Source organism: Dromaius novaehollandiae, chromosome 1 (genome assembly GCF_036370855.1).
Source record: "Dromaius novaehollandiae isolate bDroNov1 chromosome 1, bDroNov1.hap1, whole genome shotgun sequence".
NCBI lineage: Eukaryota > Metazoa > Chordata > Aves > Casuariiformes > Dromaiidae > Dromaius > Dromaius novaehollandiae.
In genome coordinates, this window is record NC_088098.1 from 73,563,277 (window position 1) to 73,706,739 (window position 143,463).

Here is a 143,463-nt window from a genome sequence, read left to right on the forward strand (position 1 = left end):
AGATTTAAGTATGTGCGTAAGACTTTGCAGGATGGGAGCCTAACACTGTACACTCTTCAGGATCTGTTTTTAATGTGTATTCTGCAAAGCCCTTATCATACTCCCGGGTGCTGTAAAATGATAAGTAATAAATTCGCTCTGTGGGATCACAACTTGCTTTCCGTTTTTGGCTGTTTTTATGCACTACACAGGTGGTGGGAGTGCTGGGAGACGTGGTGATCCCCTTCCTGGGGTGCCCTAGGCCTTGGGATGCCCAAGTGTGGCAGATATGGCACCTCACACCCTGTTCTCCTCAAAATTACTGTGAGATAGGTGCCAAATATAGCAGGCAGCACACCGGGGGAGAGAGGAGGGTAGTCCGATGGATGCCGGGCTGCCAAATTAGGAGGCAAATCCGAATTTGGCTGGTACGAAGCCACTGAGCTCAGTTGGCCTAAGCGGAGCCCTGACAAATGCCACAAGCTAAAAGTTTGCCCTTGATTTTGTCCTCTACTTTGTGATGGGGCTTGTGGCTTTGCTTTTCTGGACTCTTTTTTTTTTTTTTTTTTTTTTTTTTTTTTTTTTTTACCTGCTTGTTCTTCGCCTCTGTCAGTCGGGAACACCCAGTCCCCCCGGGTCTGTCAGTGCTGGCAGCCCTCAAAGCGAGCTGAAAGAGCACGTACACCTTGGCAGCCCCCTTTCTTTTCGCTCCTAGCACAGCACGGAAGGGAATCCCAGGCGAAACTTTTAATTTTGGCAGGAGGCCCTCCGGCTTTCCCTTGTGCTCCGAAGAAGCCTCGGGGCAGCCCCTGGGGCGACCACCCCCCTCCCCCCGGCTGCTGTGAGGGGAGCTGCTGCCCCCGCGCAGCTCCGCGGGCCGGGGCGCCATGTCTGCCCACCCCCAGCCCCGGCCCCGGGAGGGCGGCGGCGGCGCCCGCGGACTTCCTCGCCGTGGCAGGGCGCTGTGGCCGGCGGCAGCGGCTCGCAGCCCGCCCCCCGCCCGCCCGGCGCCGCCGCGCACGCCCCCCGCCTGCCTGCCCGCTCTCGCCGCGGCTCCCAGGGTGCGGGACCGGCTCCCCGCGGCAGCGCAGCGCAGGGGCCGGGCAGGGCCCCCCCCCCGCGCCGATGTCCTCCGCTCCGGTGCGGTCCCCCACGCTGCGGCCCCACAGGATGAAGAAAGACGAGTCGTTCCTGGGCAAGCTCGGCGGGACGCTGGCGAGGAAGAAGAAAGCCAAAGAGGGTGAGTCCGCCCGCGCTGTGGCCGGCAAGGAGTGAATCACAGCAGCGGCTTCCCCGGCCCCTGCGCGTGGCCCCCGGGACCCTGGCGGGAGGCGGTGGGCAGAAACCGCCTTTGTTCCGCGGCCCCGGTGAGCGGGGTCGGGGGGGGCGGCGGCGCTAGGGCGCCGCGTGCCGCCCGCCGGGGCCCAACGGTCGCCGGCGGCTGTTAGGGGGGCGGTTGGGGGCGGCTGTCGCGGGATCCCCCGCGCACCGCGGCGCTCGGCACCTCGCCGTGGATCGGGGGAGGGGGGTCCGGGGTGGACCAGCTCGGCTGCCCCCCTCCTCCCCGGGCCGGCAGCTCCTCTGCTTTTGTGCGTCCGTCGCTGGGAGGGGAACCCCGTAGCCCGCTTGCTTCTGTAAAAGAAACTTCTGGGAACAAAGGACGGCTTTCCTTCTAGCCTGAGGCTGCAGCGTGGAAGTTGAAGCGGGAACAGTTAAATCCACCCGGTTTGTCCATAGGTTTTATACTGGAAGAGGTGCTTTGCCTAGTGCGTTTTTCCTGCTAAAATATATTCAGCAAAAAAACCTCTGCCCCCAAGCCCCCAAAACGTGGCATGGATCGCTTATACCGGGCTATATACTGAGTGCCATAATTTAGGTCATCAGCACTGTGTTTTAGTGGCATGGTTATGCCAGCCAGGCGCAAAGAAGTTTTAGCTTCCTCCTCTCGCGTGGGGAGCCTGGAAGAAGGTCTGCAAGAGCCCAGGTAAGCTGCACCCACGAGAGGGACGCTTTGCCGGTACCCTATACCTGTACAGCTCCCTGAGGTGAGAGCCGCCAGCGTGGGCTTAGCCTTACACCGATGAAACGGTCTTCTTGCGGGAGTACTCATGCAAAACATTTCCCTAACCATCTGTTCACACTAAAGGCTGGGCAGAGATAGTGCTGTTTACACTGGAGCGGAACAACTTTTCTTTTTTATAGATAGGGAGTCCTTCTTTGCCACTGGACTGAGGTGATCCAGCCCATTATACTCAAAATGCAGCTTTCCTTTAAACAGCATCTCCTTTGAGGACAGCTTATTCTGTTGGCCTCTCGTTCTCTGACTGACCAAACACCAGCTTCTGTGGAGAAATTCCTCCTCCACGTCATTCACACACCACTGCAGTCTGCTAGCAGGAAATCTGAGTGTCATTTCCTTAGGCTCTAATGTAATTTTGACTTTCTGGGCCTTGAGATGAGACTTGGTCTTGGTTATGTTCTAGTGTCAAATGGGAGTAGGATAAGGAAGTCATTCTAATTCGGGTCTCCTTTCAACTGGCTACGGAGCAAGCACATGTTTTGCCCGTATCGAGTCTATTAATTGCCCACAGCATTTAGAATGAAGCTTTTTGATGTTTAAAAATAAAATACTGGGCTCCAGAATTTGGCTTAAGAAAATTGCTTCCCTTTCCTTCTCCTGGCTGTTTGGTGTGGCTTACTGGTGTTTCCTTTGTTATCTATTTTTAATCAAGTTTCTCAGCCTTGGTTGTGCTGAAGAACGGCAGAAGCAGTCATGCCTTTCTGATGATGTAATTTATTTCTAAAGAAAGATGGTGGAGAAAAGTGATCTCCAGCAAGGGATTCTGTCCGCATGCTTTGAAACTGCATTTCATTCAAAGGATTTTTGAACCTTAGCAAATTGGCAGTGTCTCTTCCTAAATAAGCAATTTCAGCATGATAAGTCTAAGGGGACACATTGCCACAGTCACTTTTAGAAGACGCCACCCACTCATTTTGCTGAATTTTCCCATTATTTTGCCAGCTCTCATTGGGGCCACAGCTTCTCTCAGCTGTGGAATGGCCCATTTTAATTTTGGTATTTGCCTTTGGCATTAGTGGCGAACTGCTACTATGGTAATACAAAGCAAGGTCATGCTTTTGTCAGTGTGGTGGAAAGGAAATTGTAATGTGTGGCTCTTTCATCTTTTTGAGCATGCCTTTCAGTTTAAAAATATGAACAGAGAGATTATTTGGAAGCCTATGTGGCTACTGGTTGCTTATAACACGTTTACATCCAGCAGTGTGTGCTGCAGACAATGGAGGCCCTTCCTTTTAAGGGGAAATGGTTTTCAACCCTTTCACTTCTTCCTCAGTAGACGTTTTAAGGCCTGGGCAAGTCATGTTTTGCACTTTCATATTCAACCCAGTGTGGTATCTCTGTCAAGTGCAAGCTCTCCAGGCCACAGCTGTGAAACTGGAAGGGGTTAGCTGTGGAAAGGTGACAGGGTGGGCATTGACATCTAACGGAGAGAGGATATTCCATAACTTGAACTAGGACCTGGGCAGCCAGACGGGCAAATTTCCATGCTAGAAACTAAGTCTTTGTATGTGACCGAAATAGAAGTAAATTGGAAGCTCACCCAAGTGATGTTCCTGGATTGAATTGATAGACCATTTAAGGGGAATATGGTCAAATTTGGTTCTGTGCTTGGGAACTACTCTACATGTGCAAGTTTTCCCTGCTCCCTTTGGACAAGTGGAAGGTCGGTTAGGTCTGATTGATAGATTTCTGGTTGGTTTCTCTGAGCAGACCAGCAGAGGTCAGAATGGTCCTCATAAATTGGCAGCTGTTTCCATCAACTACTCTCAACAACAGCAAACCAACACGTTGCCCATGTCTCCTCTCCTAATAGCATGAAAAGTAAGCAAGCTGGAGAGCTCTTCATAAGTATTTATTGCTTTCACTGGCCTGTCTTTTGTATCTTAACGTAAATACTGGCCTGCTATCACTGTCTCAGGTATATTAATATAATGACCATTAACCTGGTCTGTGCAACACTTGTAATCCAGTTATATGAACCCTTTTAGTCTACACACATGACTTGTCCCTGGTCTATACAGCTTAGAATGGAAGTGGAGAAGTTTTTGTTACTTAGGGTCATTCTTTTTTAAATGTGGGTGCTAGCCCTGGCATAAATATCAGCAATTTGTGACTAGCACCCCATAAACAACTGAAGTTAAGTAATTTTTGGCTAACTACTTTATAAGATGCTGTAATCTGTTTTTAATTAGATTGTATTTGGAGAACTGTTCGTTAAGTTGACTAAGTTGAACAGGGTTCGTTAAGACCATTGTAAATGCATAACATTGCTTTATGACAGGACAATAAATAAAACTCTTAAGTACATTGGTGATGGTAACTATGGTAGTATTTGAAATATTTACCATAGCATGTAAACAACTTTTCTGCTAATTTTGCTTTAGCTGTATGGCATGACATAATGGTTTGTCAGCGGATGCCTGTAAATGAGGTAGAGTTAACATTTCAGGTCAAATTCTACAACATTTTAGGTCAAATTCTTGAAGTTGGTTAAATGTTTGAGGAAGTCTTTGAATTTATACTTGAAACCTTTGCTTAATACTATTACACCTGTATTTATTGAATGTAAACTGAACTGACTCATTCATCCACCCTGACTTAAAAACAAAAACAAAACCTCTTGTTCATTGGAAAACTGTTTTTAGTCTGATTTCCTATGGAAATACGGTTTGTATTTCACTGTCTGTTTGGCTCCTCCCTTCCTTTTCCTCCTCAGGGACGTTTTCAACTCCTAGGTTGGCTAAAAATGCCCCTGAGAGAAAACTACCAGTCTTAAGGGTTAAAATGGGTGACCAGTTAGAATAGGAAGACCATAGTGGAGTCCCACTGAAGGAAGAATCACAAATGAGCTCAGCCCTTGTAAACTAGTAGGGAGTCCACATGGGAGAGAACCTGTCCAAGAAAAGGAAGCATCTATAGGGAGGGCGTTGAGTGGAGTAGGACGTTCCTTAGTATTACAGTCAATCATCGCGTGCATCTTTAGAGAGGCAAGCTTCCTTAGTTCTGATGCTTATGTGACCACTAGGGTTTTTTTTTTTTTTTTAGTAACTTTTTCACATTAAACTTTGTAGAAATCTGCATAAAATCTAAGAATGTATTGACATGTTCATATGACCATGACATAGTTCTGTCTTGATGTGTCTTGAATCAAATCAAGATGTGCCGAATCTGTAAGGTGGTTAATACACTTTAACCCATCTGTTCCCAAGCTCCAAATTCTACTTTAAATACCTTAGGAAACTATTGTAATGCCAGCAGGCTGCACAGCGGGATACAATTTGCAAGATAGATGATCCCTTAGCTTCTTTTCAGACCCTGTAGAAGATGCTGTTTTGGATAGTGCTGTATTTCATCTTGGTCTGTAAAACGAGCTTGAAATAATTCTCTCCTTTCCTGTTGGTCAAACAAAAGCGATATCTTTGTATTGAAATAGAGAAGGTGAGTGTTTTGCTGCAAGTTTCACTCCTTGCCTACTTGCAAAGCTTTGTTTTCTTTTCCTTATTACCAACTGTAGGAATGATCTGAGCAGCAGTTATTTGGCTAAGTGAACTTTCTGTTGTCATAGCTGTACGTGTGCGTGTGTCTGTGTGTGTCTGTCTGTATAGCTTATACAGAGACGTCAATGAGAGAAATATAACCGGCTTAATTACTGAGTGTTGTTTCCCAGTGACATGACTGAGGGTCAGCATAGAGGTGAGGAAACTGCTCCAGAAAAGAGCAATGTGTTGCGCTTGATATAGTCAATAGGTGCAGGGAAAGGTGGAGAGAATTGCCAGTGCTACAGAAGACATAATTGCTGCAACAGTAGCTGAATAATATGAAAGTTTTGTGCCTATCGAGGGAGGTTGAAGCATTGTTCTTAGGGTCTGTGCCTCAGTGAGACAGTGTGGCTAAGAAAAGTGTGCTATTATGTTTGCTGGCAGGCATGCCAGCTTGGTAAATAGCTTGCTAGCTGGGTGCTTCACATCACTAGAGCTCAAGTTTTTTCTCTCAGAGAAATGTGGCTATTACTACCCTCTCTTCTGCAGGGAGAAAAGCTGGGGGAGAGGAAGTGAAGTGATATGCTCAAGGTCATCTGGCAAGCCAGTGACAAAGCCAGGGAAGAAAACTTTATTTCCTGAGTCCTCTCTGGTGCAGTGATATTTGGGCAAAGGTGCTGCATAATCTGCCCATTTCCCACATCTCCACGCAAACTGAAACTCATCTCCAAGTTGTTCAGGTGGAATGGCTTGCAGTGCCCAATCCACTTTGATTTCCTGGGCGGAAGAACATGAGGAAACAAGCTCAACAGCAGAATTAAATTGAAGGAAACAGTTTCTTTATCATTCCTTTGAGATTGATGGGACTGCTTGTGCAAGTAATTGCTTTCTGGAGGGAGTAAGAGGTTCAGAAACAGGTTACTCAGACCTACTTCACTGCCTTCGCCGAGTACATCTCAACTCTCTAAGGCATCCCCTTGAACACAACAGGATGGGAGAATCAGACTTAGAAAATGGATATCCTCATCTTTCATTTGAATAGGATATGCTGAAAACCATTAAAATCTCTCTTTTTTATCCATTCTGTTGTGTGGTCTCCAGAGGTGTGCTTATGTAAACACATTGCAAAATAGTGAGTTTCTCTGTTTCAATATGCTAAAGCTTTGCTGTAGCCATTGCCTAGTGGCTGCTCAAGACTTTTAAAAGAAATATTTAGCTTTAAAATGGTTCTGAAAGGTGCCTTTTAAATAGATACTAGAAGTATGTTAGCACCTTTAACTCAGTCTTTGTTCACCTCACAGGTGGCCCCTGTGTTGGCCACATTTTCCATTTTGGAGATTTTGTCCTGGTCACAACCATTCTTGGCGTGCTGTGCCTGTGTATTGTACTTTATGAGCTGATGCTGGTAGAGTAAATGCCCTAACCTGTCTGTTGCAGGAGAACTGGGACTTTGGAGCTCACCTGGTGCCCAGAAACATCAGGATGGAGGCGAGCTACTGATGTGGGGCCTGTGCTCAAGCTTTTGTCCTGAGGCATGTCTGTGTTTCTGGCTAGCAGTCGAGTGCCAAGAAACTGTACGGTGCCAGCTAGTCCTGTGGTATTTCTCACCCCAACAGCAAGCTTCACAAGCAAATTTGCCTCTCACAACTCCTTGAGGTGCGAGCTGAGATAAGCTTCAACAGGTTGCTTCTTACTCTCTCCTGGCCTGCTATTCAACATGCTTTTAAGGCTCTTCCTTTCGATAGACTGATGGTAGGACTCACTTCCAGCCTGACTTACTTGCCATGTCTGTAATAAGTGGCAGTGAATTCTTCATGCAATAGAGAGACAAATAGAGAGTAAGTAGGGTCTCGTTCTGTGGGCCTGGTTCACACAAATGTTTGCTGCAGTCTTGAGAGAATATTTGATTGGGGGAGTATGTTTGTACAGCATAATGTGGTATTGCTGCTGTAATATTTAAATAGAAGATGAGGCGGATGCTGGTGAAGTAGAATTTTTTTGTTTTTTAAGAGAGAAATTTACATAAAATTACATTGAAATTACGTATTTTTCTAGCTATGTATATAACTAGATAGACAGTGTACAAGCATACACAAATTCAGGTTGAACTGTGGAATTCCTTACTACTGTTAATTTAAACAGAAAGGGACTTAAATTTCCTGTCAGGACTTGAGTAGCCTAGTTGTTGTTTCTCCTGTAGGGCTCATTGGTACCGCTGACCAGGTCTGTTTTAAGTCTTTTCTTGCCAGAGCCATACTAATTGAGGTTATGAGATTCTATTCTGGCAAAAGTTTTACAGTAGATATAGTTTATGTCAGTGTCTCAACCAAAATAAACTTTATGTGCAAAAGAATCCTCTAACAGTGTCATAAAAAATGTGTTTTGCTGCTGTAGCTGCATCTAGACTCAGGTGGTTTAGCCAACACTTGAAGTATAGACGAGACCTCGGTGAGACAGTACAGTTTTGGATAGCATTTGAACAGTTGAGAGTTTTCTCCTAGGCAGGATGCAGCAAAAGTCAGCAAAATAGCTCTGTAGCTTTAGTAATGGATTGAAAAATTAACTTTTATTTTACAAAGATAGACATTTTGAAATTGTTTTAATTTCAGAGTGGAAATCATTAAAATATGATTAATTGCAAGAACATCATTATTTTTATCATAGAACTGTAGCAAGGTTGTTATTAACATTTCTAATTCACCAAAACCAGAGTTTAGAATTTCTTAAAAATAGTAATGTGAAGAATGGGAAATGGACTCCTTTTCTTAAAAATCAGTCTACCCTTACTTAAAGGTAATCTTCCAATGATATCTGTTTATTTTAATTTCTTCTAAAGGGTTTATTAATACTAATATCTTGGAAGATACTTACATAATCTGACATCTGGATGTTTCTGTCCCAAGGAGCCTGCAGTGAACCCTATGAGACTTTAGTGTAGGGAGGGCTGGACACAGGCCTCATACGAATAGGGGGAGCTGCAAAGTCACAACTTTAAGCAGTGCCTGTGCAGATGCTCTTCACTGGACAGTGTGAGTGGGGTCTGCTGGTCCCGTGGAGGGATAGGTGTGTGGAGATTAGGCTGTGTTCTGTAATGTATTATATCATGCTGGCTTAAGTACTCATTCAGCTTTTAAGAGTTGTAATATTTCAGATTTGTTTGTTAATGTAAACATGTTCTACTGATTTGCACATCGGCAGTGCAGGAGTGCATAAGATTTAGTACACCTATGCATAACCGTGCTAAATGTCTGGGTTTTTTTAATGTACTTTAAGAATAGCTATGGGCCAGTTCATCCAAAACCAGTTGAAGCTGGTAGAGTTTTCCAGTGTACTGCTTTGGGCTTTGGATCATACCTTGATGTTAAAAGATCTGGGAGATTAGCAGGTAAACTCCTTCCATTGCAAAGCACGTCAGAACAACTTGTTGCTGAGGGATTCAGGTTTACGTGGTCTGCGGCAAGGCCAGCCCAAGGCAGAGTCTGCTGGCTACAGGAACTGGTGATTTAACAGTTACAGCTTTGCTGTTCTGCTAAGATGAAAATTTTGTGTGTGTACATTATGCATGCAGGGGTCATGAATACAGTTGAGGAGACTCAAGTCTGTAGCAATAGAAGGGATTTGGATGCCAAATTACTGTTACTTTTCAAGGGGAATTGGGTGTTGAAATCTCTTGGGCACCACTAGAAATCTTGGCCTGTGGATATGTACAATGAGAGTGTTGTTCATGTCGGAGTTCCTGGGACATGATGGCTTGATGGAGACAGTAGAGAGGTTTATCATAAGGAGGAAGAGCTTTCTGCCTTTCATGTATCACAGTCTATTTATGGCCATTGTTACACTTGCTGCTCCTGGTAACGGGGAAGCCTTTCTGCTTTCCTCATTAACACTGGAGTCTCATTCCATTTCCAGGGTTTTCAGCCTTTCCATGTCCTTACGTCACTGGGACGAGTTCTTTGTTGCAGCAGCAGACAAGGGGCCATCCCTCAAACTCCTCACAGTTATTTCAGGAGACCTGAGGGCACAGCAAGAAGGAAGGAGGGGGAGGCACGTTTCCCAAAGACTTTTCCTTGTGCTGACCTCTGCTCGTTATGGCAGTCATGATTCCAGCAGACCTCAAAGTTCCTTGAACTAATGGGATCTGAGCATTTTGTTGCAGAAGCCAGTGAGTTAAAGGTCAGCCAGATGGCTCCAAAGAAAGAGCTGACCTGTTCTGTCAGCCTGTGCCAGTGTCTTTTGGGATGTAATTGGTGGTATGGGTTTTGTTCTAGTCAGCTGTCACTGTCCACTGATAGGTGCCTTTCTCTGCACAGTCCTCTAATTGAGCTGTTCTGTGTGGTGACTTTAGTAGTTGCTTAACCTCTCCCTTGTACCTTCTCTATCTGGTCTGTGAAATGTGTTATATATGTGCATTTTCACTGACAAAACTTAGTTTTTGCCCCTGGGGACTGCAAAATGAACTGATGCAGTTGTCAGAGTAACTTGCAAAGTATGCATGTCTGCAGCAGGCTTTCCTATCAGTGTATGGTATCAATGGATCACCCCTTGCTTTCCATGCCCTCCCTGCGGCTATGAGCTATGTGCCTTTGGTAGCTGTCCTAAGTTGCATTGGCTCTTCTCACGCTGGGCTGAGGCGGAGGGAAGCGTGGCATTTGTGAGGAGGAGTGGAGGTAGAAGGAAAGCACTGGCAGGATGAGCATTGGGAGAGCCCTGCTTTTTACGGGGCAGTTCCAGGCCTTGGCTTCTGGTACCTCCCCTGCAGGACAGGCTGCTTGGTGGGGCTGCACGCTCTCCCCACCACCGCAGGAGGGGTTGTGTGCGTGGAAACTAAACCAGCAGTCTTCATGTGAGCAATAGTGTGACTCCTATTTGTCTTTGAGGGTGGGCTGAGTATGGAGGAGAAGTGGGAACAGGAACCTCTATATTGCATGACTAATAAATCAGTAGCCAGCTGATCTCTCCAGGATGATGAGTATTCAGCTGCTCAGGTATAAATTTCCTAATTTGGACTTCTGTTTGTCAAGTAGACAGCTGCAACCCAAAATTCGTGACTTCTGCTGTATGTTTAGTTTAGCTGGAAAAGTATTATGGCTAACATGTGGTTTTAGGGTTTTGTAATTTGAATCCAGCTAAATCTTGTTCTGAAAACCAGATGTAGAGAGAACATGCACACCTGGCAGTATATACTGGCCTAGAGCAGTGACTCTATTCTTCTGTACTCTTTGGGCCATAAAATCACCATCATTTCCTCATGAAGGAACATATATCTGCACAATGAAGCTTCTAATTATAAATATTGTGCACATAATTTGTTTCCATACACCACCTGCAGACCCCAATCTAGGAACTTTTGGCCCAGAGGGAAGCCCATGGGACAGGATTCTGGTTTTGGCTTTGTCAGTGGCTCTCAGTGGGATTTCTGGGAATTCAGTTTTGCCTCTCAGTGAGTGTTTCTCCAAATTAAAAAAGGCTCCTTTGTAATGTCCTGAGATCTATCTGGCAATCAGGTATAACTCTCATAAAATCCCTTTTCAGTGCATGCTGCATTTTGGTTATAAAAAAAAGCAAGTTCTGGCTCCTATGAATTCCAGTTCCTCCTTTAGTACTTCTTACTTTCAGTAATTGAACAATAATGAAATATACTGTAAAAAGGAAACTGTATGTTTTCCATTATAGCTGCCATATGGCCTTGTTACAGATTTCTAATTAGCTGAGAAGGTTGTATACACAATTTATTTAGAGTAAGGAAAGAGAGAGCTGGAGGAGGAGGAGAACTGTTCTGATGTCCGTATGGAGTACGGTGTCTGTTTCTCGCTGTCTTTAAATAGAAAAATGTGTGATCCACAGAAGGTGTCTTCTCACTAGGTCTGTTTGGCAGCTGTAGGCATATGTGTTATTAAACAGATGCAGAGAATCGTGTCATTTTAAAATAGTATGCTTTTGTTTATTCTCAGGCTTGCCTACTCTAGCAAATGGATTTAAGGGATAGTGAGGCTTTGCAAGATCAACAGCATTTTCTTACTAAGTGGTAGAATGAAGGAAAGTACCAGGACGTCCAGGCTGGAATTTTCTCCTTAGCAGTCCTCCTCAGAATCGCCCCTTGGGATTATTGTTTGCCTTCTTCCCTGCATGTTGCTCCCTATTTTGTTATAGTGAATCTATTCCACTGGAACATCAGGCAGGATGCAAAGTATGGCTAGCAATAGATATGTCTAGAATCTACACTATATTTGGTCTTTCAAAGATCTGGACCCTCTAATTAGGTAATTAATTAGGCCTGTATAATGGAGCCCTATCCAGGGGAAACTGTGGATTTTAATTGGGTGCAGGATGTCACACCAGTCCTGCTGTACCACAGGACTATACCTGGGAGCCAACCAAGCTGCTGCCTCAGCAGCAGCTCTAATGCTATCTGCCACACAAACTGATAGGTTTTTACTGCATGTGGAAGTGGAGACACAGTCACAGCTGACCTCATCTTGTGTGGCAATAGTCCAGCTTCAAGCTGGACCTTTGAGGGTCCTTCAGACCAAGATTTCTGTGGTTCTCTGGAGCTGGATTCTTCGAGGGTCCCCTTTCAAGGAGATAGATGGATAGTAATGGGAAGGCAAGACATATTGGTTTTGTGTATCCACTCTCTGCTGTTTGGTTGAAGGAGAAAACTATGTATTTGTTTTCATGAACAGTCCGGGGTAACTGCGTGTTCGTGAGAAGATTTTTCTCCTACTGCTCACACATATTCAGACTGATAGTTTCCCTCTTTTCCTTGACCATTTACGATGCATTTAGATTAGGTTGCTGCCTTTTTAGTTTAAAAGCCTGAATTCTGGTGTCTGTTCCTTTGTCATCTCTGCTGATACCAGTATTATAAGCAGTAAGAAGGCTGAGGAACTATATTTGACCAAGATGTACTCTGATGTTTAAGTTGTGTGTTTGTTTTGTACTGTCTTTCCAAGTGTTTATTTCTGATCCCTTCATTCCTGTCACTTACATGTTACCACATGGATTGCAGGTACCAGCATTTGCCAGGTTAGTTCAGCATCTGGTAAAGAGCCTTTCTCCATGTGCTCTCAAACCAACAGGGAATGAGTATGGGTTTTCTTTTCTGAAGACAAATGGATACAAATAGTAATTTTTAGTGAATGACTTTTCTTCCCATTAATACTATTACATGCAGATGCGGTACCACCTGGCATCTTGGTAGAAGGCATCCTCACTTGTTTGCTTTATTTGCTTAACAACCAGTGCATCCACATCACAGTTGTTTAAGAATTTCTCAAAGAATGAAAACACAATTACTTTGAAACTCTCTGAGCTGGGGAATTCCACTTTTATGCTGAATGCACAGGAGATGAGCACTGTCGTTCCAAGGAAACTGAATAATTTGCTGTGTTGCAGCATAGCTAGCCAGATGATTCTGTAAAGTGGTATTGAGAGTGTGAAAGGTTTCATATCCATTATATTGGAAGAGTAAAAACACACTTATTCCTTTTCAGGAAAAGGGGGAAAAGAGATCCTTATATCTGCCTGTGGCACTGCCTGTGTTATGTGATCTGTCTGTCTGGTGGTCTGTCCTGGGACCTGTCCTGTTTAACAGCTTTACCAATGACCTGGAAGGGGTGATGGAGGGTTTGCTCATACTTTGCAGATAACACCAACTGGGGGGATCAGTCAATACAGTTGAGGGCAGGGCTGCCCTCAGGAGACCTAGAGAAGCTGGAGGAGTGGGCCAAAAGGACCCTTGTGAAATTCAGCATGGACAGACGTGAAGTCCTGCAATTGGGAAGGGAGAAGCCCTTGCAGCGATACAGGCTGGGGACTGCCTGGCTGGCGGCAGCTCTGCTGAAAAGGTCCTGGGGGTCCAGATGGGCAGAGAGCCCAAGTGCAGGCCTGCAGTGTGCCGTCGCGGCAGTGAAGGCCAACCACATCCTGGGCTGTATGAACTGAAGCATGGCCTGCAGATTGAGGGACATGATTATCACTCAGCAAATACCTGTCTGTAACACTGTGTCCAGTTTTGGGCCTCTCAGTACAAGAAGGACATTACTGAACTGGAGCAAGTTCAGTGGAGGTGGCCACTAGGCTGGTTAGAGCTGGAGCACTTGTCCTGTGAGGAGGGGCTGAGGGAACAAGGCTCCTTCAGCCTTGGGCAGAGATGGCTTCAGGAGGCTAATAAGCAGCTGGCTGGTACCTGTTGAGGAGATTATTGAGAAGATGGAGCCAGGCTCTTCACAGGGATGCATGGTGGAGGATGAGAGACAGCAGGTATAAATTGAATCAAGAGAGGTTCAGACTGGGTGAAAGGAGAAACTTTTCCATGATGAGGACTGCCAAGCAGTGGAAGAGGCTGCCCAGAGAGGTGCAGTTTCCATCCCTGGAGGTTTTCAAGACGAGACAGAATGAAGCCCTGAGCAACGCGGTCTCATGTCAGAGCTGACCCTGCTTGTATGCTTCTTAAATAGTGCAAAGTCTGTGGTGTAAGTATTTATGAGCATGTGAATACAAGGGTGCATGGCAGAACGGTGATTTCTCATCAGGTCTTTTGACTGTTTTTGCACTAGGGTACTGAAAAGGGTACCATTTTTTTTTCTTTCTTTCTTTTTGTTTTTTATACGCTCTAAGCTTTTAGTGAGAAGAAAAGCACATGTTCCACTAAGGAACTACTCTGACCGCCTCGTTCTGTGAAGATAAGTCAGAAAGGTGGTGTAGTTAGAAAGAGCTCTTTTGGGATTGACCAGTAGCTGAGCTTTAAAGTCTTTAAGATACCTAGCTGCACTGGAACACTACCTTTTCAAGCACATATTGGTTTTATTAATGTAAAGCCTTTTAAAGAGACCATGGAAAACTAAAACTGCAAACTGTGGAAGACTTTGGTATGCTGACTAAAAAACAAATAATAATATAGCTGCAGGACTTCTTGACACTTGGTGAAATGTGAAATTATCTTGTACTTTGAACTTGGTTTGAGTTGATTGTTGAGCTGGCTGTTGTTTCATGACTGCATTTGGTTAGCCCTTGAGGGCTGTGGTTGGGACTGGACTGGAATGGCAGTTGGAGGCCTGGGATCTGCTCTTTTTGTGGTCTTGGGCAACTCAGAACATGGTAATGCCTAATTCTTATTTAAACAAGGTAAAATTAAGCATCTGAATATTTTTATGGCAGTCATTACTCTCACTGTGCCTTTCACTCTTGGACTTTTTACCTGACTGTGGGCTCTTTGAGTTGCAGACTTTCTTTTACCATGAGGTTGGTAACACTTACCTCTAAGGTGCTTGTCTTGGCAGGCTCCCTTGGTGCTGTAAGCAATGAGTAAAATAGTTTCCCAAATATGGCCGGTTTGGAAACCATTGAGAGAACTTCTTTGTATTGTGCAGAGTCTGCTTGTGTAGTGAGATATTTCAGTTCTTTTTCAATACACTGCTTTATTGCACTGGATGCAGATAGGAAACAAGAAAGGTAGAGATGGGCAAGAACATCTTTAGTATACAGTACTCAGAAAAATGTGTTGAGTGTTTAGGATGAAGTTCCCAGCCTGAAGCACTGCCTATCCCTTTGCTTGTCCTGGGTGTTGCGTTGAATTGAAAACCAGTCTTTACTAGGAAACCCTAAATATCAGTGCTGCAAATATATGAGGGTTTTTCCAGACTTTTTCTTGTCTGTCTTGGTGACATTTGTGCAACTCCAGCAATTAAGCACATGCACTGTTTGTGGTTTGCAGGATCATTTATCTCAGCTTATGCTTCCTGTAGAGTCATGCTGCAGGAGCAAAAATGTTGCTTTTGTTGACTTGCAAGTCATAGCTGTAGTCTCCTTTTCATCTGTGTGATGCTGGGTTGTTGAGCTCTGTCCTATCAGCTGGGAAAGAAAGTGCCCTTCTCTTACAGCTTGTGTTCGTCTGCCATCACTGCCTTCGGAAGTGAGTCTGTTACTCTGTACTTCTCTTGATGTGTTCAGAAGAACAAGCAACAAAAATATTTTCATGTTTGCACAGTAGACTGCTTTTGGTGGTTGTTATTTTTAGGTGCCTTCATAGAGGGAGCAAAGAATATGGGGAAAACAGTAAGCTGAAGCAGGTAAAACTGCTCAGACTGTTAGTTAACTCAGTGGGTTTCATTTAGGTGCCTACGAACAGTGTCATATCATGTGAAGGAGGTGGAGGGAAGTCTATGGAGGGTATGGAAACCAGCTCAGTTGGAGAAAGCATTACTGCGAGCGGCAGTGGTGACTTTTCTGATATCAAGTGTTGTACTTGATAAAGTTTGCACAGTTACATTTGTTTGTGGGATCAGAGATAAAGTTTATAGAAGGCAGTAAACTTAAGTGCTGTTTTCTCCCTGATTTCTGTGTGATGGAGAAAAACAAGGGTTGGACTATGGGCTATGAATTTCTGTTCCAGAGTAATGCTATTAGCTCTGCCTCTGTCCAGTTGTCTCTTCTTTGGGTAGTTTGCTTTGGCTGGACCCATCAAACATGAGCACCTTAAGTAATGAGCTGATTCTAATTTTTGGAGTTGCTTTTGATTAAAGAAGTCTTATTGGTGTACGACACTTATGGAAATCAACCTGCTTAGGTAGGGATCTCAGACCGAGTTCCTAGTCTGTGAACATGCTGTTCCCTACCTGCTTGTGTCCATCATCTTCCGTTATAAGAAGTGTCGGAGAATACTGAGAACTATATAGCAGCATACTGTGTTTCATGGAGAACGGATAGTAGTAAACTTAAAATGCCTTGCAGGTTTCCTAACGGAGGCAGATTCAGGCCAGAAGTCTCCTTCAATTCTTTCCTCTTCTCATCAGACTTTTTCTTTCCTTATGTTCTCATCAGGCAGGTTTGACTCCACATCCTTTTTCTAGATGGAAGTTTCCCTGCTGTTCACACACTGTGCTTAGGGAGACATAATTCTCCTCTATTGCTTCATGGGCGTTATTAAGAGGGATAGAGGTCCGGCTCCTGTTCCGGATCTGGGTCAAATGGATTGTCTGGGTCGTTTCCTGGGGAGTCCCGTCCACCCACCGCCCCCACCACCGTGTTGCTTGATGGAGGTGCTGTGGGGGCTGCGGGTGCCTCCGGTCCATGTGTTTTCTTCTTGCTATGCTCTTTCAGGGTCTGAAGCATGGTTCGCCATGGGGCTAAAAGTCCTGCCGCCGTCTTATCGTTTCTTGTTGCCGCGTCCCAGAGCTTAACTCCGATCGAGTCCCACGTACCGAGGCTATAAATCGTACTGGAATTCACCTCGGGACAGTTCGAGCATGCCCACATCAATAACATTTTGAGGTCTTGGGGGGGCATCTCTCTGCTGTGCTGTTTCAAAGTCTTTTGCATTACGTTTAGCACGGACCTATCTTGCGGCGAGATTCCGTTTCCCACGACTCCCATGCGTTCCTGGCCGCTTACCTCCATCCAGCAGTAGGTAACCTGTTGCGCGCAATGCCGCTTCCTTTCAGCGGCTCCCCTTCTGCTTCCATTCAGCAGCTCTTTGTTCAGCCGGGCTCCGCCACCGGTTCAGCTAACCGCTGCCTCTACAGCCCTGGACGAAGTCAGTCTTCGGTCCCTGTTCGGGCGCCATTTGTGGCGGTCTGATTCACGGAAAGGTTGAGGTCGTACGTTTTTCCCATTGTCAAGCAGGATTTGTGTCTAGAGGGAGGAGTGGAGTGCAGCTTTTCCTAGTTGCTTTTAGGATTCTTTCAGGATGCAGTTACTGCTTGTGATGTTTGAAGTCTCAGCCTGGCTTTTCACTCTCAAAAAATTCTGGGTATTGAAGCAGTCTGTTTACAAGCTCAGGACAACGCAAGGGCCAAAGTTATACACAGGTCACACCTTGGAGCACAGAAGCTGTATAGTTTTGGTTTGTATTGTGGTAGTGCTTAGGAGCCCAAGCAAGGGATAGGTGCTTTACAGAATTTTTTTCCTTAGAAATAAAATACACAATTGAGGGCTTGGGACCCTCTCTTTACCTGAAAGATTTTCCCATTTGTTAACAAGACTGTGCAAAAGCTAGTGCAAGAGACAAAAAAATGTGGGAGAAGACTCCCATGTCCTTGAAGTGAATGTGTGCAGTGTGTTTAACTTGCAGGATTTTGCTCCTAAGCAAGTGTTTGTTCCAGAGCTCTGGATTACATGCACGACCTAAGCGCGGAGGACTGAGCTGTAAGTCAGCATGCATCTGAGAATAATTAAATGTATAACAAGTAAGGAATCAGGTTTGCTGACCACTCACTGCTTGTCTGTGTGAAGGGGAGTGTTGTTCCATTTTTGGTAGGACAAAATGTCAGAAGTGTTTGCTGAGAAGTGCTTAAAAATATCAGGCATGAGGAAGGGCGATTAAAAAAAAAAAAGTGACATTTTCAAAGCTGGGGGATTGCTGCTGTGAGGTCAGTGCAGGGAGCGCGAAGCACAGCTGTTTGGGTCAGTATGTCTGCTCAGTGTTGTGCTGGGGGGGCTTTTTCCATCCTTGAAAACCTGACCTTCATGGCAGTACCTTCCCGAATGCTTTAAAACACCATTCTTGTCCACAATCTCATTTCTGCCTCCTTTCTTCAGCTAGCATTACTGTTTATGTGTCCACACAGTGAAAATTATCTTTATACTCCCTTTTTCCCCTTGTTTATCTGGTTAGTTTTCAGCCACACTGAAACCCCGCTCTGTGTCATGATGTGGCTTCCGCAAACGCTTGTGCCAGGAAAAAGGAAGGGGTGAGTGGCAGTGAGGGGCAGAGGGAAGTCTGGAATGCCCTTTTGCTGACTGTGGGGATACGTGCCCAATGAAAACAGCCACTACCTCTCGCTTAAGGCATTAATTAAAGAAACAGGGTCTTAAGGCATTAATTAAAGAAACAGGGTCTTACAGGAGAAAGATGAGTCCGAAGTCTGACTTTTAGCTCCGTGGCTTTCTGTATTCTCCTGCCAAACCTGCATCTAGCATTTCTCCCTTGCAGAACAGATTTCTAAGGATTCCTAGTGAAGCGTTTCCTAAATGGACATTGCACTGATCACATGAGCCAAACAGGATGGCACTAAAACAGGCAAGCAGCTTAATGCTGAGATGAGTTTCTGCTCTCGTCCTTTGGTAGCTGTTGATCTTGAATAGGATAAATATGGTTGCTAGAAAGAAGACCACAAAGTACACCTGCTTAAGCACAACGGCTCTGCTTGGCTTTTATCACTATTTATGACATGCAATTGCAGGTCAGCTCCTGCTCTGTCAATTGTTATCAGGGCCAGATTAATATCTTGGGGATATTTTAAGTTATTTCAGCAGTGTAACAGCAATGGTAATCAGTTCTGCTTTGTTGACTTTTGCTCTCCGTAGCCAATAGACCAAGGTAAGGTTACCCAGCACAGGTCATTGCTGGCTAAGGACAGGAGCCTCTTTCACTACCCGGCAGCACGCACCAGCGCTGGCATTCACAGGGCTGTGCAGTGAGCTGAAGCAGGGAATTGATCCAGCGGATAGCAGCTTGCTTTTTGTGGGACTGAGTTTTCTTGCTGGATTGAAGTGGGCCATGTAGCCATGGCTAAAGATCATCTGCTTAGTAACAACAAATTCCTTATTTACTTATCTGTTTTTGATGCAATGTTTTGTTGTCAGCATTAATGCCCTTGAAAACTGCTTTGGGTTGCTGTGGTCTCTCTATTGCTCTTCTTTTCCAAGCTATTTCTTCCCTTTTCCCCTTTCTGCCTGAACACACCCTTCCTCTTTTAAGTAAGGCTGGTACTTGTGTGGGGCTGGCCAGGACAGCTGTAGCAGGGTTTTACTAGTTGTCTCAGCACATCTTCAGGTTTCATCCACCAAAAATACAAACTTTTTTTTAACCAAAATAATAATAATAAAAACAACAAGAACCCTCAATAGAAAAATAAGAATTTGCATGGGAAAACCACTGAAAACAGTACTTTACCCTCCCCAAAAAACCCAAATCCCAGCTTTTGGTAAAAGTTTCTGACTGGCTAATATCAGATACCATGATATATATTGATTTACACATGCATGTGCATGCACACACACACCCCCCTATGACAAAAATAAAGGGAGATCTTTTACTCTCTCTGTCACTAGATAGACCACTAATCTTTGTAAGCTTAACACATCCAGCCAAGCCAGTGTAGCCTGCTCTTTGCAACTAAAACAAAAGGATTATTATAACTCTTTCCTAAAAGTTGTCCTTAGCTTTAAGGTCTTCCCATTTCTTTAAATGACAGAGTCTGGCTGTTGTGAGTGCCTTGTCTATCTACTGAGGCATACAAATAATTTTCTTTATTACTCTTGTTCTGTTTTGAATGCAGTTGTTTGATACAGTGCCTCTATGTGGATTTGATCAAATCTTTTTGCCTTTGATCTGCCAGGGATTACTAGTTTTCTATTATAATTAATGGAGGCTTTGTCTTTCTCCTGCAGTCTCTATCAAAAGATCTCAGAGGCTTTTGTAAATGTTAAGCAATTAGTAATGCAGTTGCAGACTGGTCAATTCTGTGTGTGGTCTGCCCCTAGAAAAGGGACAAAGAGTGTATCAGCATGCACTATATTTGGGGCTGGTTCAGAATTACTCAGTGTAACAGCTTTTATTGGAAAATGCCAGTTTTTGTAAAACTTGGTCTTCCGTATTCCTAGGAGACTTCCGGTTTTGAGGACTGCTTTTTGTGAAAGGGTTTTAGGTGTCAGGTAGAAATTCTGTGTGTGCATGGGTGTGTGTGTTGGTAGGTGCTAGACAGGCAAACAGAGAAACAGGGGAACAGATGGGTGCTGCAGGCTTTTTACCCTTCAGGGAACTGCTGCCAGCCTTCTGGTCTGAAACTTGCCCGCATGCGAAGTGGAAACTCCAGTAGATATTTAATCTTTTACGCAAGGGATGACTGCTTCATCAGGAGAAATTGCCTGGTGTAGACACCTCTTCTGACGTGTGAGAGGATGAGGGTTGTGTTCCTGATCTGAATGGGGTAGGAATGGACTTTAACTGGAACCTTCTGTTTCCCGAGTGATTTTCTGAATCAGTATGATAGGAGCTGTAAGCAGGTAAGGCACTATCTGAAGAAGTGCAGCTGATCTTGATTTTGTCCCCGTGAATATCAAGCAAACTTCTGAAACAGTAAAAAAAATTGGGAGCAGGCCAGGGGCTTCTCATGCAGTTCTAGTTCTGTAGTCATTACATGTTCCTCCTCAATGTGCTACTTGTACCAAAGAGGATGACAAGTTATTTGACCAAATCATCCATAATCAAGTCAAGGATAAAAAACCAGTCTGATAACTTCCAAAGTCAGGTTTTAATATGGAGATCAAAGTGCCTAATGTAAAAATTTTGATGAGGCAGTGCTGAGGATTCAGCTCAGCGCTTTTTGAATTCAGAAGAAAACCCTGTACCCAAAATCCTGTGATTAGCGTTATGACAGCTGCTGCTTTCTGTGGGGTGGGACTCAATCCTGCAGTCAGAAATAACTAGAGCTAAAATTAAATAGCATTTACCATCTGTTTTTGTAAGAAGCAGAGGCTTGTGGTCACTTTTTTTATAACAAGACAGTGAATGGTAAAGGCTTAAGTGGTGAACTGTGCTGTGTCCTTGATGAGTTCATGCTTTCTTAAAATTATACTGAAATTATTAAAGATGAATGTAGAAAAGATCTGATTGTTGAGGTCAGCTTGTTCTTTCTTATAAGTAGGAGAAAATAGGTTTTTCATTTGTTTGTTTTTTACTGTTCTCCTGCTGACTGTTGAGGTCCTTTCCTGGCTCGTGAGAAACCCCTGACAACCTTCCGTGCTTCCAGCTTTCTACAGCTCATTGCTCCTCTTCTGTGCAGTTTGCGTGTAACCCTGCGTAGAGGCAGCCTGCCTGGCTTACAGATGTGGCACTGTATAGCATGCGTGTATATGACCTGCTCATTATATTAATTTGTTTGAAAGGCCAGCATAGCTTCCAATGTGGCTACATCATGTCAACTGCCCATACTGCCAGGAGATTGTTGAAACATCAGAGGGCTGCCAGGAGCCCTTGCTGCTTTCCTGGGCGTCAGCAGAGAAATGACCTTTCACTTGAGATTTTAAATTTCTGCTTTAGGGAAATAGGGTTTTTGCTGAACGCCTTGGCCACTTGCCCATCCTTTGTTGTAGATGGATTTTGGTAGTGTTGACTGATGTGGTGCTCAAGCTGTTCGGAAGACTAATGTGGCCCCTTACCTGAGGCTCAGCTTAGAGAGGTGATCTCAATCCAGAAGGGGTAGAGGGCGGTAGCAGATGCCTGGGGGGGATGGAGTACCTAAAGCTGTCAGAGATCTTTCCAAGGCATCATTTTCTATGCTTGTAGTTACACCTGCCTTGTCCTGTATACGTTCACAGTTTAATCATTTAGACCATCTGCAAGTTTTGCCTTCAGGCTTAAACATTTTGCTGAGTCTCTGTAGTGGGTCAAGGTGGGAGCAAACGCTGTTTGTGGGCAGGAGAGCATCCCCCGCGTGCCAGCGGGAGCAGGCAAACCAGCCCGGGGCTAGATGTACAGGAAAGGTTCTGCTAGGGACCAGGCTGGATTAAGTGATTACTCCCCAGCCTGCGCTCAATTTCCTACCTGTTCTTGTCTTTCCTTACTGCAAGTTTCCGCTGACTGATCTGGGGAATGAAATTATCTGGCACTAGAGGAAGATGTTTTGCACAGATCTCATTTAGAGAGCAGGCAAACAATTACGGCAGCATTACTGTGGAAGATAATCCTTGTGGGCGAAGGGAAAAGGCAAAGAAGAGAGCCAGCCTACAAATGGGCAGGCGGAGAGCAGGCTAGGGTTAGTAATACCTCATGTGGGATGCACCATGACCGTAAGATGTTGTGCAAGTTCAGCTCTATTCTAGCAGTAACATGACCCCTTGCATGGGTGGCTTATTCCACGTAAGGATCTGGAATAAACCCTACACCAAAGCCACTGTTGCTGATACGAAGTCAGGGCTTGGTCAGGGGAGGTTGGGGTTTGCCAACCTAGTTATATCCATAATCTTTTTAAGTGTATTTGGGTTTGTGAAAGCGTGAGCTTGAAAGACCTCTTTATTGTGGCTTTACAGGCTTTTATTAAAACATTTATCAGGTTCCTTCCAGAAATGTACCTGTTGCTCCGTCCTGACTGATTTGTTTTCATTGTTGTCTCCATGAGCTGGTTTGTGGGTTCTGTTTTTTGTCCTGATGTTGTGGGTCAGCTTCCTTTTCCTGCTGTTGTTCCTCTGTCTGCTTAACAGTGATAAGTGAATATGGGGGCAGCGAGCAGGGAAAAAGCCCTCAGCGTTTGCTCAAACACGGCGTGAAGAGGTTCTGGAGTTCAGCAGGCATTGAGAAAACCCTGGCAAATGTATATGCCTGAGAGCAATTGCACAGGAGCTGTGGATGATTGTGAAAACATTTTGTCGTTTCCTTTCTATCTCATGGGACTGTTTTCAAGACCTATGGAGTGTATGTTTTTTAGTAAACCTCTGAAAAGCCACGGGAGGCCTAGCAGCACAGGGAAATGGAGGACGATGCAATAAGAACGTTTATGTTGAGGGGAATGTGCTTTTCTGCACTCTGATTGTTGCTTTGTGAACCTGCATGTTCTTCTGACAAGCTGCTGGGGTGGGAAAGCTGCCTGTGCTTTGGCCAGAGGCTGAAGATGACTTTCGCAGGGAACTCCTTGTAGAGAAAATGCTGCCTTTGAAATGCTTGTGTCTGTTCTTGCCCTTCAGCAGGCAGCAGCAGGCCAAGCGAGGCACTTACTGAGCTGCAGAAGAGATGGCGATAGGGACTCTTGGCTAGGGTCATCCTTGAATTTCCAGCTACCATGCAAAGTGCTTATTCCCTTTCCTGGCCCCCACCCCCACATAGCAGCTGGGAGACTCGCTTGCTGCCTCCTCTTATGTCACCGTGCCCAAATTAACATAGGTTTGGCTGTCTCCAAGCGTCGGTCCCTTGTCCAGTTGCCACTGCTCCTTGTGCACTTGGACCGCTGGCGCTGCTGGTCTGCGGATGTGTGCGACAGAGCTCTGCATGCTGAAGGGCCCAGAATGGCAGGGCTCCTATGTAAAAAGCGCAGAAAAGCAGGTACGAAAGCTTACATTTGCAGCAAGAGCATGTTACTTAGCTGTTGGCGTAGGCCATGGGGTTTCTGTAATGAGGGCTCGCTCTGGGCAGCAGGCTCAGGGAGGCTTCTGCTGAAGCAGCAGTGCTTTGCCTTTAGCAATTGGACAGTGTGTTTTTGATCCCGTGGAACTGGGCCAGCCATGTTGCACTTGCAGACCACGTGTAGGGGTCGTACATGGCTCTTTTTCTGATGAGGCACTGTTGAGGGAGGGGGCTTAATGCACAAATCCATATGAATGTTTTCTTTCAGTTTAGCAAATTGCTCAGAAACAAGGTGTTGGTGTTAGGAGGAGTGTGGAGATATTTTGATATTTTAAAAAATGAACGAATGTATCCTATTGATTGAACTTTAGGAAATGAAAACAGCTTAGCTGCATTTAAGAGTAGTCTGACTTAAAATGTGTGCAGTATCTTGTTTAGATGGCGTACACTGAACACAGTACTGTGCATTCACTGCCCCATGGTCCTTACCAGCTCTCTTCTGTGTCTGCAAAACATTCAGTACAGCAGTGCCCTGAACTTGCTGAACACTTGGCTCTCCCAGAGCGATACAAATGCTGTAATAATGAGAGGAGAGTAACGTTTAGGAGGAAGGCTGGTACTTTCAAAAGGAGCGCAGTTTAAATGCAATTTGGGCAACTGTAGTCCTAACAGTGTTTTAAATATCTTTACCTGTAATGTCCTTTTTCCACACAATTTTATTTGTGCCTTCTCATGACTGTATTCCTGCTGGCATCACAGTGCAAGAGCTGCTTGAGTGAGAAAGCTCTAATTGGCACCATGCAAATAGCCCTGGGCAAAGCATGCTGTGAGAGCTGGTTTGGTCTCTTGCATGAGGCCTCTTAGCTCCCTGGCTTTCATTTGGAGATTGTTCCGAAAAATAAGAACGAATGCAGAAAAGGGACAATTAAGAGTTTCTTTAAAAATGACATCGCTTCAGGAGGTTAAATCTCGGTCTGCAGACGCTATGTGCTATATACAATTGCAAATGCTCTTCTGTTCCCTGCCTGCAAAAGGTGCACAATACAGAAAGCAAGCTGTGCTGATACTGCCAGACCCTTTCCCGCAGGCTCTGTGCCGTATTAACTCTAACCAGCCACTCTGACGTGGTTCAGAAGACATAAAGTCTCAATCTGTGAGACTAGTGTTTGTTGTTTGCGTAAGAACAGCATTTCACAACTGAGGATTTTAGTCGTGTGTGAGATCATGCAGTAAATCTTGGACCTGCCATTAAGTGTGGTAATTTCCTTGAAGCATCTTTTCATGTATCTATGAGAGAGGGAGCGGGGATTGTAGTGTGCTGTTATTCCCCTTCCTCCTCCCAGGCAGCAGAATCTCTATATTCCCCCCCGCCTCTGCAGAGCGGGAGAGAAGGCAAGTGCTGACACAGGATTCGGTAACATTTGCACGCTGCCTACAGATGATTAGCCTGTGGCTTGATTTTTCCAACAGGAAGGGGGAATAATAATGACTGTTCTTGAAGGAAGTGCCTGTTGGGATGCTGTGACTCTTGGATGACTGTTCCTCCTTTTCTTACCCCCGAGCAGCTTGCCTTACAGATTTTCTGGTTATTCATCTGGAAATCCTTGCTTTTCTCCTGAAAGAGAATGGGACTCCCCCCCCCCCGGGGACGGAAATACCACAAATGCCACCACAAAAGACCTTAGCCCATGCTAATACAGCACTGTCACTGAACAGATGGGGGTTATTGCATTATCTTTGTATCTTCTGTTTCAAATGATAGTATTTCAATAAACTGACTTACAATAAGTAATTGTCTTCTGAGTTTAGAAAATGTAAAAGCATTATAGCATTGCTAGTGCTTTTCTTACTGTCAGGTTCTACATAGATACTAAACAATTACTCAGCAGTTTTCCTCAAATTCAGTTCCTCCCGTGTTGTGGGAGGTATGGAAGTATTTTAATACACATTCTACTGATACAGGGTATTTGACTTACTTCCCTAAATCAGAGTTGTAGGCTTGAAATAAGAGCTTGAAATCACAGATTCCAGATTTGTGTTCACCTGACCATGCTGTTCCTATTTTTTAGCCAGCAGCAGTGCTAGAATTAAATACATTTTCATCTTTATTTGGTAAGTCTCCCTAGGATTCTTTGAGACTTTTTAGTAAGGTCACTAGCAAACAGTAGTTGCTGGTGCCCTGTGGTTGGAAAAGATGGTGATCAGTGGTGGTGGAGCTGTTTCGGTTGTACAGTTTGCTGTCTGCTCTAGATCTGAGGCATCCTGCAAGAAGGGCTCACGCCCCTTCCTTCTGGAGAAACAAGTACTCTGAGGTTGCTCTTACCACAGAATTGAGTCTCTTGCAAAGTATTCTCATGTGGTAGTCTGGTGCCTTTAGTTTAATAAGGTATAAAAGGATGTTATATTGATATTATTTTCTGCTGCAGTTCCTAATTCCATTAACTCTGGGCCCATTTTCAAATGGGCCTACCAGATGTTTTCTTTCATTACGAATACCCTCTTCTACCTTACATATCTTGTAGACTTTGCATTTATTACACTCTTTCTACTTTTTCTTCTTTTTTAGTGAGCGACCTGCAAGAAGAGGGTAAAAATGCTATCAATGCACCGATGAACCCAAGCACTGTGGACATTCATCCAGAAGATACACTACTAGGTACAGTATTCATGCTACAGGCCTGGACTTACTGGGTATTAGTGAAGGTGCTCACTCTAGTCCTGTACCCATTGCTTTACTGTTGAATATAGATTGCTCAGCTGAAACCAAGAGAATTGAACATGGGCTGTTGCATGGCAGATGTTAAGTAGAAGGCTAAAAGGGAATTTAAAGAGCAGTGTGCCAACTGTGCTCTTAAACTAAGCAGATTATAGGAAAATTGAGTTGTCCAGTGAAGTGGCAGAGAACTTGAGTTCTTCTGTGGTTATCATGAAAGCAAATAAAAAGTGTGAAAAAATAGATGGCTGAATTTGTCTGCTTAGATTTACTTCATTACCATTAAACCATTATCTGAGTGCATCTCAGTCTTTGTTTATCTTCACAGATGTCCTTCTATGGTAAGGAAGTGGTATCTTCTCCATATATAAATAGGGAACTGAGATGCAAAAGGACCAACCCACAGCAAGTCTGTAGCAGAAATGTGTGATGTGGTTCCTAGGCTCTCTTGGAACCCTTAAACCACCTCATCTCACCATGCATACTACAGTGCTGTTAACTAATGGATGCCATATTCTGCCTTTGGTTATTGCTGCCACTTCGCAAATTGACTATACAGCAAAATGGGATCTGATACTGAATGAACAGATCAGTGTTTAGGCTGGGGAAACAGCAATTAAATGTTATGAGGACAGAAATTTGTAAGGCAATGAACGCTTTATAGAAAGGAGGTAAATTTTCAAATTTCTGTTCCCCCCCCCACCCCCCGTGTATCAGATCTCGTTCAGGGTTTCAGTTTGCAGGGTTTTGGGTGTGTATTGGGTGTGACTTCCTTACAGCTAGACTGCTTGACTCGTCCCAGGGAGCAATGAGGAACTAAAGGAAAGGGGGAAAAAAAAAAAAAAGGAAAAAAAAGGAGAAGAAGAATTCATGTTTCTTCCTAGATTCGTGGAAATTTGTGAACTGTGTTCAGATAGCAGAGACTTATTTTTTATGCAGATAAAAGACCCTGCAAAATACCGAATCCAAATGTCTGGGAGAAGTGTAACACAACCCAGTTGTACTGTATAGTCTGTCTTGTATCTGTGATGTGTGAATCTAATGTTTCCCATCTGACAGCAGTGACGTCTAGCACTGTAATAGCAAGTCAATGTAGTTTGGTCATTGCGCAGATTTTAAAGGGTTCCTCTATGCCCAGTGACTATAGCACCCATGGTCACATCAAAACCCATCCTTTGTTGTCCTGCTGGAAGGAATGTCAACATCCATCAATACGGTACCCCCAAGAAATGTTTAATGTAATTTGAAAGCCGCAAATGGTATAACTGCATCGGTGCAGCAATCCACCTGAGTTTAATTAGCTTTCTGAGAAGTGGGTTCAAGCAGAGTGCTGCAGTGTGGCTATGATACTTTCAGGACTGAAGCTGGTGCCCTCAGTTCAGCAGAATTAGGGTTACCAGCACATTCACACATTGCTTTGGTATTTGAACATGGTAGTGCTTTTGGGGAAGGATAAATGTGTCTGGCTTCCATTCATGTGTATTCAAGAGAAACACGAGCAGGCTGGGATAACTAAGTGAACTGCATGGGATACAATGACTTTATCAGGATTCAAAGATTTCTTCCACATAAAGCTCAGGCAAGCAAATACTTGTATGAGATCTCATTTCTGTGGGAGATTGGCCATTGACTTCAAATAAACATCATTTCCCTGTTGTCTGTCTAGACTCTTGGCTAAAGATAAATCCATGGTTTCTGCAAATGCTTATTTTAGCTGAGGAGAAGTGGATCTCCTCATAAAGCTGTGACACTATCACCTATTGTGTTCCTGTTGTATAGTAGCCAGGGTGTGCTCTCCGCTTAAAGGAACTAACTTAGGTCACAGCTATCACAGATCTAACTTAGATCACAGCTATCACTTGGCTACTGAAGGAACTAAAATGAAGGGTACAGGGAGAGGCCCAGCCCTTGAAAGCAAGCACCAGAATTTAAAATACCAGACTTGCTTCAGCTGCTTCCTAAATATTGCCATCCTTATCTATGGTAAAATTTAAACACGCATTTGATGCGTGGCATCCAAGTGCGCTGTTACGGTAAAGACAATCTTGCCAAAAATTGTTTCGTTGTTAACCTTACTGAGCTAAAGTTTGCTACTTCTGTATCAAATCATCCCTTGTAATAATTAATCTTTACATTCATGCCTCTTGTGGTTGTCCTGCCTGCCATTGGAGAGCATTTCTCATGTCTTTCTATCCCACAGCAGCAGAAGAAATAGAGGACTGTACCCTGAGAAATCTACTTTGTGTCCTTCCCCCATGCCCACATACAAATGATGTAAATTGGGCTCATTTTCACTCTGAGTTAACTGCAGGTTAAGCAATCCATGCCCTCTGGGCAGCATACTTGTGACCCTGCGACGTGCTGAGTTTCAGGGAACAGGAGAATAGAGGCACAAACCATCACCCCAAGTCTCAGCTGTTGCACAGAGTGTAGTGCCATAAGCTTGCTAGACTCCTCAAGATGGTGTAATTTGGGAAGGCTGGTTTCAAATGCTAATTAAATACAAATTGAAGGCAGGGAAAATTAATCGAGTGCAGTTTTTGGCATGGTAATATTAATGTGCACCACTTAGTATTGAGGACGGTGGTTTTCCCTGTGTATTCTGCATACAGAGAGTCTGAGCTGAGGAAGGTCAGTGGAGACAATCTTATTTTAGGGAAGTTAGAGCTGTGTAATCTCTCTGTGCGTCTCTGGAAAAAAATACCTAATGCTTTGATCACTGGATATTCCCTTGCTAGGATGATGACTAGGCACGGTCATTTCTTAATCAGCTGCTAGCCACTTCATGAATAATTATTGTTGCATTATTCTCAGCAGTGTACATTTGAGGTGGATCTAATTAAAGTTTCCCATTTTACTTGGACAGAGGAAAATGAGGAACGCACCATGATTGATCCTAACTCAAAGGAAGACCCCAAGTTCAAAGAACTGATCAAGGTAGGAAATCAGTATTTTATCCATCTTAAAATCTTTAAATAGTGAGCCAGAGTCATTTACAAGCTGGTTACCAAGAGTACAGTTGAGGAGTAACAGCTCATTACTGAAGTATATCTGTGAAAACCGAGGTCACCAACATGGATGGTATTGATAAGGCAAAAAGCAATAACGAAAGAAACAAGAAAAGGCTGAAGGATGTCAGAGTGCCTGTGGTAGTTACAGAGTGAAGCTCCATGATCCATTTATATCTTTGTGATTATCAAAGTGAGGATCAGTGCTTAGCTTGAATCTAGCTGCACACATATTCTTCTCAATGACACACAAACCTGGACTCCCTGTCACGATGAGAACAGGGAAGGAGTCTTGGAAAGCAACAGTGAGATTTCAGGGAAGGAAAGAGTAGGACTGAAATAAGCAAGGGCGTGGTAGAGGAGAATTAGGGGGAGACCTCTGACATTATAGGAAGGTGGGAAATGAGATTCTTCTTGCCCTATGTTCTGTTGTTGCTTAAAAAAAGAAGAAAAAAGGGCACTCCCAGTCATGAGAATTTTTCTGCAAGTAGACACACGCTTATCTGCCCTCAGCTCTCATATCGAATGGCATCCTGGTCTTTTAGAGCGTGGACAGAGACCACCAGAAGAGTAAGTTGATGCTGATCGACTGCCCTAGCCAGTCATATGCACTTCCAGCCTATTGTGTATGTCAAGGAAAAGGTTAGGTTAACCGGTGGTTTGCTACCTCCCAAGAACTTGCTAACTCATGACTTGGTAATTCAGTTGCTCACAGGTTCTTAAACACGAGTTTGTGCTGATTATCTTCCACACAATTCTCATTGTTTTTACTGTGACAGTGGATAACTTGGCATTTGTAAAAAGAGCCTGTGCTCTTTTTGAGCTACTCTAAGTTATTCGTCTTGATGGCTTCTTGGAGCAGAATGTTCAGTGGGCATTTCAGTCCTGTTGGTCAGGATGTGGAAAGCAGATGTGTTTGTTTTGTTTTCAGTGCCTCTGCCTCCCATGTTTCATTTTCTTTGATTATCCTTTTGTTCCGGTGTGGCTGGGAGGTTGAAAGTCCCTAGTTTACCTGCATGCTAGGAAATGGGCCAGATTGTCTATATTATCACTGCAGACATCTGCCCAAGGTGTGAGGGATGATGGTGTTCCCAGCTGCGCTGACATGAGGTATGGCTTTGGGCATGAGGAGTGCTCACAGTTTGTGCTGTGTATGATGAAGGGTTTGATCCTGAGAGACTAGTATTTAGGAGAACCATTTCTATGTGATTAAGTGGTTGAGGTTAACATAGTGAAAGCTTGAGCAGGAAGAGAAGTGCTGGCAGTTCTGAATAAATACAACCTCTTTCCAAAAAGCTTTTGTGCTTGTCTTTTACTTCCTGCTACATTTCCTTTGGATGAAGAGTTTAAAAAAAATTGTTTTTGTTAGAAACCACAAAGTAGCTATGGTTAGGTGGGTCCGAAAACTTTGGATGATGTATACCCACTCCAAGTAGGCGGGTGGGGTGCTGCACATTCCTTTCAGGAAACCTTGTGCCCCATGTGTACGAACATACGCTTCACAGAACACCTCAGCAAACTCTTCACTTGGTGTATCTTGAAAATAAGCCCACCAATCTGTTATTAACACTGCAGTAGTATGGTTAGGATTACAAAACCACATCAAACCCAGTTTAGCAGGGAGCTGTGCTCAAGTTTCTTTGTTGTTATAATTCACCTCGAATATATCGTGGTTTTAAATTAGGTGAATTGCACATTCTTTTTTTGTTAATACCCAAATCTTTTAATTCTCTCAAAAGATATAGCGGTCTCGCGCCACTCTTTCAAAACATACGGTGGTTTCTTTGCTAGTGGAGCAGAGATATTACCATGAATAATTCAGCTGAACTAGAGTGGTTGCAGTGAAGGAACCCAGTGCACTACCTGACGTAGGAGAGACGTGATACAGAGATTGCATTTGCTTTGTTGAAGTAAATTGGAATTTTGCTGTTGAATTTATTATGAGTTGGAGAGTCTTCCAGGGATATTATACTCTAGCAGGGTTATATTTTTTTGGTTTAAAACCCTGAAAACCTTTGGAAGGAATGAAAATCAGACATAGAGCAACACCAGTCTGAGTGCTTACGCTTCATTGCAGAATCAGGCTCTAGTTCCCTCTGCCAGTTCACACTTGTGCGAAGTGAGAGTAATGTATTACCAATTAGACTGGAGCAGCCGATGCAAGAAATAACGTCTAATTGGGAATTATTTCCTCAGAGTCATTGTCCAAGGAGAGAGATATGTCCTGTAGAGTGCCTACTTGAAAATGATCTAATTTAGGTAATTGCTAAACATTTGCATACCTCTCATCATCAGGTGAGAGTTTTTAGAGATTTAGCAAGAGAGACATTTAACATTATGTTGGTGTGAATCTGTAAACCAGGGATGGGTTTGAATTATGTTGGCAAAAATACTTTATGCCATGGAATTTGGATAACTCAAAAAAAGCGATTTATTCCTTGTTTTGTGTTCTTCAGTGGCTAATTGACTTTTCTGAGAGCCTCAGTGCTGGAAGAAAATTGGCCATGTTAAGTGCTCTGCAGTGGCAGCCAGAAGAAAGGTCTGCCTGCTCCAAAGAGCTTGAAATCAAAGGTCTTCATGGTCTAGCAAGGAGTGAGGAGTGGAATAGATTGAGGTTTTTATAGTTCACAGTGGTTCTGTGTTTTGTCCCCTCAAGGATTAATGTGTCAATAGCAGCGATAGTGTCTGCTGCCTTTTAAAATTTGGCAGTGTAGCTTAGTTTCACTGGTGCCAGGCCAAATCTCTTTCAGCGCCAGAGGTAGAAGTGCCAACGGTTTGCCGGCACTGATTTTGAGCGTTTCTGTTCTCCTGTCAGTCACGTGCAGTCAGAGTAAATGGAAACACAGAAAAAGGAAGCAAAGATATCTGTTGCTGACATTGTTTTAATCTCTCTTTGTCTCCACAAAATATTGTTTTAATTTCTGTTACTCTGATGCCAGAGGAATTATATGCATAGTGGATTGATCAGTGCAAGCTTTTGTGAGTGTTTGGAAGTGATTAGGGCAGGGCTGTTGTAGTTCTGAAAAAACGGACCATATAACGTTGTGGCAATGCAGAAAGACCAGGAAAAAAAAAAGAAACCATTTCTTAGTCTTGCTAAAGCAAATACACAGTGAATCCCCCTCATTGAAGGCCGCTCAGTTGGGGATGCTGAAATAGATGCTTTAAATGTTATTGCACATATGAAAATGATCATGAACTAGAACTTTGACTTAAAAAGTGTTGTTTATCATCATCGATGGTATTCTAAAAATAGTTCACCACAATTTGCCAATGTTAAGTGATGTGTTCGGGTAAGTTCCCTTTATGGTCAGCAGCCTTTTATTTTCTTTTTTCCCCACTGCATTTGGCTTGTATGTAATCAAATACAGTTTGGTACATGGCTGAAGAGATATTTCTAAGACAAGCAGTGTGAAATTTGCTAGAGGACCTAAAGCTGAAAATTCAGATCAGAGAATGAGAGATGAATTGCATTTTATCTGTATCTATATCCAAACATGTATACACACACACACACACACACACACACACACAGAAAATAATTAATTTACAAAATCTGTTTCTGGTATCTGAAATGTTTGAGCTTCTTTTATTCATTGTCTGATACTTGCCAAATGACAAGTGCACAACTAAAAATAAGCATTTGAATTCAAGCTTGGGATATTTTGTGATTGAACATGAGGTGGCCTGGATTACCTTGTTTGTTCTTGTTTGCTTCAGTTATTGGTGATGGTTAAAATCCAGTTTCTAGTCTATATATCATTGTGAATCTGTTTAAGATTCAGTTTTCATTAATATCTTCTAAAATTCCTTAGTTTATGCATGTTACTAATTCTAAAGAGTACTTGGGGGTTCTTCTAGCTCTCTTTTGAATACTTTCATAAATCAGGAGGCCGATATATTTGTGCGCTCCATGTTGTTCGTAGTTGTTTCTTTGTGTTGTTTCTTTCTTGCATGTAATAAAGGAATTTTTTTTCCTTCTGGTATTTTTTTTTCCTGGACCAATTTAATGGCTTGTTTAGATTCACCGTGGTGAAGAGAAAACCAAAATGAAGCTGTAAAATTGTGTGTCCTTTCGGTAAGGTTTCATGTGTGACCAAATGACACCTTGGTTCTTAAATGCTCTATGTCTGCTTTTAAAAAACAAAAAATCTTTTTGCTTGCAGGCTGGCAAAGCTTTGTGCTTAGTCAAAAGTTTCCAGGCCTGAATATGATTTTTCTATATGAATTTCCATGTTCAACCCTGAAGTCAGTAAAGTTTTCAGACCTTTGAGTTTTGCTTCCTGATTCTCCCAGCTCTCAGAGGGAGCAAAGGATCATTAAAATCAGAGTTTTCTTTCTTTATTGTTTTTGGTGACTGGGTTTCCTGTTTTCCCATTGTGCCAGATGCACTCCTGTATTTTGTCTTGTTTTTCATTTTGTTCGTTACTATGCAGCAGTGATCATGGGGTCCTTATGCTGTTGAACTCTGCAGATTAACTCTGAAAGTGCCTCATTGCCATGGAAGCAGTCAGCCTGCAAAACAGAAGTGCTTCACAGAGCTGGTGTAGTTTGATGCAAAACCCATCTTGCATGAACTGAAAAACAAATGAGCCAGGCAGACTCATTTTTCCTTTTAGATTTCTAGCACCATTTTATTTCAGCTGCCACCCTCATGGCAAATTTCAGTTTTCAGTCCAGTATTTAGTAATGGAACATGGCTCATTGAATCAGGCATGCTCGTTTGCCCTAAAAATGGTATTATAAATACACATCAATTTAAAGCACTGCTGGAAATTTTATAACTACAAACACGTGCGTCTGAGTGTTTGATGAAATTCAGGGATTTTTTTCCTATGAATGTGGATGTTCACGAAGGGCAGGCATGGTATTGAGGACATGGGGATATTATAGTAAAGTTTTAAAATGAGTACTTATTCCCCAACCTATAGAAGACTTTATAGAGAAGTGGCTTTCTGTAAAGTTATGATCCAGCAAGGTACCATAACAAACAATGTGAGTCTCCAAGAGCTGAACAAGAATACAGGCCGTGGACGCATTGGAGGTGTTTGCTGGATGTGGGATCATTAGGGGCATGTGGGACCTTGTGCTGGCTTTGCTGGCTCTGGTGCAGGAGGAGAGGCAGGGTGGTGGGGCTTGCGCTGGGAGGAAGGGTGCTGCGAGAAAGTTCTTCCTCACTCCTGCAGGCTGTCTCTTGCACCCTTTACTTTATGCACCAAACATTGCCCTGACTTAAAAGTTAGCATTGAATTGCAGGTGTGTAAAATGCAGGCACAGAAGTGAAGGAATGGGGTAGAGAAGTGTGTGATTTGACAGGTCCAAATTAAGCATATTTTCATGCATGGGAACAAAACTCTGGCTTCAATTTATGTCTGCTTCCCACCAAGTCTCTGTGCCTGCATCAAGCTATTTAACTTTTTAGACACTGAGGTTTTTGAATATTTTGTGCTTCTGTCTTTGCGTAAAGGAGCAACTATGAAGAACCAGAGCTGACTTTCCATGACAAAAGAGTCAGAAATTATTTCTGTGTGTTAGTCATTCAAATAAGCCCAAATGGTGTTGCTTTGCTCCCTTTGCAAAAGTTAAATTAAAAAGGGATGTTGGCTCCTACATTAAAAAGCTACTTTCAGGTTTTTATTTATAATCCATTGGCATTTTCTAGATTCCAGCTTCAATACCATTCAGCACTGGAAAGAGGAAATAAAATGTTAATTACAGGTTTCAAAAGACTTTAGTATTCTGAGTCTTCCTTTAACAAAGCTACTGAGCCCTTATGGAAATTTGGCTGCTTCATATAAGGACTGAAATGGGATCTAATTTCAAATGATAGTTTCAGCTGAACTTGAGATGTTTGCTGAAAGTCTTCACTGTAAATCTCATGGATGACTCAAATCTTCTATGGCTTTGATTTCTTCAGTTCTTCTCTATTGATGTCTATGTGGATCAGGCTCATATCATTTGGGAACTGCACAGTCACCTTACTGACAGGCTACAAAAATCTGTTTGTAGGTGATCTGGGACAGGAAAGTATCTAATTATTGAGGAGCTGCTTTTCTGTAGCATTGGTGAATAGTCTTCAAGACCAAAGATGGTATCCCTCTTCCTGCTGTCTTTCAGCTGTGGCAGTCCTTTACTAGCTTAAAAACTCACTGTAACATCTCCCTCCAGCCCTTTCCCATAAATGTCCCTCTATCCCCTGAAAAAAACTGAAAAGAAACAAGAGCAGCTAGGGACTTTTTTCTCTAAATGTGGTCATGGCTTCCCACCTGCAGAGTAGAGCCTTGCCAACTGTTTTATTGATGCTGCATCTTCTCCTACATAGCCTTTGCTGGCTGTAATTTCTGACAAGCTAATTTTGGTTGGTGGTTTCAAAGGAAACCAAGGGGTTTGGCACCCTTTTCCTGATGGTAGCCAACATGCTATGATCCTTGAACAATCTCAAGGAGAAGGACCAAGTAGGGAGAGTTAACCTGATCCAGAGATTGCTGAAGAGGCGCCCTGAGAACTGCTAGAGCATGAAATGCAGGCAGAGCAGTTCTCTTGACGTTTTCCTCTCTCCTTGTATTTGATATATATCAGGCACGGGACGCAGGAGCAAGATTGTTTCCAGGGCATGTTGGAGCAGGTGCTGGGAGACAGGCTATTCACTATTTCTCCATTGACCACAGGCTGAAGTAGGAGGAGGACCGTTGCTGCCATGGCAGGGTGCTGCAGTACCCCTCTCAATCCAGGACCCCAAATGCTAGGGCAGCTGGTGGATCTGCGGGCCATGTCTGTCCTGGGCTGCTGGAGCAGGGGAGGTACAATCAGCAACTTGTTGGCAGTGCAAACGGGGAAGGAGCCGCAGCAGGGGAGCATGAGGCAGGAGAAGGAGGGAGAGAAACCGGATGACTCTCCTTTGTAAGAAGTGATATGAGACGGATGTGAAAGAGAGAGAGAGTGTGGGGGTTTGCTGTTTGCTGTATGTGTTGAGGTAGTGGTAGCTGTAACCACACAGAGGAGGCCCTCAGATAGAGGGAATGGTCCAACTGATGGACACAGTTTCTGTAAGGTCACAAAGGAGAAGTTGGGTGATTGAAGTGGTACAGAGCACATCCTCAGGTCTCTACATCTGTTTTTGGACATCATCTTTCCTTTCTGTTTCCCTCCTCTAGAGGAGAACACTTTCGATGTTTTGCTGATATTGCCTTGTGAATAATTTGTCAAAAAAGCTTTGTCCTGAAAGGAAGCTCTTTAAAGAAGTCATTTTTATTATTGAGATTTTTCTTCCCTCAAGGCAGTTTAGAAGGAAAAAACAATTTACATGTGCATGCATTGGATCTGATCTTTGCTCTCCCCAAATTGACTGGTTGCCATTATCTCCCAGGTAAAATTTGCCACTCGTATGCCATTTTTAGAGCTGAGTTTTAACCCTGCTTGTTTTTGGAGTGCTTTGGAGGTACTGGAGATACAGATTAGAGGTACATGAAGCATGAACATTCCATTTTTGAACTGTAAACTTCATTGTGGACATTAAGCCTAGCAAAACTTTCTTGAGGTTGGTAGATTCAATGAAGCTGGGTAGCTAGGCAGAGTTAGTTAAATATCCTTGTGAACAGCATATTTAAGTGTTCATGTTTCCTACAATTGCCAGGGCATGTGTTTTCCAGTGGAAGGCTGTCTGTATTTTGGTTTTGTTTCATAATTTCTTCAATACTAAAGAAAAAAAAAGTTCTTTGCTGTCGTGACTGCCAAGTGGAAGTAGAAATATGAGGTGTAAGCAGGAAGTGAATCTAAAGAATCCACAATTTTATGTGAAGTAAATTAAAAACCTTACCATTTTTAATTCACGCTCGTTACGTCTGGTGGCTCTAGTTAATGAATTTTGCATGTCGCTGATTGGCAATTCTATACTCCCCTTTTATAATCCGGGCTTTAGCAGGAGAACATTAAATCTCTTCCCACAGAGCTATATTATTTTTGCAGAAGTCCTTTAATTTTCCAATTATTAAATTGGGGGAAAATGCTACTGCCAACTTCAAACAGTCAATGCTGTTTTTCCTGTAACTGTTTGGAAATTATTATCTTTGGCACCTGGAAAACGTAAGTCAGTTTGTTTTCTTTTTAAAGATTCTTTATGCTCACTCCTCTTTTGCAGGCGACTGAATGATTTTTATAATTATGGTAATCAGCATATGGGGACTATCATATATGTTGTGGAATGGCTGTTAGGCCCGATTGACCAAAAGTTTAATTCCAGACTCCTCTGTTTTGTAATAGCTATAACACGAAATGCCTCATCTTATTGGTGAATGACAGGGATTCACCTAGTGGATCTGTTTAGCTCATGTCAATAGGAACAGATACTCTTTCCTCTCTGAAATACTTCTTTTCTGGCCCACCATTCAGTGTCTGTGCAGGATAGAGATTCATGGAGGGAGCACAGGGAGTCTCTATGGCTGATTCCACGTCAGCTAAGGTTCATGGGACTGTTGTCCTCTGCTTGTAAGTCTGCTGATCACATAAAGCAGGTAAGACATGATATTTGGGACCTGGAGTAAATAGATACTAGCAAAGAATGTTGTTGCAGAGCCACTAGTTGCTACTTGCTTTAGAATTGGTGCAACCAAGAAACATTTTAATGAGGAAAAATAGAGGGCACTTTATAAACTTCATCTCTTCCAAGACCTGAATTAAAAGTAACAAAAGCAGAAGTATCTTTTCACCATTATTTTTCTGTGATTTGGAAATACATAAATATCTTAAGCCTTGCTCTGTTCTCTGTTCCTGATTATTGCCTGAGATGGAAGGAATGTATTTTGGTGAGTTTTAGACAGTTGTCTCCCATTTCTGTACTTCCAGGTTCTAATTGACTGGATAAATGATGTGCTGGTGGAGGAGAGAATCATTGTCAAACAGCTTGAAGAAGACCTTTATGATGGGCAGGTGCTGCAGAAGCTGCTAGGTGAGTTCACACGAGAGAAGAAGGCCACAAGGACTGGAAGGCACCCAAAATTAATCCACTTCAAAGCTGCAGATGGCAGCAAGTCTGTGCAGTAACTCACCAGCTCACCAGAGGTGCAGATTGTTTTGCTGGTAGCTACAGTGTCATCTTCTCCCTCTGTTTTCAGGAAGTGTTTTGAAAGGGGAGGAAATCAAGATAATCTTTAGGTATCTGATTCATGGGCTAAGAAGAGCCAGGCAACTGTAGCACGTGGAAGAGAAAAGGTGAAGAGATGAATGTTTGTGATGGGGGGGGGATCAAGCAGAAGCTATATGGTCCAAAATTTTGTCTTTGCAGTTCACTCCTGAAAGCTTTTGGGATGAGAACATTTTTGAGATCATAATAGAGTTATTTTTAGAAAAAATTTTGACAAACAGAGTACATGACAGCAGGCACTCCTAATGTGCTCTTATGCATGTAGGAAGGAATGATGCATGAAGGATTATACTCAGTTAAGCAGGCATGATTTGGCAACCGCCTTGCCTTTGCAATCTAGCGTTTGCTCAAGAAGCTCAATGGAAAAAACTTCTAATGATGATACAGTGTTTCATGGGGTACTTCTAGCACACAAAGAACCTTTAAGCTCCAAGTGCTATGGTAAGTACACTCCAGTTGTCTCTTGAGAGACAGATAAGTAAAATGAAAGCAATCCATCCATGATATGTTTTCAAGAGGGGGCTGGGATATGGGCTCTATGTGTCAGAGTGGGGCAAGAGGATTTAATGGTGATAATTTCATTGGCTCTACTGGATGCTATTTACTGAATTTTCTGTGTATGCTACTTAACAGGCCTGCAGTGTTTTGGTGAACATTCACGAGCTTTTAAACATTGGTTAACAACAACTGGTTTGTGTGCAATTAAAATTCCCCCAAAATAGCTTGAAGAACAAAATGAGAGTGCTTTTAACGCTGCTCAGCAGCGTTAGCAACTGAGATCCTTCCAGACATGGGGAGTGAGGTGGCGCAGAGTTAGCTTTGGCTGGGGAGTATTTGCATGAATACAAAACAGTTACGGGTTTGGGGCAGCATCCAGTGGGTTATGTTATGAGAATTTTCAGCTCTAGTGTGATATTTTTAAATAAGGCTGTTCAGAAATTGGAGCTCAAGTTTTTTATTGTTACTTAAGTCTGTTAAGTGTGTGGGTGACCTCGCCAGTCTTAACACCACGGTGTGCTCCCTCTTGTTGCAGCTTCTCCGGAAGCTATTTGAAGTAATTGGGGTGAGCTGGCGTTCCTCCAAGAGTCGTTTCTGGGATGCTGGGAACGGTATTGCAGACAGATTTGCAAGTTTGCCTGTCTCTCTTGCTGAAAGTAACGACTGACATGTGACCACATCCTGACTGCAGAGGATAATAAGAAGGCAGAATTGTGCTTCCTGATGTAGACACTGTTGTTTCAGGTGATGATAGTGTGTTTTATTGCAGCCATTTGTCAGAGGGAGCGTAAGCAATCAGTGATGTGTGCAGAGGCCAGGGTTGCCCCCTCAGGCCCGCAGACGTTTGAAGTGCTTGGTTATACGTGCACACATAGCTCAGCTGGACTCAGTAGCGTATCTTACGGGAGGAAAGTTAGGCAAGTTTATCTTTGCAGGCTTGAGGCTTTAACTGCACTGGCTTTTCCTCATCAACTTCCTGTTGGGCCACTGACTGAAGAGCCAATGCATCTCCCCTGCCCTAAAGCCCTCACAACTCATCACTGATCTCGTGTCGTCACAGCACAAGTTTTTCAGTGCTGACTTAATTTCTTCAGCAAGAGGTGCGCTGCTGAGTCTAAGCATCCTCGCGCTGCACAAGTGGCGCAAGAGGCAGCAAAGCACGTCCCACCGGCAGTGGTGCTCCTGATGCTTGAGGCCCAGCAATTAAGTCAGCCACTGGTTTCGCACCCGTCTGCTCTCCCTTTGCTGATAGCAAAGGCTAACGCAGTAGGGTCTTCAAACCTCAGCTAGCAGTTACTGTTCCTTGCGTGGGAGAGACATTTCAGAAAGGTCCATGCCTTAAGGGATAGGCAGAAAAAATGATGGGAAAGACAGCAGCTTGTCAGCGGGCTTGTTGTGAAGCAGCTCAGAGATTAGCAAGTGGCTGTGCGACAGGTTGGGAAGGGTTTGCTGCTTGGTTGGTTTTGTCAAGGTGCAAGCCCCGAGAGAGGCTGCAGTGGCTTCGTATTCCCCGTGGCAGGGGGAGAGAAAATCAGTTTCTGCTTGGTGACTGGCAGTTCACCTGCGCTGAGAATAGACGGGAGCTGTAACGCATGACCAAAATATGAACATTGTGGAATAGTGGTTTTTTGTTTTTGTTCTTTTTAATATAGAAGGGCATTTAAAATCATATTTAAATGTTTTGGCAGTCAGTTTAAAAAAGACTCGGGGAGATCTTGGCTAAAGAACATTTTTCCCATTTAAATTTTCAGATATTGATTTAAAAGAAAAAACTTCCTACTCTATATTGATAGAAAAATTCAAAGTGTTCAAAGCATTCGTGAATTGAGAACGTGTAAGTCTCTTCTGCTTGGTTTACTGAAGTACTTCTGTGTTTCTGTCACTGTTATTTTTTTGTTTGTTTTTAGATCCATAGCTAGGTAAAATGTGCAAAAGAAAAGCACTCTTGAATTTGAGAGCAGAAATATTTCCACTATTGGAATAACATGTTCTGACAACTCTGAAATGTTCTTAAAAAATGTTGATGCCTCTCCTGTCTTGGGAAAACTGTTTCAGTGAAGTATGTTTTCTTTTGTTTTAAAAACAACAATAATAATCTATAATTGGAATGTGCTCAACCAGTCCTGCCTTCCTAGTCCCAACAGCACAGCAAGTTTGACTATCTTTTCCCCAGGCTGGAGGGAGAAAAGAGATCAGCTGTTCCCACTGCTCTGGCAGCTGAAGAACTCTTTACCCTACCCTTCCCCAGCTTTCTTTTTGAGAGAGAGAGAGAAATTCAGCTCCGGTGTCTTTGGCAAGGATCACAATGCAGAGGAAGAAAAGAATGACTCGTGTATGATTTTGGCGACAAATAACTGTATTACAGACAGTTCGGCGTTTAGTAATGGTGTTTAACAAAACTTCCTGCATTAATTCATTTTTAGAAGTAATCAACCGTCTTGACAACATGACAGTATTCTAACAATTTACTTATTTTTTTAAATTAGTTTCACTAAACCAGTATGAATATATGGGTGGATACTCTTTTGAGGGTTTGAGGAGACATGTTTGCTTTACCTTAACTTCAGACCTTCAGCTAAGCTGCAATAAAGCTCATTAGACTGAAGTAAATGTCCACATGAGTATTTCTTTCTTTTTTCTTTTCTGTCCCAGATTAATTTCTTTTATTAGAAAAGTCCATTAAACCGGTGCAAATTCCTTGTGGAGACAGTATTGTGCTAAGTGTTTTTCAGCAGTGAAAGAAAACAGGAGGCACAACTATTATTGCTAACTTGGTGCCTATCTGCAAGTTACATATTTTGAAACCAGATTGGAAGCATGGTCTGCCAGACCTTATCTGTTCTCTACTGCAGGGTTTATTGGAGTTGACACACTTTGATGAAAGGTTTGCTTTCAGCCATTTGTTTTCTGAGGGTAATCACTCCGTTCTAAAATTTTTAGCTGAGGCCAGCTCTGATGGCTGGTGCTCTGTGCTTTTTATTCCCACCCAGGCCCTTGTTCCATCTGATATCGCCTGTTCTTTTTGTTGTTGCTTTCTCTAAACACAGAAAAATTGGCTGACCGTAAACTGAACGTGGCAGAAGTGACGCAGTCTGAAATCGGTCAGAAACAAAAGCTGCAAACGGTGCTGGAAGCTGTCCATGACTTGCTGCGGCCCCATGGCTGGACGATCAAGTGGAACGTTGACTGTAAGGACCCTTTTATGCCTCCTCTTGGCTTCCCAGACCAGGAGGGTGTAGTAATCAATAGGTTGATCGGCTTCTCTGTGCTCCAGTGGTGGGGTTTTTTATTTATTTACATAGAGACTGTTATCAAATCCATGTATGAGTTGTACCTGATACTCACCTCCTCATGCAGTCTTTGTTTAAGCGTCCCCAGACATGCAGGGCTACGGGATAATTGAAGGATGTTTTCTGTTAAGCATATGCTTTAATTAAAATGTTTTCTGTTTGTTTTCTGAAGTTGAATCCCTACAGTTACGAGAAATTTGTTAGGCATTCAGTTACTAGAGGATGGTCTAAGCCTTCAGGCCACCTCAGTGAGAGGCAAGGACCTGCTTAGAGATGCAGCTTTTGACACGCTAATCCGAAAGTGCACTCAGCCCCAGCCTAACCCATTACACTGCAAAAGTGAGAATGGAGTTTGAAAAGTCCCTTCATCCAGGTAGTGGATGGTAGTTGTCTCTCACAGGCAACCAAGCTTGTGCTACCACTTTCAAAGTCTGCTAAAAGCAGGTTTTTGCAGTATTCTCCAGTGGAAGGAGAGTGATGATTGAGTCCAGCTCTTTTTCTTTGTTGACTAGAGAAGGAGCTGAAGTTTCTCCTAAGTTAGGTGGGTAACATCAAGGGAGGGCTGAGTCTAGGCTTTTCTACCTGTAAAGTTATTTTGTAAGCTTTATTAATTCAGGAAAAAGAAGAAAGAAGGAAAAAGAAAGATAGAAGACCATGCTTACCGTAGATGTTTTTCAATTCTACAATTTTTTTTTCCAGAGCTGTTTGTTTAAAATCAGGCTTCCATATGCTTTCATTTGCTTCCTTTTCCTTGTTCCCTGCAGCAATCCATGGCAAGAATCTGATTTCCATTCTTCACCTTCTGGTAGCTTTGGCAATGCATTTCCGGGCTCCCATTCGACTGCCTGAACATGTGTCTGTACAAGTGGTGGTTGTGCGGGTGAGTATGAACCGGTATGAGAATGCGATCAGAACAATCTCTGGTTATCATGCTGACTCTATGTTACAGACTGCTGCTATCCATTGTCCCTCTGCCTTTCTTCAGTTAGAAGATTCTTGTCCTAGTCGTTTAGTGAATCCTGGTCCTGGGAACCCAGCTTTTTTCAAGTTTAAATATGGTCCTAAGAATATCATATGACTAATATGCTTGGGATTGCTGTTTGCTACTGCAGTATCAAGCTAAAAGCATGTGATGGGATTTTGTGTGAAAGAGAATGGTGCCTCTAACTTTGGCAATTCAGTAAATGATTTATGCCATGTATTTTTTTGTAGAGAAGTCATTCAAACACAAATAATACAGGTAGGAGTTTCAGCATGTAGAAACTCCCTCGTTTGGAAATCCTGTTACTGATGTTGTTTTCCCCCAAAGATGTATTATTTAGACTTTGACACGTTGTTTTCCTTGGTGTGCTTGGTGACTTCCATCATTTCTTTCAAAGCCTTACGTTTTTGTTAGCTTTTCGTTAGTTATGGAGAAGAGATCTGACCTGAGGAACCTTGACTTCTTGTCTGCTGCCCTAGATACTGCTATATTTATTCCTTGCTCTGCTTGGTGTTGACCATTTCCTTTCAGTCTACAAAGACACTATTTTCAGGGCACAAGTACTGGCTTTTTATTGGTCTCAGACTCCATTTTGCAAATGTGAATCCCCTTACATGATGGAATTGTGTGCTGGTTGATTAGGCAAACCTCATTTTGCATTAAATTAAATCACGGCATTTTCCAGGCTGCCTGCTTGAGTGCTCTAGAGGCACAGGGTATGGTGCAAATGGGTGACTAATGGATACTCCCTAGCTCACAATAAATGTATGCATTATCTTTTAGAGGTGCTTTTGAGCTGCTTTCAGACAGTTCTTTCAGGTAGTCCTTTCATTTTAAGAACTGTGAGTTAGGTGTAAAGCAGCATGAACAGGAAGAGAAGACTGATTTCCTTTTTATCTTCTTTTGATTATCTTAGAAGGGTGTGGGGAAAAAATGTATATATAAAGTGATCAATAGTCCTCCGACCCCCTCATACTGGCAGTGTCTCTCTGCCCAGTACAGTGAAATGCCTTCTGGACCTGTGATATGTCAGGGAAAAAAAAACTGACAAAGGAGATGTTTCCCTTTCCCTGTCCTTAGTTTACAGCTCTAGGACACTCCCCTGTACTGGAGGAAAGGCTGTGGAGGAGGAGGTGGCTTCACATCCTTTCACATTGGAGGAGTAGAGAGAAGACACCTAAAAGAGAATCTGGTTCACCAGAGTCTCTCAGTCTTGACATGAGACAGGGCTGAGGTGAGGATGGAGTGAGATGAAGGCTGACAGAAGCTAGGGAAAGAAAGAAACAGCAACTCCCATGTCCCTAAGGGAGTGCTTAAAGATGTCAGAGCAGTGATAAGAGGTGAGTTAATATATACAGCACGAGAGGCAAAAGAGAGTCTGGCGTCCTGGAGACGGTTATGGCAACTGCTGGCTGTAAGCCTCCCTTAGCTGGGCCTGTGTGAGACGGGGCTTGTTTCAATCCTCCTATCTCATTGCCAGGCAGAGACTGCCACTCTTTGCCTTATTTAAATGGAAGGCAAGGCATAGTGTAAACTTAAGCATGTTTCTTCTGCAGTGTTCCTGGAACAGTAATCTTTGCCTTACAGTTTGGTAAATTGAATTTTTGTAGTTCAGCATCCATCATCTAGTATAAAAATACATGCTGGTTCAGTGACACAGATCTCTTTAAGTGGATTTTGGCCTTTGTTATGCTAATGACAAACAGAAGAATGGTAATGAGGTTAGCATTATTCTTGATCCAAGTAAGAAAACTATTATATAATAGATTATTATTATTCTCAATATTATCATTAAATGATCTCTTATTAAATATCCCAGTCACGATTAGATTTCTAACAGACTAGATCATGATACATATAAGGTAGTTTATATGAGAAGTATTAGTTTAAATGTCTCTTCTTGCCTGAATATGCATTTAAAGGGATTAATCAACAGTTTGTAAAGTGACTTCTTTGCAAAATTACAGAATTGACCCAGGAGCGAGAAAATCCTGCAAGATATTGTGGGGGTGTTGTGCAAGAACACACCCACACTGAAATTTTCAAGATCAGTTGAGTCTCACTTTCATGGGTGACTTGCGCACTTAGATTTATTATTCTCAATATGTTGAGCTGTTGGCACATCGTGCAGCTTCTTGCCCAGAAGGGCAGTGCTCACAATATGAAAATGCCGGAGTTGTGCTGGCTTAACAAGTTACTGCTTAGCCAAGTTAGTGTGCGCGTTTTCATAGCCCATGTCAGAATACCTTATTAGTTTGCGTAAGTGCTGTGGACTTTTTCTTTTCTGATTTTTCCATGACCTTCCTAGTAAAATGGAACAATATTATGACAGCACTGCGCTACAGGGAAAGTATTTATCGAGACCTCCAAAGACAGGTGGTGATTTTGCCCATCTCTGAAATTCTGACCTTTCTTAAGAATCTTGATTGGTTCTCAGGTGCTAGACTAAGACTTTCCTGTGTTGCTAGATTCTGGGTTTTGATTAAAACAAAATGTTTTAAGCACAGCGGTATACATCCAAGTTGTACATGAAGCGTCCTAGTAGAGCAAGGATTTAGGTGAGTCTTTTAGTTAAGATCTTATTGATAGCCACTTCATGTGCTGAGTTAAAAGTCTAAAATTGTACTTGTTTTAATACTTGAATCATTCAGCATTCACCTCTTGTTCCAGCCTTCCTCAATTAGGGCAGGGAGGGAGAAACTTTGTGGTTTCAGTGCCTACTTCCAGTGAGAACTGAATATCCTGAGGTTTTTCTCCCAGCTGATTCTACTTCCTGATATTTGAAACATGAATTTACAGGATATAAATGCCCAACAGTGATTCGGGAAAGCAAGAGCATTACTGGAAATCAGTGTAAGAATTGTTAAGGCGTACTGTATGTTGGTTATTTTTACAGGGCCTGGTGACTGTTGTCTTCTGCACTTATGTTTCCTCTTCCTCATTTTTAAAACTGCAGCATGTGCCACCTTGGTGCCCCTGGGAGATCTGAGGTATTTTTGCAGTAATTCTCTTGAAGTCTGAATTGCAGACTGAAAGGTCAGAGGCGCAAAGCAGGGTGGAGAATAAATGTATCTGGTGGCAGTGATGCGGAAAATCAGAGTTTTATTAAAGATCGGCATTTGTTTTTGAATTGCAAGGCTGAGGGACCTAGGCTCGTTGTAAGAACAGCATGCTCAGCTGTCTGTTAGAGGGCTACAGAGAAAACTGCTGCCATTTCCAGCCCTTGGGGAATCAATGTTGGCACCCATTCTTCTTTCTCATCAAATATTTGGAAGCATTATTCACTAGTCACCACTTACTGAGTTTTTTTGCTCATGTTTTATAGCTTCTTCCTCCTGAAGTACATGTTGCCTGGAAGGTGCAGGAACCTGTGTTAGTAGAGCAGAGGCTTGGTGGGATGGAATAAAGGCAACATTGTTTTGTATTCAGGAAAATACTGCCCTGTCAGATGCTTCCTCATTTTTCCATCTGTACTGTCATCCTAGCTTGTTTTACCAAACCTTCTGGCACAAATCCTATGACGCCCTCAGGGGAGCAGAATTAGATGTATTTGTGATAGGGAACTGAGGCATCTGCAGACACGGCCAGCTGGCTAGATCTCACGCAGGGCCAGGCGCTGGCATGAGCGGTGGCAGCAGAATGGTGGGATACAACTGCTCCCACTGTGCTTTCAGCCAGGCTCCCTGGGTGGCTTGAGAAAGCAACATTGCCTTCATTTTTTGAACAGGGAGTAGAAAAGGGAAGGAATTCTTGCTACTGGTTTCTTAGGTTTAAATTTTTATTTCTTACATTGCTTCTGAGGAAGGACATGTTTCTCTTCAAAGCTGTTCTCCCTAATAAGTTCTTGTTTGGGGTTCAACTGGTGAAAATGATTTATGTGGCATATGCATGAAGAGCTGGTGCCTGGTGGGGGTGGTTTTCCTGCTCACCAGAGATACAGCACAGTTAACAAGGAGAGCTGCTAAGTCATTTTGACAAGACCTAGTTCCCAGATGACTGCTGAGATGTGAGCTCTTTGTGACAGCTTCTTCGCTTGGAGAAGAACAGAAAGAAATTCCCCTTTTTCAGGCAGAAGGCTATATCCCATAATTTTGTAGGGGACCCATATACTCAGTGGAAGGACATGTTAAGAAAGTTTTGGAATCAAGTAAATGTACTTCCAGCCTCTGGTGAGAGGCACAAGCCATGTCTCCAGAACTCTGGAAAGGCTCGGAAACATTTGGTCCCACGTCTGTTACAGGGCTGTGTCTTAATAGAGCCTGGAGAAAGCTGAAAGTCAGAAAATTGAGTCTCATCAGATGCTATTTCTTTGTTGGGCAGAAGAGTTCATGCAGAAAATCACCCGAGGAAAGAAGATCCAATAAAAAGGAAATAATTTCCACTGTGAAATCACTAGTCAGGCTTTTCGTGCTCCCTGCATTTCCTTGGTGGATGTGCTCCTGACAAGAGCGTGACTGGATGGCCTCAGCCAGACGCCTGCTCCAAGAGAGCCTCCCACCCGCACGAAGCTCTTTGCCAGCACACCTAAGCCCTGGCCTGGGGGCAGCGGTCCTTGTTATTTCAGCCCAGACCCCTCCTGAGAGCCAGGCTGCCAATTGCATCAAACTGTTGGTTGGTACCATGATACAAAAAAGCATCCCTGGGAAACTTAAGATGGGGCTGACAAACTCTCTCTAATTTGTGTTCCAGGCAGCATGTTGCCTCTGCTCTCCGGAGAATTGCTAGCAAGTGTATTGGCTGCAGATCTACATATGTCTCCCAAACATTCATTTGGCTGTCTGCCTGACAAATGCCACTGCTCTAGGACTGAGCCCTCCTGTGTTAGCCCTACCCTGCAAAACTTGGTCTTAGCCAGCACATTTTATGCAGTGTCTCCCCTGGGTTTCTGAAATATGATCAATGCTGCAGAACCCCTAATGAGCTTGTCCTCTATTAATGCAATCTCAGTTTCTAACTTCCCTTTCGGTTTCCAGAAACGTGAAGGTCTTCTTCAGACCACTCATGTTACGGAGGAGCTTACAACTACGACAGAGTAAGCACAAAATGCTTTCTATTTAGTGTCAGAGTGTATCTGTGGGTGCATAGTGTGAAATCATTTACAGAGACAAAGCAGAGATATAATCTTCCCTGCTACCACTGCTAAATTAACAAAATGCCATGCGTTCCTTTTTTTAACTATGTAGAAACAACTTTGTTTCTGGGATCACACTGCAAAGCAGAAATGAGTTGTCTTTGCAGTCTTGGGTTACAAAAGTTTTTCACTGGGTATTTCATTGAGAGTGACCTTTGTGGAAACTTTTTTTTGTTGCGCATAACCATATATAACCAATTTCTGCCCAGTGCTGTTGCCTCTCTCAAATAAAGGGCCAGTGTAGATATTTGGGGGAAGAATTAAGCAATTCCTTGAAATACCTCTCAAAACTGGAGTGATACCCCATAAAAGGTGGGAGGAGAGATGTTCTCTATTTGATATAGCACCTCAAGAAAAGAGCTCAGCAAAATAAATTAAATAAACAAACCTCTCCACAGTTTTTGGAATGGCTTTACTTGGCTTTACATTTTTACAGTTTTGTTTTTTCTTTTCTTTTGTTTTGTTTTTTTTACAAGGAAAAGGCTAGACATGTACTTTGGCTGCAAATAAAAGCTGAGAGTCTCCTTCATGTGGCCTGAAGGCAACCCTTTTAACAGGGGCTTTCATGAGCCCTCCTTCAGTTTATCAGTGTATTGACTCCCTGTAGAGTTGGCTCAGCTTTCCATAACTTTGAAGATAAATGAAATACCATGTGGCTTGCTCAGTGGGGAAGATCTTTCAGATGGAAACATTCAGAAATGAGATCATAACATCTCTGTGTGGACATTAAAGATCTCGTTTTTGAGTGTTTTTTGTAGGATTAGAGCTTTGCCTCAGTGTTTTGGGCCAAAATTCCTCCCTGTACTCCTGTGCTCCTGAACAGTATATTTAGCTTGTCCTCTCCTTCAGATGTGGTTTGTTAGATGCAATCTACGCAATGGGATTTGGACATCTTTAGCAAGAAAGATGCTTACAGATAGGCATGTGGGTTTATATGTGTGTTTTATTCAGTTGTTTAATATTATACAATATTAAGAGGTTAATATGTGTTGCATACCCAAATATAAGTGGAGGTACAAAAGCTCCAGAGCCAGCAGAATCCAACTTCTATGGAATACTTCCAAATTTCCGTTTGCCGATCACGGCCCGATTCTCAGCTGATAATCATCTGCATATGTCTGGTGATGTCACTGGCTGTGGATATGATTCATATGTGGCTGTATTAATTACATAACATCCAGAGATTATGTTTTCTTCCTTCAGAGAAAACAGATTAAAATGGGCTAGATAACACCTAGCCTTGTTCATTCTGAACAGTGTGATGTAGTCTCTGCTGACTATATTTGTGGAGACTGTACACAGAAAGATATTTGTTCCTTCACTCTTCATCATAAAAATGATTATGCATAAGAAATCATAATTATGTATAAAACATAATTATGTATTTCCATTCTTTTCAAATGCATCTTTCTGACATGCCTGGTGGTCTGCTGGGGACATTCCTGCAGCACGTTGGGTCTGGTCTGCAACATGCCCAGCCTTCTAGCTTGGTAGGAGTGGATGGCCCTTAGCATCTTGCAGGAAAAGGCTCGTTAAGCCCATGGTCTTCTCTTTTCAAAGTGATTGTTCATGAACTAACCTAGTATTTTTGAATGCTCTGACTTGCAGGATGATGATGGGAAGATTTGGTAAGTAACAAAGTTGACTCTGAAACTTTTAGATTTATGCCAGGCACAGAAATTATGTCTGTTTTCCTTGAACAGATTAAGACAGTGGATTGAGCAATTTGACAGAGTTGGAATGTATTGCGGGGGAAGGTGTTTTACTGCACTCAGCTGTGGAGCCTGATGAGTAGAGCCAGATCGTCCTGTCCTTTACTCTTTGGACTAGTCTCTATTGATTTGTTTTCACTCATATGTAATGAATGGGGACACTGCCACAAAGAACAAGATTTCCTAGTACCATTCTTAGTGCTTTCAAGCAAAAATCTTTGCAACACCTGACTATAAGAGTTACACCTTCTTCAGAGTGTGACTATATTTAAATAATATGTAAATGAACATGTGAAAATTATTGAAGCACAGGTATATGGGAGAAGATCTAAGAAAGCTCTATTTACTTGTCCACTTTCAGCCAACAATCATTCCCTTTCTTAATTCCTTTGCATGAAGTATTTTGTGCCCTCCCTGCTCACCAGGGATTTTACTAACCAGAAAACTGGTCTTCTAAACATATAGCAAGAGTTTTGGTGTTGCTTCCAAGAGACTTCTCTCTCTTTTTGCATAGCCTGACTCTCACTGTGTTGGTTTTGTTAGTGTCATTAAATCACTTCCACTCATCTGAGAGACATGAGCTCCTCTAAAGGACTCTGTGAGACTATAAACAGGTCATTTAGTTTCTCTGTTTCATAGCTGTAATATGTGAATGCTGTCATTTTTCTTCCCTGTAGAATATGTGCATTAATGAGTAAAAAGGTATTTGGAAAATAAATAATGTGAGGAGGGGAGGTATATAACATATCCTTAGATACCAAAAGAGTTTGGACAATAAATAGGTTTATTTATTTATTTATTTTACCATAGCAAATATTAAAATGTGTTCTGCAAATGCAAAGAATGTGAACATGGAAAAACAGTTGAAACTGTGATGAAAATTTTTAACAGCTCATAACACCCCCCCCCCCACACACACACACAATTTTCCAGCAGTGTTTTTTGGTAGTTGTTTTTTGCACAACTGCAGTTGGTTGGGGGGGGGGGGGGGTTTGTGTGCAAAACAAAGACAGTTTAATTTATAATGTCATCCAAAAAACCTCAGTGTTTGGAAAATTTCAGTCAGTTCTAAGCTGCCACAATGTGAAATACTGCACTTTTATATTAAATTTAGTAGATCTTAGTTTGGTTTAGGTATTGTTACCAGGTGCTCTGAAGGTGTAACACTTCTACAGTAATTTAAATCTTCATACTGTATACTGGATTAGAAAACACAAGTAAGCAAGCTTTGCTCTTAGTGCGTCACTGAATCAGGTCTTACTCATGTGTTCAATTTTAAGCTTTACTGAAGTCAAGGATACTACCAATAAGCTTAAAATTAACCATACAAGTATCTGATTTTGATGCTGAGCAGTCATCGTGAACATAGCTATAATTATTGCTATACTGTAGAGCACCAAAATAAGGTGATGTTTCAGTAGCCCACTGTTTTAAGTTAAGATTGGGGCACAGTGAAAATTTGTTTCATTTTAATTCCCCCCCCCAACTGTGTATTTTGTGTACAAATTATGAATGGCAGAAAAGGAAAATCAGTGAATGATATGTTTGGTTTCAGTTACCCCTAAAATTCCCAGTGCAGTTTTCTCTGGCCTTTGGTTAGATGCGAAATAAGGGAATGATTTTAGCTTGAGTCTCTTGTTATGTGGTTTTCTAAGACAGACCCTCAAGCGTGTGACACAACTTGCTTTCCATGCTTGTCTGTTACAGGTGTATTGATTTTTTTTTTTTTTAACATTGTTTTTATTTTTTTGTAAAACCAGAGCGGGATGCCTTTGACACACTCTTTGATCATGCACCAGATAAACTCAGTGTAGTCAAGAAGGTAAGAAAAAAAATTCACATTTTGTTTTCTACTTTTTTTTTGTTACGCTTTTGAAAGATATCCAGGAAGATCTGGCAAATAGCAGAAGATGATTCTGAAAAAATAGGGTGTCTGTCCCCAGACCATCACTATTTCAGAGCCAGTGAGTCCTTGATTCGCTGGCTGCAGTCAGACTTGTATGGTTGTTCTTGTTTCTTCCATTGCAAGACACACAGACACTATTCGATTGGATTGCATATTTTGTTTTGGCTACACCTAAGCAGGATGAAAAGGTTGCCTTCCCCAGCCGATTGCTTGTCATCTTATCTCCCTCCTCTCCTGCCAGAGGTTAGCGCTTCTTGTAACAGTATAACTGCTTCTGCAATTGCTCCTGTATCTGATTCAGTCAAAATAGTGCAGGAACAGCTGCTCTGCAAAGTATCTGAAGTAATTTCAGAGTATTCTGACTGGACAATCATATGCTCTTTTATATCCCGGGTGCTGTCCTCCAGCATGGAGCAGCTGGCCTGTAGGGTAATGAGTAACTGGCAGTGGTGACATCTTTGTTAGCCACAATAGTACTTGTGTCTTCAGCCTCCTAAAGAAGCAGCTGTAGTTCAGTTTTCAGCTCATTTTTGTACTAAAGATGTTCTTCCACAACTGGAAATCATTTTCCATAGTACCCTGTGGTTGAGGAGGAATAGGTGGAAATGTGATTCTCCCATAAACATCTATGCTAAATATAAAGCTCTTCTATAAGAGTTTGTGTGCTTTCATCCTAGAGCTCTTCTACTTAACACTAGCTTAGGTGGTCTTCTGGTCTCTCCTCCAAGGCTAAGTACTATCACACAGCACACATCTGTACACAAACCCGTTCTTCACATGGCTGTTTGTGGTAGGCAGAGCACAGGGGTAAAGTAGCCATTGATCTCTGCCAGCATTTGTTAATGTTTCCTTCTGGAAGAGAACAGATAAAGAAGAGACTCTGCATTATTCCTTTGGTTTGTTCCAACATGACTATTAAACTACTTAGCAGGACAGTAGTACTCAAAGTTCAGAATCATAATTTGTCCCTTCGCTTTATATGAAGCAGAGGATATATGCATTTAAAATAATGCTTTTAAATCTATAGAAGATTTTAATTTTCCAACCTGAAATATCTTCTAAAGAAATGTTACAGTTGATAGAGTTAACTCTATGCATGTAATAAAAATGTTAACACCCAGCTTTGTGTCCCTCCTGGAAGCATTCTAAGCAGGGTGCCAGGTCTCTGTGCTTGAATATGTTAGTGCATATTTATGCTTTTGTTACCCACCTAGCGCACAGGAGCAGGACCTTGCCCAACTGCTTCCTGCGGGAATAGAAGTCCATAATACAGACTTGGAGAACATTCTGTCTGTAATTTGCTAATTTATATGCACCGATCACTTGGGGAACAGAGGCGAGTATGAAACTGTGCACTGTTGGCATCTTCTTTTGGGAGTTTTAGCTCAGTGCTGGTGATGGCTTGCTCTCAGGCAGCAGATCTTCTCCAAGAACCTGAAGAGATTCATACAGGCAGTAAATGCAGCTATTGCTTGCTTCATCTTCACAAAGAACTTGCAAAAGAACCAATGTCATCACAGAGTTTTCCCACAACACTGTAGTATCTTTAATGTGCTAGGAAAAATAACTGGAAAGAAGTATGTAATAGCACCATCTGGTGACTTCTACCATATGTTGCAACAAAAATGACTGTACTGCTGAGTTGTTTTCAAGTTTGTATACTTATTTACGCAAAAGCAAATAGCTCATGGTGGTATTTATTAAGCTTAAAATATCTTAAAAGAATGTTAACCCTTTCACATAGACATTGACTGTAGTTTCTAACATCATTGATTCTGGTATTTTCTTTTGTAGTCTCTGATCACCTTTGTGAACAAACACTTGAATAAACTGAATTTGGAAGTAACTGAGTTAGAAACTCAGGTAGGAGACATGATTTTTTTTGTGTAATCTCACTGTGTAAATTACAAATATAAGCCCTTGTTCCATAAAACCTTATTGTGGAGCTGCTTATTTTTGGGCGTGTGAACTTATGAGATTGGAGGCTTTATCTTTTAAATAGCAATTACATGCGTTGGTGTTTGCTTCCTTTACTCATGCTTACACATATTTTATATTGCTGATAATTTGCATTCCGTTTTGTAAGGTGAAATTCTTGAGTAATTAGTATATTCATGTTAATGACTGTAGGGTATGGTTGGGTTTCAGGGCAATTTGTCTCTCAGATCAAAGTGGAACACTGTGAAGCAGTTGCTATAGTTATGGGTGGTTGATGGGTTGTGTCTTTTCTTGCTGTGAGGATTCATGACGAGCTGGTGTAAGTTCTTAATAACTGGCTGCCTGGGGCTCTCTGAAGGTATGTGGACTGCAATGTGCAGTTCATCATAGAGATATCATTGCTAGCTTTGATCACATCAAAGTGGGAACTGGAAACAATTTTGTAGTTGCAGCACAGGCCTTCATATGCTCTTCTTCATCCTGCTGTCTGGGGAGCATGTGCACTGTGCTTGCTTTCCAGCAGTGTGAATTAGCAAGTCTGAGCTCTTGTACTGCAGTGGCTTGAGTGCCCTTGGTACCCAAGTTAGCTTGTTTAAAGCTCGCTGAGCTAGCTGCCAGCCACTGCAGTCTGCTCTGTAGAAGTTCCCTGTCTCTCGCTCAGAACTGGGTAGTGAATATGCTTGGAAATCTCAAGCAAATGTGAATTTTGGTGGCAGTGGGGTAGTTCTCACTCTGCAGGTGAAATTATGTAGATTTCACAGATGGTTTTGGCTATGTTTTAATAGTGGAAACAAATATTCTTTCCAAAGTTTGCTGAACCTTGGACACATGGTTAGCCTAGTGTCCTGGCAAAAAGGGGAGCATGGCATCTAGAGAATTATTACTGGACTATCAGTAATTGATTTAACTCTGGCTTAGTCTAGTACCAGTCATTCACTGCTATTTTGTAGCTTTGCTGAAGCAAATATTACAGAACGTATCCAGGGAGAAGTCACCTAAGAAATTGTTGCTCACTGCCTTGAGCAATTTATTTTTGAAAAGGATAGCGAATGTCACTTGCATCATATCAGAATCACAAATGAGCATTCTGTTTGAAATATATAGCATCGCCCATAGCTAGCCAGGAAGGTAGTGTGTCTGTCTGGTAGGAACACTGAATAGTATTACTGAAAGTATTTAGTATAGAATTTAGTATTTACTGAAACTGTAAATAATCTGTTTTGGCTTTGAACAAACCTTTTTTTGAGAAATTAGATTTCCTACCTGTGACATGGTAGACTTAATTTCAAGTTCTGATTAAGGCCAGAGATTTGAATGTCCAACTTGCATGACCTAAAAGAGGGATTGTATTTGAAATGACCACATACTATTGTAGTAGAGCTGGAAGTGTATTATGTGGCAACACATTTCCTAAGAAGTCTCTTTTTTTTTTCTAATTGAAAAAATCTGCTTGAACACTGCAGTGAAGTTGGCAAGATTTCTGAAGAAAAAGAATGAGAGTGAGCAAATGCAAGAACATACATACATACTTTTACCTCATCCTGAAGTATTCAGTAGCCTTGTAAATAGGGAACTGGCTGGAGATACAGTGGCCCTTGTTTTCAGTCCCTACCTTATTCAAACCAAATACTTTGCACCTCTAAGGAGTGCAAATTGTAGGCAACTCCCAGGTGAATTACTTCTAATTTCTTCTGCTTAGAGCTATTTGCTGTATGTAAATAATTTAAATAGCCATCAGCACATGATCTTGAACGGGTTAATGTTATAGCTGTTGGGCTTCCTTGTTTTACTCAGGAAATAAGAAATAATGCTACCAGATGCAGGGAGAAAGCCTGGTATCCTGTTTTTTGTTTTTTTTGTTTTTTTTTTCATCTGACAAGACAGCAGCTGAATCAACAGGCTCAAAAGAACAGACTGGTTCAGCTTGCTCAGCTGAACTGGTGATTGCACGGGCATAGGTGGATTTGGGGAGCAGATGAAACAAAGCCCTGAATGCTTCTGCTACACTCGCTGTCAATTCCTTGTTATGCCTGAAAGGAACAGTCTGTGCCTTCTGAGCTGTCTCTTATCTCTGCGCTAACAAACAAAAGTGGTAGAAATCGAGGTAGCTAGTTTGGGCCATGCATTCTTTGTTCCGCTTGCTTATGAATACTTACTTGAAAACAGATGCTTCCACCTAGGAATGTCATCAGTATTTCTATTTAGTTTGCAGATGGTGTTTACTTGGTATTGCTCATGGGTCTCCTTGAAGACTATTTTGTTCCACTTCACAACTTCTACTTAACGCCTGAAAGTTTTGATCAGAAGGTGGGTAGAAATTCCAGGTTGTATTCTTTTCACTCTGTTACCACACATGGTATTTTCCATTCACTGAGTTCTTTCTCTTTGTGTGCGCAGTAAATCAGAGCCTGGCATATTCATCTCTTCAGGAGCTGTAGCAAAGGTGCACTTGCCATGACGATTGATAGTTAATAGAATTTGTACTTCTAAAAGTTGTTTGTGAAATCAAGGAATAAATCCCAGTAGTTAAGCAAGAAAGGTATTCTCTTTCTTGCATCAGGTGACACATAACATTCATGAATGTCCAGAAGGAATAAATCAGTAAGTGCTTTGTACTATCTAGTGCTTTGCATAATCAAAGTGATTTATTTACTTAAGTGTTTTCTTAAATTATAGTACTGCTTAAAGTCCTTTTGTGCTCAGGGTGCTTTACCGCGCTAGACATGAGAGTTGAAGCCTGATCTGCCTAGTATTTACTATGTAAATAGGCCAGAAAGACAAAAGGGAAGGGATGGGAAGCTGTGCTTTATCCCCATTCTTTACGCTGGGATTGACATGGGGATAGAGTAGGTGTCACCGAATAAGTCAGTCCTGAAACCTAACCTCTGATCTCATGAATATCTGTTGCCTAACAGCCATCAGTTCTTTTTTCTGTAGTTCCCTTAATGTTCTTGCAAACTAAGTGAATAAGTATTTTTACTTGATATGTAAATGAGATGCTATAGTAGAGGAGGTAGTACCTGGGCCATGGTCTTTGGTTGGACTGGGGTTAGAACCTGTATACTGAGTACAGACAGGTAACCTGTTTTGTACCTGACCAGAGCCAGGAGGGAGACCCTGATCCTGCCAGAGACCGAGCATGCAGCCAATTGCCTGTCTGAAGTCAACTTGTAAGCATAGAGATCTGGGTTTGTGTCCAGTCCTGGCAGCAGCATTGCCAATGTTGCTGACTTTAAATTTTGAGAGAAAGTTCTAGCTTCTCATTTTAAGTTATTTCTTTCTGTTTGTTAAGGAGTGAATGACTTGCTTTCTAGAGTGTTTCAGACAAAACCAGCTTTGAGGAAAAGGAGTGCATTCCTTGCAGTCTTTGGGTCAGGGTATTAGGGATGGAAGGGGAGAAAACAAACATCTTGCTCTTAACCCCACACTTGTTCCACTCTCCTGTATCATTTCCTAGTGTTAATGATGATGTGTTCAACACAGCATACTTTATTATCGTGACCAAGTATTCACCTCTTCCTGCAGGTGTTCCTGAACATGCACACACATCTATGTATATTTGTTGCCTAGTACCTGAATACTCTGAGCCTGACTTCAGTACAGATCATTGCTGTCAAGCGCTCCTTGGCAATTACATGCTGTCTGAGGGACAGGACTTCAGCGTTGACGGGATAATCCTGAGTGGATCGTATCAACGTTGCAAGAGGGAATTAGGCTGTGCCAAATGGGCGCTGTTACAGTCCCAGGCTAATGTGCTGAGCCTGCTGGTTGCATGGGTTATATAGTGTTAGTTGACTTCCTCAGTAGATGGCTAGTTGCCATTCGGGAGCTTGAAGGGGCTCCCTGGGTACAAGAGATCAGGCTGTGATGTGAGAGGCCTCGCTATGGGTTAAGTTTGTGGATAGTATGGGGAATAGTTCATTTTGAATATTGAATGCTATACAGGAACTTTGTAGAGCAGTAGGAAAGTGGTTGTCTATTAGCTCTTGAATAAGCTCTCCATTATAGTTCTCTCTTCCTTATTTGTCGCATTTGTCCCACTTGAATTTTCCCCCTTGTAGACATGCAGGATGCTGAGCTGTAGCCAACACCTGTTCAGTGAAGATTTTATTGTTAGCTGTTAAAATTCGTAAGGGTTATCCAACATTCCTGAGGCAATGTTGTGTTTTTGTGAGGAGTCTTTGCTGTGAGGAGAGAGTATATGTAAATGAGGGTGAGTAACAGAGATAGATTCTGTGTTTTTTGTGAAAGGAAAAAAAATTAGTCTTGAAAGTGATTGTTTTTGTCACAATGAGTGAGGAGAAATTGGAGCAGAGGAAAAGAGATGAATAAAGTCCTGAGCAATAGATGCCAGTAAAAGGGGCCTTTCTTCTTGTTGCAGGGGAGCTTTTATGCAGAACTCCTTGATTTCCAAGATGAGTAGGTTTAATTAAATCTCTTCCTCTTGCTATGCATCTCCAGACCTGTCATTTACAAGAACAAAAATGCACAGAATTCATAATCCAAATTACCTTGCTTAAATTTCAGTAAGCATGGAAAAGAAAGCTGCTGTGCAGATCTTCTCCTTAAACCAGTGTTCCTTCCTCAACAGCTATCTTCTCTTAATCTCCCCTTGCATTTTCTTCTCTCTGACTTCACATTCATGGTGACTTCATCCTTGGTGGCATAGTTGTGACTAGCTTGTTTTGCAGGTTCACTGCACAGCCTATTCAGGAACTGCCACCACCAAGCACTTCTCTGACATTCATTAGAAAAACTTAATTTGTCTTGTATTTCCATTTTCAAGGAGGGGAAGCAAAGGCACAAAGAGGCTAAGGGATTTGCATAAGGTCACCCAACAAACAGCATTACTCCTTGCTGATGACGTGCAGAGCTGATGCTGCTTGGTATATTGCTGATGATAATGCAAAAAAGATTAACCATATTTTGAAGTATTCTGTTGGTGTTCCTCTTGCTTCATGTGTATTTTTGCCATCCCTATTCTGTTATGCCACTTCGATTAGGTTGCTTGTTGCCAGAATGGCAAGTATCTACTGCAGTGAAGTCTGAAGGCTCTGTTCCACAACTTACTGGGAGCTCTCTGGCCCTCACCATAGAGACTCTGGTGGGACCTAATGGGATGTCCCAGTTCATGCAGTACCCAGTCACAGTTTTTACACTTGAAATTTGGGAATTTTCCCTTATATCAAAAAGTGCATAATATAATGATAATAATGTTATAATGATGATAATGATCTATAATGATATAATCTTTCATTTCTTAGTCTCTCACAGATACTTTCTGCCATGCTCAAACATCTAAATATCTCTTATTGATTTAAATAGAATTATAATTTTATGTGTCAAGGGGAGAGAGAATAAAGTATTTTTTTATTTGAGTAAAGTTTTTTAATGCCTGTATTACTTTGGGACTCTAAACAGTTTTTCTTTTTCAGGTCCATAATGTTTCCTTTGCTTTTGAGCTGATGCAAGATGGAGGACTCAAGAAACCAAAAGCTCGCCCTGAAGGTATGAACATGACGTGGCTTTAAACTGTATATAAAGACGTGATAGCAGTTGCATTTCAAGTGCAACTTCATTAAAGTTGGTAGGGTCACAAAGTGGAGCTGTTAGTGCACATGTTGACAGTTTTCTAAAGGATTCAATATCTATGCGATATGTCCTTACCTGTGTTTCTTATCTGGAATAGATCCTCTAAGGTGTACAACTCTAGTATTAGTGAATGATCCAAGAGCTTTTCAGTGCTATGTAATAAAATTAGCTAGTATTCTCAGTCACAATCCTAGTAGGAAGCTTTTCATGCTGTAAAGCCCATCATTGTTATACTTGGTGCTAGTTTGGACTCTTGTAGTCAGATTGCAGTGACAAATAACTCAAAGTCTGTTCTTATGCTTAGGAGAAGGGGTAGCAAACTCTCTTCTTGGTTTATGTGGCCTTCAGGATCAGAAATGAATGATGTAAAAACTGATGCTTTGCCTTTAAAACCTCTGACTCTTGAAAGTAGTGATGAGGTCTGCAGTGTTGCTTGTGCTGGGGCTAGAAAGAGGAATTAAAACTTTCTGACAGGCAGCTGAATAGCTTTTATTCTTAGTAATACAAACTACATGTGTGTTAGAGGTTTCCACAGAACAAACAGGAAAACAAGGAGCTTATGAGGAATGGTCACTCTGATTTAAAATGAGATAAAATGGCAACAGTAAATAGATTAACAAATAATGGAGCTGGTCATAGTGGGGAAAAAGGCACCATATTAAGTGTGTGTGTGTGTGATGTCAGTGCTGTTCTTCTAAATTTGAGGGTGAAAAGTGCTACTGAAGAAGAATTGAATGAAATAAAGACACTAACTTGGGAGACCAGAATTGGAGGAATGTTTTGAGTATTGGAGCTGGTTCCATGGGTTTATGAGGAGGAAAAGCAAGCTGGAAAAATACGAATGCAGGTCAGGAATGGCAGTTTTTTGAGTGGAAGGGTTAAAAAGACTGTAGTAAGAGATCAGGTAAACTAAATAAGCCTGATTCTGGAGTGATAAACCATTAAAAGCCTAGAAGAAGGCTTGTATAGTTGAAAGCTTGCCTTTTGTTTTGTTTATGTCAGTTGATCTAAGAAAGGAGATATCCTCCCTGTAAGGCAATGTTATGTACATGCTTACACTACTGTGACTGAACACTGTTGCAGATCGTGTTTGGTTCACTGCAGACACAGTGTGTAAAGTAAGCAACAATATCAGTATTGTTATGACTGTGTTGGATCTGGTTGTCCATGGAAGCTTTAAGTGTTTTAAAATTTAATTATTAATAAAAGTTAGAAAACCCACTTAGTTCATAAAACATTCCTCTTTGCTTTATGCTGCTGCAGGGTCTACAACCTCTTGTGTATATGCCTTCCTCTTCTGTGTGTATACCCATTCCCGTTGGCAGAAGCTCAGAGCTGTTGGAGCAAGTGTGCTCGTGTTGTATATGGGGCCAGCATTTCCTGTAAGAGAGACTGTTATTCCTGAAGAACTGCTGCTGCAAAAAGTTCTATGGATGGCATCCTCTGTGTCTGCCATGTGGACCTATTGTTTGGTCCTGAACAGGCTGGAAAACGTTAGGTGGATCTGTGTTCTTCAGTGTGAATTGGGTAGTAAATGCTTCTTGAATTAGTTGCTGTAGGTTTTTCATCACAAACATTGCCTAAAGCAGAAAATTGCAATTTCTATTTCTACAGCCCATGCTTTCTGAATTGCTTGCAAGAAACATGCCTCGTTTAATATTTTAGCATGTCTTGCTACTAGTGATGTACAAAAACAGGAGCATACAGGCCAGATCCTGTTCTCTGTTATTCTAGCCCAATTCAGTAGATCAAGCCAGCAGCAGAACTTGATGCTGAATTATTGCAGCCTGAGTGCATTTTAGTGGGCTGATTTATTAACCTCTGAAGGGATTCTGATGGAGTTTGAAAGTCTTAAATTAATGGAATATTTTAAACTACTTTGACGATTTATAGCTATTTTAGTTAACATTTTATTAGTTATTGTTGGTATTGTTATGAGTGCATATGCTTCATCTTTAAAATAAGAAATGGGAGGTTGAGCATATGTTTATTCCTGGGAATGCCTGTTAGACAGTGATCAATAGGGAGCACTGTAATCACCCACAGAGGGAGGATGCAGCTCAGGCTAGGGTACTCCTTAATGTAGCAAAAAAGGCATAACAAGGTCTGAAAGACAGGAAGTAGTCGAACTAGCTTTACAGTGTAACTTTTACAATGGTGAAGGTAATTAACCATCAGTCTGAGGTGTCAAGAGATGTAGCTGGAATTTCCACCACGGGAAGAAAAAACTCTCCACTTTTAAGCTTGTATTTTTAGTTCGGCCACATCTTGGTTAGTAAGCTCAATATGGTGTTTATAAGGTGAAGTTCTCTGAAGACTGTATTTTACATAAGACCAGAGTATGTGACCACAGGAGTTTTGTCTGACCCTAACTGTGACATATCATTACACGGCTGAATAAAAGAGCTGGGTCCGGTCCTTCCTTTAGCAGAGGCCATACTCCTCACACATCACCGGTGGAGATCAGCAGCGGTTGCCGTAGCTCCAAGTGCTGCTGGAGGTTAGAAGTTGGCCTTAAATGGCTCTGGCAACATCGGGAGGGTGGATGGAGGGTGCCTGCCTGGTGCAGTGCTGCTCTGCTGGGCCCCCTGCCTGTGCCAGAGCCGGCCCTTGGCCATCATCCCAGTGCTCCACTGCCCCACGCACCTGGCTGCTCTCTCTGTAGGACGTGCCCTGGTTCCCTGACCATGCTTCTAGCTTCCAGGCATGTTTATGCTCTACCACCCAGATTTAACTTTCTCTCCACTGATATCCTCACCTTGGTTTCAGTGTCAGCCAGAGGCAATAACTGAACCCCGCGAGACCTGATCACAGCACTTTGTGCTGCAGCAGCTGGCACAGGTGGTGGCAGTGGCTCAGGGAAAAGACTCATCTTGCTTTCAGGGGAAGATGGGTACCAGAGAGAAAAGACAGCCAATTGGGAGGAGTAGGGCAAATAATACCCTAAAAATCCCTGAATGTTTAGTACTCTCTGGCCATTACTCCCTCATTTGGAGCTGGCTGTTTGGGCCATTTTTTGGCATTTTCATGGTGCCAGAACTATTCCGTTTAATTGTTTTGCAAATGAAAGTGGTTGTGAGCATCAGTGGGTCAAATCTGCCAGTAGATGTCTCTACTCCAGATATTTGCCTTGATTTGCCAATTGTAGAATGAGTAGCTGTTGGGAAGCATTGTTTCCCATGGTTAAATTTGTCTCTGAGGCAACTGGGTCTAGGTGTAAAAGAACCACCACTGATCCTGCCTGTTTCAAGCTATTTTCTTACTGGGAATGCTATGATAGTAAGCAGCTTTCCGTGAACCCTGGAAAACTTAGAAATATATTTCTTAGCTCAGTTATCTAGGTAAGATATCCCCTTTCTTCAGGTTGCATTATCTCACAGCAGTTAGGATCTTTCTTTGGCACAGTAGAAGGCTCTGTTGTAGCATATAAAATCATAAAAGAGAAAGATAAAATAATACAGTAAAAAAGGCAGAAAGAAAAGTTTGAAAGGTGACTGAAAATATCAGATGAAGTGTGGGGGTTTATAGACTGTTATCCAGTATGGGGTGGAGGGGAAAGGCGGGTCCTGGCAGTGATTCTTCAAAACAGGCAGTAGGTGTTTTCCTTGGACTTCATGTTAATTGCACAGTCTGTTAACTGTTTGCTGTCTCCTTAATTTGAGTGATTTTAAAATATCTTTTCTTCTTAATGCTGTTTCCATAGATATTGTTTGCCATGTATTTTTACTTCCTGCTCCTTCCTTATCTATTTACCTTTTCCTTTCGCCTCTTCAGCCTTCTCTGTGTTTTGCCTTCCCCCCTGCAGTCCCTGGATTACATGTCTGTGGTATTTCCTGATATTTTGTTATAGTGATAGGATGGGAGGTGCTAGCAGAAAACCTTTTGTTGAGAGCTACCAGAACTGTTCCCTGGTCTAGAATGATAAAAGTTATTAGGTAATATTATTAGAAAATTATTAGATAATAAAAAACTTAGAGTCTGCTAGGAGAATTTAAATTTTATTTGCAGATTGTATGATTGCAGAGTTGCTGGCACATGAGGTTCAATGCCACATGTGATGTGTGCAGTCACTTGTTCGCTTCTTCTATGGCTAGCATAGTCATTGGTGAAAACTCAGAAGATACTATACTAATGACGTTATTGCCAGGAGCAAGCATTTCCAAAGGCCTTATCCCAGGTCTCAGAGAGAAGCAGGCTTCCTCTGTGACCAAATTTAGATGGGGAAGGGAAGATAGGAACTACTTTTCTTCTGTTTCCCAGAAAAGTTTAGCTGTGACTGTAGTATCATGAAAATGTTTGAAGTGCGTCATACAGACACGTTTAAAAAGCTTGACTGGAGGAGATCATACCTCTGTGGGTTTTCTGTTGCTGTTCCTACAGGCTCAAAGATGAGAAGGCTTTCGTTCCTTTGAGCACAAACAAGGAGGGAGAACTAGAAGCAAATTAAGAATTTCTCCTTTTCTTCCACAGATGTTGTCAACTTGGATCTGAAGTCTACCCTCAGGGTTCTGTACAACCTTTTCACAAAGTACAAGAACGTCGAGTGATCCTGGAAGCTGCTGAGGTGTTCATCTTTCCAACCTCCTTAGGAAAAAAATACAATAAAAATGCCTTCTGCACGCTCCCTTTGTGCCTTACGCTATACTTCATGCATTCTTTCTGCACTTGATGTGGTCTTTCTTTAGCTCCTTGTATGACAGTCCCACTAAAAATAATGCATGTGTATTCTGTAGGTCACTTGAAAAAGTGTTGGTATTTCACACTTTTGCCAGAAGACACTGTTGGGTCTGTTGTGTGTTATGGTGAACAAATGTTCTTCTTGTGATAAAGGAAATATACCACTAACTACTTTAATAAGCAGGGAAAACATGAGACCTTCCTCATGGCTATAGACCCTTTGATACTATACTAGACTTTCTTTTGCAAGCTTCTTGGTTGCTATTAGCATTGGATGATTTTCCAGGCTTAAGTGTTAGGAATAGAAAATCAACGTTGGAATTTATGTAGAAGCTGAGCCTTTTCTGTTAAATGAGAGTTTTGTATGTTTTGCTGGGGGGTGGGGGGATTAAAGGCACTATCTGAAGCTACCTGGTGAAAGCCTTGAAGGCTTCTTCAGTTTTTGTTTTAATCTCATACTACTCAGTGTTATTTCTATTCAGTGTTTACACAGAATAAGTCTTGCAATGGGATGACCATCTAATCATGTCTACTTTTATTTCTTCTCCTCTGCAGGAGAAATTTGGTTGTTAGCACTACAGTCATTCTTTAACTGTGCAGCTTGAATCAGGTCAGTCAGGAGCTAGTCAAATATGCATATTAATACAATTTGTCCCCAGTCATTTCTGAAATGTACATGAGGAATAATGACAGTTATTGACAGCTTGATGGTTTAAAGTCTGACTCTTCATTTCATGTAGCTAAGTTAAAGGGTCAGATTCCTGCTGAAGTTATTGGCAGCTGTACAGTTCTGGGGCTCAGGCAATTGTAAACAGAGTTTTATGTATCTTCTCCCCCCCCCCCCCCCGCCCCCCCCCAAACACACACACACAAAGAAAGGTGGAAGGAGGTTTCCCTTTTTTTCCATGATAAATTCAGGTCCCATCTACCATGGAAAGTTCTGTGGGGAATCGGTGCTTGTATGTACAGGAGAGAGCTGATCTCACTGTTTATACAATGCCTAGTACAGTAGGACTTGAATTTCAGTTGGGGCCATTAGACTCTCTACCATGGTGCCATCAGTTATTATAGAGGAGACTTGCAGAGGCACTGTGAGCAGCTGGGACTTTCAGCTCTCCTGAAGGTTAATGAAATTGGTCTAACTCTCTCTTGTGCTGTGAAATAGCGGTATCATGAGACTGAAAGCTGGAAGATGATTGACTGAAAGGTCTCTGAAACTTCCTGTTTAATTCAGTGTATTAGTGCGAAACAAGAGGTTTGTTAAGGAGCTGTCATTCCACCCACCTCCCTTCAGCTGAGGTGGAAGTGCCAGTGCTGTGTGTATTTTCTGAGGTGTTGGGAAAGTCCTCCAGAGAATCTAGTTTTGAAATTCCTGGCAATACTAATATCAAAAGCAAAAAGAAAATAACAAGCAGGGGTTGGGAAGAGCAGTTTCGGGTTGGGGGAGTTGGTTATTTCTGAGAAGGGGATTTGTAACTAGTATCTTCATTGCATGTGAGCAGGTATGAGCATGTCACCAAGTTTTAAAAGGGTCCCTCTTTTGTTCAGTTAGGGTTTTCTGGTCATTTTCCTGAAACTGAAATTCGTTCTCTACAACCTGAAGTATAGGTTCCTTTTAGTATTCCTTAATATCCTGTCAAGTTGATGCTGCAGACTTGATGTCCTGGACAAGTTGGAGGCAGGTGTCATATCCTGTGGGTTTTATTATGTTTTTAAATCTGCTGGTAAATGTTGCACAGGGAAAATATGCTCTTCTTCCTTCCTTAGCTCCTCGCTGTCTAGCCAGGTGACTCTTCTTGCAGACACTGTCTGTATTGTTAACCAAATTTGGAGGGGGAATGCATTTATTTGAACTGGAGCTTCATCACAAGCAAACCAGTTTACAGAAAGGGTAATGTAGGTAAAACCTTCTCTAAACACCTGTTTTTTCCATACCTTTCTGTTAGGTAGGCATGACACTTATCTCTTTTTCTCCCCAAAAGATAAGTCAATGTTAAAAACATTATTCATGAACTTTTTGTGTAACTGGAGATTTAGACATGTTCTCTTGGGGACTGGTGGGATAGATTTGCATCCTACTGAGTTCATCTGGAATGCTGAATACTCTGCAGCATTAAAGCTCTCACATTTGTAAGTGCTTAGGGAAATGTCTGTCTTTTCCAGCCTATGCAACTTGCCTTTTAGATGCATCTGCTAGACATACTCAGTTCCAGTAAGATATATTATCACAGAAGAAGCCCAGACACTCTCAGCTGCATCCTACTTCTCAAGATGTAAAAGCAACAATGGCTTTTTTTTTTTTTTTTTTTTTTTTTTGATCAGTGTAAGACCTTACAGGGCTTTCTACTCCTCTCCCCCAAAACCCAGTGCTTTCAGTATTAATGTATTTTTAAGAATCTTTTCTACTGTTTTTAACAGTGTTTACTCTGGATTTCTAGCTACTAAAAACCAGCTTGCAGATAAAATTCTGGACTTGTCATATGCTGAACACATCCAGCTTTGTGACAAGGGTTGTGTACTGTAAGCAAGTTACAATGCAATGCTATGTTTGGCTAAAAATGACAGCAGGAGTGTTGTAGGAAATCAGTGCATGGTTTGTGACAACTGTAATATTTATTCAAATAAATAAATGATGATCACTTGTTTTTCTATGTCTTTTTTGGGGCTACATGGACAAGTCTGGGGGAAGAACTTTTGAAAGATGGGCTTCAGCTGTCGTCTTCATCAAGGTTCCTTGATCTATGTAAGGCCTTGCAAAGCAGTGGTCATGGGTTTCTGGCACTGATAGAGCAGTGAGATGTCCGTGCAGACACTAATGAGCTTGTCTGTAGGTTTCATTGCCTTTTTTTTTTTTTTTTTAATACTGTGCTGCTACTAGACATAATCCACTTCACCTTTAGCTTTCCGCGAGAGAAAACTAACTGGATTACGCTCTCTGCAGTCTGTAGAAGAGTAGGGGTGCAGTCCTTCCACAGCAGCACTGAGGGAAGCCTGGCATGCCACAGCTGGAGTCTAGCAGTGTCTGCAGAGCATCTGGGAAGCCAGAAGCCCATGCAAGTCTGGAGGACCATTGAAAATGCCTGTGGGTTTTCCTTTTGTCTGGTATGGAGGGAGCAAAGAGTGGCTTTCTGATAGAGTCCATAAAGTGAGACTGTGTGGAAAACACTTTATCAAAACTTGTTATTGGTGGGAGTACCACTGATTCCTTGAGTTGTTCATTGGCTGTTTCTGTATGAGGGCCAGGTGTGTGAAGGTGTGCATGCTTGAGCTGTGCTTTGGGAGTGTATGGGAAGAGTTGAGGTTGAAGGTGAGATGGCATAACGTCAAATGCAATTCTGACAGAATTTAGAAATGCTGTTCTGCAGCTGGATACTTTATGCACTGGTGACAGCATCACTTCTTGAAGGAAGACAGATGCTTGTCCCTTATGTATTTCAGACTTGTTCTTTTAGCACTGCAGAGCTGTATTGTGAACAAAGCTTTCAAGGAAGAAGTTATTTGAGCTGCCAGTGCAAGTAGGGAGAGACCTAGTAGATGAAGATCAATTTCTCACTGTTCAGTTCTTGCTATTCCCTCTGCCTGCTGATACAAAACTGATTTTGTCTGTAGGTCCCAGTAGCATCTCAGAATATAGCTTCCTGTTGTTTTTCCTCTCTGCATTCCTAGGCTGCTGCATGCACTCCTGCAGAGGTAAGAAGGTACTCTAGAGCTTTTCTAATCTGATGCAATGTCATTGCCCTTTGATCCCTAGATCAAGGATTTTGGGTTAAGTTCTCAGTTGCTAATAGTTCATGGCGGCTGGATATCTGTCTTCAACCCACTTTCGTTTATCCCATTTAGCTCATTTCCATGCAGAACTGTCGATTCTTGTCTAGGCTATGGAGCTGACCACAGGAGTCAGTCCCTTAATAGCATTAAAACTGTGTGTAATTAGTGTGGCTGTTTGCTGTCTCTTTCTGGGATTTCACAGAGGACTGTAGAGTCACTTTTCATTTCAGGAAGAGCTAACAACTGCAACTGGTACTTGAAGGAAGTGTCCTGTGGAAATACTTGCTGCCCTGAGCTTTCCCTCTTGAACGAGTGATGCAGAAGGCAAGGCAGAGCAGCAGCACTGCCTAGTGGATGCAGCTCTCGTCTCTGATGTGGTTCGGGGCCCTAGCCCCGGTGTGGCTCGCTAGCTGGCTCTGGACAGATCAGCAGCCCTTGGCCTAAGCTGCGGCTTCTACCAGCTAGGAAGAATAGTGCTGATCTGCATTATAAAATGCTCTAAGGACCACGAATACAAGGTGTAATGTAGCATGACGACATCATTTATTAGTGTTTTTTTCTTTATTATACGCAAAGAAAATGTGCACTGTGAGTTGCACCAAGGATGTGCAATAGCAAGCAGTCATGCCGTGCAGCACAATGGAAGAACGACTGTATCTTCCCAGTACTTTTTTGTTATTTCAAGGAGTTGCGGGGACGTGTTTCCTCCATTTGTATTTCTGTTTATTTTTGTCTCCAGCAGGGACTAAGCACATAGACAATTGAGTTCCGGATACTGCTGTGGTTTCGTTTTTAAGGGTAGCCAGTGCTGCGCGGTGCAACTTCCCTCTTGTGTTTTCTGTGCACCTCGAGCTACCCTGCATGGGAGACTGCAGCTTCGGTGCAAAACTGCTCAAACCTCAGCGTCAGTCTCATCCTCTGATAAACTGCATATCGCTTGCTGGGAAAAGATCTTGGAAGAGCTTCTGGAGAATTACTAAAGGAGAGAGCAGTAAGTTTGGGACAGGGACTCTTCTGGTTTTTTTTTTCTTTCTTTTTTTTTAATGTAAAACTTTCTGTATCCAGGTGGACTGTTTTTGCTAGAACAGCACCTCTTCTGAGGCTAATGAGCAATGGCACTTGAAAAGTCTAGTGCTCAACAAGGAAGTAAAAGTAGGTTTTAAGCTGGGCACACAACGTATGTTCTCATTTTTTCTCATTTGTTTTTTAATTCTAGTGTGCTGAAGGCAGCAGCTTTAACTAACTTTCCCCATTTGGTTTTTGTTCCCTCCTGAGCATGAGCTATTTAGCAAACTCTTCTTAGGCAATGTGTTTGAGCTAATGCGGAGCCCGGCTTTTGTCTTTTTCAAACAGGAAATAAAGCAGTTGAAGCAACTTGGTAATACCGGCTGAAAAAGTAAATGCCTTGTGTATACCCTGCAGTTGGTTTATAGGTCAGAGACCACTGTTAGCACGTGAATGCATTATATCAGGGATGTCTGGGAGCCAGACTGTGAGGACTCAGAGAGGAGAAGGGAGCTGATCCGCCTACTTGGAGAATTAATTGTTTTATCAGTAGCTGTTCATTGCAATATTATGCAATAGTCCAGCTTTTGGCCTAGCAAAAATTCACTTGTTGGCTACCTCAACAGGTGACATAGCAGAAATACAACAGCTATTTACTTAAAAACAAACAAACCTGTACATCTATGTCACTGTGTCTGTAACAGAAAATAAAAGGACCAAATTATGCCATTTCATTTGAAGAGTCAATAAGTAAACCTCAATGTTGTTCAAGGATTCCAGCATGAAATCCCACTGCAATCAGTATTCAAGCAGTTGTCTCATAAAACTCTTCTCCGGCCACTGATAAATAATACATGCAGGAGGATGAAGGCCAGAGAAAATAGCATATTAGTAGCAGTGGTGAATAGCAAACTGGAAAGATGGGTTGCAGAGCTCAGCTCCAGCAAACGTGTGAGCTTGCGTGTGAGAGACAGATCTTCCATCTCTTCCTGCTCCTCAGCAAACAGCTAAGCTAAAGGAGTCCAAAACCAGTCGTGTTCTGTTTGCTGTCGTTTCTGCAGTTTGTTATTCTTTGAAAGGCTGCTGTCTAGGATCAAGCCTCACAGAAATGAAACCTGCCACATGAGGGACTGCTCTAGAGCGCTAATTATTAGTAATAAGGAATGAATCTATTATGTGCTAAGAAATTGCAGTTCTCAGACTCTGAAATGGCTGTTGGAAATCAGTGTAGGTAAACATGAAGTGAAACACATGGGGAAAAAACAATCCCAGCTCTACAGATAAATGATGGACTGTGAGCTGACTGTTGCTATTCAGGAATAAGCCCTTGGGGTTATAATAGATAGCTCTGTGAAAGGGTCAGCTCTGAGCTCAGCAGTGATCGAAAAGCAAACTGAATGTTAGGAATTACTAGGAAAGGAACACACAACAAACTAGAACACATTGCAGGCCCCCTCTCTAAATCTGTGCAGCTCTGGATTCCAGTATTTCAAAAAGGATGTAATCGCACCAGGGAAAGTTCAGAAAAGGGAGATGAGGCTGATGAAAGGTTTGGAATGGTTTCCCTGTGCCTGTTCCCCTGTTTCCCCAGCCCTGGGAAGAGATGACTGATGAGGGTGTGTGATAGAAATGTAGAAAATATTACTATTATGTACTAACACAGAGCAGTAACACATAGTGAGGTGATGAGTGCGGGTCAGTCATCCTCTCTGGCCTGGGAGTGGTGGGGAGCACGATGCTTGCAGGCAGGTGGCAGGTTCCAACCAAGGGAAGGAGATGGGTCTTTATGCGGATGTAGGCGAGCTCGTCAGCTCCTTGCTGCCAAAAGGTGAGAGATTACATGTTTTCAAAGGGCATTTGGGAAGTTCATGGTAAGTAAATCCACTGCTAATTGCGAAGACACCAGCTTTGATTTAGGAAGTCTGAGCTGCAAGCTGTTGAAGCTCATGAGAGTGTTTTAGGAAAGTATCTGTATATGCTTGCTCTGTTAATGTTTTTTTCCTAACCACCTGCTTTTAGGTGCTGCTAGGGACTGGTTACTAAGCAAGATGGACATTTTGTCTCACTCTGGCCATTTTAACTGAGTGAGTAGGCCACACAGGACTGAGGCCTTGGAGTAGATTAACTTATGCTATTGCAAATACTTAATTTCAGACACTTTCCTACGAGCTTCCAAATTTTAAAGAGCAGCTTCAAATGTTTGGGTTCCTTGGCCAAACACACCAAGAGTGTGGCAGACAGAACATGTTATTTTGATGCCTAATTACCAAATGGAAGAGTAAGAGATACAGAAGTTGAGTATTGCAGCAAAGCTGAGTTAGTGTAAGTTGTGGTTTACAGTAGACTGTTACATAAGAGTAATGACTGGGACTTTCCAAGGCATAACAGCTGTCAGGAACCTGATGTAGAAGTAAGTTGGATTGAGGTTGCTCTGTATTAATTACCTTTCCCCTCTCAGTTCATTTCATCTGGACAGTCTCATCTCAGATAGTTCAGTTGCTCCTCAGGCACTAAATGACTCAGTTTTTCCTCATTATCTTTGTCAACTACCTTTTTAGAGACAGCTTTCAGTTTTGCACCCACCATAATGAAACAGATTCTCTCATGCCCCTTCCCTCTACTGATTTACTGAGAATTTTGTACCTAATGTGTTTTGCAAGACTGATACGCAAAAGCATTTAATCGCTATTTTCCAATATTCTCTCTCCAAATGTGTTTGGCTTGGCAAAGTCTGTGTTAAAATACAACACATGTTCGTAACGCACTTTGCCTGGAGCCTTTAAAAAATATGAGAGAGAGACTCTACAGTGGCACTGTGCTGTTCAGAGCCTAAAGCTATCAAAGAAAGAAATATTGCTTTGTAGATCTTCTCTGGATGGTATGCATTAATATTTGCATCAAATTTGTTGCTCCAATATGCTTATAGGGCTGGGTGTCTACAGCATCTAACTTCAAGTACTTGCATTAGCAGCCTAGACTGTCTTTTCAGTAGCAGAGCGAAGGAGGTAACTTGAATATGCAAGCCAGAGCAAGACCCTCATTTAAATGCTCTAGATTGCTCCTTAGAGGTGCCTGTGCATGTTCACTGGGAAGCCTTGGAAGACAAGGCTCCTAATCCAGGCATCTCAAGTCGACAGTATGAGTCCTCTCCTGTGTGAACCTCTAACGTTGGGCATCTCCTTTTGGTTAAAAAAGAAAAAAGCAATTAGCCTCACTTGTCTCATAGTGGCCTTGCAGCACTGAACCTTAGAGAAGGCAGTGCATTTCCCTTCCATAGGCTGTAGCATCCCCAGTTGTGGAGCAGAGCAGTAATCCACCTCATGGGGTACCCTGCTTCCAGCCACAGCTGGGATTTGATGAGCCAGAGGTATGTAAAAAGTGTTTCTGATCATATTGTTGTCCGCTCTGCTGTGTTTTTTCTAGATCGTAAGATTGCCAGGGAAGTCGAGGTCTCTTAGGTGGATTTATACAGATGCTACCATGACACAAACCATCTGCTGCTGAGATTGTCTGTGGCTCAGGGTCGTGATCATTCTGTAGCTCCTTTCACCTGTATAGACAATCATTTATGTGTACAGTATATAATTCTTATTACCTGCACTTAAATTAACTTGCCTTTGGTTTAATAAAGACTCACCCTACTTTTTGCATCATAGTACAATTTGCAAAAGAGACCACTCAGATTCTGATATCTTGAACATTTTATTAACTTTTAGTCTTTGCCAAGCTAAACTATTCTAGTTTTCTCAGTCTTGTGGCCTTGACCAAACAGCTGTAACATGAACATTCAGGTTGCAAAGGCAAGCATTTAAAATCGAACATTTCCTACCATGCAAGTTGTACGTAGAGCCCGACTCTATCTTTTGTGTTGTCTGTATAGGTAGAGTGACACTGCTTTACATGCATGTGGTTAAAAAATCAGACTGGTCTCTGCTTGCACTGGAATTTGGTTTAAGGCTTCTAGAAGAGTGAGAGAGGTCATTGCCAGCCTTTTATTCATAGCTCTTTTCTGATAGATAAGAGAGAAACCTCCGTTCCACATTTCGTAGGACAGTGTGTATGAACGACTATGGACTCTGTCCACCCTGCTCCGAATACCCATTTTTTGTTGCCTTCTCTGCGCTCTCACATGACTCCTCTCACCCATAGTTTTGTGTTTGCTGACAAGGTATTTTGACCTATTTGTTGTGTGTTGTCATTGTGCTTTCATTTGAGGACATCTGTGTTGGGAAGGAAAGTAGTTCTGCAATCTATATTTAAAATAAAAATCCTTGAGAAGTCCTGCAGCCTACTTAACTAACATCCAGACAGACTTGTGTACCCAGAAGTAGGTGTTCTTTTTTTTTTCCACAGTTCTGCCAGCTGGTCTAATAAAAGATACTGCTTCTATTTAGTAACTTTTCTCAGTAATTTAACTACTGCAGACTTGATTGAATAGTTCTTAAGTACTGGTCATTTTTATAACAGATACTCATTGATACCTAGAAATGGAAAGCTTTTTCATTTCAGTTGAAATAAGATTTTGCTGATCTAATTCAAATGAAACAGAACTGGGTGGAATTAAGGTATTCCATAGTACTGCAGTGTCCCCACATCTTAGTGATTAACAGCAGAAAAGGAAACTCCTTTTTAACTTTTCAGAATTTTTTAAAAGAAGTCATCCACAAGTCATGCAGTAGTAACTGAAAAAAACCTTTCTGCTTGTGTGTTTTCTTTCTGGCACTCATTTTGATCTTAACATGCTAATGTATCTTGTCCCCCCATATTTTTTTAACAGTTAACCAGGAGTGGAAAAAGACAATGGATCCAGACTTTCTAAATGCGTTTACACAGCCTGCTGCACTTAATCAATTTGGAGTTGAGAATGACATTGCTCAAGGTATGTACTTCATGAACTAGGACAGAAAAAGGTCAGAGGAATGACCTAAAGAACTAAGCAGTACAAATGAACGGGGTTTTGTTTGTTTGTTTTTTCAGCAGTGCTCCCAGGATTTAATTGGCTACAAGTAAACTCCTAGTGTGTAATTTCATCTCTGACTCTCTAGAGGCAAATCATGAGGCAGCAACACAAGTTCTAGAAGATCCCTTAACTGAAACTTAAACTTCATATACAAGGATCTGCCCAAATTTGTTTCTTTATTTCCAGAATTGTCCTCTGAATCTTATTGATTTGAATTCCACTGAAACATAATTTGTGATTGCAGTTGTAATATTCTGATATGCCATTTTCTTCCTCAGAGGAAATCTGTTAAAATTAAAACTGACAGTGTTTCTACATATGGAACTTAGTCATACAGGCTAATATTAAATTGATAGCAGATTTTATAGAAAACCTGCATTAGTCATATCTGATAGTTGTAATGGATTTTGTTTACTTCTTTTTATAGGAGAGAAGCGGAGACTCATAAAACCAACCTCACGCAATAATCCAAAATTGGAAGAATTAAAAATGGTACTGCTTCTTTTACTTTATTATTTAAGCCTCACCCCAGGTTGTTTTAGTGCTCAGCCATGTAAACTACCAGCCTCTTTGGCCCCAATTCCATGCTCTCTAAGGACATAGACTGGGTCTGGTTTTGGCACTTGGGCTACCCACAAGTAGGCAAGAGCTTTGGCTTAAGGACAAGTGCCAGAATATCTGGAACCTTACTGGACCAAGCTTCAACTGCTGACATTGCACAGAAGTGGTTGCTGGCATGTATAAAGCTGAGTTTTTCTTACATGATCTCTCTCCTAACTCAGGATGCACACCAGAAGTGCCCCGTTGCTGGTTCATTGTAACTACAGTGCAATAGCAAAGAGAATGGCTGTGGTCGAAAGCAAATCTGTGTTAACTTTACTGTTACTAAAGGCTGATGTTCTGATACATGCAAGTTTGGTGTCCTGATCCCATGATAGTGAGTTTTCAGATTGCCTCCATGCTGATTTGCAACAGTTTTCTGTCCTGTCTTCTACCTTGTGTCTGCTGGTTGCCAGTGGCAGCTGGCTTAGGGAAAGCCATGATGCCTCCTGACCAGGATAATATAGAGCAGAGACAGAAGGGATGAAGGGTCTGCAAGTCACCACTGGAATTCAGGAGAAAAGCTTGTGAAATCATTGTATGGTACATTGTCTGCTTGAGGTAACTGTGAAGGATGAAGCCTGTTTCACAGGAGAGTGCTTTATTTACAAGCAATTTTGAAAATATCCCCTGTGCATTCAATCACCATGTTTTTCTAATGTCACAGCCCAGAGGAAAGTTAGCATGCTGAAATTTCCTGGAAGAAAAGTGGCCTGTCTCTTTTGAGACCAGCACTTCTTGCATTATGGAGATACTAACATTGTTATAAATATTAAGAAAACAAGCTTAGGTTATGCACTAATGTGGGTATATATGGTATTCATAAAGCCATAAATGTGTGTGTTTATTATGTTTTCTTAAACCTTTGTGCACACTCAATCAAGAAGATTTAATTTTTGTGTCAGGCTCTCACAATATTTTTATACAAAGAGAGAATCTGAAAGGTAGTACTGCAAAATGCAATTATGTTGTCTACAGAGACACTGAATATGTTCTTTTCAGACTGCCAAGAATGAAGAGATTTCTTTAGTTTATGAAGATTTCCGTGAGCTTCAGCGTTTAATCCATTTCCTGTCACAGTTTCTTGAAATAATGTTTTTACTGTCTAACTTCTCTTCTGTAAAAGATGAGGAGGTGGGATTTGGGACCCAAAGGAGGGAATCTGCTGTGTGCCTGTTAGTGCCACCAATTGTCATCTTGATCTAAAGAGCTCATGGCTCCTTTAGAGAAGAGATTATGATGGAGAGCATTGAGTTATCTTCAAGGGAAGAATAAGGGAAGTAAAGAAAGTCATTTGAGAAAGATACTGCATTCCAGTGCATTTTCATCTTGAGGTGGCTTTTGGGAGCTAGGAAATGTGAACTGTCAAATGGCTCACTGTAGTTATGACAAATATCAAACTGCAGGTAAAATACAAGGTGGTTACATTTTGAAGCTATTAGCAAACTTCTTTTTTGGGTATTCTCTTTCTCCTTTCCCTACCTATTTGTTTTTTAGATGCAAGTGTCTATTCTACAGCTGAGTGGGGGTCCAAATAACTGGACTTAAAACAGTTGTCTGGTCGGCAGGCTGGAGTCATCACTGTTAAGAGCTGAGGCAGCAAACAAAGAATCTCATAAATCTGCACTTAGCAGTGCATTTCATTTGACTGTACCATTACTCTGGGGGTATGAGTCTATCCCTTGCAAATCTAAAGCATCATCAGAACTGGGACAGTAAGCATTAACTGAAGAGCACAGCTTTTTGCTCAAGAAAAGTGCAGGTTCCTTTTTAGTTGAGGAAGTGTGTTTCAAACACTTTGACAGCTTCTCAGTTTGGGAAGGTGCCAGAAGAAGGCATTCTTGTTTCTTGTGCAGTTTCAAGCATCCTAGAGATCTTTTTAAACAGACTTTTTTTTATATTTTTATTACCTTTGGCTGACCCACAGGGATCTGCTGTGAATTCTTTCCTCTTTTTACAGTGAGTGGGAAGGATATTATCCACAAAACAAACTCCAACCACTCACCTGTAACAATAATAATAGCAATACCAGCAATAATAACCCCTCTTTCTTGGAGGTTCTTGCTAACAGCCGCTGGGGCTAGTGCTTTTTAGTTCTGCTTCAGTCCGTGAACTTTGTGCAGCCGATTATCAAGGCTCTGAAGACGGTTTGATCGTCACCCGTTGCTGTAGGGTCTCGCAGCTGCAGCATGGTTATTAATGGTAGCCTGGTAGCAATGGCTGAACGCTAATCCCCTTTCATCAGCTCGCATTGTGAGAGACTGTGAACAGGGAAGAAGCAATCACTGGTACGGACTGAGGGACTGCACGGGAAGGAAGCGTTTTCCTTGGATAACGCCCTTGCCACAACTCTTCCTCTGATAGCTGCTGTTGGTAGCAGTAAGTTAGATGCACAGCAGATGTGCTGCCGAGGCTCTCTGCTTGGTTACAGTGTCATGCTGTATTGGAATATTAGTCCTGGTCTTTTTTTCCTTTATATTAGCATATGTAGGCAAAGAGCATGCTCAGGGAAATGCTTACGGATTCTTTTGGACTGGTGTGTGTGAGTGCAGTGCACGAGGGTCTGGCTGCAGGGAAAAAAGAATGTAATGGGAGCACGAGTCCTTCTCAGTTTAACCCAGTCCTTGGCTTCCTAAGCAGTTTCCCTTTGCAAAAGTAGGAAGAATAATGGAAAGGGGGATGAAAGGAAAGTCACATAAGAAAGTGTGTGGGGGATAGTCTCCCTCCCCCAAATAATTTGGAGAGAGGATAGTCCAAAATTGCAGAGAGAAAAAGAAAACAAAAATAGGAGAGAAAAGGCAAGAGTGCTAGTTACATGAATGGTTGCAATAAACAACAGAATGGATGAAGCCTCTTTGCTTATGAACTTCTGTTGCAAAGGTGAATGGGTGTGGGGGTGGGGATTCACTGATGTCTAGTAAAGGCAGGGAGTGAGAGGTGCACTCTGCAGCCTGTTCCCTGACAGAAGCAGGAATAGGGTCTGCTCTACCTATATATCTCTTTCTACAAAACTCATAGAAATATAACTTCTGAGATGTCTATACCCCTTACAGATTTGGCTAGAATTGGCCAGCAAGCCTGGTGGTGTTAGAACTAATACTTACTTTGCATTTCCTTAAAAAAAAAAAAAGAAATCCCAAAGGAAATAGAGAACAAAAACAAAACCAGATGTGAAATAAGGGGACCAAAGAGGAAGGTGCAACATGGTACAGCACTGAACATGGGTTTAAACAACAAGAATATAGTTGTCAACTACTTTGTTTTCTTCCACAGTTTTTGATTGACTGGATTAACACGACTCTGAAACAGGAACACATAGTAGTCAAAAGTCTGGAGGAAGATTTGTTTGACGGGCTGGTGCTTCATCATCTTTTGGGTAAGCTGCCTTTTGAGTTTAGCTCCAAAGAAAATCAAGGAGGAACTTTTGGACTGAAGGGCAAACAACATGAATTGGAATAGTAGCAGGGCTGCTGGAATCTTGCTTCTCTTTAATGGAGAAACAAAGGTGTATCTTGAACAATTTGTGATTATTGCAATTCTGAACAAATGCCTGGTGATCTTCTATTGTTTTCATATAGTTACATTTTCTTCTTGTGGTGTTACCAGAAACATGAGATGGAATCAGCACTGAAATTTATATGTTAGTTCTGCTTCTTAAAAAAAGAGTTTTAGGCCTAAAACACTGGGCTGGGACCAGAGCTGATCAAAATCTAAGAGGCTGTCATTATTTCAGGGGGCCAATATGAAGATGTGACAGCTGAAAAAAGCTTTTTGGTCCATTTCTATCTCTCCATCTCTCCTCTCCCTACTTTGCTGTTTTTCCCCTTTCACTCTCCTCAGGGATGCATTTCACACTGTATCTCCTTTTTACCAAAGCTGAGGACAGTAGTTTGGGTAGAGTTGGCTTACTTTCCCAGTTTAGTTGCCCAGCAGTGAGCTGGGATTTCTTCTATTTATGTGAGCTGATATGGCCTTTGTGAAGTGATCTACAGGGAAGGTCCATTCTCTGCGTTCCTGTAGCTCCCACCAGGAAAACGAGGAACATGGAGTGCTGGGGTTGGGGAACGATGCTGTGAGCAGTGACTTGAGTCCCACCGCTTTTGCAGAGCTTCACTGATTTTACTGAGACTTTTGGAGAGCACAGAGATTTAACAAGGCATACGCAGCTGTGGGATGTGGGTCTGTGCTATGGAAGCTATTAAGTGGTATCAGGCATTTAAAGCAAGACTTGGTGTGCTTTGCTGTGATTTTATGTTTTTGTTTTCCCTTTTTTTTCCTGTGGTGGTGTTAAAATACATCTTTCTTCTTTATATGGACTCTCTGTTGAAGAAAACCTAGGATCCCTCAAGCTGGATGTTGACAAGATTGCGTTAACAGAAAAAAAACAGCGACAGAAGCTCTCTGTGATTCTGGAAGCTGTGGCTAGGTGCTTGCAGCTGGAAGAAAATCAGCTGAAATGGAGCGTGGAATGTAGGTGCAGTAGAGAAATGGGAGGGAATTATCCATCCCGGGAGCCCTCTGCTATAAGCCTGCTCTGAGGCAAAGGACGTTCTTGGGGTTAGGGTGCTACAACAGTAATTAAATAACATTTCAATTACTAGTTGAATTGCAAGTCAGACAGGAATATCTGACCAACACTGGGTCATGCAGGCCTCATTCTCAAAGTGTGTGGACTACTCCCTAAGTTAAGGACCACTTAGAGCCCTCAGCATGCTTGTGTATATCTCACCAAATCTTAAGTTAAGTGATAGTATAGCTTATTTGTGATATTATATAACCCCCAGTCTGATGTCCCACCTCTGATACGGCCTTCCATGACATTGGAATCCTCTGCACAGGCAGAATTTAGGATATTACAATGAGGTTTAATTGCTTTGCATGCTAAAAATTATTTTCTTTCTTTGCATGGAATAGCTATCTTGACAAAGGACTTACTGAGCACACTGCATCTTCTGGTTGCAATAGCAAAGCACTTCCAACCCAATCTGGCTATTCCTCCAAATGTTCAAGTGGAAACAATCACTATTGAGGTAATTATAGTTTTTATATTTGTTACTATGGATCACAGAGACCTTTCACAGGACTTAGTTTGCTTAGAAATGGGGAGAAATGTGGGTACAGCTGTAAAACAGATTTTTGCTTTCTGTGAACTATGCCTTTTAATTTCTAAGAAGTTGTTTGTTGCTCTAAACTATTACTTTGTGCTCAGTAGAGATCTTCAAAAGGGCAAAAACACTATGCTCTCTCCTCTCCTTGATCCGAAAGAAATGGTCCAATTTGAAAACAGGTGTTGGTCTTTGTAATTGAAGAAAAAGGGAACAAATTCTGCTGTTGCTACCTCCAAGTGTTTTAAAATAGAAACCAGCACTCTTAAATCATGACATTTGTTTAATGCTAAGTATTTATTTCCTTAGAGGAAGGGAGTTTTTACTGTCTGTTGAGGTAACATTTTGGTATTTTTCTCTACAAGCTGAGATCTGCATGCTTTCTTTCTCTCTTTTGTTTCTTAAAGTCAATGCAGAGATTCACACCTGATTCTGTGTCTCTGGGACTTTAGAAAAACGTCATATATCCCACAATTTTGTCACATGTTTAACAAAAAGCTTGCAATTTGGTCATGTTGTAAGCACACAGTCCGTATGCCCATTAGCTAGCGCTCTTCCCTCTTTGGAGCATCAAATTTGGGGCTGAAATGGTGCATGGGCTTAAGCTACATGCTGCAGTTGGAGAGGATTAAAAACGTCCTGGAGGGACAGCCTCTTCTGGGAGTGGATGCCACCAAGGTAGCTGTTTTGGACCCATTTCAGCCTAGCACTTGAGCACATGAGTAGCCTCTTTGATTTCTAATTGGAGTCTATATTGCATATTGCAGGGCCGGAGTCAGAAGCTCGTGTAGTGCAAGTCTGCCTAGTTAAAATTCAGACTGTTAGTAAAGCAGCCCATGGTTGTGGGTGCCTTGGCCACTCTGAAGTTGGAAAGGATCATTTGTGAAAGCACAGCCTCAGAAATGGATATTGACTCTAAAGGAAAGACGAACGGCAGTGGAGATAACATGGGTGATGCCCTGCAGTTATGGCAGCGAGCCGATTCTCGAGAGAAATTAATGCACTTGAGGGGGGAAAAGAAATCATTAGGTTAAAAGTGAGGGAAGCCCATGAAGACAGGGGTTCAGAAGAGGGGCAGAAAAACTGCAAAAGTGTTTGAGGGCAGGAAATGGAAAATGTGGAAGAGGCCCAGAAGAGACAGGAGAAGGGCCAGCCTTCCCGTGATGCTTGCCAGGAGCGAGGTCCTGCCTTTGCCCTGGTGCGCTGGGTGCACTCACTGCCCAGGACAGCTCACAGCAAGTGGGGAGTCGGCAGTCCTGATAGCAATGTGTTGACCCAAAAGACTTGACTCAAGATATAAAAAAGAGAATGGGTTTCACTGCCTACAAGGGGAGAGTGGCAAGCACCAAATACTTCCCTATGGAAAAGATACCAGTCAGATGCCTGACTAAAGCAGCAGGTATGTGCAGGGATGCTCATTTTCTCCTGCTTCTTCTGACTGTCAGTTGGGTTGTTGGTCTCTTGCAGTAAATGAAGATGTGTTTTGATGGTATGTGGAATACTAAGGTCTATGTAAATGATTAGAGCTGAGGAGAAAAGGTGCAAGGACATAAGCAAAGATCCCAAGTAGCTTCAACAACAGAAAGACTTGCCATTCTGAATCTAAGCAAGCCTCCGAACCTAAAGTCCCTGTGGAGGAATTCATAGGTGGGTGGCAGGCCGAGTAGTGAGGTCCTTATAGAGCAGAGGCGACCATCTCCAGGGCTGTAAAATTAAAGGTTCTATAGCGCAGTGAGCTGCACAAGGAGATCACTGTGGGTTCAAGCCTGCCCAAACCAGCTTAGCACAGACATCAGCTGTCTGAGCTAACGTGCCAGCCCCCGGACGTCACCAGCTGAGGGACCTTGTGCTTTTCCCTTTGCTTCCTCTCATGGGGAAATGGATAATTTCTGGTTGAAGAGTGAGGAGAGCAGAAGGGAACAGTAACCTCTTAAAGTACTTGCACTAGTTTTACTGGAGTTCTTGAGTAAATGCCCTCTGGTAAGTGCTTAGGGCATGAAACAGGTCATGAAAGTCTCCTTACTGCTTTCAGATTTTTTGTGAAATAAAAATGGCAATATTTGTTGTCTGTTTAACAGAACACCTGCAGAGGATTAAAGACAGAAACTGCAGTGGTATATATCACAGATACCAAGTAAGAGGGGATGTATATTGGCTTTTATGCTGTGAATCTGAAAGGAAATGTGTGTGGGGGTTCCTCCTGAAAAGAAAACTAGGAGCATGATGACAATGAAAATTATAATACCAGGAATGCATATGCGCATGAACAGTTCTGGGGATTTCTTTTCTTTGTTCCCTCATTCCAACTTAAGTATGATGATCTAATACCTTTCTGGTTTATTCTTTATTTAAACTTTTCTAAAAGAATGTCTGTGAGCATTTCTGAGGTTTGATGTTTGTTACTGCCATGGAATTAGTGCCTGAAGTAAAGGCACTAATCAATCCTCATTAGGTTTTACTGGTAGTAGTAAAACCTAACAAATATAGTAATAAAAATCCAGTATTGTATGTTTACATGTCCGAGACTAAACTGGAAATTTTATATAGCTACAATCAATCTGCTAACGGTTTATTGCTATTGTGTTATTAAATTAAGAGAAAGGAAGCAGTTTTTTGTGATTTTACTGTTGAAGAACTAAGCTTTGAGCTTGCTGAGTTTGTGAGGTGCTGCAATTATTGAATGAGTTGAATAGTAGGACAGCATTTATACACAGAATATGGACATCTTTCCAAGAACTAGAAACAGATTTTCCTACTATCATCTTTTATATGCAGAACATCTCTAAATTTTAATATCATGAGGAGCTTATTGGAGGAGGGTATTACAGATTATGCTTATAAAATAAATGTTTATTGGTCTGTGTGCCACTTAAAATCTTATATACTTCCAAGCGCCTATGCAGATACACAATATACTTAAAAATGCTGGTTGGAAGGTTGCTCTGACATAAAGTTAATGACACTTTGTGCTGTATCTCCTACTTTACAAGACACCTGATGGCACAAATAAGCTTTGCTTATGAATAGAATTAGTTCTGCTAAAAATTTTTTTTCTAATTCTTTCTTTTTATTGTACCTTTAGAGAAAATTTAGAAGACCAGTCAAGTAAGTACTCACATTGCTAAATTCAGTGTTTCTCTAGTAGGCACTATTATGCAGCAAATCCTGATCCATTCACCTCGTGATAAAATCAGTATGTTCCCACTAGAGCTAGCAGTTTCATGGGTTTCTGGTAGGGTTTTTCTTCCAAGTGTCTTCTGTTAATGTCATATCAACACAATATAGTTTGGGGGGGAAAAAATGCAAATACTGATCTCACTCACTTCAGTGGAACTGTGTGTGAACATAATGGCCTGAGAATTGTGCTTCAAATCGGTACCAGTTTTAGTGTAGTTTCCTTTCTGTAGTTTGCAAAATAAGATTTTGAAATTTCTCAATACTTGATTATGGACAGCAGCTCAGTAAAACAAACATCCTCCCCTGTTTTTTACCCTTAGGAAATGCTTTCTAAGCATGTGAAATGTTAGATGAAGTACTTCAGCCTGCAGGAAGCTCTGTGCACTGCCTAAGGTTCAGGGCGAGACTTTTGGTTTGCACACTCTGAGCTGGTCTTTCCTGGCAAAGGGCATGTTTTATCTGCAGTGAATCAACAGAAGCATTTTAATTCTCTGCTGTGTCCTTTATGTTAGCATTCCCATCCTTTGCAGAGGTGTAAAATGTTTCATTTAATACATATATTTAGCACTTATTTCCCTGAGTGGCCTCTAGTGAGATGGTGGAAAAAGTGTAAGTGGGTCTTTCCTCCAGTGGCCTGATTCTGCTGGGGAAGAAATCTGAAATCCACTCTTCAAAATGCTGTCTTTATCTGTTTTTAACACCGCTTGCTTAACAAAGGAAAAGAGCACATCTCGAAGTGTGGCTCCAGAAGAGGGCTCTCTAGTTTATAAGAACCTTGCAGCCATCGGGCTGTCACTCCCGCGATTTGTTTGATGGATTCACTGATTTTCTAATGATGCTGCAGCAACCCTGTAACAGCGCGAAAGGAAAAACCCCAGGAAGGTCTTTCACAATTATGTTTTGCAAACACCTTGGATTTTAAGGGTGTTTTGCATGCTTGCTTCGTGCTGCAACCAGAGCAGTCTTGGGGACAGGGTGCTGTGGGGAGATGCAGGCTGCTCTGGCCGAAACTGGAGGTGAGGGCAGGAATTCACGGAGAATTTCATGCACCTCATTTCCTTTGAAATCTTTAAAAATCTTTCGAGGTTAAAAAACATGACTGAAAAGGGAGGAACTGTAAAACTGCAAAACTTACCCGTTGCTCAAGCCGGTGGCAACACAAGCTGGAGACCCTCTGCAGGCAAAAACTCAGGAGCTGGCTGAAGAAAATTGTTTTCTCTGATGTGGAAGTCAGACTAAAGGGAAGCCTGAGCCCCACCACACCCCTTAAATATAAAAGCAGGATTTTTTCCCTCTCCTGATAGCTCTTTTTCCTCCTTGGTTTATAAGATGTGAACACCTTTCTCCTTCTCAAGCCACTTTAAACCTGTGATATGACAGTTATCTCAAATAATACCAGTTAATGTTGTTTCGCTATAGCAGATGATGCCTTTGATGAATTATTCAGCCGTGCTCCAGATAGACTGGATGCAGTAAAACAGGTAATCTAATTTTTAAATAGACATTGAAATTTGTAAGGTAAAATATAATTCATGACTTCACTGAAAAAAATCCTCATTTCTTCCACCCTCTACTCCCCGTCTGTTTTCTTTAGGTATTCCTGCAATTTGTCAACCAGCATGTTGGAAAATTAGGATTAAATGTGAAAGACATTGAATCTCAGGTAGCCTGCTCTGAGCTGTGTGTTAACATGTTTTGTCAGCTATTGAAGTGTATCCTCTTTTTATTAGGATTCTTGCTGTAGTAATTTCAAACTTGGCAATGTAACAATTATTTCTAGCTTCAGGTTAAAATCGCGGGCTTCAGCCTCTGAAGTTTCTGAAGCTAATAAGATAAGCAATGCAAAAATATAGCTTTGTATTGAATACTGCGTGCTCCTTGTAGTGCTAAAGGGAGTAATTTGAGGAACCTCTAACTCCCGTGGACTGTTTTTCCTTTGAGGAGGAAACAAGGATGTTGGGGCTCTTCAACAGAAAGCTGAGTTGGTGGATGAAGTGCTCATGAGGTGCCTCAGCATCTCCTCCCTGGCCCCACCAAAGAGGCGGGTAAACGTGCCTCCCCCATGCCTTTCCCATGCTGCTGACCCCAAGGGGCCTGCAGCACCTTGGCCCTGAGCGGGGCACGTGCCGGAGGGCCAAGGAGCCATGGGACATCTCGTGGGGCTGCTTCTTTCCCTGCTTCCCCAGCCCATGCCTGCCACTTCACTTCGGGCATTCAGAATTGCGATGCGGTGATGGTTCCCGCGGTCCACGGGGCGCAGGGGGAGCGCTCTGCTCCAGGGCTCTGCTGGGTCATCCTGATGAACAGCTGTGAGAAAGCAAGTTTCAAATGTGTTTTGTCCTGAATCTCAGGCGCTAGGCAGATTTATATATTTATTTATTTATAATTACGTATGTGGTTGCCTGAATTCTTTTCACATCTGGAATACCTTGTTTTAATTGCCAGCCTTTTATAATGTCGCATTGCAACTAATGTGACTTAGAACCCTTCTGTAACTAAATATGAAGTTCACTATATAAGAGGTGCAAGAAATTGAATTTTTAGCCTGTCTAATTGCTGCTCTGCCATTTTAATTCCTTTTTGACTAGAATGGCATTTATCTAAGGTGATTTACTAAAGGCCAATTTTATAAATAATATCGGGATCATCCTTCTAGTTTGCAGACGGAGTCATCTTACTCCTGTTGATCGGACAACTGGAAGGTTACTTCCTGAATTTAAGGGATTTCTTCCTGACTCCAGCCAACACCACCGAGATGGTAGGTTATTATTTAATTACTTAGAGCCTGAGGCTTCAAACATGGCCTCTCTCTATATGCTGCTGTATGTCAGCAAAGAGCTCTGTGTGGCTTGCTGTAGCTGCTGCTGTGTATGGAGTCAAATGCATGCAGAGTGCCATTGCAGAGCTGCTTGTCCTGGTTTATAGTCAATTAGCTCTCGAAAGGTGCGAGATGTGTCAAATCCTTTTTGCTTAAGACCTGACAGAAAAGGGAGCCTCTCCCCAACACGATTTGCATTCCAGGGTCCCCTCACAAATGCTGCTTTCTTCTGGTGCCACATCTCACCACAGCTGATCTCCCTGGGCAATATTTATTTGTAATGAAAACTCTCAGAGGTCCCTTACTGATCAAACAAAAAATGCTTAGGCGGAGCTTTTCATTAAAGCATTTTGAAGCCCAATTGTATGAGCCCTAGGTTTAAATTTTGTCAAAAAGTCACTGTTGTAAATTGATGACCGCCAAAGATGTTAGGAACATCTGTATTTTTAATGTAAAATTATTCAGAACTGGAAAATATATTTTGAAGGGTCAAATCAAATAAATCGAAGCATTTCTTCTGGTAGTTCTTCTTCCCTTCCTCCTCTTCCACCTGGCTTTCAAAATTGTTTGCTCTGGTCTACTGAATGGGAAATAACTTTAATATTTCAAATAATCTTTTTCAAAAGAAATCAATTAAAATTTTTGACTTAAAATTATGAAGATAACCTTTTTGTTCTTGGAGCAGCCCTGTTTAAGCCTCGCAGGTCTCTTTCAGGGAAGTAGATACCCCTGTGTTTTATGTGCGAATCAGAGCTTAACAACACCGTACATGCCAGTAATTTCATTTTAGCAGAGTTACTTTCAAGTACTGCAGTCGCTATTGAACACTTTGCCAAAGGGATATTTACCACTTGCATCTCCTAGGATGTTCATTACAAGATAAAAAGTGGAATGACAATCTAACTAAAAATATTGAACTCCTGTAGCTCAACTTTCATCTCCACGTAATATACGCCTTTCAATTCCCATGTGTGTTCTGACTCCCTGTCATTTTAGACGTTAATTGGTACAGTAAAGTATGAAAATGTAACCTTTGCTGAGATTTAAAACATGTCATTCCCGTTATAGAAGTGGTGACAACCGCGCGTACCATTGCGATCAGTGTGGTGTATCAACTTGCATTCAGGCTGAAAGCTTGTAGTTGGAAGCTGCTACGTGCGCTTGGCGAATCACAAGGGGAGGCAACTGTGCTGACAGTAGGGATACTGAAAGATTAGCCTTGGCTGCTCGCGTGTATGGTAGAGTATATATTCCAAGACAAAATAATCATGAAATATGTCAGGCTGCAGTTAGGGGAGCACTTTGGGCAGTCCACAGATCAGGTCTGGGAGGGCCCCTGTGCTTCACAAAACTGTGTGAACTTTTGCCAGATCAGGCCTAGACCCAAAATACCCCAGGCTTCCCCATCTCTATCAGGTTGTAAATCTTAAATAATTTTCTTTTGAGTCTGGAAGTGCTACTGGACAAAAGAGCTTATTTTTCTAAGTTGCCCTTCTTCGGTAATTACCAGCCTTTCTGTCTGGAGATTTATTCTGAAATCTGCATGTTACCTTTCCTTGCAACCCTCATATATTTACTGAGGGGAAAGTACCACCTTTTCTCCTGTGCTGGTTCATAAAGAAAACATTCGATTTATTTGTTCTGATCTGAAAATTGTGTAGGTCTGTACATGAGGTTAAGCTCTGCCATCTGCCAACTGGGAGGGGCCGAAAACAAGCTCGAAATCAAACTGTGGGGCTCTGTTACTCGTAAATCACAGAACTAGGTAAAACGGAAATCTATTGTTTCGCCTGGGAGCACGCAGTTTTTGCCTGGCTTATGCACTGGGGCCCCAATGCTTGTTGTCAGAAGGTAATAAGGAGCAGTGTGCCGTCATTTTATGATGTACCTCCCCAAGGATAAGTTGATTGGGAGCCAAAGGGACATACTAGGAAACAATATGAAGTCCTTGCAGGTCTTATTACTTCATTAGAGGAAGGGAGCCTGCTAATTACCATCCAAATACACAACTGCCCTCAAGCTGTAAGACGCTGTAAAAAGTGGAGCGTTATATGATTTTTTTAAAAAACATTGATTACTGCCTGTGTCTGTGATGCTGCTTTTATGCAGGGAAGAGAGAGAAAAACAAGTTCGGAAAATTCAGAACCTGTCCCCCTCCCTTCGATTCATAGGGGTGTGCTCAATTTCTCATGAATAATATTAGAGACATCATCACTACTGTTAATCATGTATAAATATATTTATCCATTAAAGCACAAGCTTCTAGCTCACAATTACAGCTGATCAGAAGATTTTTAATCTTTATGATTTTAAATGAAATATTGAGAACTTCTTGCTTGCATTTTTAGGGGATATTTTTTGTTTTAAATGTGGTCAGAACATGGGACATTTAAAAAAAAAAAAAAAGTTGAAATAAATTCCTTGCATCTATTGGATCCAGTTGTGAATCTTGCCTGTTCTCCCAGTGGAAACATCCATTAACACAAGACTTTCACAGGCAACATCTATTTTCAAATAAATGAGTTGTTCTGCCTATCTCAGGGGAAACATTTTTTTGGAGATTGGGTTTTACCTCAGATTTTATATGCCAATTAGTAGAAATTCTGGATAAGCACTTCATCAAAGCCAGAGAGAGGAATATGAATCAATATCTTACTTCAGCTACTAGAAAAATGTTTTTAAAAACAACCTGGCCTGTGCGCCCGTAGGTGGAGAACATTTCTGTTGCACTGATCTCCCCTTCTCATCAACAGCTTCACAACGTGAACCTTGCAGTGGACTTGCTGACAGATGGAGGTCTGCTCAATTTTTCTGTGAATTCTGAAGGTGAGTCTCGACATGCAAACTTGTCTGGAATTGCTAATACCCTGGTTTAGCCACAGTTAGGGTGCTCGAAGAGAAAAGATTTTGCAGTGCGACACTGACACTTGGCATTATATGGTTGCCCCATAGCTCCGTATTCAGAGCAAACAACTGAATATTATTTTGAACAACATTTATTTCTATGCTAAAAAAGTTCTGTTGTTATAAGTTTAGTAACTTTACATTAAGCTCGCACTGTTTGATTAGCTAGTACTTGTTGAAGATTTGAAACAGTGGTTGTACTTAATTAAAATACAACAACTGACCTGGAGGGAAAGCCATTTTCCTGTCTCTAAAGAAGTTTTTGTGATTTAAAAACGAGCTTGTTTCTAGTGGAAAGAGACCTTTCAGAACATGTCCTGAAAATCAGAAAGGCTGACCGCTCTATCCAAACCCAGAATGGCTGGTAGGTCAGTATCCTGAATGTGAAATTCATAGATTGAAGTTGTTATTCTGCCTACTTCAGACCTGGGGGCAGAATCCTGATCTCCTACATCCAAGTGGGTGCTTTCATTACAGAGTTAATGGCTTGAGCTTGTTTTTACTGGGACATGCATTCATGTTCCCTTCCCTCGCCACGCCAAAAAAAGTTTTCTTTGGATGAGTCCAATTTTCCAATGAAAAACATGCTTCACAGAAATGTTTTTGACCAGCTCCACTTAGGAATAAATAAGACTGCCTGATGGGCAGGGCCAAGGGATGTGAATACATTAATGGATTTTAAAATAGCCCAAAGGAGTGTTATGACCATTTAGCCTGACCTTTTGCAAAGTGCAGACCATGTACCTTCACCCCATCACTCCTCCGGGAAGCTCAAAAACTTGTTGTTGAATATGTAAAATCAAATCTTTATTAATCCCCTGCCAGTTATTCATAGGCAAGTCTGTGTATAAGTTTAGCGTGGAGTCCATGACACCATGGAGTGGGAAAGATGGAATTCAGGACTTTTTTTTTTTTTTTTTTCACCCACTAAAGCTTTTGTGATGTCGATCTGCATGTTGGTCATGCAGAGAAGAATTGTGGTCTTTTTGCCGTATTGGATAGAGCTAGGAGTTTGCAGAGCTATTTCTGTTAAACTGGAGAAGTGTAATTTGCATGAGTTGGAGTCTCCATGTTGAGTTCTACCTTTTGTGTGAAAGGAAATAGAACTGTGCTTTCTCCTTTGCTTTGACTGTTCTGCACTGCCTCAAATGTAGAGTTGATCAATATATGAAATATTGGTGCCAACAACTACAGGTCATTTAGTACAGCTTCACTGGGAAGATCCTCAGCCAATGCTTTAATATCATTTAGAGTGCTTAATAGATAGGCTTTTTAGACTGTTTAAGGATGTCATCTAATAGTGTTTCATTATTAGCCTGTCTTCTAGTGTCTACAACAATGTAAGAAGAACGGTAAACCCTCTGCATCACTTAACCTCTTCCATTACATTTATTAAACATGAGAGCAGGTTGCTTAGCAAAAACATGAAAGCTGAAACCTGGAAGGAAAAAGAAAACAATCAACAGCACCTAAACATGATGGAAACATTGCAACTGAAAAATAAGGTGTTAGGTAATGCCTGCAATGATTCATATCAGAGCAGAATCATAAAAAAATAAAGCTGTAAAGTCCTTTAAATTATCTACTCTCTTCTCTGCTGGTGAAGAATTGTTTCTTGCTATGTATTATTTATCTTGTCTTCAAGCAAGATAGTGCAGTGAAGGCCCCTTTTTCTAAAGTTCATTTGAGAAATCAAATACTTTTCTAACTCTGTAGATCCTGTTTTGCTTCTTGTTATAATTAGATTGTCTCAGTTTGCATTATAATTGCGGAAAGGTGGAAGATTGGCTTTGGCAGTTGGCACCTCTTTCTATTCCGCGGATTTCTAATGCTTCGCATCTGGTTTGATTGTTTCTTGTGTATCCACAGATATTGTGAAAGGAGATATGAAGACTACACTGCGGATTCTGTATTGCTTGTATTCCAAATACAAGACCAAAGAAACATGAAGAGTGAAGAGGAAGGCTAAACGCTCGGGCCTTCTTTTTTTTTTTTTTTTTTTGCTAGCATGTTGTGGTCTGGTTTTTGAACTTCAGCTGTATGTTTGTCCCTGTGTATGTATGTGCATTCACTTGTCTTTGACGCTTGCTGTATTAACATGTATAAGCAAGTATGTATTCATGTAAGATTTCACATACACAGCTTGAATACCTGGAAGTATGTGTTAAATTAGGGCCAGGATATGCTGTAATTCTGAAGCTGTTGCTCCAGAATCTATCCTTTGCTCTTTCTGAGGCCCTAATGCAGGAAAGAAGACTAATACCTGTTTATTCTATATTCTAGACTCCAATGTTTTTGTGTCTGGAGTGGGATTTGGAAGCTAGTATTACAACCTTGCATTTTTCTGGTTCTGATTCACTCTGGAAATTAGAGAGGTGGGTGACCCACCATGGCATCTCTGCAAATATTACAGATACACTTGAAGCTCAAGTTCAAAAACTTCTTGGCAGAGGTGGCCAGCTGCTCTCAGACAAGGCCATGTGGCTTGGAAAGCAAATGAATAGGTAGCTGAAAGGAGACTTGAATTTGTCAAAATGTTTGATAAAAGTTTTGCCACTTGCCTGCTCAAATCTGAAAGGAGGGGGACTCAGAGCCAGGTGCTGACATGGGACTGTACGGTAACGGAGGGGACTCCTACAGCACCATGGAAAGACCCCTGCCACTTCTGATGGAGCATTAGTGCTGCGGGTACTCTCAGCTCCCCTGGGACTCTCTCAGCTGAATTTGTGCAGCTGTTGTCCCAAGTAGCCCAGCAGGCCCCCTCTGAATGCAGCCATTTTTGCAAAAGCCACAATTTACATTAGCTATCACCCTGCATCTTCCTCTGGGGTTTTAGATCAGAACTCCTTCAAAACCTCCATCTGCTCCTTTGAGCTTAAAGTTATGTCATGTTTGTGTTGCATAAAGCTCAAGTTCCAATAAAAAAAAAAAGTTTTGATATTATTTTGGCTTTCCTTATAACTGATTTAATTTCCTGTAGTCTGACATTTGATCTCTGATCTGATCCTCCACCTGTGTGTTAAGGGGAAACCAAAGCACGCCTAGTGTGAGGTCTGACATTTACAGTTGAGAATTTGTTGTGTCTAGTTCTTGATCACACAGCCTAAGAAAGATCTTCAGATAGCAATGCTGATATGTCTTCAAGTCCTGCCTTTGAAAACGGTAATAATACAAAGCTGCTGAAAGAAAGAATTCTGCAAATTGCTATGAACCTAATCCTTTTTGCACCAATAATTACCTTGTTATGTTTTTACAGAGGAAAAACCAATGTGTGGTGCCAATAAGCTGCAAGATCAACTTGCTTCCCTAGCAAAAATTAATTATGTATGCCATTTCAAAAGATTTAAGTCAGAAATGCTTGCTCTTTCATGTGCAAGCCTCTGTAGGTATCTTGTTTTATTCCTTAATGGGCTTCAAACGCTTGCCTGGGCATCCTTAGAAGTTAGTCCTCCCTTTGCAGAGCCCTGCTGTCGTTGCTGTAATATTCCAAGTGGGTTGCCAAATAATTCACTCCCGAGTGGATAAGACAATAATCACCGTGGGGAGCGAGGGATCAGGAATGCATTTGGTTGCAGTGTTGGCAGTGCAGTAGTGATGCTGCCTCTAGGAACTAACCTAGCTCTGGTTCAACGGCGACTAGTGCTCAAGGACACGGTTTGATTTTCTTTTATTTTTTTTTCTCTGCGTGTTGTGAGTTTTGTGGTCTGCTCGTCCAGCACAAGTCAATGCGGTGCTTTTGAAGACCTCACAGTCCTGCAAATTGCTGTCGGGGGAAGTCTAGTTCTGGATATTCAATAAAAGTGAGGGCCATATTCCCTTCCTCACAGCAGCTTGCCTAAACCTGTTGTGAGCTAGTCATTCTTTTGAAAACATGCAGGGGAGAAATAATGACAGCTAATGTGGTTGAATCAAAAATGTAGTGAGACCAAAACTGAATGTTTTAATCTGTTTTTCATGCTATGAGCTGATTTATAACACGCTGGATGTTTCTGAGCACTTCGATAAGTGTGTGTCTCACTATAAAGAGCCGGCATTTGGTTCCTAAAGCATGTGACAGTTTTACTAATCCATCACACAGGCACCCACTCCATGAATCTGTATAGAATATACAAGTACACTATTTACATTTGGGATGTAGTTACAGACTTGGCATAGCTTGGATAGTAAATGTAAAGTGGCAGAGCTAAAGAGAATATTCCAGCAGTACAGAACTGGGGAAAATAGAAATATATATTATTTTTCTCATATATTAGTTTTGCCTTTTATCATGATCAGCTTGGTTTCCTTTTCCTTTACAAGTATAAGTCAATAAAAATCAAAGCTGCTTATGCTGTTTAAGCTGGCAAATTAACTATGGTATTTTGAATAAAATAAGCTCTCTCTATGCAAGCCTGCTCCTTGACGCATAATTAAATTTACACTGTTCATGTTTAAATACTAAATAGCAAGCAATTTCTGATGGAAAAACTAGGTGGACTAGTAATTTTCTTTCCTGGGCTCTGTAGCTAGGTATGCAAGCTGAACTGTGGCGACTCCTCAGGTTTCCAATGGAGTCATTTGTGTGCAAAACATTTGACACATTGACTGAAAATAAAGTCCATTTATCCTTTAAATATCCAGTAACCGGTCCAAGAATTTCTCAGGCAGAGAAGAGCCCTACAGGAGCTTGTGTTATTATAAGTGACTTGGTAGCTACGTGGCAAGGCAACGGCAGAGACTTGGAACAGGTCTGAAATGTTGCTGCCTCCTGCTTGCCTTCATTTTTCTGTTGTCCTGTCTTTCCAAAGTATACTGCCAAGTAAACGTAAAGGTGTCTTCCCAGAGGCATAGTGTCAAGGAAAAAAAGGGAACTGAGAAGGTCCTGGCTGTAAAGCCTGGGAAAGCTATTAGATATCTGGCTCTGGCATCAAAACCCCTCCTCCTCGGGAACTACTTCCTCTATGTACTCCTTTTGGGTGGCAACTATCCTCAATGTCTATCCTTTTTCCTATTTTTTTCCTTTTCTTATTCTTTTCATGTGTTCTCTGTTATGTTGCTTGACATGTAGTAACTATGTGGAAACATCCCCATAGTCAATACCAAACGTTTCTTTGGCAATTTGGCTTTCAAACCGTGATAGCAGCTAATCCAAATTCTTATGCCCCACGTGCTCAAGGGTTTGTGTGTGTGTGTGTGTGTGCGTGTGAAGGAATGTTGGTCTTCTTTCTCTTCCATGCTTCTAAAATTTTCCTAAAGAATAAAAGCTATTGTCAATTTTCACACATTTGACTTTTTTTTTCTTGTGGATTAATATTATCATAAAGAATAGATGAAAGTGTTACTTTGGAGACTGCAGGACATGAAATAGTCAGTGGATATTGGCCTTTCTACTTGCCGTGGTGATGGATGGGTTTCCTGTGACACTCTAAATTTTCTAGGATGGTGGCAAGTTGAGGTGACTTGTGGTGAGACTACTTTTGAGGTTAAAAGGAATCAAATCAAGGGAGTGGTACCGAAGGTTGGAACATCCTTCTCCCCCCCGTCAGCAGTTATTGTACTTTCTGGAATTTTAAAATTAAAAAATACCCCATTTTTTTATCACTTTGATTTGAAAAACACTAGGGCACCTTTCACCCTTGACTTTTAGTGCCTGCAGATTCCCAAGACTTTCCCTGCCATGTCATTCTTTTACAACAGGGGTCCCCTAAACCATTATGTTCCAACCACTGACTAAAATGAAAGTTTTTAAGGACTTTATCCACTGATGTTCTTTCTCAGGCAGAATCTCAACGTGTGTGAATCTCACACACCTAGATGAGAAGCCAATAAAATAGCATGAAACCAGACAAATGTTTGAGAAGAAGAGGTCAAAAAGTGATGAATTTCATCTGTAGGAGAATGTCTGGCTGGTTGGTTGAGTTTGAGTACAGCTATTTAAATCTGGGTCCTAAAATCTTGCTGTCATGTCTCTAGAGAATTGCAATTCAGGTGCTTTATGCTGTCCTCTTCATCCGTATTCCAAGTGCCTATCAGGCTTTATCTCTTGTAGGTATTTCCTGATATTATCCTGGCCATATCTCCTACCATCTATGCCAGGTTCTTCCTCTTAGTGTAGCAAAGTGCTTTGGGGCAGTTGTACGGTTTTAGTTCTTCTTGAGAAATGGAGCCCGAATGGGGAGTTCTGCCCATGACGGAAAATGGACACTGTACTGCAGATATGTTCTTCTTCCCACCATGTATCTTTTCCCCAGGTAAACCTCCTTCTCATTTTATTTTATTTTATTTTTTATTTTATTTTTTATTTATTTTATTTTATTTTTTTTTTTTATTTTTTACTTAAAACCCACTTTTCCACTGGGGAAACATTGTATTTTAATGAAAAATGTCAGCCATCCTATTCAACCATCCTTTTCATGCTGGAGCAGTACATGCCTCAGAAGCCTTAAGTGCATTACATACTTACAGTGAAATGTCCAGGGGAATGATGGGTGCCAGCTTGTTCCTGCGTTTTGCATGTCTTTCAGGACCACCTGTTGCATAACGCAATTGTCAGCCCCAGGCCAGAGAACATAATAAATATTTTAGAATCTGGAAGCCCAGCACTAACCAAGCTTTTATGGACCAAAAGCCAGTAAAAATGAGATGTATAGAGTCAAAAAGCCACAAGTTTCAAAGAAGTACTTAGCTGAGTATTTCAGGAAAGCTTTTGCTAGAAGTGTTATAATGAGTATGTTGTATGATTTTTAAATGCAACCAACAAAATGCACTTTTAGAGCAATTTCACTTCTGTTATGCAATAGAAAAGAGCATGTATAGTTGGGACCATGTTATGTTATGATACTGTAAGAGTAAAGTAAAGAAATCTGAGTGGAATCAGATCTATATATTTTGTCAGACTGAATAAAATCACACAAAAAAATTAATAATCCTCAAATTACAGCCTCTTTCTAGCATCCAGCTTTTCTACATATTATTTCCCCTGTGTGTTCCAGTATGTTGCTGTGCCGTGTCCCTAAATCTTCCTTCCGTCTTGTGGCTCCCTGACGTGCTGAGTGCCTGGGCGGGCATGCAGCTGCCTTTTTGCAGCCCCTGCTCCTTCTCTGCTCTGTGCTCAGAGCTGCAGAGGTGTCGCTGGGACAGTATCTTCTAGAGAAGTTGCATTTGCAATGCAAAAAAGCTGTGAACAATTTCTTCAAACTCCAGCTGGCGGCTGTGTTTAAGAATTTGAAGTGTTTCTTAGTGGTATGCAAGACGAATTCCTTTGTCCTTCCTCCAACATCAAAAAGTCAAAGATAGAAGTCCTATTGTTTTGCTTGACCTACTATGTTAGGGATGCAGCAGAAGTTTATCCAGATCATACTATCTATCTAATTTTCTATTCCCATTTCACCTTTTGATTCAAGGCAGCTAGGACTACTATATACATATGTGTGTGTGTATAGTTTTGCTGGATGTGTTCCCTCTTTGGCAGGAAAATGTTGAACAGGGAGGGTTTGAACATTTCTGGATGTTTGAGAACTCCAGCAGATTGGATTCCTCTGATGCAGTTGTTATATGCCAGGATATCTTGTGGTCACGTGTGGGATTTCTGCATATTGTCTCCCAGTTGGCGCTGATGGGAACATACTCTCTGCTCTATTGTCACGTGTAGTAGTCTAATTTCTCCTAAAAGTGTCAGGTTTGCAGTGTACAAGTAGAATAAATATGTAGCCCATAACTAATAGGTATGTCACCTCTCCCCCACCCCAGGTTTACTGTATGTTCTGCAGTTTTTGTGCACATATTTCTCTATAGGAAATCTTGTAATCGCTAATGACTTCAGCAATAGTGAATAATGATAGAAGGCTGGGCATTTCCTAAGGCAAAACATTGAGGTTACTGTTGGTACAATTTGAGCACAGACAACAGGAGTACACCCCTCACACCAAAACCCCTCCAAATTAGTGTTTCTTGGTAGAGAAATCTAGCTATGTAATCTCTCTACCCACCCACATGTGAAGCTTGAGTCCTAGTAATATTACCGAGTTTGAGGAGCCGCAAGGAAAAGTTTGATCTCAGTGCTTTTCTAAGTCTTAAGTGGGATGCCCTTTGAGAAGTCCCTTGGTTCTCCTGAGGGTATAGAGAGCAATGAAGTCTGTAGGGAAAAGGATCTTGGACATGGAGCTGGAAGGGTAAGAATTGTTGATAGAATTCCTTATGGGGATCCCCACTGTAGAAATGTTGACTCTGGCTCATCACTAAGTTTAGAAACCATGAAAAACATGTACCATGCACTTTATATAGAGCAGATGGTGCAACAGGCTTTACTGATTGCGGTGAGTCAAATAACAGATTGTCTAGAAAAGTTTGCTTGCTTTTGGCAGACAATTTAATTCAGCTCATAGTATGTTACTGAAGTTCATTGCGCATCTCTGCAAAAGTAGGCAGCTAACACATTTTATGTCATCTGCTTTACGAAAAGTTTCTTAAATGACAAAAAAAAAGTTAGAAGTTAAGTTGTGTCCCTACTTTTACTCTTGAGTGGAGGTGGGGAAAGAAGTCTTGAATTTGTGAGTAGAAAAGGCAATTTGAAATCCATGAAATTGATTCATGTTCCAAAGCCACAGTCTCCTTCCAGTTGGTACACACTGATGTTTCCATAATCTTTTTCTGTACTTTTTGAAATCATTTGTCATTTATAGTTTGGAATGGAAGAAACATGAAAATCACAGAATTTATTGCAGTAAATATAACTTCTACGAAGCTCTAATGTCAACAACAACAAAGGAAGTTCTATTAAGTTCTGCACCAGAGAAGACCAGGCAGATTTAGGAAACCAAAGTACTATTTGATCTTAACAGTAAGAACAAAACATACATGAACATGAATGTTAAACTAATAATAAAGAAGTCTATGTGTACAGGTTGATCATATTAAGCGTGATCACATGGTGAAGGGATCCTAGGATGCACTAGCTTCTTTGCGTCCTTCTGTGTGTGCCATTGCATGTTATTCTCTTCTCTGAAACAGTTCCTCAAAAACACTGCTGTAAGCCTGGCAAAAGTGCTCAGCTGAGTTGGCTCTGACCTGGTCTTGTCTGGTATGGTTAGCAAGTGGGCCGAGGTGTTACATCAAAGTCACTCGCTCTTCCCATGTTCTTTTAGCTTTGTCAGATGTGTGTCAGTCGGAAACTGTCATCAAGTTACCTGCTTGCTATGAAGCTGAGCTGACAATATATCGGACACGCCAAAGACTAGGTCACAATATAGTGTTTACAAATGATATCTGAGGAGCTTGAAGTCGTGTAGGTTGTGGCTGTATGAGGTCCCAAGTGGTGATAACTTGTCTTGAAAATGAATTCTTTTTTCTTTAGAGGTATCATAATCTGTAGCTGATAGTGCAAATTACTGCACGTTTCACATTTCATTCACTTGTCACATATCCAATATGTAAAATCCATTTGTCAAGGTATGATTAATGTTTTCATCAGAGGATGAGAGTCAGTGAGGTTACTGAGGAGCCTAGTTCTTCAGTGTGAACCCTAAAAACTCATATTTTTTGTGCTGCAGACCACTAGTCACTACCTTGGCCAAAATGGTTGCTATCACTCTGCCAGAGGCTGTGCACTGCCATGTGACATGTCTGTAGGTGCAAGGTATGACTTATGCTGGCAAGGATAAGGATGGAGAAAGGAGGAGGTGTGCTCGCATCCTCACAGTATGCAATTCCTATGGGCCTCGGAGTTTTTCAAGAAGCAGATGACAGCAGGTTCTTCCCAGCAAACCTAGCCAGCTGACAGACTATGTCATTGCCAGCTGGTATGATTTTTATTATGTCTTTGTTATTTATCATGATTTGCCAATTTTCCCTAGTTCAGCCTGACTGCCATTTCCCATCATGACCAGTGGGACTGAAGTTAGCAAGAAGGCTGTCATTTTCGCTATCTCTTTACCATGGTAGTTGCCATCTCCTAGGATTTCCACCAAAAGCTGCCCAGAGACTAAATGCCTACAGTTGTGTGGATTTGGGGAGGCAGTCAGTACCTCTGGGTAAGCATACAATCTGCAAGAAGCAGCAAAGACCCCATGAAAGGTATGAGTCATGGGAAGATGATGAGGGAAGTGGATTTAAGGGCTGCAGGACAATGCAGGGGAATGTGGCACTCGGAAGAGGCTCAGGGGCACAGATAGTTTAGAGGAGGAAAAGGCTCAGCTGGAAAGTGATAAGAGAAGAGAGAAAATGTGCTGCTGAGTCCAGAGCCTCAGCCCCTCCAGTGATAACCCCCGCCTTCATTATCTTCAGCATTTGGGAATGGTGAGCGGGGTGGCAGAGGGTCTCTATTGCAAGGATTGCTCCATCAGGAACCTGACAAACTCATGAGACTAAACACCTTGAAGAAGTTATCCTAAGTTCAAAAGCACTCAAAGTACAACTTAATATATTTTTTAAAATGCCTTTTTAGGCATAAACAAAAAAAAGAAACTTCACATTTTCTCAGTCTGGGTTCTTCATATCTTATTTTCAAAGGAGATGGTGACTGTGCAGGAGGACACAGTAACACAGGCAAGACACCTGCCCCAACCTCAACCCAGCAGAAGCAAGCTAGCTGCCTGAGAACCATCAGGGCTGGGTCCTATTGAGCAACGTGTTTAGTATCTGGCAGGCAGAGCGCAGTCTGCTTTAATATCAACTTATACATGCCACTAAGGCCCTGATCTTGTACTGCTCCTGTTGGTGCAGAGCCTCAGAAAGGTGGGCTGAGATCTGAGTCTTTGCTGGGGGCCTACCTTGCTGTAAAACTGGCACTTAAGTGCTGTGGTCACAACATCAGATTGATTTCTCACTACTTTACTCCATATGAGTTCATTCCTGCAGAGACTGGGTATGAAATGCTGACATCACATAACGGTGGTAATTTACAGTCAGCTTTGCACCGGAGTAAGTGACTACACAATATTCAGGGCAGAAGAGAAGAAAATCACTCAGATCTGGCTGCGTGCGAGAGGAGGTGGACTGCGCACTGGAACGTGCAGTGCGTCACCCTCCTCCTGTTGCCCTGGAGAAAAAATTGACCTTGTCCAAAATTTGTATTTTCTAGGTCCATGGGTGATTTTTTTCAAGACACCCACCATTGACTTAACTGTGAATTCAGTGGGAGTTAAGCCAAATTGGAGCACTGTGGAAAAGCCTTTTCAAAATATGTGATCTGCCATTCATGGGGATGTTGTCTGGAAGCCTTCCAGAGCAGCTCTCGGGCCAAACAGGATCATCTCCGAATGCTTTTAAGAGTGACAGACTCCATCAGTTAGATGCAAATGGAAGTGAATGTAGGATGAGTGTGGGAAACCTGGATGCTTACCTGCTGTAACAGGAACCACTGACACTACTACTGAAGGTTGTCTTACCTCCTACGCACAACTTTTCTCTGGAACAAAAGCTTTTATAGACTTTGCTGCTCTAGAAAGTCCATTTGTTGCTAGCCTGGAGTCAGTCGAATCCAGAAACATTCATTTGCAGTGCTAGTAGCAGTATGAAACGTTCACTTCAATTTTGTGCATAATCTATTTTTGATTAACTTCAGACGTTTGTGCTGACTTTTCAGCTGTAGCCTATTTGCATACTTAGCCATATTTGCATGTGAACAAAGGGTATTTGGACATGAACAAAGATATTTCCTTATTACTTTCTGTTATCTCAGATTTCTTCTCATCCAAGTGTAGAAGCAAATCCAGTGCTAGTAGTTTAAGACTGAATAGTGTATCAGGGAGCTGAAACAAACAGTTTATGACAATCCTGTTTGCATAATCTTTGGGGAAATAACTGTAGACAACCAGTACTTCCAAAGAAAGTGAGTTGGTTTTTAAATCAATTGATAAACAACCATGGCAAAATTCATCCCCAAATAACCTTCCTTAGTATACTGGAAAATTCCCTAATAGCAGAAAGTGTATTGCTCTGTAAAATTCTTCTTTCTGTGATTCGATATTTCTAGTAAGCCAATTGCCGTTAGTTTAATTTCGTATTTATCTTTCTGTGATGATGTATGTTAATGGTTGCTTTGGCCTGCTTTTTTTTTCTTTTTTTTTTTTAAGGAAGGCTTTTCACAAACTAGATTTATTTCACAGTGAAGAACATTTTGAAGCAGAAACCTCATGTTTCCAGACCAGGTTCGCCATGCCATTCCTTACACTGAGCCTTGCCAAGGGAAGCAGGGAGATGCCTTGCACCGGGAGGCGCGGAGGGTACGTAAGGTTCGTTAACTCTTTGCACAAAAACTCATCGATGCAACCCTGTGCTTTGGTTCTCCGCAGCAGAGGAGGAACACCTGCGTTGTGTCTGCTGTCCTCCCAGGAAGTGGGGAGAGCTGGAGCGTGAGGAGAAGGCTTGCTCTTTGCTTTGGCCCTCAGCAGCTGAGAGCGCAGGCAGCAGCAGGTGTTTCCAATCCAGGCAGCAGCCCTGGGGCCTCAGAGAGCTTGGTGGGGTGGCACCTGTGTGGAGTGGGGTGGTCTTGTCCTGCTGTGGGGCCCTGCTGCTTGGGGCAGGTTAGTTGGAGGGCAGCTCCTGTGGGGCAGGCTGTGGTCGATTGCTGTCACTCGTGATGGCAGAAACCAGGTAAAGCTCTGCGGAGGTGAGGTTTTGGGCAAGAGAGGCTGAGCTGTCGGCAGCAGAGGGAGGTTGCTGAGATGTTGGGTGGGCGGAGGGGATGGGGGAAGAGTGTTTTTGGGCTGAGGCCAAGCCTGCTCTGTCAGTGATGTGGGGTGGGCAGAGCTTTTCCCGCACCTGGAGGTAAGCATGGCAATGTGGAAACCCAGAGCGTGTGCGTCCACTTACGGTCCTGTGCCATATAGTTTGGGGATCGATTCTCTTCCTTGAGGTGCTTCTCAAAAGTGAGTAGTTTTATACCCAGGGCTTCCAAAACGCGACTGCCGCCGCTAGCTACATCGCGTAAGCAGCTTTGTTTCTGCTCAGGGGTGCCTGTTGATGGAGGAGGGTGAGTCATTTTGTTGGGTCTGCTTGCCGGGAAAATGTCGTGCTCGGCCCCCCACGCTCCGACACCTGCCCACACCGCAGGAGCTGCCTTGTGGCTTCGGAAACCTAAAATAAGAAAGCCCTGTGAATCCCTCCCCCTCCAGCTTCAACAGCTCTATTGGAGCTATTTCTGAAGCTGTTACTTCATGTTTGCTGTTTTTTTTAATTTGGCTTTTTCTTTTTTTTTTTTTTTTTTTTTGGACTTTGGAAAATTTTGCTGCCTGGGACAGGCAGATGAGCGTGCTGCGTCTTGTGGTAGGAAGCTCCAGAAGGACGGATGGACACAGGCTCAGCTGTGGCAAAGTGTCCACCGTAACCTCATTAGGACCTCCCCAGCATGCACCGAACGCAACGCCATTTCAAAACATGATAAGCTCTCCTAAAGGCACCTCTAGCCTACACTAGAGCAGGCGCCTTTTGGGCGCGATCTTGTGGATCTGGCATTGTAGGGTTTATCTGGACAGGATGGGAGTCTTCTTAGTAAGCTGCATGTAAAAAGCTGGAGTCCACTAATTCTGGAGTCTTGGTGGAGAAACAGGTCAAAGCACTTCCTTTATAAAATGTTTTGTTGTTAAATTCTGTTATTTTTCATGTAACAACACTTTTCTTAGGCAGCTGTAGCATGTGACTTTGTAAGGGAGGGGATGTGAAAGATCTGGCTTTCTGCATCTTAAATTGCACATAAAATTCCATTCCCAAGTATCTAAATGGGAATCCTGACTAAATTGGGAATCTTCAAGTAAATAAGAAAATTCACTAATCGTGTTCTGCTGTGAGAAGAGAGAATCTGAACAAATGCATGCTAAATTATAGAATATTTCTGGCGGGTGGGGAAGAGGCACCAAGTTTACAGTAAAGATTATATTTTGCTGTAAAACCACATAGATTCATGAGTACAAGTCAAGAAATGCCTACCCTTTATATTAAAAAAAAAAAGGGGGGGCACTAATGCAAGACAGTTTTTAACTAATAAAGACAACAGGGAGGTTGGTAAAAGCAACTCTGTGTTTGACGCTTATAGGACAGCTATATTTGGGCAAAATTCAGTGGTGAGAAAATGGCTTGTACACTGGCACACAAAAGATCGTGAATCTTCCAAAACAAACGTTGGTTGCTTATGAAGACGGCCCAACTACATGTAATCAAGACAGGCGCAGAAAACTGTGCAGCCTGCTGAGATAAATGTTTTCAAGCCTGACAGATTCATAAGGGTGGAAATATTGTGAAGTCTAAGCAAGCTGATTGTGATAGTTAATGAATGAGGATTTTTTTTTCCCTTTTTTTAAAGGCACAGTGGTCACACTTCCTGCCTTTGCTCTGCTTTCTAGATCCCAGTGTTTGAGGTTCTTGATAACTACCGTGGGGACAGCCACTGGCATGGTGTTACCTTTTGTATTCTCCTTTATTCCAAAAAAGCCCAAAACCAAGACAAACCCTACCTCAGAGGCTCCCCCACCCCCATTCCTTTGCTTTCATCCTAACCCTCTCTTAACTTTTCTTTGCTTGGGGGAAATGGACTTGACAAACAAAATGGCTTTACAAATAATCTGAGAACAGTTGATCATCCAAAAATTATGCAAGGGAATGGCTAAGACAGACAACAGTAACTTGCAGTTTTTCTAAGTCTTTGTAGATGCAAAGGTGAAGATTTATGTCTTGTCTGTGCTGAGCAGCTAAGATTTAAAACAGTGAAACAAAATACCATGATTCAGCACTGTCATTGGGGAGTGAATTAACATTAAAAATAATCCATAAATCAAGAAAAGCCCTGGTAAATGCTGAGTTCACTTTTTGTAGGCTGACAACCTAGCTTGATACACTCAGTGCAAGAGATAGATGCTAGATTTAATATCCTAATTCAAGATCCTGGTGTAGGAAACTGCAGTGTGCGATAGGTGCTAGGAGATGGATGGGCAGTGATCCAGAGAAGGTGGGAAGAAGCTATTTTATGATAGATAAAATAATTTGATGGAAGGGCTTAGTTGCGTTGATATCTGCATTAGGCAGAGGATCCTGGCTCAGATGCTCGAGGTCAGCCCTCAAGCTGTGCCTATGTACAGCTTCGGTTGCTGCGGTCTAGTGAAAACTTATCTGTGTAGTATATTGAATGCCAGATGAACTCGTCCTGGTCTGGGTCACTTGGACACTGAACTGTTGTGGCATTATTTACCTGAAGTGAGGGGGGGGACGTGCAGCGAGGAACGGGGCAGCCTATGGTTCTGGTATGCCTTAGGTCAACAGAAAGTAGTTTGAGTAGAATTGTCCTTTCTTAGACTCCCCCTTAATTTTAGTTCTCCCCTCTTCCCCCCCCTCAAAAAAATACTTTGCTCCTTCAAATTGCTTGAAGGTGCCCTGCAGGTTTCCCTCTCCTTCCCTGGATTTGAAGCAGAGAGAAGATCCTGCTGAAAAAAGTTTTCACTCTATTACCCAGGAAGGACAAAGGCACTTGTGATTTAATGGAGTTATTGCCTTATTCAAAGACTGTTAATGGTACTCACTGCCTTGAGGTGCACCCTGGTTTCAGTATTTCTGTCCAGTAAACAACAATTTCATTAAAAAAAGGATTTAACCACTTTAGCCAGGGGTTGCCAAAGCACAGTAACTTTCTGGCTTGCTCTAAATCCTACAGGAATGTTTCCACTGCATTAAATGGATGGAAAGTTTGAGTGCGCCTGCCGACCTCTATGCTGTGAAGTCAAAATGACATCAGCACTGATATTGCTTTCCTCCGCAAAATTCTAATAAACTAAAAATAGATAAAGATATCTTAAAATGAAGCAGTCTTTTTGGAAAGGAAACTTATTAAGGTTGCTTCCTTCACCCCATGCCTGCAAACTGTCCACATACAGATGTGGGAGCAGAGCCTGAGGCTTCAAAGACCCCGTCAGAGGCTGATTTCCTTGCAAGAGGCACAGACCATAGCATTGCGCTACAGAATTAAACACCTACAAGAGATAGAAAAATGGATCAACAGAGCATTAAAGTTTCATGGCAGGAAAGCACCAAAGTCTCTCTGCAAAGGGAAGAAATAAATATGACAACAAAAGAAACTTAACATGTGAAGTAAGACCCGGTGCGTGTGACTTCAGTTTTTTTCAAGCTGGCTGAAGCCTAAAGCCTCTGCCTCAGGCTCGTTGGAAAGTGGTGGCGAGCAAAGCTTCATGCAACGAGCTGCAGAGGGTGGCTGGCCGCAGGGTTATTTATCTTTGATGTTTGTATGATTGTGCTTGTTTGCACATAAAAGGAAAAAGCCAATATATCTGGAGATGGTCATAAATGTGCATCTTTTGAATGGGGAACAACTTGTAATTATACTGGAAAATTGTTTCTGAACAGAAAACGAGTGCTCTCCAGAGGTCTCATGTGTGAGTGGATGTGGTGGAGCAAAAAGATGCTGTCATACTAATACTTCGAAAAGCAGGAAGCCTGAACCCAAAACGCACCTTTTATGGTCAATAGCTAATAGCAAGGAATAGTTTGGTTTTGTAATGGGGGTGGGGGAAAGAAGGATATTCCCGCTTGGATATTAAATGGTTTGTTTGCATTCTTCTTTTTTTTTTCTTTAGTCTGTAACTTGCTTCTTTTGTGCTCCTTCCCAAAATGCTTTCTAAATCAGTTGATGCTACAGCTATAAAAAACAAAAGAACAAAGCCATAAACCAGTTTAACTGAGCATAACAAATTAAACTGCTCTATCACAAATAATAATAATAAAAATAAAATAGCTATAAATCATCGGAAAAGGAAGAGCAGTATTTACAAGTTGTGTCACAGAAATGTGATTGTTTTTAAAGGAAGGCCTCTGGGAAAAAAGTTGCTTTGAAATGCTTTGTTTCCCCTGTTAAAAGAGAACTAAGATAAAGTAATACAAAATATCTTTATTTTTATCTTTGTGCATTTTGGAAGGGTGCTGTGGGGGGGATGCAAGGGTTGCAGAGCGATGCTTCGAAGGAGGGAGGTGAGATGGAGGATTTGATTTGTGTGGAGGCTTCTTGTTTCTATTAGACTTTCATGCTTTCCTCATTTGGCAATATAAAAACCTAGTATTCTGGAAGAGAAAGATGTTAGGAGAAGAATGTAGCTGGGTTGTAGCAGTTCATTTAAATAAACAAAAAACCTGAAGTTTCTGAGAAAGAGCGCTGTGTGGTGGAGGCGCCCACTTGCTTGGCTGTGCGTGTGAAGCCCAGGCCCTGTGGTGGCAAAGGCAGCACAGAAAAGCTGCTGCGGCACCTGGGGTGCCACGTGGAGCCCGTATTTTCCCCTGCATGTGTCCATGATCCCCATCGATGTTGAAGCTTGGGCACCGCTTGGACACTTCTGCTGGCCTTCCTCTGCGCCAGGGAAGGTGGACTGTCTTCTAGAGGAATTAATGCTAGATACGCCCCAGACGAAGGACGTTGGTTTGGAGGAGGGACTCTGGCTAGTGCTGGATGCTAGACTGCCGAGACCTCCGCAATGTTTTGCCTGCTAACACTGCTCTTATTTCCTTATTCCCACACAGGACCGAGACATCAGAGCTGATGCTACCCAGCAGCTCGATGGGCCCAGCCACAGCGCCTCCATCTCTGATAGCATCCGTGGGCTGGCTGCTGATTTACCTACAGGGGCAGGCACCTGAGGGAAGAGCGGCTGGTATCCGGTGAGTAGTGCACGATCAGATTGTATTCGGGAAGCTATTGCTTTTACTTGCTGCTCCTTTCTGCTTGTTGAAGCCATGTGTCCGGGGCAGCACTTTCCAGGTGAATGTGGTTTTTGGCAGCAGGGAATGGTCAGAAAGGGCTGTTGTGCGCCCTGGGAAGGCTGGTGCTTTTGCTGCGGCAGCGAGGCTGGTCAAACAGGGCAACCAGCCCAGGCAAATCGAAATAATGTGCTGGGCCACAGCTTGCTTGTGAGGCTGCGGGACAGCTGATGCTGGGGAGGGATGGTGTTGGGTAAAGGAGAGGACACTGAAGTCCAGGGAAGGGGCATTTGGCTGCCCTTGTTCTTGTGCGCTTGCATTGCCTTCCTCGTGTCGGTGTGGCTTACCTTATTAAGTGCAGCAGAAAATGCAAGTTCAGCCTGCGAACCCACCCGAGGGTCAGGTCCCCTGAGAAGGGATGTGGGATAGGGCTCATTAATTTGCTGAATGGAGGGGGGAAAACCCCCAGAGAGTGAGTTACTCCTAGTAAGGAATTACAGAACTTGTTATTTTGGCACAGCGCTGCTCCCGTTGACTTTGCTGAGGCTTTGGTTGCTCATTACCGTATGCATTTTCCTCTTCTATTACAAGCATGTTCATTTGCCCCCCGTTCACAGTCCCTGTTTTCGGTATCCAAATGGCAAGTGTGGAGGGCTCCCTAGGGGGGTTAACCACTGCCAAGCTCCGTATCATCATTTGTACTTGTTTAGTAATTCCCAAACATGGGTACTTTACATGACAAATCTCATTTTCCTGAGGCCCCTCAAGCGCTTCAGAAATGCCAGTTAACTGTGGTGAAGGGTTTTTTTCGTAAAGCAGGTAATGAGTATTATGTCCTGTTATTTATTAGCAACCTGCTGAAGATAGAGTATTATTGTGTCTACCTCTCCCTCTACCTTTTTTCAAAGCACGCTGATTTTCTACCCTACCCAACTTTTTGTAAGCGGAGATGCTTGTAACACCTGATTTACGCTCATTTAGCTTATTCCAGGCCTTCTCACTGCTGAAGGAGGCCTGCTTAGAGGACTTCATGATAGAAGAAAGTTTAACACATACACACCGTGTACCCATGTATTCCAGTACCATGTTGAATATTCGTGTGTCGCACCCACTGATCCCCCTGCGAGTGGCTGGGTTGTGTAATGGAAGACACATAGCCCCTTGCGATGCGCAAGCCCAGTGGCGAGTAGGACTTGCGCACCGACGCAGCGCTAAAGACTTTGCGCAGCAGGAAAGAAATTAGAATTCTGCACGTGTTACTGTCACCTGCCAACTGATTTAGAAGAGCACATAAATGAAAGAGAAATGACTAAAAGTGTTAAAAAGACAAAAAAGAAGTGTTAGGGGAATGTTTCTTTTTAATGAAAATTTGCGATTGAGCGTTTAATTACGAAGTTACTGGTAATTTATCTGGAAATGGGATTTTGGGGTGGATTGCTATGAGACACCTTAAGGCTTTACAGTGGCTTAACCATTTTTTCATTTCTCTTCTATTTTTTTGTTACTACAACAGCAGAATAAGTCTGTTCTCTAGAGAAAAATCACCCTGGGAATGAGGCAGAAATGTGCCTAGAATCACAATTACTTATTATACCTGAGCTGATCATGACACTTCATCAGCTTTCTCATGCAAATGGATATATTCACCAATATCTGTTTAAAACAGACTCCCACATTCATTGACTACAGTATTAGCAGAGGTGAAAGTAAAATGGATCCAAACATAATCAAAGCCAATTCTCTGAGGATTCTGCCTGTCTGCTCCTTTTTTCTCTGGTGCTCAGCTGGGATAGAGAGAGAGATATAATGAAAGACTTTCCTCAAAGTCTGTTCAGGTTCAGGGCTTAGGGACTGAGTCATGTCCAGTTTCCTTGCTAATTTGCAGTAAATTATGAAAAACCCAGGTACTTCAGTTCTCTCGTCCTGCAAAATGGGTGTGCTAATAGGCCTTCAGAGTGGTATTAGCAGTTTGAGTTACTATTTCTGACTTTTTTCTGAGATTTTCAGGTAACATCAGAAACTATTTACATGCAAATTGCATGTCTGCTTGTAGGTCTCTAATTTTCATATGACTTGGCTAAGAGTGAATGGTATTGCTGGTATTCAACAAATGATGATTACTTATTATCACTGCAGCGCTACCAGTAATGATATCTCTCCATCTCTAGGACTCCCTTTTGAGTATATTTAAGTAGGAGCATGTACTAAAGCATAACTTTGCATAGCTCAGGCGCTTCACTCCCATACTATGGGAACACTTCCAACTTGTTGGCATATACTCAGTTATAATCCAGGGAAATCATTTCAACAGCAAAAGGCATGTTTCCAAGATGATGTCTTATGTCTTAATGAGGACAATCCTTTGGAGCACTTTCTGAATCTGCTGTCTTATTGAATTAAGTATTTATAAATGTGCTGCAGAAATAATAACTTGGCTTAGCTCTCTATTCTAAACTCAGTTTTGTGTAGTAATGGCTTGGAAGAAGGCATGAAATTCTTCAGATACTGTCAAATGTCTTTGCAACCTCAGAAACTAGATCGGGAGCTCCACAGCACCAGCACCAGAAGATGGCCACAGGATCTCCCCCCCCCCCCCCCCCCCCCCCCCGTCCCTCTCTCCTCCTAAGTTGTCAATCTCTCCTAACCCCTGTGATGGTCAGTAGAAATTTTAAGAGTCTGTGGACAGTATGCCAGTCTTTTGGTGATTCCTGATGGTCATTCAGCTGACCCCGTCTTTAATCTAGAGTTTAGGATTAAACCCAGGCATGCCTTCATACAATTTGTGTGGGGATAAAACATTGATGATATATATGATGATATTGATTTTATATATATTTTCTGGCAAAGCTAGTTGAAATCTTGGAATGGGTATGGTGGCTATAGAGGTTCAAGGAAAGCCAGTGATATTCAGCTTGGGAAGAATGCAAGGATCTTTTGTCTTCAGTTTTCATACATGCATCTACCTGTTGTCTTCCCTGGCCCCCTTCACATTGAGCCTGTGGTTGGCTGTTGGAAATCTCTGCTGAAAGATGTGGCGCGTTCTCTGATGGAGACATGAAAATACATTGTGTTCTTGTACTGTGTTTTCTGGGGGGGGGGAACTGAGATTATCCTTTTTTTTTTTTTTTTTCCTCCCATCATAAGAGTTTCACATTTAAATTATATCCATAACATGAGAAATTGCTTCAAAAAAGAACTAGTGAAAATTCTTTTGAGAAATAGCAGAATCTGTCAGAAAGCTGCAACGTACTGGGGAAAGCAACATACACACCAAACTTTAAAAATAAAAACTCTCAAAGTTTCAAAGTCATGAAATGCCATAACTTAGAATGCTCGTCCAATTTAACATGCTCTTCTGTGTTTGCGAACTAGAAGGAGGCTATCATGATCACATAAGCATTTTTTCTTCCTTGCTGTAGAACTTAACTGAAAGAAGTTATTGTGCGTATAACCCTTGTGCATTTCTTAGGTAGCGAGAGCAGGAGATGGTTGCCTAGCCATGACAGTTTTTCTGCCCTGCGGGTCTGGATTCTGTCCTCTCCTATGGTATAAAATTTTTGTGTGACACTGGACCCTAATCGTTTTTCTAAATTCTCAGGAAAAATGGCATTTTGGAGGGCCTGAATTTGGGTTAAGCAGGAAATCATTTTAACTGAGGGGAAGAGGGAACTGGAAAATGGCGAAACACTGAGAAGCTTTGTTTCCATGGTTTTAAGATGAAACTTTCTGACTTTTTAGTGTGCAATGGTATTTTTTCATTTAAAAATTGACATACACTAAATCACATAAAAAAAGGTCTGAAAATAATTATCCTGACAGAAAACGGAAGTATTTTTCTGTCTGAAGCAAATATCTCAGGTTGACCTGAAGTTAATTGTTTTTGGTGAAAATGTTTGCAAATCTTTATCAGATGTACCAAATAATATAAATCTTACATATGTGACTCCTAGCTCTGACCACCAAAATAATAAAAATCTTTCCCTTGCTCAGGTCTGTGTCTCTCTCATACTTGGTCAGGCAAAGCCAGCGTTTATGGGGGTGACTGCTGATTGTGTGCTGATTTGATACTCTGGAGTCTGGATTTGGAGCCCAGCTGGTGTCAGGCTACTGTATTCACGCGCTGAGTAGAAGCTATGTATTTAAGAGTGAATACAGTACCATTTGCAATAATGTCATGGAGAACCCATGTGAAAACTAATTGTTCTAGTTTCAGAAAAACTGTGACCAGCGGGCAGTAAATGGAGCCGGGAGTCAGTGACAGGGAAAGTAGGCTGTCCATTTGGGCAGCCTGTGTGCAAAGGCGAAGGCAACTTGTGGAAAAACTGCATGGGATCAGGTCTTTAAAGATGGTATCTCGGTGTATATGTGCAAGAGGGGTGAATCCAGATTCTATTCGATGCCTTAAATTTTGCACATCCTAACTTCTAACTGCCTGCATTTTTGACTTTTATAATAGTCTTTATAGTGTTCTTGTGTGCATTTTCCTTGCTTGTGGAAAAGAAAATGAAAAAACAGCTTCAGTGCTGCATCAGCGTGGTGCTGACGTGGATCAGCAGCAGGACGGCGATCGGCAGGTCCAGCCACCACAGAGACCTCCAGGGCTGATGATGCAAATGAGAGCTGCGATACGTTGCTACGCTCTGTGTGAAGCAAAACTAGCGAGAGATGAGATATTTATGCTCGTGAGAAAACAGCCTGTCAGTGTACACTGACATCTCTGGCTCTGGAGGGAAACATGGTCCAAGGTGCACAGGGTCTTCCGTTTTCCCCTGTGCTTGACTATCCTCTCCTGTGCCCTCCCACTTGCCCCATTTTTGGCCTGTCTGCACCCTCCCATGGACGTGGTCTCCTGCTCAGTAGATTTAAAAGAGCTCAAACTTCTAGTCCGGGTCTCCTTGCACAGTAAATTCAGACTGCCCACTGGGTTGCGGCACCAGCAGGCCACGGTGGGGCCAGTCCAATCGCCCTCTGCCAAGAAGCGTAAAGCCCTGCCGAAGTGGGAAGGTGCTCAGCCGCACCAGCCTGGCCGTTCACGCCTTCCCTCTACGGGTCGGGGAAGCTCTGGGATGCTCAATGGAGCAGCATCTTTGGTAGTTTTTGAGCTTTTAAATCCGAGCAGATCTACTGATTGCAAGAACAAAGTGGGATAACAAAGATCTACCTACTGCGGCGATCAAGCTTCTACCCTGCAGCAGAAAGCATCTGTTTTCTAGAAAGATGGCCAGAAAAAAATACCTTTCCCATTCACAAGCCACATTTTCAGAAGCAAGTAAATTATCTCGTCTCAAGCTTAAAAAAAAATAAAATACAGCTTCTGAAGGAAGACACCCAGCATCCATCTAGATGGCTGAAGGGAGGCTCAGCTCTATAAGCAGGTACAGGAAATACTAAGCAATTTCAGTAATAGGTGGTATTATCAGCTCCAACTCTGATAGAGTTGAATGAATAATGTGAGATTATGGTACAGCGCTGTTGTTCAGCTGTTGCTGAGGCTTGGGGAGAGACTACTGTTATTATGTGTTTGAATTATGGGGCATGAAGATTAATGATGTGCAAATTAGCAGCATTCTACTACAAGTAATTTTTGCTTTCATTTGCCACTATCATCACTCAATGGCAATGTTCACTTACGTTTATAATGTTCAAATGCTATTTTAAATGCCAAATTAGATATTGACTCATCTAATTTTTCCATGCTGAGATGCACCTAATACAGGAAAAGTTTTTGCTTCTGTGAACCTCTGCTGCCCCTTGGTCAACAATTTGTATCAGATAACATTCGCAATGTGCACCTTTTTGTAAATTATAGGGATTCATGACTATCTGGTATTCTTCAGCCTTTCTATTAGAGCCACAGTGTTAACTCTGTCTGCAGGTTGTTCTGCCTTCCCAGTAACTCTCCCCTTATCATTATCCTATCATCATTTTTCATATTTGCTTCATTCTTTAGGTCAAATGGATTTTTTTTTTTCTCCTGTGGCTTAGACAAAGAGAAATATTGCTTATTCTACTACCAGGTGTTTTTTACCTTGTAAGCAGCTACAGAGAGCCAGCAGTTGCCATCTTCCTTCTCCTCTGATTACATTGTTCGTAGCAAACGTTTTCCCCCCCTTAATCTCATTGCTAATCTGTTTCTTTGGTCTGTTTTGATTTTAATCCCAGTGCAGATGGTGGGTGTCCGTGTTTAGTGTCTCAAAATTATTGCGGTTTTGATTCTGTCTTTCTCATGTAAAGAAACATCTTGCTCTCTGAAAAGAATAATTAATTTCACTGGGACTATGTGGACATAAGTACTAACTCAGCTGAGCTGAGCCTAGCAGAATCCGCTCTTTTATGGTACTGGTTTTAAAACAAATGGCATGAGTTAGCTGCTGCTCATTCTGCATCTCGTAATAAAAAAAGAATATGCTTTAGATGTTAGTGCTGATGTGGGCAGGGATCCCGGCTGAGCAGCCGAAGGAAACCAGCCCTGGGAAGCACCCAGCTGCGGCAGCAGAGAAGGACCGGCCCCTCGGAAACACCCAGCTTGACTGGAATCTGCTTGTTTGGCATTTGGGACTTAAAATAATTTTTTTAATGAATTCTGGCAGGAGTCGTAGCATTAAGGCACCGGCTTATAGTGTGTTTCCATCAGTTCTGCAGAGATTGGAAATAATGACATTTAAATGGCTCTGACCTAGCTTAAAAGCCTCCTTCACCCTGTCTGTCTCTAGATAGTGCTGCTCTTAAAACTGGTTGGCATCATTTAAAAGTTACACTACCAAAGACAATGAGGGAGAAGGGGGGTATTTCCTGATATTTCTTTCATGCCGTAAGACTGCCATTAGGACAGCAAAGTGTTAGTTCAGGGAAGTGTGGAAAATACTTGAAATAATTTTTTAGGAAAATGAGCTCAGACTTTGTATGATCAGGGAGAGTCTACCCGAGGCACCATGTCGGAAGTGGTTCTGTACTTAAAACATATCTTTCAAAGGAGTGTCCCGGACTTAATATATTATTTTATAATGTATGGGATGCAAAAAATGATAAATTACTGTCTTGGGTATAGTTAGTGCTGCACTAGGCTATTGCTAAATGGCCTCCAAAAGAATGAAATGTTTGCCATTGCCCACAAGAAGCATTATTCACAGAAATTTTGAAACAATTGACCTTGGCATGCACCTGTCAATGTTCAGGCCCTCATGTGGTGTTTTGTAATTAGAAAAAAAAGAGGTTGCAGCTAAATTAGAAAAATAGGGCATATTTAAAATCGCATGCAATAAAAGCATTGAAGTTAGCACACTTCAAGGTCCTCGTGAATCGTTTAGATGGAGCAAATTATATATTAAAATGTGTTATGTGAATTGTTAATTGCCAGTTGCAAATTTAAAATCTTATTTTCAATGTGCTGTCACAATCTGAACTATTCAGTGTTTCTCAGTGTATATTTAACTTAAATAGCAATTGTAACATGCTGCAGCTGTTCTTGCAGTCTGAATGGGTATGGGACGAAGGCTGAAAATGCACACCTCTTTTTGGTCTTTTTAATTCAGCAAAGAAGAATACAGTGTCTTTAAGTCACATGGAAAAAAATTAATTGAAAGTCCCAATATGCACAATCCCTTCTAGTTACCTGCTGGACAAACTGTTTTGTTGTTTCCTTTGGTTTTAGTGTGTGGTTGGATCCTAAACATTGCCATATTGCCTATTAATCTGAAAATAAGCAACAGCTGGCTGGCAGCCAAGAGGCATAACTCAGCATTTGCACAATTTAATTTCTGCTGCTTCTCCCAGTTTAGGTTGGCAACTGCATAATGATTTAAAGGGTCTGAATGGTAGGATGTGACATTCCCATAGTCAACTTATGTTGTGTTGTCAGAAGTGTCTTCCTATGTCAAGGACAAAAGCTCATTTTTGTCACAACTGCTTTGAGCCGTGTGGGTCCAAATCTGTTGAGGAAAGCAAGTTGTACAATATATTTATTAGGATTAGTCTCTGCCTAATCGGTAGTGGATATAGGGCAGAAATAGTTTTATGAAGGCTGTAACCTTTAAAAGAAAACTGAGCAGGCTTTGGATTATAACCTTTATCCAGTATTACTAATATGCCAAAGCTCAGTTATTGGGTAGGAATGGACTATGACAGCCAGGGCCAGGGTTGCTCTTCTGGAAGACAGAAGGTGTTGGGGGGAATTCAGTCGCGTAGCTTTCTTTTTAAAATAGTTTTTAAAACGTGGTCAATAAAGAAATCCCACAGTTTCCTCCTGAGAGTTTCCTCAGGAATGGCGATAACCTCCTCGAGAAGAGGCGCAGGTTTCTGCATGGGATCCAGCTGACACCACTTAATGCTGGTGAGGTTCAGGGGATCCAAAGCCAAACGCATGCCACTTTGGCAGAGGGCAGGGAGAGTGGGCACCTTCTAGAAACACCAAATGGATCAGAGAGAATTTAAGGTGCATAACGCGACATTATTTTTCTGTAATGTTTGAATTATCTTTGGATGTATGTGTTAGCCTGCTCTTGCCGAAATTGCTGGTAGCATTTCTATCAGCTTCAAAGGGAGCCGGATCGGTACTTATGTTGAGATAGGTGTTTTGTTTAGTTATGATTTATTTTTAATTAAAGTGCTTTGCATTGTTTTCATGACTGAAAATGCCAGAGTATATTCTTAGCAGAGTTGCAGCCTTCTGAACCAATAAATCAAGCAAGGAAAAATAACCAGAAAAAATTAGTTGAAACAAACCTTCAGGAAAGACCAGCATCAGCACTAATGTCAACACTGGCTTGGAGCAGTTGCACTATTGCCCTTGGGTCAAAGCCTGAAGATTTAGCCGGGTGGTTATGTGTGTGCATATGAAAGTTTCTAATTTAGTGTGCACGCTACTGTATAAAGAAGCTCGAAAGGGAAGGAATGCTGTTTGATTTTCATACCCCAGTCTGAGTGTGCAGGCCTGGTGATTAGCAGAAAATACGCTTCCTTTTGTGAAGCGATGTGGGTATTGCTGCGCAAGGGCTGCGTCTTTGTAGCAGAGCCTCCCTCTAAGGTTTAGTTCCCTTTATTGGACTTTAGGTGCTCTGGGAGTGTGGATCTGTATTCTTTACCAAATGCATGTTTAGGTGCATCAACATCAGGCTAAGTTCATGTGAGTCTGGACGCTGATTTACAGTATAACAGCTAGTTGAGTCCAGTGCACATGCAACGTTTTACTTAATCTGGATGAACTGAAAATCACCCTTGTAAAAGATTCTAAGCTGCATCTCACCGCTTCTATACAAACGATGCTTTAATCTCATGCTAATTAGTGCTAATTAACATACAACCACTCCTATTCAGCCATTGTACAGGATAAACCAGCCAAACACAGTTATTTATCAATTTAGTTCAATCATATTGCAGAAATGTCAAAATATTAGCCAAGCAAATTAATTCCTACAATTTAGCACATGTTTTCCTGAAATGAAATCAAGGGTAGCAGTCGTCTTGCTTCAAGTCCTCCCACAATATTGCAGGAGTTTTCTTCCAAAAATTTATCTGAAATATCCTCCTGCTCTTAATTGGCAGGAAGTCAGAGAATATTTATATGCTCCTTTCCTAACCTGCCTTCTAATGAAAGTAGAAACAGACAGGAGGTTGCCCAAAATGGTGGTGGTACCTCCATCCTTGAATGTATCCAAGGCGGGTGGTTTGGCCAGACAGCCAGGGGTCACTTCCAACCCAACTAAGTCTGTGGTTTGCTGGGGTGCCTTGCTAGTCTGAACGGGGGGGGAAAGGGCGAGAAAGAGCCAGAGAGTGCAGCAGGTCTCTGAAAATGTGGCTGCACCTCTCTCACAGACACTTAAAAACTAATTTTGGCCATCTAACTCGAAGTGAAGCTGGGTGCTTTTGTCGCGGGGGAGATGAATGCTTTTTCCTCCTAGCTAGCTGCATGAATGGGCATTTCGAAGTGTGACTTGTTCATTCGAGGTCTGGCCTTAGCACTCTGTTTGCATAAACCAATCCGTCCTGCTTTTAACTATGGCACTTGAGCAGCCCCGGCCACTAAGCCCTTGTGCAGCTGGATGGATATCTGAAGAAAAAATTGGTGTCTCATTATTTTTTCATAGAAAAGCCCTTAGAGCTGGGAGCTTGTGTAGTGTGTTTTTCTGAGTGTATAATTTCTTTCTGGGTCAAACGACAGACCCTTTTAAAACTGTATATCCTTTTGTTTCTTTCTGTGCAAATACTACAGCTGTTTCAAGGTCCAGCATACTTTGTTCCAAAGGCACCGAAAATGCGGACTTTCATGTGTACACTCATCATTTACTGGGAGAAGTCATTATTTGGAGATCAAAAGCATTAATGTACCTTAAAAATCAAGAATATCCTATTCAAATATTATTTAAAATAATGAGAGGGTTTTATATGTTAATTGGGACATTTGCCACGGAGAGCAGGTAGTGCATGACCCTTACTATACATGATACAGTTGAACACACAGTGTGTTGGGAGCTTTGGCAGGTCTTGGATGAGGAGCAAGCAGAAAAGAATCAATGTGATGGAAATGACACAGGACTGGCTCCACAGAAGTACGCTGGCACGGCTCTCTCCTGTGCTTTTTTTGCCCCTGAGCTCCTAGCGGGAACAAGCCCTTAGTTTTCAGAGGTATATGTTAATTATCAAGGGCTTGTTAGGAGCATGTTACCAGGGGTCTTCATGCGTAGGTCATGTTTTGGGGTACATGCCTTATGACTAAGGCATTCAAGTTGTGCTGTACAAAAGTTGTATGTTGAGTCATTAAAGAAATAAGCTATCAGAGGAACCTGTTTAAGGAAATATTTCCTCACTGTCCCTTCCCGAATTATTTCTACCTGCCTCTGTATTTGCACGCACAGTTTAAAATGCAATGTCCCATGGAGGTATGCTGTGAACATCAGAATACGGCTGATCGTTTTGGGGAAAAAGCTCCAGCATAGCCAAAGCCATGAAGCTCGCCACAGTCAGTCATGGCATCTTGCATATATGAGAGATGGTGGGTCCCAGCCTCTGCCAAACTCTGAATTGAGGAGGACCTAGGACTCAAAGCAAAATCATATAAACAAATGTTTTTTATACAGATACATAAACATTTATTTTCTATATGATATTCAAACCTTTATATTCCCTTAATGCCTGTGCCTTCTACAGGGAATCATCATATACCCCTACTTCTGCCACTCTGAGAATGATATAAATGTCCATCCATTTCCCCATATAACTTTTAAAAACTTTTTTGATTGCAAGTAGCAGAAGCTGTGATTGCTGTTTCCCCACAGAAGAGGGGCAACATCGACAGTAATACGTCTAATTTTTGCACTCCTCTTGTGTTTCTTCTTGTGGGATTCGTGGTCACCCTTCGACTTCTCTGGTGGGAACTGGAAAGTCGAACGGTGAATTCAAGCCCCTTGAGATGCTTCCGTGCTGGGTGACCAACTGAGGGGCAGTGGTTTCTGTAACATGGAAAGCTGTACGTAGCAACAGGGTTGCTTTCACAAAAGACAAAAAGCAGGCTGCATTCATGACCAACTTAAGCACAGCTCAGAGACTCATGGCCTGGGAACCTAACATATCTTAGAAACTTTCACCGTCAGAGCTGTGTTGGCAAAGCCTCTTTTTGCAGTATATTCACTTTATTGTGCACTATTTTAATGAACTATTAGGTGCACAAAATGACTAGATCAGACAGTGCTACTGTACGTGAAAGTTATCAGTGTGTCTTCTGTGTAAGGCTCTGTTTTAAGTTTGTCATAACCTCGCTAGGCTTCAACCACAAATTTTCCAAGCCTGGTGTTAGCCCCTTGAATCCCGTGGGAAAGTTTCACTAAAAAGAGTTTTACTGTTTCCAGGAATGAGGTAAGAGGAAAATATCTGCTTTTGCTCACTCTAAGAGTCATATCTGTCTACTCAAAATGTTCAGCCTCTTTCTGCGTGAAGCAATGATTTAACATTTAATGCTGACACACTTGCACACCAAGGATGTGCTCTGAGCTTGTCCTGGCTCTGGTGCAATTTGCATGTTATCGGTAGAGGCTCATTGCAGTTTGGCAGCTGAATTTCCCGAGTCTTCAGTGAATTCACTTCAAAGAAGCTCCTCTCCTTCCTCATTCATGTGACTCAGGGCAAAATGGCAATACTGAGCTCACCGGACATATCTGTGCAAGCAGTTCTTCACCACCAAGAGTCAAGGAACCACAGTCCAGTCCTCACAGATGAACAACTGTATCTCAGTCAAATGTGCATTTCCGTTTACCTTATATTCCTCATGCCCGGTTGCATTCCAGAGCATTTCTGTATAATGACCTATGAATTATTGTTTGCTTTCTCTATGAATTAGTGTCTAAAACTTGCTGAATCTTTAAAATGAGTTCACATGATTTTTCTTCTGCTGCAAAAACGAGCAGTGCTGTCTAGAATTGATATATGGCATCCGTATATATGCCTGAAAAATCTTCAGTTCTTTCAGTGTCATGTTCTCATGAAACCTGCATGAGCCAAAACTGAATCTCCTACATGATCTCTTTTTGCTATCAGATCTAAATAGGCAGAGAGGGAACTGGGCACAAACGTGGAATTGTAACTGTGGGAGTTTGTGACCATTCACTTGTTGGCAGCTTACTGGAAATGCGGAATTTGAATTGATTGCACTTATTTTCAGATGTTTTAAGAAGAGGACAAAGCATGTCAACCTTTTGATGCTTCTCTGGCATCTCTGCCTGTTTTTAGTTCTCTATCATGCCTTTGAAACTTGCTGGGAAGGCAGGCAAGGATAAGGAAAGTTCAAACAAAATTAAAACAGGGTTTGTTTCTGCATGCAATGCATGGCAAAACAGCAGTTTGGGCAAACTTGTAAACATGGTTCTTTGTTTTTTTCTAATTGGTGAAGTACAGGGGGATGAAAACTTGCAGATGAAAAAAATGTACTATTGAGTGATTTCTACTTGGTGTGCTGCAACACTCACCACACTGCAGTTCCTCCAAGAGGGTCTGCTGCTTCCAGGGGCTCTTGCACATGAATTTTCTTCTCTTCCTCCTGTGTATATAACAAGCGATACAGATCTTAAGTTCTGCAAGGAAGATATTTATGCAAAATTCAGTGATATTAGCTGAGCTGTTTCTTAGTGAAGGAACATGAGAAGGGTTGAAATCTCCCTGGGAACAGCTGGCTGAAAAATTAAGAAATCAAATTCCAAATTAATTGGAGCTAATCAAGTGATTGGGTGTCTGATCAGTACAAATTATCTAGCCCTGTGATTTTCACAGTTGGTGGGTAGCTAGCTGATGACATTCCTGAAACTATAAATATAATATGAATAAATCTCTGACCAATGGAAGTGTATGTAATCAGTGAAAGGTGCAGGAGTCTCTGATTCCTGAGACTGTAGAAGGACATATGCAGACACACGCATCTGTTTGTTTCTAAGAAATGGTTTGGGCTTGAGAAAGACATTTTTGCAATACCAAAAGTAGATTGCTTGCCAAAGTCATTACAGTATTCCAACAAAATTGTGTGATGGAGTCAGTGGTTGCCCAAAACACTTGTATAACATTGAGCAATGTTGTGTAATTTCATTGCTGGGGGGAAACCCTAGGATGCAAATAAGTATTAAAGATTGATGCACAGATGTAAGGGGTAGGGCAAATTTGAACTGCACAGGCAATCTGGTGCATTCCTGTGTTATTGTCCCAGGGAGAAAAGGAATGGGGAAGAAACAGAGCGTACAGAAGGAAAATGTGTCAGCTGGACTTAATGAGTTGCTTTTGTAATCGTTTTTATTTAATATTTTCTTTAGTGACGTAGTCAGAGAAAGTGAGACTGCATTAATGGAATTTGCTGCTGGCACAAACTTGGGAGCATTTACTTGTCTGGGGATGGGGGAGTAGCAGACAGCAGGATGGAAAGGGCTGTTAGCACTAATAGAAGGGTAATGCAACAACTAATAGGTGTTTGTTGGCTATACATATATTTGGGTTGAAAATTAGAACACATTCAGCTGCCAGAGCAATAAGATTTTGAAGCAGCCTTCCTGTAAGAATAGCGGAGTTAAAAATCATTCTGGAGAGAGGGCTTGATGAGCTATAAAAGTACTATTGCCTGGCAGCAATAGCCTTAATGCCACAGGAGACCCTTCCAGTTTCAGTGCGTGCATTCCTCGCGCGCCCTTCCCGGCTCCTTGTCTGATTCCATGACACGTTGTGCTTGCGAGAAGCAACACAGGCAGGCAAGCCATTTTTCTTCTGCAGGCCTACAATGGTGTAAGCTCAGAGTAGATAGCGTGTTTGGGGAACATGGCTGCCAAATGCTCTGCTCAGCACGTCTAAGTAGCTGTCTTGACAGATGTATTATTAGCCAAGTTTATCTGAAGCTTTGCCAGAGGGCAAAAGGCATAGCCAGAAACTGGAAGATCCCTGGCAAATTCACAGTATCATCCCTCAGACCGCGGGGGATACCAAGGAATCTCAGTGATTTTTCAATAACATGGGTTTTGGAGTTTGAAATCACAAAGCAATGCTTTTTCCCCCAGGCTCATGCTAGGGCACAACCTTTTTCCTACCACTTTCAAAAAACAGCCCAGAAACTTCCTCTGCAGTGCTTTAGGTTCAGTGAATTTGAAAGCCAGGGCAAAGACTTTTAACTGGTCTCCATCATTTCAATGGCTCAGGTATCATCCCTTCTACTGTCCATAAAAATATAAGGAATTTTGGTCATACTTTCACTCATTAGTCATCATCTTGTATCAGCTATCTGTCATTAATAAGGAAAAAAAGTCAATCTCTTACCGCTTGTCTTACACATTCTAAAGATACTGACACCTATGGCGTGTAAGCAAAACATTAATGTGAAAGGTATGTCTCTGTGTTTGGTTGAATAAAGGCAGATCTGGAGACAAATTTAGATATTTTACAGATTTGAGAATCAGAGGATTGGTAGAGGAACCTGGGCAAGCTAACAAATCTGTTGAAAATCTAAATTTATAAGGCTAGTATATATGTGTGCGCGTGCATATATTTTGTCTAGTAGTTTCCCATCACAAACCAGAGGCCGCTGTCATGTATGGGATCTATTCTTCATTGTGTGAGGGTAAGCTAACTCCCAATGTCAGCTATAGCAAATACCAGGAAAACTACTTAGCAAATAAGGTAGTGGGTAGGGCTGGGGGTGGGAAAGGATGTATAATGCAGTGTTCAGCTCAGTGACTTTGTAAGAGGCTTTGGCTTAGGTGTTGTAGAAATGTTTAAAAAACTGAACTGCAGTTTTTGGATATTTTGTCACATAAGATTGAATCTTGCATGAAGACTGTTAAAAATGTTAATCAGCTCTAGGAGAGCGTTTCTGAATCTTCTGGAGCTTTGGTTCCTTGGTTGCAAAATGAGATGATTTATTTCTCTTTTTTCTCTCCTATATTTAGACTAAAACAGGGAATATTTTTTACTTTGTGAATGAGCATGGCTTATTAAAATGAGGCCTTAGTTTAAGCTATGATGTCTAAGTACCATTGTACCACAATATTCTCATAATTTCTGTGACGATCCAGTATTTATAAGAGCGATGATGTAGAATTCTCCTACAGTCAGTGTGGAAAGGAAACCGTTTCTATGGAGAAAAAGAAAAAAAGACATTTTGTTGAATAATTGGGTAGAGATAATAACCAAAAGTGTAGTCCATCAAGCTTCTTACATATGGGCTCTGAAAACTGCTTCTCTGTGCTCCCTCATTTTAGTATTAGATGAGCTTGTTTAATACAGGCAATTCCCACTGAAGGACTTGATATCTGCTCATGGTATTAGAACCAGTCGCACCTGGGTGGAAATGGGAAAAAAATGAGAAATCCTTCAGCCTGTCTGAACAAGATGCACGGGTTCTCAAACTGTAATAATGGTAAAAGATGGAAGAGGTCCAAACACTAGTTAAGGCCTCCTCTTTGGTTCAGCAGTCTTGTACCCTCTTTGTCCTTGCTGACCAAAATCACCTAACTGCCTTCCAGAATTTGCTAGTACAGGAGATGAGCTGCTCTCCGTGAAAGGGCACTTTACTTAAATTCCTTGAAGACCTGACCCTTTCTTCAGCTCATCTCTAGTCCATGATATAAATTCATGTATGTAAGGTCTTTTCTGCTCTTTTCAGAGCACTGCACATCTCTACAAGGTAGCCTTTTTGCTGCTTCAGAAGGAGGGGTGGGGCTGCTACGACTTTATCTACAGCTAAGCTTTCTAAATCGAAAGGTTTCATTAGCTCTGTTTTTCTCCAACTCCTTAATTTCTCATTCTTACTAGGACAGCCAGGAATGAGCAAACACTTCATTAGCATTAGCCAGCACGTTATGCCGCAACTATTGTTATGGGGTTATTTTTATTTTTTCTGAGCTGTATCTGCAGGCTTTGGCCATGTGTTTTGTTTTGTTTTGTTTTTTAACAGAACACTATTCTGTTGTGGATATACTGGTTAGAGTGTGCCAGGGATGACTGATTATGCCTTGAGTCCTGCTGAGGAATGTAAAGCTTTTAAAGTTACCAGGAAAAGAAAATGAATTACTATGAGTTTTCTGTGAAAAAAAGAAAACTTGAGTAGTTCAGGCCAGACCAGAAATTCTGTGAAGGTGCCTCACAAGAAGCACAGCTTGGCCTCCATGCGTCCCTTATGGGCCAAGTTCTTGCTTCAGCCCCTGCCACCCAAATAAGGAAAGGCTAAATCCTGGTGAGCGCCTGGCGTGATGGAGAAGAGACAGAGCAGGAGATCGCCATTCCCAATCCAGCCAATGTAGAGCTAGGAGAAAAGTTTTTCCCCATTGCTCTTTAATAATAATAAAAACCAAAAACAAAACCACACACACACACAAAAAAAAAAAAAAAAAAAAACCAAGAAAGTTTCTTCTAAACACAGAGGGAGATTGCCAACCTCTTGCATCCATCAACTCCCTGGGCTACCGTCGCTCACTCAACAGCTTACCTGAAGTCATTCCCACTAAAAACAAAACATCCTGTGACCACTGAGTTCATCCCAGCATAAGCTCAGACCACTGACAGCTGAAGCAGTTTATCGCCAGCAGGACCTCTGAGCAGGTCCAGCCCTGCCAGCAGGGCTGATTGATCCATGCCGTGCTCCTGGCTGCCAGAGGGCTTGCAGGGCCCCAGGTAACTCCCTTAAAGCTAGCTGCCATCTCCCTACCCAGTGCTGCAGTCTGCAATATAAATACAGAAAATGTTTGCCTTTTTTCCCCCTATTTTACTAATATTCATACTCACATGGTCTTTTGTGGTGTTCTTTTGCACATGCTATGCTCATTTTTTTCTGCCAATAAGACTACAAGGAGGAATGTAACTGAAAAAGTGCATAATTAAAAAAAAATTGGGGGACAGCTGGGAAGCCTGGTTTTAAGGGTTATGCTCCTCTGGTTAAAAAAGAGAAATCTTCTATGTGGGTTTTGCATCCAGTAATACAATAATGTGGGATGTTTGCAATAAAATACTCATCCAGGACGAGATTCAGAAAATTTCCTGCAAAAGTAACGGAAAGCAAATGGATAGCCTCAAGGATGTCTGGCATCTCCCCCAACTGGGGCTTGGGAATATTCATATGCATCAGGCTGTATGTTACACAGCCCCTGTCTGCCAGCGCACCTTGTCTTCCCATGCTGCTCTCGATTCAATTCCCCTCTCCGTTCCTCTATGCCGTGCTGGTCGTTTACTATTGCTGGCCATCAAGACAGTGCGTGCGGCAGCAGCATCTCCAGCATTTGCTGCTTGCCTGCCTTTCTCCTTCTGGAGCGCTTGCCCTTGTCCTTGCTCTGTAGTAGAAAGTGTCATCCGCCGCTCTCCTTTATTCCCTCTTGTCTTTGCATGTCACCGCTTTTGTACCACGCAGCTGAGTCAAGTATGTCCTGTAGCCTTGACGGAGGTGCGCGCTCTGCAGAGCGTGAGCGACTGCGCTGACTCCAGAGAGTTAACTGGTTAATAAATGAAGCAAAACCAAAGAGCAGAGGTTTGGTGCCTGTGATTGCTCATAGGTCAGAGACCCAGCTGGGATCACAGCCTGAGTTTTCTGGCCTCTAGCCCAGGTGCCAAGACACAGACTCTCCAGTGTCCTTAATTTATGCTTTGTTTTCTTGCCTCGTAAACATTGCCAGATTCAGTTTTGATGTTTTTTTCTTCCATAAATCCATTTAGAAAATATATTTTTTTCAGACTAATTTGTGTATTTGGGTCTATCTTGTTGCTCTAACTGATATTCTCTCCACAGCTGAGCTTTCAGATTTTACTCCTTTAATGATCTCTAGATCCTTCACTCCATGCCATTTAGTAGGAATTTTCTTTGCATACTCAGATTATTTCCTGGCTATAAGTATTTCCACTGAGGCCTCTGCCAGCATCTGTGGTGCAGTTTGGAGTAACCTAGTATTGAGGGTATTTCTTAATTTTTTTGTTACTAGCCTCGTTTGTCGTAATGCCTACCATCCCTTCCTAGAAAATAAAATTCAGTTACTTTGAAACCAGTCCCTCATCTCCCCACGTTATCAGGAAAGCAAGAAAATTAATTTACATTTTCTGTTATCACTGCCTTTGCTGTCACCAATTTGCCTCTACCACCTCTGAATTTTTACTGACTCTTTCAGCTGACCTCTCTCATCTTATGTACTGGAAATAGCATCTTATTATCTCTCATTGAGTGCAGTGCAATCTTCTTTCTAGTCTTTGCTTTAGCTTTAACTGTAACACTTTCATTTCTGCTTGTCTAGGCATGTCCCTATCCACCTCCTATGTGGGACCTGGCATTTTCTTCCTCTATAAAGTACTTTTTTTTTTTCCTTGCTGCTAATTACTTTTTGCATTTCCTTGTTCCTCCAAGTTGACAGTGTTTTACCTCTATCCACTCTCATCACCATTTAACAGTGGAAAAGTAAATGGCAGATGCCATACGGTGCTGCGTGTCTTTTGAGTGCTTTTGATTTTCTTGCACTTTTTATCAGTTTCCAGAATTTGCCTTACTCTTGAAAATGTGCCTTGCTCAAATCCCAAATCCTTCCATGACAAAGGCTTCTCTTGGTGTTGAAGAGCTACTCGTTGCAAATCTAATTAGAGCAGTTCCACTATTTCTTCGACCATCGCCACTTTTAAATCTGTCAACACTGCTTCTGAAGAGAGCCGTGCGCCCCTTTTGCAGTGCTTTGCACTGCCCCTTCTCTGGCAGCAGGTAGAAATGGTTCTCTCACTGGATCTATAGCACTACTTATATTTTTCCTCTTTTCCTTATTTGTAGCATCATTTACACGTCAGGGAAGGCGTTAGTGCCATTGACAGCCGACTGAATTTTGCAGTAGGTTGAAGTTTTGAAAGATGAGGAAATAGGTTGTTTCTTTGAGCTGGGTGCCCTATCTGATTATTTATAAATGTCTGAGTATTATATCGGAATATCCAGTTGCCTGTGAAATCTCTGCCCTCTTTGTTGTCTGCCTTTCCACAGTGAAGTGTTTCTGTCCTACTGTGGTGCTTAATTTGAAGCATGGTAGGAGGATTCAGATCTGTTGGATCTAAATCCGTAGATTACCAGGCTCCTGCAGAAGGACTAGAAGCATTTTAAAAAACAGTCTGGACACCGAAGCAATGTGGACGTACGGGCTGTTCTCAACAGCTGTAATAGGTGGTCACATACGAGGGTGTCTCTACATTATATGCTATTTTCAGCGCAAACAGAGCGAGACTGTGCCTCGGTTTATGCCAGCCTCTTGAACACTTATGTGGAAATCCCACCATTACGGTTCTGTTATATAGTGAGATCATAACATTGCTGCCTTTGCAATTGTGCTGACACAGGAAGATAGTTAAGGACTCTCGTTACTGAGGCTCTTTGCTGTCCTAAGCTGCAGGATGGCTCTAACCTCATCAGCAATCAGATTGTCTTAAACTGATTGTGGACATCCTCTCCATGGCTTTTTTAAACCTAAAGTTGTTTTTTCATCAAAGCTTTTTTATCTTTTCTGTGAAGATTAGCAGGGCTTTTGAAGCCCAGCTACATCAGTTATTACTGAAGCTAAATCATTCCCTGCCACCCACACTCAGACACCCCTTCCTAGCTCGCTTAAGGATTTATTTTATCCAATTGCTGCAACAATTGGGTAAAGCTGGCCTTTGAGGCAAACTCATGAACCGAGAGGCAAATGCCTTCCCTTGAGTCCTTCAAGGGCTCCGGGCTCATCAAGACTGATGCCCCTGCCAGATGTCATCCCAGTCCTGATTAGATTCTGCCTTGCTTTTTTTATCTTGTTTACTGTGAGATTTTCCTTAGGAAGAAGAAGACATCAAGCAGCTGCTTTTCTATCAGTTCTCATTTGGGAAAGGTAGTGCTGAAGACCGATATTCCTACAATTAAAGCCAGAAGATCTGTTTTCGTATCTCAGCTCTGCTGTTCATTCCTTCTGAGATGGGGTGAATTACACATTCTGCTTTTTTCTTTTTTCCCCCATCATTTTCAGTTGGGGTTTTCAATATCATCTTTCTTCTGCTCTCTTTTTTATCTGTTTAGATACTGTCTTGAACAGTGTGCAGTGGGTCCCATTTTACAGTGAGAGAGCTGAAGCACTGAGACAGCCAAAGTCATGATTTTTAAAGAGATTTTATTCCCAAAGTGACTGAAAGGTGCTTCATAAGGTGTTGGGGCACCTTATGCCTTCTGTAATCAAGGGAAGGTGTTGGAGGTCACATGCTGATTTGTGCCTGAGCAAGGAGGATGGATCTCGACAGTGGCACCCCTGTACCAGCAATAGTGGCCTGCCTTCCACTAGAAGCAGCATAGATGTTGGATAACTTCTAAATGAAAGCCAAAAACTGATGCTGTGTGAATGCCTTAATTCAAAATTACCTCAAAGGCAGCATGATGGATTGCTAGCAGAATTTAATCTTTAATGAGTTTTTTTCTCTGACTGCATAAAACCCAATGCAGCTTAATCCCTTTAATCATCTTTGGTTAAAACACAGCATCTCTTTGGATGAAATTAATATTCAAACTAAGGAAATCATTTCTGGACTCACAGGGGAAAAGAAAAGCAAGGAAAAATAGAGTTTTTGCATTAGCGGCGTAAAATGACATAGCAAACATTCTTGTTAAAAAAGCAATTTTGCAGTGCACTCTCTCTTCCCAGTTTTGTTTCCCGTTGCCCTACAATCACTATATTAATTTCCAAGATCCTTACATTTGCTGTTTGTGGTGTTGTTACTAATTAAAATGTTATTCATAGATTATTATTAATGCTTGAAGTCAAATGAAGACGTAGTGACTGGCTAGATTTGAAACCATTCTCTTACCTTTTTTCCTCCTTTTGCTTTGTAGAGTTTGTAGAAAGGATTTGTGTTTGTGTAAAAAAAATGTATTTACCAGCAAATATCGATATAACAGTGTTTCCCAAAATATTTCTCTTAGAAATGCTAATCAGCCATTTTGAAAGCTCTCTGGGAGCAGAAATAATGTTCAATGACTACAGTGATCAATTGCGCAGAATAAACAGCAAATAACTGAAAGAGAATATGCATAGTAGTGGTAATACATTTTTGAAGGTGATAGTTTTTTACAACAAGGTGAAAAAAACGTAGCTTACCACTTCATTGTGGTGCAAGGATGAAAGGCAACCTTGATAAAATTTCTTTGAAACCAGTGAAGTTCCATCCTCTCGAGCCCAGACCTAGCGTTCAGTCACAGTGCTGTATGCACCACACATTATGCTTAGTAGCATATTCAGCATATTAGTGCAATTTTAGCTAGAAATAAGTTGTCAAGAAAATAAAAGAAGATTTTAAAAAGGTTTGTTGCTTGCAGTATGTTCAGTGACTTATATTATATTCATAAGGTGCCATGTTCATTAGAGTACCTGATCTGCAAGTTCTTCATTCTGCTTTAAAACCCTTAGTAGATAAGTATGGGACAAGGAGTGGGAATCATAAAGCTAACATTTTTTTAATAACAAGTTCAGTAATTAAATTCTCCTCTATCCCTATCTTTGTAATGCAGAATTTTGTTGAGATATATTTTCCCCAAATTAAATATTAGAAAGTTCACTTTTTTGTTAGAATTTTCCTTTTTATAAGTCAAAAGACGAAGGTTTTTTGTTTTGCTTTTTGGTTTTTTTGACTGAAAAGGTAATATGCTTCCAAAGCCTAGTCATTTGCCCTTCTGATTGTACTAACCAGTGACTCCTAGGGAGCGGGTGGCATCCTGACTGTTGCTGATGTGCCACAACCTATGGTGGCAGTCCAGGTGATATCAAGTTAAGACCTTTGAGGCATTCCTGCTTTCAGGGCCAGCAGTTTCAGGCTGACACCTGTTTTTCAGTCTGATGCTAATTTGGATGCTATCAGGAATGATTTTGGCTGATCAGTAGTTCTTTTGATAACTTGTGGTGGATGTTAGCCTCATGTTTTATAACTAGAAGTTCTTGAGGAAATAAATATTTCCTCAAAAAGAAAGAACAATGAGTGTGTGATGCATAAAAAGAAGAGGGAGAGAGTGCTTGTATGTGTGATGTTTTGTAAGCAGGTGAGGAAAAAAGGATGGATTATTCTGTAAATCACTTCTCACTCTGAGACAATCTTTCGGTCTGGTTCCCAAGCCACCTTTAATGAAGCAGCTGGTAAAGGCAGACTGGATAGGCAGATTTGCAGCAGTGTGGCTCATTTGTATAAATATAATATCCATACATGGTGCACAAATGATTCAGTCTCAGTTTTCCACTTTAATTCTCATCAGTTCTGTAAGAATAATGGATGCTGCAAGTGTTTCATTAGCAGATGTGTCACTTTGCTACCAGTCATCTGGCTGCTGGTCTTCTGACTGCTTAACCCATTACTAGACAGCTTTGGAAAAGCAGAGCCTGCATTTGTTAAAAAAAAAAAAAAAAAAAAGAAAGAAAGAAAAACCCACTAAATGGGCAATCGTGGAGCTCTTATGCTTGCGCCTTGTTCGAAGCTGCCTGCAGCGGCCCCAGAGCACGAAATCAACCCAAGCAGGTGAGGAAAACTCTGCCTCCACCACCAGTATCATGTCAAATCTAGTTTGCAGAGAAAGCAGTGGTAGCAGAGTGCAGAGCTGTGCAAGCTGACAGGCTCAGTGCACCCTAACTACAATGTTTAAAGGCATTTAATGAAATTTAATAACATTTCAGCTTTGGCAGCTGAACTGAGCCAATGACTCTCCATTATACATTGACAGATATGATAAATGTTGGTGAATTGATTTACAAAGATTACTAACAGCTTTTAGATACACTGCTCTGATGTGAAAGTTCTCAAAAGATCCCTTTGACACCCCTCCCTTAAACTGAACTAGCAGCAGTCATGCTGTTAATTAAATGACAGCATATACTTTAAAATGCTCAGCATTGCACCACAAAGGAGCCCAGATTTTTTAAGTGTTTTGTTAAGTGCCTGCAAAGAGTGTGATGAAGATAGATAGGACAGTTTGGTATAGAAGAAGCTGCTTTTAGGAGCCATCTGTGTTTTTACTGATGAGAATGAATTTTAACTAATGAAAACTTTACTGATAAATGTTGTGCATACTGCAGCAACTGCACAATGTGATTAGATTTTATATAGTAACTTAGGAAAGAGAGATGGAATATCCTGCAAGGAACATCTGCCTTATTTTCATTACAGTCTCCCCCCTCATCTTAAATTGATACATCTCACTGGAAGATTTCAGAAAGGTTTGGAAAACTTTTAAACAGCAAATACACTTGAAGATGTGGAGTGGTCATATCATTTCCAGAAGTCAAGGGAGCTCTTTCAGCTAAGGCCAGGGTTGTCCCCAGAATCCAATGATCTGAACTTTTTACATTGCTGCTTACCAGAGCTTGTAAAAAATTGCAGACAAAGCAAATCCTGATGGTCATCAGTGATCTCTCACTATATCGAATAACTCTTCTGGGGCACTTTGAGGAAGAATCTTACCAGAAGCAATCCGGGTTACATATTGTGTATTTTCTGTGAAGAGGATGATGTTTTGATGAAATAGCCCATGTGTTGGAGATGCCAGTTTTTCAGATAGGCTGGGTGTCCCTCTCGTGAAAACACACAGTCTACAGAGGAGCCTTCTGGGTGCTGGATGCCTCTAGTCTCCACGCACTGGAAAGGTCCACAGGACCCTGGTGGGATATGTTCTCAGCTAACCCGGAGTACCTAGCCCAGGGACTGCTCAAATTCCCTTTATAGTGAAGGAAAGAGTGAAGGTTTCTGTGGTACGACACATCTCAGCCCAAGGCAGGCATCTAAAGTGAGACCAGTGCACCCCACTGGACTACAAGCACTGACTTCTCTCAGTTAAGTGGGACAGGAGGGTAGGTCTGGATGTTGATGCTGGATGAGAAGAATCTCACCTTGCCTCCTCCTCCACCAGCCTGAGGGTCCTCTGGCTGGCCTTTCTCTGCCTGGAAATGAAGAAGGAAATTGTTTAATTCCTTTTTTTAAGCTAGTTGCCATTTTACAGGAAAGATTACCTCCCAGCTGTTTTCGCTCCCCATTCACACTGTTGCTATCCTTTTAAATCTCATTTATGATCACACAGCACTATGGAAATAATAGCAAAGGTTCACAGAGTCACAGTCAGAGTGGCTGAGGTTGGAAGATGATCTCTGGAGATCATCTAGTCCAACCCCCCTGCTCTAGCAGGGTCACCTAGAGCATGTTGCACAGGATCGCGTCCAGACGCGTTTTGAATATCTCCAGAGAAGGAGACTCCAGAACCTCTCTGTGCAAGCTGTGCTAGTGCTCTGTCACCCTCACAGTAAAGAAGTTTTTCCTCGTGTTCAGATGGAACTGTCTGTGTTTCAGTTTGTGCCCGTTGCCTCTTGTCCTGTTGCTGGGCATCAGTGAAAAGAGTCTGGCCCCATCCTCTTGACACCCTCCCTTAAGATATTTGTATACATGGATAAGATTCCATTGATAAGATCAGCTCTCTCAGCCTTTCCTCATAGGAGAGATGCTCCAGTTCCCTAAGCATCTTCATAGCCCTCTGCTGGACTCTCTCCAGTAGTGCCATGTCTCTCTTGTGCTGGGGAGCCCAGAACTGGACACAGTACTGCAGATGTGGCCTCACCAGGGCTGAGTCGAGGGGGAGGATCAGCTCCCTCGACCTGCTGGCAACACTCTTCCTAATGCAGCCCAGGAGACCACTGGCCTTCTTGGCCACAAGGGCACAGTGCTGGCTCATGGTCAACTTGTTGTCCACCAGGACTCCCAGGTCCTTCTCTGCAGAGCTGTTTTCCAGCAGGTCAGCCCCCAACCTGTCCTGGTGCATGGGGTTATTCCTCCCCAGGTGCAGGACCCTGCACTTCCCTTTGTTGAACTTCATGAGGTTCCTCTCTGCCCATCTCTCCAGCGTGTCCAGGTCCCTCTGAATGGCAGCACAGCCCTCTGGTGGAGGGCTCCTCCCAGCCCTCCTCCCAGTTTTGTATCATCAGCAGACTTGCTGAGGGTGCACTCTGTCCCTTCATCCAGGTCACTGATGAACAAGCTGAACAAGACTGGACCCAGTACTGACCCGTGGGGGACACTGCTAGCTACAGGCCTCCAACTAGACTGTGCCGCTGATCACATCCCTCTGAGCTCTGCCATTCAGCCAGTTCTCAATCCACCTCACTGTCCACTCATCTAACACGCACTTCCTGAGCTTGTCTATGAGGATGACAGGGGACACAGTGTCGAAAGCCTCACTGAAGTCAAGGTAGACAACATTCACTGCTCTTCCCTCATCTACCCAGGCATTCCACCATAGAAGGCTATGAGATTGGTTACGCGTGATTTCACCTTTGTGAATCCATGCCGACTACTCCTGATCACCTTCTTTTCTTCTACACGCTTAGAGATGATATCCAGGATGAGCTGTTCCATCACCTTTGCAGGGATGGAAGTAAGGCTGACTCTTCCTCATTTCCGCTTGTACATGCTATGCTATATTGGTTCCTGGTGATGGGACCCTGATGCGCCTTTTTAGTGCTCCTGTAACCTTTTGTAATCTATTGCTTTACATACAAAATAACTCATCTGTTCAATGTGTTTCTAGATAACAGCTGCTTATCTGCACATGAAGCAGAAGAATGGCAAAATAAATGCAGTGTTCAACCTTGAGCATCTAGAAAATGCTGGATGTTTAAAATCTGAGAGGTTAAAAATAATAATTATGGGCTCTTGATTTTTCTTCTGATCTTCTGAGCACTTGAATTATCCCAGCTTTTCTTCTCAGAAAATATTAGGTGCTTCCCTCCCCCCTCCCTGAATGTCAATATTCCCTTGAAGTAGTGCAAGTGTAAGAGAACGTATTTAGAAAGACACCACATGTTTGTCAGAGCTATGTGAAGGAGTAGGTTCACGCCATCCCACAGCTGCTTCCTGGGACCCGGCCACCCAGCCCCTTTCAACAAAGCTCTATTGCATTTAGTTTTTTCTTAGGTGTCAATGCCAATTATAGATGCCACGTTTATGCTGTACATCCCAACTGTCTTAATCACAGGTATGCAGGGAGATATGTAATCAGTATGGTAAATTCTCAGCAACAGTGTGATTCTTAATGCACTGACACTGTCATCGCCTTCCTGCTGTTTGAGTTTGCCTGCAGCTGCTATTTTCTGCCATGCTGAGCTGATATGATCCTTCGCAGGAGACCTTTCCTGAAAGAAAAAGAGGGAAGTAAGGCTAAAACAGGGAGGAAGCTTGGCAGAAGTAGCTTTTTATTTTCTCTCTTTCCTTAACTCTAAATGACAAGGGAAGAAGTATGAAGAGAAAAAAAAATCAATACGAAGTTAAAGAAAATGAATGTGCTTGAACAGGGACTTGGTCACCAATCTCTAAAATCTAGCACTTCAATACTGCAGTCTTATGGATTGGAGTAAACACAAACACCTCAGCAAGGCTTACGAATTATTAGTATTTTGTAGTATAATGTTTGTGGGGAGATTATAACATATCGTTAAAGATGAAAGGTTATTTTCAGAGCTCAGTTAAGTTTTAAATCACATCCTTGCAGAGTCCAAGAGTGACCTTCAAGTGAGTTTGGGACAGGCTGCAGTCTCTGAAAGGCGGCTCAGCATGAGCTTGCTCAGCAGTGATGCCTTTCGTGGAGGGGCAGAGGAGTTGCCTCCAGTGTAAAAGTGCTCTTTAGAGACTAGATTTATGCACAAGCTCACTCCTATTAAGCTAGTTATTTGGTAGGAACCTGTAGAGCTAATTCTAAATGGTGCACCAAGCACTCTCCGAACTTGGTTTTAATTAAGTAGCAATTACATGTCTGCATCCATTTCACTGTTTTTCTCCTACTAATCACTTAGGTGATATTTCCCCCCCAATAAATCTTTCAGCGGATATGCTTTTTAATTTTCCCACTCCCTTTACGCAACCATACAAAACCTGTAGACCCATAGTTTCTGCGTAACTAACGCTTCACAGCTCCCTTACTTGCCCATATGCTGAAACCCTTATTTGACAGCCTTGTACGCTACCGACGGCAGTTCTCCTTTGTGAGAACGGCAAGGCTGCCTCAAACGCTAGGTCGCGATGGCAGCCCACGTTGCAATGTAGGCTGGAGTACAGCCGGGTAATTGGTCATGCTTTAACTGCCACATGATTAAGAAGATAGGCCCTAGCCTTAGGAAGGAGGTATGGAGCATTCTTGATTTCTAAGCTGTTAACGGGGATCGAAGTGTTTGACATCTTATAGCATCAAGCTCCTCCTAACGAAAGCAAGGGTAGCTGCCTCTGTCCATGCTGTTGCAACAAGCCTTATCTTCATACACTTAAATAATTATTTCAGTGTTTTGTGGCTGACTGAATCCCATCTGCTTTCCCCCCCTCCCCCATAGAAGCTGGCTTGCCCATGACAATAATTCTGTCGTGGAATTATTTTATAGAGTGCTGTGGAAATTTATGAGGTGGTGAGAAAAGAGATATTACCTTCTGTAGTATCTTGTCATACAAATATGATTCGCTAGGATTTGGACTTAAAGGGATTTTTGATAACTCTTTTTCTAATTTGGCCTTTATGAATGGCTGTTTTCTGCTGTTTTAAATTGCAAAATCTGTGTGGAAGACAATGAAATACTATCAACTTTGATAGAAGATACTTACACTGATAATTCAGGACTAAAATGAAGAATAAGAACAGTGAAAATTACATTCTGTAGAGTAGGACTAGAGCAATATATGCTAGAGTTCTTCACACATTTTTGATGTTTTTAAACTGAATTAAGAAAAAGGGGGTGGGTGGGAAGGGGAAGATCCTTAAACATGTATTATTATGGCTTTTTTGAACTAAAAGCATTGTATTTTAAAACCTTGTCTTTATTTTGCGACTTGTGGTTTTAAACTGGAAATAACTGATGTGGAGCCTAAGTTAAAAAACCCAAATTCTTACAGCCTCCTTTCAGGAGCTGACACTGCGCTGGCTGAGGCTTTGTCCCCAAGGCTTTAGGGCAGTGCCTTGACATTTTCAAAGAGGTATCAGCACTGGGAATACGTTTTCCTCTATGTGAACTCTGCATCTGTGAGCAACGGTGTGTGCCGACGAGTTAGCTAGCTGCTGAAGTACCATGTTTGCATCAAAAAATTGTGCTTATAATTAGCAGGCATAAATTTAGATGCCCTTTGAAAAATGTGTTCTTCAATATCAAAGCAATACAACAAATGGATCCTTTTGTGTTGTTGCTAAAATAAGCCTGGATCTGCAGTTTAACTTGTTTGAATCATGGTGACTTTCAGTGCATTTCTTCCAAAGGATCCAAAGATCTTAAATTCTGAATGTGTTGCGCTTGAATACCATGTTTGAATAGACGTGCTGTGTGCCAATTAACCGCAAGGCTACATGCAATTAATGCTGGGAAGTGAAGACACCTTTTCAAACTGAAACCGTGTGAAGTATTTTTAAATGGGCAGAGGAGGGAGAGAATAGCCAAATTAGAAGAAAACCAGGAAGCTGGACAGCCCTGTTTTAGAAAGATCGCCAAGGGATCTTTAATCACCATAAGAATACAGGATCGTGATTTTTCTGTCTCATCTGAAAAACAATACCCCCTATCACCACTGCACCAGGGGGCTTTTTGTTTTGTGATCACCGATCTAAGACCAGGATTTGGAAATGTTGACTGTTTCTGAAAGCCTTTTTAGGGGACTGTCAAATATAAGCTGTTTTGCATCATTCATACATGCACTCACCAGATTTTAGCATCTGGTTTATCATGGGCTGCTAGAGTTGGAAACTAATCCCATGCGTTTTTCTGAGAACTGGCACTCCATATATTTTCCTAAGGAACAAAGCCTTAATTTTCTATACTTGGGAAATCCTAAAACCTAGATATTTTATAGCAGAGTGGTTAGAAAGGCCAGAATGTAATTACAATTACATTTTTACAGTCTAATATTCTTTAGGATGCCAGAGCTGGAAAATACATCCATATCTATGTATCTTTTTTGAAAAAGTGATGAGCCAGTTTAACCATACTTTTTTATAGATCTGAGGTTTCCTCAGATATTAAGCCTTTCAAGTGCTACTGTTTCTTCATCTAAAGATGTTAATGTTGACTTTGAGCCAGCCTGAACACAGTGAGTCCCAGAATTTGGACCAATCAAGATTCCAGTCCCATTTTCCGGCAAACTTTGGCTTATGTCTCGCTCAAGGGAAAGATGCCACATACTTATTCATAAGCACCTCCATTTTTGTAGTATCTTGGGATTTGCTGTAGGTATCTTATCCAAGTAATTATCTGTTCTACGCCTGCCTAGCTTATATGATTTGACAAGGTCAAAGCAGAGGATGGTTTGTACTTTTGGAAAAAGCGTGGTACAAGATAATATAGGAATTGAAGGGAGTAATTTGTTCAAATATACAACATATAAGGAAAAAAAATGGAGGAGTACAAACTGATTTTCAAGGTCAATCTTATTTTATATAGAGAGACATATTTGAAAGAGAAAACTGTTAACCATCCAGTATTGTGGGCCAAATTTTTAGCTGGTGTTCTACAACACAACTTCAAAGTACACCTCCTCCGCTTAAGTGGTGTCGGGAGGATCTGGTCTCTCCTCTTAAGATTTGTCCATCTGCTTCGAAGGAATGCTGGAAAAATGGTAATTTAAAAATAACAACATTAAGATAGAAAGCTAAGGTGGTGATATTTTCTCAGATGGTGGTGATCTTTTGGGGTAAACAACTGCACCATCCGTCTTCCTGACCATAGCCAGCACCTCTCCACAGAGATGGCTGCTATTTTCTGTGTGTACCTGAATCCCACTGCTTGACAGCCTTTCTACTTGCACTGCCTTCCCCTCACTTTCTATTTTAAGTGCCTGACTACAAAGTAAATTCACCCAAGTGAACTTCTGTCACGTTCAGTTCACTCAATTGTCCACTCCTAAATGTCTTTGCCACTTCAGAATGACAATGACTTTAAGCCAACCAACTTCAAAGCCAAGGTAGATTTGTTCTCCAATGTTACTCATGCTGTTGTGCATCTGACATCTGTGACCGGACTCCTCACAGCTGTAGGCCCAGCCAGTGTGAATGATACGTTATGTCCTTTATGCATGATCGTGGTGAACCATTTCCTTCTACCACTCCAAATTAATGCTAATAGCATTAGCCTACTATTTTTACCAAAAAAAAAAAAAAAAAAAAGAAAGAAAGAAAGAAAGAAAGAACTGTATGGAGCTGCTGCGTTTTAGTTATTTGGGAAACAGAGCTCCTGAGCTTTTACTCCCAAGCTTTCTACACTTTTTTTGTGCAATTCCAGCTTACACCTATGATTCTTGGAGCTGAGGCTTTGAGGAATGTGCCAAACCTCTGCATCCTGCGATACGATGTTTCCAGCCTCCATAATTTCAATGCCTGTTTTAGGAATGCTGGTAGACTGAAAAATACGAGGTGTGGAAATAACCTCCTGGGCTCTATGGTACCATTTCCAATTCATCCTTTGGCTCTGGAAAAGATGCTTTTATGGTTTATTTATTTTATTTATTGATCTTTTTTCCCCTCTCTTCTACAAAGGTTATACCTAAGCTTTAAAAAGAAATGAAGTGCATCCAGCACACTTGGATAGCAGAGTATTCAGCTTCCACTACAAAAGAAAAGTTTCTGCATGAAAAGTTTGCCCATTTGTACAGTGGCTGAAAGGAGCCCCAGGACCTGCCACCAGCTGGAGAGTCAGGTGAGGAGAAAGAAAGGAGAATTTAGCAGCTGAGTCTTACAGAAGTAAGGAATACTTACAGAAAGGCTTAGTTTGCTGAGAGGGGCCCTAGGAAGGAGAAAAGCAAGTTTCTGCTGGGAACCCCAATGAAAGAATAAAAGGCTATTGCAAAGCTAGAGTGTTTGCGAAGGGTGAGGAAGCAAAGAACCAGAATAAGCTTATCTGTGGTCCGCAACCCTCAAGAGAGGCTTTTTGTCTATTCTGTTTGGCATTGGGTGGGAGAAAGCCCTGGTACTGCCTCATTTCACAGAATTATTGTGTAATCTTGAAAGAAAAGGATTTTCTCAAGCTTCACCAGATAGATGCTAAAAAATGCTACTCCTCCGCACAGAGCCAGCAGAGCCCTGAGAGAGGGCACCTGCCCTGGCCAGATGGGAGTGACATGCTTGGTTCAGGTCGGACATCTGAGGAATGCACCATTTTTGCAGGAATCAAGGTGGAAATGTGGAGTGCTATGATAAAATCTAGACCCCACCATAGAGAAGCTATCACTTTGAAAGCAAGGCAAAATGTTCTGTTGCCATCCACAAGGCATGGTTACCCCTGAAGGCTTAAGAAGTAGAATTCAGGAAGACGATTCCTGAATCCCCATTTGATGTCTCTTGCCCACCAGACAGCACATGCAGGCTGTTCTCATTTTGCAGCCATAAAGGTACTCTCTGCAGTTTCTTACCTGCTCTGGAAAGCATGTTGTTTTGCTTTGCTCTTGACTGCCACTCTTCCAAGTGCTCTGCAGGGAGAGACGTGTTAGTGCTGTCTGGTTACTTGGCCTCAGCCTCTCATCTAGCGCTGATGGTGTCAAATGGGGTTATGGGGAACAGAAGAGCTTGTAAAGTGGTGCTTGGCTGCACAGTAATTTCCTGAGTGTAAGTGCTCAAAACTCCAATGGATTAATTTTATGCTATACACAGTGCAAATTTTTTGTGAGTAAAATCACTGATCTAGCTGCTGTAGCTAGAGTGGTGTTGAATGGGTGCATCAGGGACCTTGTCAGTCTGAGCTTGGGGAAGAATAGAGCAAAACATGCCTGGAAATTGCGTTACATGATAAAATTGGTCTGAGAAAGCTGTAACTGAACAGCACTGTCATTGACATCCTAACAGATACTTTCCTTATGAGGTAATTTAGGAATTATAAATGGAGAGAACCAGTTCAAGTCATCTGATATTATTTTGCTAAAATTAATCCCCAGCTTCATCGAACCTTTCTGCCTAACTGTGAGATAAACAACATACAGCTCTCTTTCTAATAGTTTTGGAAAATAAAGTAATTCAATTAGGTGAAACCACCTAATAAGTTTTTGGTAACAGTCTTCGGATCATACATAACATCTCTTGTATTTTAATCCTTTCATTGCAGTGGCGTTTGAAAGCAGACTAACTCTACAACAGCCTTTTAAGGAACGGATCCCAGAATAGGGTAGAGAGAGCCCTTTGTAACTTCAGAGACTGTAAACCTCCTTGAAAGGATCTCATATTTCTGTCTCTTTCTGGTGCTGTGAAAAAAACCTAGACTGCTATTTTTCCAGGAGAGATTTGAAGTGTCTGTGTAATGTTCAAACCTACTCTTTTCTGTGATCGGATGTGACTGATTCTGAGCAATCAGAATTGCTCGCGTTTGTATCTGAGACATGGCACACTAAGAGGAAGCTTCTCATGATCAGCTCGAGTTAATGAAACCTCAGATGCCTTACAGTCTGCGGAAGAAGAGAATGCTCAAAACCTGGTAAGAGTAAAACATCCTGGTAAGAGTAAAACATCCAGACTTAACTGTGTATATCAGTGCCATAAATGTACCTGTGGAAATTCAATTCATTCACGATCATTGCAAGGCTAAAAGATAGGCAAAGCATGCTAAATAACAACAACTGAGCTCTAATATGTATCTCCTGCCTTGAAAGCTTTGCTTTGAAAGGCTCATGAGGAGTGTTCCTAACTGACTCCAGTTAAACAAAACCTGCTTGTGCTGTTTCGTCTACTTGCATTCACGGCAATTACTGTTTATCTGTGAGAAAGAATACCCTTTAGGTTTCAGAATTTATTCACTGAATATTTATACAAACTTATCTGGAAAGAGCAATGCCTTGCTGGTCTTTATTCTTCATGTCTGAGTATGTGGCCCTTGCTTCCTGTTCCAGAAAAAGCATCCTAAATTGCATTCAAGGTCTCAGTGAACTGCAGCCAGTAGCAAGACAATTAGGTAAAAGCGGAGGGAAAATACTGCGGCCAAAGTATTAGCTCTGCCACAAGCTACCCATGTAATTATTTGGGTAGGCCACTTATGGTGGAATTTGATTGCCTAAGCCTGAACTCCTGGTGCTGCTTGAGGTGTTTTTAGTAGTCTGAGATATTTTCACCCTCATGGCAAATCTTACAGAGGGAATGGGTGATGTGTATCTTTCTGGAATGGCAGCTGAAGACTAGGTGGGGAGCCCCATTATGCCTAAAATGACACAAGATATTGAGGCAACTGAATTCCACCCTTTATAGGCAAAAAAAAGAAGGAGGGGGGGAACCGGCAACACTCTGAGTACTGGTACCTCAGTGTAGCTCTTGCGCACATAGCCTCCATAAGGAGTACAAATCCCTGGGTGCACAGCTGGCTGTGCAGGAGGAAGGGTTTTAGCTGTTTCTGCATTCACCCCATTCATTGTGTTTAGCTGGTAGACCCAGGGCTATCACCAGGCTATGAGCTGTTCTCTTCCTGTTGAAGCTGCCCTCAAATTCGGAAAACATTTCAAGATTTAGTGAGCCTGGGAAAGAGAGTGTGGCTCTTGCCCAATGAAGAAAACAAGGTTTGTGGTTGCCTGTGTCCAGCTGAAGGAAATTTTAGGCTGCAACTGTCCTGTGCTCTGGTCTCAACCCAGACTGCCAGGCCGTGCCACTTCCCTGTGGCCTCGTGCTCCAGCCCGTGCTGAGCTGGCTAGATTTCCAGGTAAGGAAACTCAAGCAAGGGAGGAAGGATTGCTTTTTCCTTCTGCAGGCAGTATGGGATGCAACTGGTTTAAGCCATGCAAATTCAAAGCCAGGTTCTAGCAGAGCTGTTGCAGGGAGGTTAGATACTGTTACACGTTTTACCCAAAGACAGTGTGGGACACTGTCAGGCTGTGTGACGGCCGCCCAGGAAAGGGCTGGACCACCTGACCTCGCTTTCCTAGAGGAGTGCTCTAGGCCCCATCTCCAGAGCCAGGAATGCAGAACAGACTCCTGAAGTCCTCCCATCCCATCCCTGTGTGTAGACTCCAAAATGTCACAGAAGTGCTGGCAGAAACCAGTGCTCTTGAATTCTCTGTCTGGATGTGTTTAAACACTTGCATGGTTAAGCTAGCTGAAACCTGACGTATCTGTAGAACTGAAGATGGGTTTTCACAGCCTGCTGGCCTTCAGACAGGGTGTGTGGGCTGCATCAAGTGTGATATCAAGCAGGGGATGCAAATGCTTGCTAATATTTTTCCTTGGGGAAAGATGGTGTAATAATGATTAAAGTAAAATTCATTTTTTTTCCTCTGCAGAAGGATTTCACTACACTAAGCTGTAAGCATCCTCTCAATACTTTTAATTGCAGGCTGCAGTCTAGCTTTTTGCTTTCTGCCATAGCAATGCTGCCTTTCAAATTCCCCTCTCACAATGTCTTTGGCAGGAGAGAACAGTTCTTAATAAGGCTGTATAATTGTATAATTTAGACTTTTTTTTTTTCCTGACAAGATGGCAGGTTTTTCTGGAACTTCTTCCACACTAAAACAAAGATGAGTTTTTGTTAAAGGTAAGATCCTACTCCTTCCCTCCCTCCTGCTGTTACTTTATCTTAAGCGATCTCTCTCTGGACATCTAATATTAGAGAGTACACTTATTTTATCTCAGTTACATATGTTTTCCACTAAATTCTTGGAATCTTCCTTCTCTAAGTCTGTGCTTTCCACCCCTTGGCATGAACATCTGAAGTTTCTCTGAGAGAAAATGAGACTAGAAGGTGGAGGTGAGTGGCATCAGGCACGCATGATGATGTGCTGCTGCCGTTTGGTAGTCACAATAGTTCGATAGTAATGATAATCTTTGTATTTTCAATAAATGCCAGAGATTTGGCGCATGCAGTTGGGGCAGCTTGTGCAAGTGAACACCTAAGGCTGCCTTTTGCAAGACCAGGTTTCTGGTCCAAACTCTGCCAAACTGGAATTTGCTCAGCTTCCAATGCAGCATATTTTGTGAAAGAGGAGAATCCTGCTTGCTTGTGTTTTATGGGGTAGGCACGTGAGAGGAAAGCCAAAAATACTGAAATACAGGTGAATACAGGTTGGGTAATGTCCTTTCTTGTTGAGCTGATAGTGTTTATTTTCCATCCCACCTTCTTGTGCAGGCCATAGCCCTGATCTGACCATATGGTGCAACAGGCAGTTGGGTTTTACCAAAAGTTGTGCATCTGGAAGGAAGAAAGGGCAGGAAAGTGTTATAACTGTCACAACCCACTCCCTAAAGAGTAACGATTTGGGCTGGATTTCCGCTGTTAGTGGAGCTTCCCACCAACACTTATGCTCCATTTCTGTCACGATGAGACTGAAACAGACAGAAATGCTAACTTGAAGTAAATAAGTAAATGGGCTGTTGTCTTCCACTGACACCCACCCAAGACTGAATCTGAAAAGTTTTACTTCAGAGAAGCAGTGGAAGTGTTTTTAGTTTATAAAGCTGATTATTTGGCTTAAGATGAAAGGTCTGCGGAGCAACTTCTGAACAGAGATGCTCTCAGCAGGCTGCCTTGCGTAAGCTTTAATGTATTTCCACACTTTCTACTTATAGTGTTAATGATGACGTCACTTTTGTCTGTTTTTATAGAAAACAATACATATGCTCATTATAATAAATGCCCTTCCCATTTTAAATTTAAAACACATTTGGTTTAAGAATGATAAATTTCTTTCCTCACGTCTGCATTCTTCAATTTTCCCTGTGGCAGATTTGGGATCTGCCTGTGCCAAACTGACTTCCACGCTGATTGCTGATCCCCTCTGTGCTGCAGGAGCGTTCATCCTATCTGATGACTGCTCTTTGGTACTTCAGCTTTTTTTCTGTCTCTTTAGAGCATCTCTCCGCAGCAGGGATTTTGATGCATTTTGGGCTGTAAGACACGACTGCACCTGTGCAGCACAACGCGGGTCAGATGTTCCCGAGCTAGGGACTGGGGAGGCGGTGGCTGCTGCAGGGCAGCGCTGCATTTCTCCTTGCAGACCTGAAGCCCTAAATTTTGGCTAGAGGGAAGCACTATTTTTTTTCTGACTCTGTCCAAAATGCACAGTTTGCGCCTGATACTATGTTACTAGTTGAAAAGGGTATCTCCTGCAACGCACAGTGCCGTGCCCCATTGCACCATGCGTTTTGGCCAGGAAGAACCGTTTGCAGAACATTAGTGTTTCCTACTAGTGGACTGTTGATTTTTTGGCTTACTTCCAGGTAGAGGATGTTCAGGAGGGTGGGAGAAGGGGTCTGGAAACCCCCCAGCTGCAAAAGATGGGCAGAAAAGGCCTGGTTTTTAAAAGCAGTCACTTCCCTGACCAAAGAAGCGGTGAAAATCTCTTTTTTTCCTCTCCCTCCTTTCCTTATTTCTCCTGTTGGTTAATTCCTTGTGTTTCCTTCTCCTTACCCAGTGAAACAAAATGGACCATTTTCCTTTTGTTTCTAGCTGGTTTATCTCCCTGCTTCTCATGAATTAGTGCAATGCTGCAATATCTGGACTGACAGTCGAGGAGAGACTAGTAACTGTGAATGAGAAAATAGATCCATTATGTTAAAAAAAAATCAATAACTCAGGCCTAAAAAAAAATGCTTATAGAAAACTTCTGCTTTTAGTTAACAATTTCAGCTTACAAGGGTAAGGTTACCATCCCAGGTATCAGCTAGGTGGAAAGCAAAGATGAAAAAATGTTACAAGTATTTCTCCTATCAGAATTTCATTTCCTAATTTTTAATAGGTGCTTAAATAAAACTTTGCCAACTGCCTCAGCACCAGATTTTCCAACCACTTTTCGAACATTATAACACCTTTACCACGGAGTATTATTTAGCTCAAACTGTCGTTATAGCGCAATAC

The 143,463-nt window shown here is 42.1% G+C and overlaps 2 protein-coding genes across 7 annotated transcripts; both read left to right on the plus strand.

Moving 5' to 3' along the window:
• The first annotated feature begins 920 nt into the window (after positions 1-920).
• PARVB (parvin beta) lies at positions 921-66,821 on the plus strand. 3 transcript variants are annotated; one of them, XM_026114074.2, is made up of 13 exons: positions 921-1,219; positions 26,163-26,252; positions 29,176-29,246; positions 38,159-38,261; positions 42,002-42,142; positions 43,009-43,124; positions 48,200-48,258; positions 49,966-49,985; positions 51,830-51,891; positions 53,770-53,838; positions 56,119-56,220; positions 59,349-59,421; positions 63,976-66,821. In XM_026114074.2, the coding sequence occupies exons 1-13, from the start codon at positions 1,105-1,107 to the stop codon at positions 64,050-64,052; spliced, it is 1,098 nt and encodes a 365-aa protein (XP_025969859.1). In that variant the 5' UTR covers positions 921-1,104; the 3' UTR covers positions 64,053-66,821. The 3 variants fall into 3 exon arrangements, with proteins under 3 accessions (XP_025969859.1, XP_025969860.1, XP_064372860.1); XM_026114075.2 differs by lacking the exon at positions 921-1,219 and adding an exon at positions 1,759-1,963; XM_064516790.1 differs by lacking the exon at positions 921-1,219 and adding an exon at positions 15,332-15,451.
• A 1,867-nt stretch (positions 66,822-68,688) lies between these two features.
• Positions 68,689-93,778, plus strand: PARVG (parvin gamma). Of its 4 annotated transcripts, none has more exons than XM_026114129.2 (13): positions 68,689-68,941; positions 73,733-73,834; positions 74,343-74,407; positions 77,789-77,891; positions 78,845-78,985; positions 79,430-79,545; positions 81,699-81,754; positions 82,703-82,725; positions 84,217-84,278; positions 84,392-84,460; positions 85,454-85,555; positions 88,369-88,441; positions 90,389-93,778. In XM_026114129.2, exons 1-13 carry the CDS (start codon positions 68,812-68,814, stop codon positions 90,466-90,468), a joined length of 1,122 nt encoding a protein of 373 aa, XP_025969914.1. In that variant the 5' UTR covers positions 68,689-68,811; the 3' UTR covers positions 90,469-93,778. The 4 variants fall into 4 exon arrangements, with proteins under 4 accessions (XP_025969914.1, XP_025969916.1, XP_064372876.1 ...); XM_026114131.2 differs by having other exon boundaries at positions 84,220-84,278; XM_064516806.1 differs by lacking the exon at positions 84,392-84,460 and having other exon boundaries at positions 68,690-68,941.
• Positions 93,779-143,463: the final 49,685 nt, after the last annotated feature.

Coding starts and splice junctions, on each gene's coding strand:
- PARVB (XM_026114074.2), top strand. CDS start 1,105: ATGTCCTCCGCTCCGGTGCGGTCCCCCACGCTGCGGCCCCACAGGATG. Junction 26,253..29,175: donor TCCAGAAGATACACTACTAG/GTACAGTATTCA, acceptor TTACTTGGACAG/AGGAAAATGAGGAACGCACC. Junction 59,422..63,975: donor ACCAAAAGCTCGCCCTGAAG/GTATGAACATGA, acceptor TTTCTTCCACAG/ATGTTGTCAACTTGGATCTG.
- PARVG (XM_026114129.2), top strand. CDS start 68,812: ATGGGAGACTGCAGCTTCGGTGCAAAACTGCTCAAACCTCAGCGTCAG. Junction 82,726..84,216: donor AAATTTAGAAGACCAGTCAA/GTAAGTACTCAC, acceptor GTTTCGCTATAG/CAGATGATGCCTTTGATGAA. Junction 85,556..88,368: donor CAGCCAACACCACCGAGATG/GTAGGTTATTAT, acceptor TCTCATCAACAG/CTTCACAACGTGAACCTTGC.